A 144179-nucleotide genomic window follows, 5' to 3' on the forward strand; every position below is an offset into this window, starting at 1 on the left:
ACATTCCTCAGCCTGGACAAGGAGGGGCATGCTCTTGCTTTTCTCTCTCACTCTCTCTCCTTCTTGTGTTCTCACTTTTTTTGTTTTTGTTTTGAGACAGGGTTTCTCTGTGTAGCTTTGGAGCCTATCCTGGCACTCGCTCTGGAGACCAGGCTGGCCTCGAACTCACAGAGATCCGCCTGCCTCTGCCTCCCGAGTGCTGGGATTAAAGGCGTGTGCCACCAACGCCCGGCTTCTCTCTCTCCTTCTTTTACTTTTTATTTCTTTTATTTTTCAAGACAGTGTTTCTCGGAGTAACTTTGGAGTCTGTCCTGGAACTCACACTCACTTTGTGAATCAGAATGGCCTGGAACTCACAGATACCCGCCTGCCTCTGCCTCCCGAGTGCTGGGATTAAAGGTGTGTGTCACCTTGTCCAGATAACTCCCTTTTCAGTTGACTCCCTCTGCTTCAAATTCAGTAAGTACTGAAACCATGTCCTTGATGGCTCCAAAACCTACTTAAGTCCAGAAGGTTCCTAATTGTAAGAAAGAGAACTTAAAAAAAAAAAAAAGCTATAATGCAAACACTTTATTATCAAGAGTGACTGGTATTAGTTTTGTCTGGGCATTAATATTTTTAAAAAACTATACACCAAACCCAGGCTTTCCACCTAGTTCTGCTGTATAATTTTCTTTAAAAAAGGAAAGAGGGAAAGAAAGAAAAAAATATATCTGTATTGAAAGAATTACAAGCCAAAGTGCGTCTTTCTTGTTTCTCCATATACACACATTGCACCATATATAAATAATTACGTTGTAAAAATGACTCCATAATTACAAGTATAATATATATTTCCATATAATATATAAAACTTTATATTAAATCTAGGTAGATGATATCTGAGGGGAGGGCGAGGTTGTCCCTGGGGTGGCGTCTCTGGGTGCTGACCCCTGGAGGTGGGGGGGTCGCTGCAGCGCAGTGGCAGCCTCGATGCTATCTGTGGTTGTTGAGGAGTATCTCCAGCCAACAGGGGCAGGAGGTGATGAACTGTCGTGAGTAGCAGGGTCCCCAGCCCTTGGCGAAGCTGATGCGCACGCTGTGTGGATCGTAGGGGCCATGGGCGGCGTCTGCGTGCTGCAGCAGCCCTGAGCGCTCAAAGTCGAACACCTTGATGGAGTAGCCCGGTGGCACCTTGCGCACGACCAGGGAGCGGCCTCCGGGCGCATCCAGCGTTGGGGAGTTGACGAAGATGGGGTGCTCGCCCCGGTTGTAGGCCCACACACCATCCGGCTCCTTGCTGAGCAGGATGCCGAAGCCGATCTTGCTGCGCGTGCGCCGCACCGACTCACTGCGCTGCTCCAGGTTGAGCTGGCCCAGGCAGAAGCCGCTGCCCTGAGGTAGGTCGTAGAAGATGCTGATGGCCTGGTCGTACACCGCATAGAGGCGGCCCACGCGCGTCCGGTGCTCCCAGTACGCCACGCTGCACCAGTGGCTCGGCTTGGTGGCGTCTGGAGACATGCTGGCATCTGCAGGGCAAGCACAGGAAATGGCAAGGTTATTGCCAGTGCGGAAGGGAGGGGAGGCGAGGCAAGGTTTTCCAAGGTCAAGCAGCAAATGTGTGCCAACCAACCCACTGTGTGTCAGACCGTCAAATGACATAACACACAGTGGGGAGATAAACACCAACAAACACAGATAGTAGCTATAATTTATGAAATAAGTGCAGCAATCTTGTAAGACCCTGTCTCCAAGGTCATCAGGGCCTGCCCAAGGTGCACAGAGGCCCACCAGAATGTGATGCGAACCCCTTAGTCTCAGACTCCATCCCAATAGAACTCCTCCAGGGGCTTCCAGCGTAGGACAGGGTTAAGGTAGGGATCTCTTAGAATAAGGCACAGTGCACACTTTGCTGGCCTTCCATAAATAAGGCTATCTGGCACAGCGGCAAGCACTTTCTGTCGTCAGTTCTCAGGAGGTGGAAGATGAGGGATGGCTTGAGGGAAGCAGCCGTGAGGCTCCAGCCCCATTCTGAAAGAACAATGCTGACACTCCCTGCCTCAGTCTCCCGTGATCCTTACCAAGTTGATTTCTGAGCAGCATCACTCAGCAGTTGCTAAGTGCTATTTTTAAAAAGGGGGTTTTGCTCTCCCAAAGGATGTGGATGTTGTCAGTTCTGAGGTGTGTGTTGCTCCTCATCTCTGGGCCTCAGTTTTTCCACTCTATGGCAAAGCAGTGACCTGTGCTTTGTCCAGTCAGCCTTGAAACACTGCCCCGACTCATAATGAGGCATTTCCGCATGTGTGAGGGACCTGATACAGGCAGTCCCAGAGCCCGTGCTCTTGGGTTTCGCTCATTTTTTCAGATGCCAAAGCCTCTGGTATCCTGTCTTTGCTTTGGGCTCACAGCTCTGAGAGGCAGGTGGGAACTATGGCTGCCCATTGAGGTGACATAATCTGTCATGCCTGCTTCTAGCTGGGGCCTTCTAAACATCCCAGCCCCTCCCAGGGAAACTGACCAACAATCAATCTAAGCCCAGGTGGGCAATCATTACTGGCAGCCTCTGCCTAAGTCCTAATTCTCAGCCCTGGGACACCTTTTCACACATACAAGGCTGCCTGGCTCTTAGCAGGAAATCGGCCCAGGGGGCTTTCTGTAGGCTGCCTCTTTGGGTTGCACAAGGACCCTAAAAACAGGCTCTTTGCCATTTGCCATTCAGGTGCCAGTCACAGGTTCCTCAGTCCGCCGAGGACAGCCAATCTTCACACCAGCTAAAAGCTAGGTGGGGGGAGGGGGGAGACAAGGAGATCCTGGCTATCCTCAACTAAATGTCCTTGGCTAGTGGACTTAGATAGCTCAAGCTCAAGCCCATGGCAAGTGACCAGGATCAGGGAGATCCTGAACTCCATCCTGCCAAGCCACTGTTCCTCTCTGTACCCATCCATCTGGCACAGGCTTGGGGAACTCGAGGACCAGAAAAACAGGGCCATGCCTACTGGCCATGAGCTTCTGGTACTGCTCACAGCCAGCAAGACTTCCTCTAGTGAGCCAGACCAAGAAGCTGAGTGCAGGAGCCTGAGTATGTTGGGAGCAGTGCCAGGATGGGTACCAGGAATCACTGGGCACCTCCTCTGAGCTAGGCACTGCCTTCATAGGTGAGGAAACTGAATCCCAGATTGCAAACCCCAGAATTCTGGAGCCAGCCTCACTGAGTGTGTGTGGTGCCAGTGATGAAATGCAGGGTAGCCTGCACATGCCAAGTACAAACTCTCCCGCTGAGCTACACCCAGACCCCCCAAGCCAGCCACGCTAGAGGGCGCTCTTCTCCATCCTCTAGGCCAGTGGTTCTCAACCTTCCCAATGCTGTGACCCTTTAATACAGTTAGTTCCTCATGCTGTCGTGACCCCCCCCCCCCAGGATAAATTTTCATTGCTACTTCATGAGTGCAATTTTGCTGCTGTTATGAATTGTCATGTAAATATTTCTGGAGATAGAGGTTTGCCAAAGGAGTCTCGACTGACAGGTTGAGAACTGCTGCTCTGGGCAGAATGTCAGGCAGGCTCCAGAACTGCGCATTGGGGCCCGTCACTTCCCTTCTCTATGCCTCAGCTTCCTTGTCTGTAACAGCAACTGCTCTAAAGGATTGTGAGTCCTGTAGGTGCTTACTTTACTCTCTCACCTAGGAAAGGAATTACTGGGCATAAAGCAGCATCATGTCCAGGTCAAAGTAGCAGCTTCACATAAGAGAGTGTGTCAGAGGCCACAGGTGGAGGAGTGTGTCTATGTGTCTGTGTGTGTGTGTGTGTGGGGGGGTACTTTCTCTTTGCCAACTTCTAGAAGGCTTTGCAATTCAAGTCCGATGTTTCTCTCAGCTGCCTGCCCTGGTCCCTAGCTTGGCCACAGGATCCTTCACAGGGAAGGTTGGTTACCTTATGAGCTGGGGTGAACAGCTCCAGCTGTCTGGCTCTGGATGCCCAGGCTGGACCCATCTCCACCTGCTGTGGTTTCTAAATTCCAGAAGGTAGTCAGCCTATTGCCCTGTATGACCTCTTTGACCATCCTCCTGGACCATTTAACTCCAGCATCCTCTGGTCCTGGACAAGGTGCCTACTTGGGTCAGTGACTCTGGGGATGGCCTACTCCCCACACTTGCTACATACAAACAGTAGAATCTCCGTCCTCTCTGTGTCCTTCTCCAAAGCTGCAAATCCTTACACTGCTGTGAGCACACTAAAGTAGAGGAAGGAAATAAATGAAACACAACTTTGTCCATGTACCTAGCTCACAGGAAGCCTGCCCTGAAGGTGAGTTTGGCCTCAGGTGAGAGGGCAGTGGAAGGGTGGTAGGCAAGGACTTAAGAACTCTGAGAGTGACATCCTAGCCTCATCTCATCTGGTAGAGATATCAAAGTGTTCCTAGAGAGGGGTTGTGTGTGTGTGTGTGTGTGTGTGTGTGTGTGTGTGTGTGTGTGTGTGTACTGGGGGAGGGGGTGAACCCAGGACCTTAGGCATGCTAGGCAAGAGTCAAGAGCTCTACCGCTGAGCAATACCCCAAGCCCAAGCCACACTTTAAAATGGGAAATGGGAGCGATAGTGCAGTGCTGTCTCTATTTTGTCCTATGGGTACTTGTTTTCTAACTTTGGAGCTAAGGAAAACATGGTCTAGAGAGAGCCTGTGGGTTCCACAAGTGCAGTTTGGAGGCCTTATACAAGGAAGGTGGCACCCCAGGTTGGGAGGGGGGGTGTAGAGTGATTTGCCTGAAGACAGGAAGCACAGCATGGCAAAGCTGGGGCCAGGACTTAGGATCCTTGAATGAGTCCAACACTTTGAATGGCACAGGGCAAAGGCTGAAGCCACTTGACTGGCTATGCAGCCACCAGCAAGCTGCTATGTGTGCCCCTCCCCACCCCCCAAGACTTATCAATCATCTCAGGCTCTGCCCACAGGAGGCCACTGTGGACTTGACAGAAACTCAAACAGTAAATCAAGTGGTGTAGAAAGAGACAGTCATTGTGCTCACTGGCTCCAGGCCTGTTGGAACAACCCAGACAAGGGCACTCCAGCTTAGAGGTGCTCGGAGAGGACAGTGGGTGGGGGAGCCCTTTCCACACTCCATAAAGCATCTCAGTTAGTTCCTGGTCTGGCACCTGTGGTGATGGACCTGCCTGTAAGAGAAGGCTTGGAAAGAAAACTGAAGGTCTAGAATGAACCTGGCTGTGGCTCCATGCTCACACCCACAACTTCCAAGAACCTAGTTTTGTGGAGACATGTCTGCTGTAAACTGACATGCCTCGGTGACAGTGACCGGGCAGGCTGTACCCATGTGCCTACATGGCCCTACTCTACTCATCAGGGATAGTCTCTTCTTTTTTGGGTTCCAGAGCTCTGGTCCTGTCATCTCCAGCAACCACCAGCCTAATTAGGAACCATCTCTTTAATTGCAAATAAATACCGGGGGAGTCAGACCAGAGCAACATCAAAGATGACCCAGGTCTGACCGAAACTCCTGCTCACTCCCATTTCCCCCCTCTGAATCCCTGGCCTGCTCAGGGCCTGGCCTAGTTCCCAGCCAGCTATGGGTCCTGCTGGGAGGGGTGGGTGGGAGGAGAAGAAACGCTGGGAGCCCTGCCTTCTAACCAGGGTCACCAAACTGCCTCCTTTCTCAGCCTCAGCCTTTTACCTGAGTAACAAGGAGGTAACTTCAATGCTCAGCTCTAACTTCCCATTCCCGGCAAGCTCTAGTCATTCCCTTGCCTGGTGTCCTGCTCAGTCATGCACCAACGGGGAGATACTGCTACCCTTTCAGGAACATGGTTCAGCAATGAAAGGAACCAAATCCACAAACAACATGCAATAGTATGGACCACCTTCAAAGGCACCTGCTTGGCCAAGGAAGTCACACACAGAAAACCCACTGAAGGCCAGAGACAGGAAGTTCTTGGCAGGCAGAACAGCTGATGGGACATATAAGAGCAAAGCTGGGCTTGTCTACATGTTCAAGTCCCCAGGTTCAATCCCCCTGCCACTGCAATAAATAAATAAAAATAAAGGAGAAAGAAAAATAAGGAGGTATCAGGATAGTTGACAAACTGGAGAGTGGGTTGAGCAGGAAGGGGCTGGGACTTCTGGGGTAGGAATGGTGGGATCTGGGGTATACATACACACTGCGAAGACTTATAACCTAAACACTAGGCTAAGCTTTTGCTGTAGTTATGATACCTATGGTGGTCTCAGCAGATCCCCAGGTGACGGCTCCCTGTTGTCTCCCAGAGGCACCCACATTCCTGCCACCAGAGGGTGGTGGCTGCCTGCTGAGAGCACCAGGCAACAGCCCCAACTAAGCCCCCACAGTAGGTCCCAGCCACAGGCTGGCAGGTCTTTCTCCAGACTTCTCTCTGCCCAGCCAAGGGTGCCTAGAGACCAACATGTAATTTTGTGTGCGTGTGGGGGTGGGGGGTACTGGACCTCAAGAAGGCTGACTGGAGTCTGGAGGAGGCAGGGAGGGTTGAAATCCCAAGAAATGCCTTTAGCTTCTTCGAATCAGCAATTTTCTGTCAAAACAAAGGGCAGGAGCGTTCCTGTGTGCTCCCCCACAGGACCCAGCTAAAGCCTGAGAGCAGTGAAACTTTTTCCTGCCCTCCCCTTCCTTGCCTGTTGGCCACAATGCCCAGGGTGGGCCATCCCAAGAAGGAACCAAAAGCATGCCCCAGTTAGATGGGAAGACACAGCGCTCTCAGGAGGCCCGTGGGGTGGTCCGTGCCCACCATTTTCCTAACTATGCTGGGCTTCACATCCATCTGAGTTACACTCCCTGCCCTGCCACCAATAAAAACAAACAAACAAACAAAAAACCATTCCCAGTAAGGACCAACAAATTCAATTCTGGCAGATTGCTGAGAAGAGAGAACAGCTCTTCAAAAACCAGAAAGGTGAAGCAACTAGCTCAGGGTCACACAGCAAGTTGGTGGCAGAACTGGAAATAAGCCTAGGGCTTCCTCTAAGCTCTTGCACAGGGGCCTTCCACCCTCCTGGAAAACTACTTTCTTCTGTCCCATGTCATGCCTGTGGCTTCAAGTTCCCTTCATCCAACCGACAGCTTTTCATCTGTGGCTCTGGGGCCTGGGAGCAATTACGCAGGCCCTGCATCTGGTTAACCTAACACCCCTTTTAAAGCCTTGTTTGCCCATTAGATAAGTAGTTTTTGTTATCAAACTTAGGAGAAGAAATGAGTTTCCACCGAACTCTCCTTTGTCCTTTGGGGCCGCAGAAATGGCTTCAGGTTTTGCAGCCAGTCCAGCAAGCAGCATTCATTAATGGCCCGCTTTCCTCGCAGGGGAGGGAGGGCCTGTCCTTCCCCCTGGCTGCAGCAGCAAAGCAGGGAAAGAATGCGCTCAGGGCCATGATAATGGTCAGCAGCTTAGAGCCAGCCAGGCTCTGCTGAACTCGGTCCAGAAGCCAGCCCAGCTGACTGGGGTTCCCTCCTCCTAGCTCCCACCCACCTTCCCAGCCCCCACCTCAGAGCCAGCACCTCTGGCTCCCAGAGGAAGCACAGCTTCCAAGAGGAAGTTCCTAATCGGTCATTACATCACAGGCGATCTGGCCACTGCCGCTGCCTGCCTGCACAGGGTCTACCACAGGGGCTCTTTCGACTGTGGATCTCCAGTCTGGGGACAGTGCTGTCCTCCCTCCCCAGACGGCTACTTGGTTGTCATGCTGGCAGGAGAGGGATGGGTGCCGAAAAGGAGAATCCAGCATGAAGAGGGAGGCCCAGGAACACGCAATCCTCTTGACTGATGACCCAGAGGGCTTAACTTGAGGCCCAAAGAGATGAATGACTTGCCAAGGTCACAGCAGAAATTAGCAATAGAGCTGGAACCAGTTTGGTATCTGCTCTGTGGGGCTGGGATTTAAGCATTGGTCAGGAGCAGGGCAGCATGGATGCAAACCCCAGTTTTGCCATTCGCCTGCAACTGTAGCCTGTAATTGTAACCGTCCCAACAGAAAATATTCTAAAGAGAGGCACTTGTGTCCCTCCCTTTGCTATCAGACAATTGTCCCCAAGGAATTGGAATTTCCCCAGGAATCTCATGCTGGAAGCAGGAAAAGGCTGAAGTCTGGTGTCAGCAAGAGGGGGGAACAGGAGATTTTACACAGGAGGGACTGGCTCTTGGGTGATGGATAAATGATGAGCAGGACCATCCCTTGGACCAGGACTGCTTAGCCACACAAACCTCTTACTATCTACTTAAACCTGAAACTCCCATGTCAGTAGCCTAAAGATGGCTGTGTGTGGGTAGTCACTGAACCTATTTATTTGTTCCTCTTCCCACTGCGGCCACACCAAATGTATCCCTTTTCTCTGTTTTTCATTACTCCTTGTCTCTTTAATTGGCCTACAGAGGATGGATAGCAGAGCCCAGCTTGTACCCCAAAATGCTAGTAACTCTATGCTATCTCAGGCAAGTATCTTTTTGCTCCTCTGGGTCTTGATCTCCTAAAATGTATAATGGGGGTGCAATCAGTGGTTAATTCATAGGGCATTGGGATCAATTGCAATTGCATTAGATGATGCCTGGCTGGAAATGGGCAACCTGGAAATTAACAGGCATCACTAACTCATGTTTACTAGATCTCAAAATCTAAGCTACTCAAATTATTTACATCCACTATATAATGCACAGTTCACAAGGATATTCATGTTGGGTGATGACCATGGCAAGGATAAAATATGCTAATGGAATGAGACAAGGAGAAATCATTAATAACAGTAATAATACTAAAATCAGTCAACACTGAAGGAAGCCTTTATGAATGCCAGGCAGAGTGAAATAGGGCAAAGACACTCAGTGAACAAACTGCTAATCCCCTCAGCTCCTCTTGTGTTTTGGGGGTGTTTGTGTGATGTCTGTCTGTGTGTGCAAACGTGTATGTGCGAACATGTGTGCAGAGGCCAGAAGTCAGCCTCAGGTGCTGTCTGTCCCACAGGAGCCATCTGATAGATTTATCAATATAGCCATCCACCTTATTTTTTGAGACGGGGCCTCTCCCTGAATCCGGGGCTTGCTAATTAGGCTAGACTAGCTGGCCACAGAGCCCCAGGGATCCTGCCTCCCCTGAACTGGTATTCATAAGTGCGAGCCACCCTGCCCAGCTTTGATGTGGGTGCCGGGATAGGAACTCGGGTGTCACACTTGGGCAGCAGATACTTTCCCAAATGAACCATCTCCCAGTCCCAGATCCTCCCATTTTCTGATCAAGGAGCTGTGTCAATCTAAGAAGGTTGTGTCCAAAGTCAGCAGCCAGGAAGTTGCAAGATTAGGATCTGATCTCCTGACTATCTAGGCTTAGAGATGTGGGCTCTTAGTATTATTCCCATGCATGCTGCCAATCCCAGCAGTAGCAAGGATAACATCACAGGCACTATGGCCAAACTTCATGCTCTGCCGGCTCTAAGATGGTATGCTGGGCCATGTAAAGATGGGATGTTAAAAAGGGGTCCTCTAGCTTGGGATGTAGCTTAGTGGTAGAGGGTCCTTGCATGCTGACCACCTTCCTGGGAGGGCAGAAAGGTTTCTTAAATGCAGCCTCTATCCACTATCCAGAGAGCCTAGTGCTGCTCTGAAACTGTGTGTCCTTTTAGTTTCTCCCTTATGTCCAAATGTTCTACTCCTCCAAACCACAGCAGGGAGTGTTTTCTGGGGGAGAGGGCACACAGCAGTGGGTGCAAAATTAAGTAGATTCTGAAAAGATAAACTTCTCTAGCAGTCTTGACCCAGAGTAAGCTTCACCCAGGTCTGCTCTGTGATTGCTCCCTGCAGGGCAATCTCCCCAGGCTCAACCCCAGTGGGCAGAGGGACCAGTCAGAGGGTCCACATCCATCACATCCCTCTACAGCCTTCCACCTAGAGCATCCCAGTCTCTCTCTGCCAGCCAGAGACTACCCCACCCAGGGAGTTTCTCCCCGGGCTTCAGTGTTAAGCTTGACAGCACACCACCACCACTCCAAAGAGCTACAGGAAGAAAGATGGGTGTCAGAGCCAGCTCTTCTGTGACAGCAAGTGGGATAGGCAGATGGAGCCAGAGACACAGAACAAAAACCAACAGCTTCAGTGTAAGAAAAGACCACCAAGCCCTAAGGAGCAGGGATGTCCTCAGCCCCTGGGCAGGAACCCCCTCCATCTCCCTCCACCCCTCTCCACCCCTGGTAAAGCAGGCATGTAGGGAAGGACTGAAAAAAGTGTGTGTAGTAGAGGACTGGCAGGCAGATGAGTTGGAGAGTAAGCAGTTAAGCAGCTTATGGACTCTACCCGGTTTAGGGTAAGAACCAGTTCCCATCACAAAAGACTCTGACCTTTGCTCCCATTCCAACGTCTCTTTCTGTTTTATCCCAAAGTCAGATACTGAACCTCTGTTTACTTATTTAGGGACCATCTAGGGTGGGAAAACCTCACTTTTCTTATTGCCCTGGAGAGTCTGGCTAAGAATGGGGAGCTGGGGACCTCCTTCTTCATGCTGTCCATGAGGGAACTGCTGGTCACTGGATTCCCTGGTGTTTATCAGTCCATAGAGACTAGCCTGGGTTAACATCTCAGACCTTCCTATTGAGACCTGGTCTCATATAGCCCAGGCTGATCTTCTGTAGCCAAGGATGACCTTCTGACCCTCCTGCCTCCACCTCCGAAGGGCAGGGATTACAGGTGTGCACCATGCCCAGTTTATGAAATGCTGGAGATGCAGGGTCTTGTGCATGCCAAGCAAACACTCTACCAACCGAGCCACATCCCCGGCTCCATCATCTCAGGTTGTCAATGCCCATGGTCAGCCTGACTTCCCTAGAGCACTTGAGACTACATCAAACATCTACTCTCCAGAGCAGTTCAGGTGGGGACAGATGGGGCATGTGTCAGTTGGCATTGTGCTCCAAGTTCCCACCCTTCAGGTTCCCACAGAGGGAGAACTGGGGCCTCTCCATGTTTCTCTCATTTTCCAAAAGCAACCCAAGGTTTACTTGCACACTTTCTTCTGCCTCAGACTTTACTTGGGACCCACAACAAAGCAGTCAAAGCACCTAAGGCTTGTCCTCCGTCACCTGCTGCAGCTTGCAGAAGCCCACCCCCTCAGACAGGAAGCTGTCAACTCAGCTTCCTGCATTTTGAACCCTACCACCCGGTGCACCCTGTCCATCCCATACTGGATCCCTATGGCTCCAAGGCCATGGTGAGAAGTGAAGAGATGCCAATCCAAACAGATGTGTTTCTTTGAGCCAGCAACTGCATCTTGGAGGGCCAAGGCCGCCTATCTGATAGGAGATGGGCAATGCAAAATAAAATCGCAGGGCTCCTCTTTCAAAAATCATTAAAAGTTTTAAGAATGTAAAGTAAACATTTAATTAAGCAAGGAAGCCTTCTAGGGAGCGGTGGAAGTGCCCTGCGATGGCACACATGAATCAGCCTTAGGGAGTGTTGGCTTCTTCCAGGGGATGTCCCATCCAAAGGTGAACTGGGACGTTGTGGTGCTTGCCTGCAGTCCCAGCACTCAGAAGGCACAGGAGAAAGGCTACAGGTTCACCTAAAGCTCACAGGTACCTGGCCTGGCAAATGGAGATGCTTTCATCTCCTTGGGTTGTCAAGTCTACAAGTGCAGAAGGCTAGGGACATGGCTTTGGGTGGCAGAGCTGGTTTTCTTACTCGCAAACACACCAATCCATTCCACAGACTGAGAAACTGAGGTACCTTGCAGTAGTACCCAGGTAGTCTGAAGGGAGATGTCAAGGTGTTTGGGTGTTCTGCTGTCATCTTTATTTAACTCTGGCTTTAAACATCTTTTCCATAAGACGTGGCTGGAATATTATTGTGAAAAGCTCCATGTCACTCAAAGGCCCATGAATGGCTTACCAAGGAGGAAGTGGTTAGGTGACCAGGAATGCAACATGCACCTCCCAGATTAACTAATAATTGGGATCTGGCCTCTGCCCAGGCAGAGTTGGAAATATTCAGCGAGCCCAGAGGTAGTTAACTGCAGAGGGGGAAGGAGAAGTTCGCCTTTGCCTGTGGCTAAGAGGGAATACACAGTGGCCATGATTTATGGGCTGGATTACTTGGGAACCTCCTCAGTGGCTGACTGGAGCCTAGGCTTTAGGAATGCAGACACCAGCAGCCTACAGGCCACTAGTGCCCATGGGAAGGGAGGAGGAGGAAGGGTTGAAGGTGGCTTGTCTGCACCAGCCTTGTAGAAGGGATAAGTCCCACCCATGGCGACCTCAGGATGACAGACTGTGCTGGCCACCTGCTGGAACTGTGTTTGTAGAGGAAGGGGTTAATGCAAAGGCCTCACATCTATCTGTTCATTCTTCCTGGCCAGAATGGTGACACCAAAGCTTAAAGCCCCACTCAGTTGGCAGAGTACTTGCCAGCACTGCATACACCAGTCCCTGTGGTACACACTTATAATCCCAACACTTAGGAGTTAGAGGCAGGAGGTTCAGAAGTTCAACGTCACTTTCAACTTCAAGGCTAATTTAATTCAAGGGCAGCCTGGACTATGCCAACGCTTCTTGGTTCATCCACTCACTTCATTTTCACTAGATGATGAAGGGACAGACATTCAGACATTGGAGGGAGGACAGAAAGATGGAACACAGGCAAAAAACCATACCTGTGTGTGAGACCCATGCCTCTGCCCATGTCAAGTCTTTGGAAGACTCTAAGAAGAAATCATGTGGGCTGGGAATGGTGGTACATACTTTGAATCCCAGGAGGCAAAGGCACGTGGATGTCTGTGAGCTTAAGGCCAACCTGGTCTACATAGTGAGTCTCATGCAAGCCAGGGATACACAAAGAGATCCTGTTTCAGGGGGGGAAAAAGGAAAGAAAGAAAGGAAAGGAGGAAGGAAGGAAGGAAGGGAAGGAGGCAGGGAGGGAGGGGAAACCATATGATCAGCCTTAGCATGAAATCCAAACATACGAGGAGAAAATCCAACTGGGATATCAGAGGACCCCACCCCAGCTTAGTGCACAGCCCTAGAGCCAAGCAGTGTTTTTAGTTCCTAAACACAAGAGAGATCTTCCCCTCGAGTAAGCTACAAGTTCAAATGGGCACTCTGTGCCACCAGGAAAGCGGAGTGGTGGCTGTTGGTCAGGTGATGTGAATATTAGGCCAGAATCCAGGTCCTAGGCTGAGGCAGGAGAGCAGGGGGTCTGCTAGTTGTAGAGAAACTGAACAGACAAAATACATGGGGTCATTAGCAAAAACAATTTGCTGCTGCTGGTAACTGCAATACAGTATTGTGGTTGCCTTTCTCTGCTAGACCCACACCACACAGCGGTACCCTGATCTCACTCATGCTGGTCAATCTCTGCATGCCAGAGACTTGGCACTTAGGGGGACAGTCTAGAGGTTTCTTCATCTCCTGATTTATCTACCGTGTGCCTATGTCTGCTCCCCACTTCCAGTACTGGGAGCTGAACATAGGAACCCTGGAATGCTAGCCAAGCACTTACCACTGAGCTATATCCTCAGCCCTTTTTTACTCTTTATTTTGAAACTATTTCTCACTTAAGTTGTCCAGGCTGACCTGACCCTGTGATCCTCCTGCCTCAACCTCCAGAGTAGCTGGGATTACAGGCCTATGTCCCCACACCCAGTTCATGATTGGACCCCAAAGTGTTCTACAACTCTGATGCTCTGGGGATGCAGGGAGACTTTGTCTTCCCTTCCCCCTAAGCACAGAGACTTCTGGACATAAAGCACGCATTTTGCCAAAATAAATTATTACGCATGTACAATAAAGCATCGGTAATTAGGACCCATAAATCCAGGCTTTGTAATAATTCTGAAAGTAGCCGGGTCGAAGTTGAGAAAAAGTTTTGATAAACAAATGCAAAATATAAATACAATTTAGAACAACTGTTTATCTTACTAGCACTATATAAACAGTGCATCCCAGTTACACATTGCACTCATCTGTCCATAACACAGTTCACCAGGGACCTCTCCCAGGAAACATTCCCAGCCAGCAGCAGTCTAGGACGGTCAAAAAACCACAAAACCTGGGTTCTTAGTGTCTTTTCCTGTCACCCCTCACCCTGTCATCCTGAGCTAGTGAAGAGCCCCTGAGTTGCTGGAGTTCTATATTTGGAAAAGAAGCCACTGGGATGGCTAAACTTCCCTGGCCCTCCTCTGGTAGCCAGTGGCCACCCAGGAAACAGTGGAAACTCTTGGCTCTACGTGCCACCCAATTTTCTGTGCCCAGCTTCTAGAAGCAGCATTTCCTAGGGCCTTTGGCCAGGGGACTTTGCCAGCTCAGGCATTCCTACTGAGAGTGGGCAAGGAAACCCTCAGACATCAGCACCAAGGTGCCCTGTTGGTGACCTCCCTATGGGGCAATTTACTAATTAGATCTGCTGTTCTTCCCAGGGAAGCCGTGAGTGGACTAAGGTGGTCAGTAGGAAGGCAGAAGAAGCTCAGTCAATACAAGAGCCTTCTGTGCAAGCATGAGGACTGAGTTCAACTCCCTGCATGCTGTAAAAGTCAGATGTATGCACATGTAATGTGCATAATGACAAAAGTCAGTAGTATGTACATGTAATCCCAGTACTGGGGTGGCAGAAACAAGAGGATCGCAGAGACTTGATGGCCAAGTCAGCCTAATCAATGAGTCCTAGGCCTGTGAGACTCTGCCCCCCCCTAAAAAAAAAAACCAACAACAACAGGGAGACAGCTCTTGAGAAGCAATACCCAAGGTTGACCTCTAAGCCTACACATATTCCTGCACATACGTCTGCAAACATGTGGCCCCACAGCCGGCCACAACATACACACAAAAAGTCAGGGGAGCTGAGGGGCCCAAAGATGAACACAGGGTGTGGGGTGGCAGGAAGAGGCTATGTGAGCCTCTGAAGCAGTCAGCTAATAGGGTGCCTTGGTCCTGGTTTGAGAGGGACAGACTGCAAGGCCCCAGAGATGTGGGCATGGGGCCAAGCTGGAAATACCAAAGCTGTTCCAGCTTGGAGAGGTGGCCCTGCCAAGTCGGGAAGGCAGTGCTGCTGGGGATGGTGTGTGTGTGTGTGGGGGGGGGCAGTGGGAGGGAGAGTACTGGCAGGTTCTGGACAGGCAGGTCCCCAAGGGCATAGAAACAGGAGCAACATTTTGGGTCTCAAGGTCTGTGGGGGCTATAGTCCAGGCAGGGTACATCTGTCCTGGTGCTATGCCACACCACTGCAGCCTAAGGACCCTCCAAGTGCATACTGGCCTTAGAGACATTGGTCAGATTCTAGTACACAGGACCATTCTGTCCTCACTTTCCAGCTCCTGATCCCAGAGATGCTCATCAGAGCCCACCTAGACCACCTCCCACCAGGGGCTTTTGTAGATATCTTGGAATCTTCTAGCCCACCAAGACCCTGACTGCATGCAGGGTGAAGGAGCCAGCCTTGAAGTGGATCCCAAAGCTGGCCAGGGCCTCTCTGTGTCCTCTGAGGAGTCATCATCCTTCAGGGTAGAAAGACTGGGGTATTGAGGATGCCGTCTCCTCACTTACATTACCAGCTCCTCTGCCCCTTTCTGGTGGGCATTCCATATTAGTACCAATAAGACTGGTGCAGAGTGCAAAGTCCTAGCTTCCATCCCAGCCCTGGAATATATATGCATCAATAAGACAGTGATAGCACAGCTTGCCATATGACACAAGACAGACGTCGACCACTGACACCATGGGGACTGTGACCCTCATCAGTCATGCAGTCTAACATCAAGGTGAGCAGTTCACCCCCTCCCTTGTGACATTTATGCTAAAACTCACAAACCAACTCACTTCATTGTAAGTGTGCACTTAGCATGTCACTCGTGCCAGAGTCCAGCCACTTCTACCTTGCAAAGAGCCCTTCCGGCTGAATCACAACGAAGCCAAGAGAAAACCACCCTACTCAGGCCTTGAACATGTGGAGCTCCGCTCAGAAAAGGTGGAATCACACTCCCTGAGGGGAAAGCATAGGTAGTGTGTTTTCAAAAACCACTCCTTGTGGGTTTGGGTTTCAGCCAGCAGAACTGCCCCTGAGATGCCCAGGCCGAGAGTCTGCTTGAGAGCTCCCCTTATACCGGACAAATGCCTACTGCATGCAGGGGCAGGACACTCAAGTGAGAAAATACTGTCAAAGGAAACTGACGAGACTCTTGTTTATCCCTTCTGGTTGGCTCCCAGTTATTTAGGGGCTTATACACATTTTATTGTTTTCTCCCAACCAAAACAACACGAATAAGTCTAGCTGCTGCTCCAGAGTACCTCCAAACCCATAGAGAGTCCCACTCACAGGCACTGAGAGTCACTGTCCTACTTCTGCCTCCGTATAGGACTGGGGAGACTGGCCACCACCCTAGTGGGTCACATGAAGGTTTTGGGGTAAGGGGGCTTGCCCATTGCAGACTAGCAGAGCCCTGAAAACTCTAGGGGGCTTTGCAACTTGATGTCAAAAGGCAACATCACGTTGCCTCAAATAAGAATCTGGGGGGAAGTCAGAGGTTTTAATGGATTTGTGGAGAATTGATGATCTTCAGAACTGGAGGTCATTGAGCTTAACCTCCTCAATTTAGAGAAGAAGAAACTGAGGCCTGGAGGAAGAAATCCTTTGACCTGGCAGGTGGGATCCTGTTGTGGGTACCAATGAGTCCCAGAAACTGAGACAAGTGCCACCAATGAGTCCAGTCAACATGAATTATTTTTGCAAAATGGTTTGTTTGTTCTTATGGGTAGCAGGGAGAACCCCCCCACCCTCCCACCCCCAGCTGTCGGAATAACTCCCCGCCTGTGCCTGAGAAATGACCCGCCCCGGCACCACTGTGGACTCTCAGGCAGAGGATGTGCGTTGCAAAAATGGGGCAAAGTTTCCTATTCTGAAGATAACATTGTAAGACACAGGAAGTCTATGAGCAAGGCCTGTGCTTCCAGAAGGCCTCTCTGCACACCCATTCACAGCCACCTCCATTGTGCAAGGCTTCTAGACAATCTGAGGTGGGGGTGTGTGGGGTGTGTGCAGGACAGAGACAGTGTGAATGACAGTAGCCACGGCCTAGGTAAGAGACCAGAGAGTGACTTTACAGGCCATAGGCTGACTGGGCCTCCCAGCAGCAAAGCCTGAGACTCCTGTTCAAGTCCTGGCTTCCACAACCACAACAGAAAAGGGTTAAAAGAGCCTTCTACTCAGGGCCTTCAAGTCAAGATTCCCAGGCCCCACCCCTGGAGACTCTGATTCATGGGTCCTGGGTGGAGCCTGAGATTCTGTGTTTTGCACAAGATTAGGAGGCCCCTCTGCTGGCCCCATGGGTCATAATCGCATAAGTGTGGAGGATTCAGCAGCCTGGCACAGAGGTGGGAGAGGCTGGCTCCCTCATCAAAAGATGACAAGGGCAAGGAGACCAAACCAAATCAACCTCCTAGCAAGAGTCGGATGCAGCAGCTGCTCCAGTGCCAGGCCTGGGAGACTGGCCGGGAAGGCGACACTCTGGAGCCAGCATGATGACTGACTCAGTGGGTCTGGGTGTGTTTGAGGACAGGCCCTTGGGAGAGTGTATACCTTTCCTGTGGGATTCCGAATCCAGGATGAAGGTTCAAATCCTGCCTCTATCACTGGTCCAGAAGAATGTTTAGGGTGAATGGCCTCAGTGTCTCAGGGCCTCTGTTTCTGAAGCTGTGCAATGGGTCAAGAACACCTGTCACATGACTGCTGGAGGGTGAAAGACCTAACAGCTAATGCGTTCTGTGAGCTCACCACGTGGCAGGCACACCCAGTTCTCAGAAGGCCCCTGAGAGGGAGAGGTCATTAACTGTCCTGCTTTACTAGAAACTAGGGCCTCCTGATCCATTCAAGGTCATGACCAGTGGGTGGCCGGGGATTCACACATCCAGTCTGAGGCTGTATTCCAGGCAGGAAGGCTCCCCACTGAACTAACTGCCTTCCTTCCTCTGCCTGAAATGCACAAGACTTGCCTAGCCTGCCTCTGTCTGTAAGGACATGACCTGAAGAGAACATTATAAATGAGGGACAGCAAGTCCAGCAATGGAGAGAGGGTAAGCAGAGATTTGGAGGTGGAGTGTCAAGGGGATGGAGAATGGGGAGCCAGTCAGTGGGACAAGACAAAGCAGAGCCACAAACGAAAGACAAGGCTACAGTGGGCATCTGATCTGATCACAGACCCCCAAAAGGTACATACGGTAAGGATGTGGCTGCAGAGGCTGGCAGGGAGCCCAGCATATGAGACCTGGCTCCTCGGTCTAGGTGAGTACTGGCATCATGTGTGGGCACAGCAAGTCATGGCATGATGCTGGAGGGAAGGGGTCCTGGACCCACCCTGTCCCCACCACCCATGTGTACACATCCAGCAGACCATAAAATGTAGGGACTCTGGCCCTCACTTCCACTGGATCCTAGAACTAACAACCAAATACTAGAAGGTGAGGTCTCTGCTAATGCTGAGTGGAGGAGTGTACACAGTGTCCAGCGTGGAAGAAACTTCTTGGTTCCAGGCTCCAATTCAGAGGTAAGACACACTATTCTTGTTCTAAAACTCCAAGGAGGGGCTGTGGAGATGGCTCACTTGATAAAGAGCTTAGTACACAAACATGGGGGGACCTGAGTTTGGATCCTCAGAACCAACATAAAAGCTGGGTGGGCTGGGAGGGCATTGAGGGGGTAGAGTGACAGCCAGATTCCTGGAGCTCACTGGCCAACAGAGTTACCCACTCAGTGAGCACCTTCGCCACTTCTCTTCAGTCATGAGTGCCAAAGTTGTTTATTTTATTTTATTTTTTTTTTAAAACACATTTACTCTGTGTGTATGTTGGTGAGGGGTGCATATGGGCACAAGTGCCCAAAGAGGCTGGAAGAGGGCTTTGGATTCCCTGGAGCTGGAGTTACAGGTGGTTGTAAACCACCAGATGTGTTTGCTAGGAACCAGACTTGGGTCCTCTGGAAGAGCAAAGTGTTCATAAACACTGCGCAGCCTCCAGTCCCAGGAGTTAACTCTTAGAACAACCGGGAGTGATGTGAAAGAGACTCCTGCTTTATCCATTTGTTTTGACTTTTTTTTCATAATTTTAAAAATTTATTTTACATACCAACCACAGTTTCCCCTCCCTCCTCCCACTCCCTCCCCCTCCCCCCATCTCTCCCTACCCCACCTCATCTACTCCTCCTCCATCTTCACTTAGATGGGGTAAGGCCTGACTTTTTTTTCTTTTTTTAAGATCATATAATTATACTATGTGTGTAATATCACACTGCTACAGGTCTAATGACAAAGCAGGATGTCTGAAGAGCCAAGAGAACAGAGATGTAGTTCATTTGGTAGGGTGCTTGCCTACCACACACACCAAGCCCTGGGTTCAATCCCCAGCACAGTATAAACCAGCCATGGTGGCACACACCGATAATTTCAGCACCCCAAATGTAGGGACAGAAGGATTCCAAGTTCAAGATCATCTTTGGCTATAAAGTGATCTCTGAGCCAATACATATAACAGAAGAAAATGAGAAGAGGAGGAGCAATGGCATCATACAAGGCTCCCCATAAATACTATCCTTTGGTCAAGTCCAGATAAGGTAGCCTACTCCTGTAAGCTAGAGTCATTTGGGAAGAAGGAACCTCAATTTGAAAAAATGCCCAACCAGGTTGACCTGTGGGGTACATTTTTTTTTGATTAATGACAATGTGAGAGGGCCCAGTCAACAGGGTGGTGCCACCCATGGGCAGATGGCCTTGGGTGTTGTAAGAAAGCAGGCTGAGCAAGTCAAGGGGTGGGAAGCCAGTATTCAGCCCTCCTCTATGGCACTGCCTCCGTTCCTGCCTCGAGGTTCCTGTCCTGACTTTCCTCAGTGATGGAGTATGACCTGAGAGTTGTAAGCTGAAATAAACCCTTTCCTTCCCAAGTTGTTTTTGGTCATGGTCTTTATCACAGCAATAGAAACCCTGACTAAGACAGCTGCACCCCTCAGACACAGCAACTTGATGTAAAGGGAGTCAGTGTGGTGTTTGCTTCAAGGAGGGCCCTCACCCCATCAGTCACACCAGTGTGGCTGTCTCTCTCTTGTCCTACCTGGTAGCCACCCTACATTTGCAGAGAATCTGATGTCTACCACGCAGACTCTAGGCTAGGCCTCCCATTCTGTCACCTGCCAGCACTTCCTTCTTGGTCTGTGGACATCTAAGCGTTCATGGCAGTGTGCATGCTCAGGGTAAGACAGGCCCCTTAGGGCCCTGAGTTACTGAATTGCTTGCTTTCCACCCATGTGGGCAGGGCATCCTATAGCTGAGGGATGGAGCCCAGAGGGGATGAAACAAGTCAAAACAGGCCAGGCCGCAGAGACCAGAGACTCAGTCTTGAGGAAGAGGGGGTCCTGATGGGTGTCCCCAGGAGCAACAGGAAGGAGAGAGAGCAGCTCCAGCAAGTCCCGCCCTGTCTCTGCTCCACAGGCCAGTCTGTCCATTCTCTCAGTGCCTAGAGCCTCTGTCTTTCTGATAGCTCTTTATGAGGACAAGGGTAGCTAAAGAAGCTCCCAAACCCAAGGAAAGGGCATTTCCCACTGTGTGTACCATGGTTCCTGGGCACTCCCAGACCCAGACTTGCCCCTTCTGAGGCAGGTCTAGGGTACATACCTCACATCCTCCTGAGCTCCAACATTCTATCAGAAGCCAGTAGTTTGTGAGTTTACAAAGGCACTCCCTAGCCATCTGCTGGGGTGTAAGCAGCCTCTATACTGGATCTTTACATTGCTGAAAAACAAGGCTATCATCTAAAGTCCACAGATGGAAAACTCAAGACAAGGCAACAGCAGGGGCCCCCAGCCTCCACCTACACATAAGGATCCCCAGTTGGGCTTTTTATCCACCACAGTACAACTGCCTCAGATAGACATGAAAGTAGATTGCTTCTCAACAATTTAATTGTTATTTTGAGACAGGGTCTCTCTCTATGTACCCTGGCTGTCCTGGAACTCACTTGGTAAGCCAGGGCTGGCTGTGATAGGGGAGGAGGAAGGTGCCTTCTCAGGGAGAACAGCCCTGTCCCCAGTCCAACCTGAAGCCTCTAGTCACTTCACTTCTGATTCACTGTTACTTGGGGCAAGTTACTGCCCCACTCTGTCCTTCATTTCTTCAAAATGTGGGGGCTAGACTATCAGTAACTCTACTACCCTAGAACCACTTGGGCAGATGGCTCTTGGGTGGAAGGTTCTGCTATGTAGGGGGACCCTCCCTTTTGTGGGTACTTGGGAGGAAGGGGAGGAGGAGGGCAGGCAGGACAATGGAAACAAGCTTTTCAGAGCCGGAGTAAACAGCTCTGTTGGCATGGCAGAGCAGGCAGAGCCGATGAACCAGAATCCTGAAACCGTTAAAAATAGGAAAAGAAATGGCACAGTTCACATATTTTTGCAAAGCTAAGTTAAACCAACATCTGCAAAAAATATCCCCGTTAAACAGAATCGCAGGATTTCATTAAGTAAATTGCAAGTTGGCAAAAATTCTGAAAGAAAGGGGAAAAGCCACGGGCTGGCCTGTAATTTAAACCTTATTTTAACTGTGACAGTATGACTGCAAAAGGGCTCCTTTTCCAAACGAAAGGAAAAATAAAATAAAATAAAATCTAAGGGAAAAAATAAAAGTTTTTTTTCCAGGAGGGCCTCCCGCACATTGCCCCCCCCCCAGCCTCCAGCAGCATTTTCTGTAATCGAAGTGGTACCTAAGTTCCCAGTTTTCCCACGGAAACAACAAATGGGGGGCAGGGGGGAGGTGTGGAGGAGAGGGAGGAAAAAGTGAACACACAGACAGAGTCACCACTGTCACTTCTAATTAGGACGGTTTTTTCCCCCCTTACCAAAATGACTAGAAGCACAGAACCCTAGGACTTTTTCCCTTCCTCCCAAGCCTTGAAGTCCAACCCCACTGTGGCTTCGCCTGGCCAGACATTCTTATGAGGTGGAGGCTGGGCTCAAAGGCCAGGGTATATAGTGGTGGTGGTGTCCCTGCTCCTCCTCAGCCTGGAGCCTTTATCGTTCATCTTTAAAGTGGGGTACGAACAGCAACCACTGCCCACAATCTGGGGTACTGGTGGGGCAGTGAGAGACAAAGAGAAAAATACCCTGTAACATGTAAGGGCCCCACAGAGAGCTGGGGAGGGGTCACTACAGCCAGGGAGGGCTAGGGGGAACCACTGTAGCCAGGGAAGGCTGTGGGGGCCCACAGAGCCCAGGGAGGGCTGGGGGACCACTGCAGCCAGGCTTCAGGGCTGGAATAAGTCACTAAGCAGAGTGTTGAGAACTTCTTGGTTCTTGATTCCGCAGTGTGAGGTATGAGACTGGGGTTCAGTCTATGATAAGCACAAGTTCTAAGGGAGCTACCCTAGTGCTCCTGGACCTTAAAGTCTGCGTTGGTATTTCACAGTGAAACACATGCTGTCCCATCCCCCACCCCATCGCAACCTCTGGAGGAATCACCCAGTCAACCATCTAAAACAGGTAAATGACAGCTGTCCACCCCTCCCCACCCTGCCTGAGAGAATCCAAACTTCCTCTCCTGGTACACGTGGGAAACTGAGGCCAGGCAATGAGTGGAAAGTGAGCTGATCTTTGCCACACGGTGGGGAATACAACGCTGTTTCCACACTGATGGGGCCTGGAAGTCCAGGAAGATGTACCTGGTAACTACCTGCGGGCGAGCAGGTTATCTGTGGATGACTCGAGTTGAGCTGTGGCCTACCCTAAACACCAGTGTGAAACCTTGAAGGGTACAGAGATCACTGGAGCCAATAAATAGCTCACTTCAACCAACCAATCCACTGTTGAAATTTCAAACAAGATTTACTGCAAAAAGATGTACTGTGAGTGTAGAGTAACTTATAGGACCAAAACGGGAAAGACATTTAACCAAGCTTACACAGCAAGTGAGCAACAGGAGGGACTAAGTCAAGCATCCTGCATGTCTGATTCCCTGAACCCCACTCTCGTCCTCATCAGACCCTCACAAGTGGTGTCATCAATAAACCTTTGAGCTCTGACACTATTGTCTAAATCAGTGGTTCTCAGCCTTCCTAATGCTGTGACTCTTTACAATTCCTCATGTTGTGGTGACCTCCAACCATAAAATTATTTTTGTTGCTACTTCTTAATTATAATTTTGTTACTATTACAAATCATAATGCAAATAAATATCTGATATTCAACACCAAAGGGGTCGTGACCCACAGGTTAAGAACCAGTGGTCGCCTGGTGGTGGTGGCACTAGCCTCTGATCACAGCACTCAGGAGGCAGAAGCAGGCAAATCTCTGTGAGTTCGAGGCCAGTCTGGTCTACAAAGCTCCACAGAGAAATCCTGTCTCAAAAAACAAAACAAAACAAACAAACAAAAAGAACCAGTGGTCTAGAGTCAAGGTGCATTTTTCTCTGAGCCTCAGAAAAGTCATTTGTAAAACCAGGATTGTGATTAACTGTATCTCAACACCTAGTCACCCTGTGGTTAACATCCTCAAGATAGGTGTCAGGACTTGGGGACATTAAAAATGGCTCTGCTAGTCAGTCAGCAGGTACTCATTCCAGACAGCCATATCTGCTGGCCCAGGGACTCTCTGAGAAATCCATACAGTGTACACCAAGGAGGGTGACTGAGTCCCTCCACTGGGAGCAGAGGAGAGAGCCTGAGGCTGGAGAGATGGGTCAGCAGTTAGGGACACATATTGCTCTCACAAGATGCCAAGAGTTCAGTTCCCAGCACCCATGCCTGGCAGCTCATAACCACCTGTAACTCTAGCTCAGGGGATCTGACACCCTCCTGGATTCTGTGGGAACTGCAGCGCCACACACACACACACACACACACACACACACACACACACACACACACACACACACACCCCACTCCGCCATGTGCACATAATTAAAAATAAAATCCGCAGTGTTGAGCTTCTCCCACCCAGGAGATTTAATAGAGCTGCACACAGGGCTGTGGATTAAGTGTGTTTTCATACACAAGTGTAGTAGCTGCAGGACACAGCCTAGATAGAGGAAGTGTGACTGAAAGCAAGCCCACCCCCTCCTGGGTATAGTCACCTGGCTGCAGATGTGGACATCAAGTCCAAGGACAGCCTGTTAGTGACAGTGGCTCTTTCTCCACTGTTAGAACTAGAAACCTTAGAATGGGAGGGCTTGAGGGGACTGGAGCTGCCCCTTTGTCTCTGACACTTAGGGATGGTGCCAGCTCAGAGCTCAACAAGGATAGGATAAGTGAGGCACTCCTGAGAGGCACCAGAGGGCGTTGTCCTGAGCCCCCATTTGGCACTCTAGCCCTCAGCAACACACGCTTCCCCCAAACTCCAGAGTTATGAAGCCTTGTGGGAAGTTAAGGGAAAGTCTGGAAGTCTCCTCTTCAAATTCAGCAAGGGCTTTGGGGGTGGGAAGATCTGAACCAGGCAAGGTAGAGAGAAAGTTGTGGATTCCAGGGACCGTTTTTACCATGGTGGGGACTGGATAAGCCACTCAGGTCACTCTAAATCAGGGTCACCAAGCATTCCATCCTGGTCTCTGATATCATATGATTCTGGGCACAAACAAGTCTCTCCCTTCCTCAGAGCCTCAGTTTCCCTATCTGTGGAATGGAATGTTTTTTAGTTTTTATTTTCTCTGTGGGTGGTGGTGGTATATGTCTGTGTATGTGTGCATATGTGTGCACAGGTATCTGGTCTAGGGTCAAGGTGCATTTTTCTCTGAGCCTCAGAGAAGTCATGTGTAGGCTTGTATAGAGGCCAGAGGCCAACCATCATATGTGTTCCTCACTTGCCTTCTTCCTTGTTCTTTGAGACAGGGACTCTCACTGAACTAGGATCTCACTCATTTGGCTAGATTGGCATCCAGAAATCCTTCTGTCTCTACCTCCCCAGCACCAGGATTACAAGCATGTGCCATCATGCCTGGCTTTTCACATGGGTTCTGGAGTTCCAAGCTCAAGATCCCCTGCTTGAGGGCAAGCACTTCATCAACTGTGCCATTGCTCCAGTCCCCTGGAATGGACTCCTTAGCTGAGTGATACCTGACATGTCTCACAACGGGACACTGAGGGATTTGGGAGACAGCCCCAAGCCAACCTTGCCTGCCTGCTTGGCTATGTCCAAGGTCACCCAAGGGAGGCAGACATCAGGAGGGACTAGGAAAAGACATGGACCTCAGAGAAGGGATGCTGGAGCTAGGGAGATAGAGAGGAGTCATAGGACTCCCAAGAGATGGTCTGACTCACACAAAGCCCAGAAAAGCTGCCCACTACTAAGGTGACACCAGGACAGGCTGGGGACTCTACCTACCCATCCCTGGGCATGCCCTCAGCTTTATCACCTACCCCTCATATCTGATCTTAAAAGAAGTGGGATGGTCCCAGTGGGCCTCAGGGCCTTCGTGTGAGGCTGTGGAGAAGTACAGCATGTTCCTTGGTACTTGGGCTTATCAGCACACTGGAAATGATTAGGCAAACTCTGGGATGTTCATCATGATGTCCTCCATGATGTCCTCACCTAATTAGCAAGATTATAGTGCCATTTCTGCAAATTGTCACATCCCAGGTCTCTGCCCCCTGGATGTCACTCACTATATATACCCTACCCAGACTAGTGTTGTCCTCCTCAGGAAAGCCTCTCCACCCCCACCTGGACCACTCCCACTAAGTTTCTAAGTGAGCGTTCTCTTCCATGAAGCTGTGAGCATTTTAAGGGAAGAACCAGCTACAGTACTGTGAGGAACATCTATCTCAGAAGACGGACTCAAAAGTCCCCCGTGTTACCTGCAAGCTGGAATCAGTCCTGGCATTGTGGGCTCCAGCTGGGGAATCCACTACAGAAACGATGCCAGCAGCCAGGTCTATGGCCTGCCAGATAACGGGGAGGGCTCCTCAGGACCATAGCATCTCATACCAACCAGCCCAGCCCCCAATACACCTATCCCAGTATAGCCAGAAACCTCTCCTGAGGGACAGAGACCACATCAGCTTCCTGGGCCTCAGTGACATTAATGTAAAAATGAACAATACTGCTAGGTGGTGGTGGCGCATAATACCAGCAGAGACAGACAGATCTCTGTGAGTTCGAGACCAGCCTGGTCTATAAGAGCTAGTTCCAGGACAGCCTACAAAGCCACAGAGAAACCCTGTCTGGTATTTTGGTTTGAAAAACCAAAAATAAAATAAAATAACAACACCCTCAGTGGTTTTCCAGAGGAGTGAATGACAGCTTGGTGTCAAGTGCTTAATAACCCATTAGCAGAAATAGCAGAAGGGGTTGTTATGCTTTTAAGTGCTATCCTGATGTGTTTCACCCAGAATGTCCTACATAAGTGACAGAGGAAAGGCAACCTGGCCATTGAGCTCCAGGTGTCACCAAGTCACCATGTGACCCGAGAAATCACTAGTATGTCTGGGACCTTTTCCTTTCCTCCTGAGTTCTCCCTGGGCCTGTGCAAGTGCTGGGAATGCTGGGTGACAGAAGCCAAGTCCCATGAGTTCAAGCACCTGCTATAGTGACCCAATAAGACAAATGGCCACTGCCAAGGGGGTCAAGTGTCCTCCCCCATGGAGGGCTACCTCCCCACCTTTGAGATATTGCCTTTGAGATATACAACTGTGTCATCGGTAAAGCAGAGGCTCTGAAGATACCTGGACTGGTTTCCTATTGTGGAAGCAGCACTGAGGGCCACAGGAGGGCTGGGTGGGAAGAGGGTGCCCATCTGGTGAGTATTTCTAGGTACCTTGCAGCCTACCAACTGAGGCTAACATAACAATCAGCAGATGAGCTGGGACTAGCCCCCCTTTTCTGATTCTGCCGTAAGAAGAGGGATGCCTGCAGACCTCAGTCACCAGCATCCTCCCCAGCTTTCCACAGAAAGGGCTGACCCAGCTGGGAGAATTCTTTCTCCAGAACTTTAAACCTACATGCACAGGCACTCGCTCATTGGTACATGTGCGCACGTGCACACACAGAGGCCTCCCCATAAGGGTGAGGTCTCTCTAAGTCACCAGGACCTAGCACATAGAGATTCAACAGATGTGAGCTCCATGAATTAAACCAATAATACCACTGAATGTTGAGCCCTCACCAACTCAGGGCAGATGTCCACACCTGGGTTGCTAGGCACTCACTCAGGTGCCAGGAATGCATATCCAGGCAGAGTGGGATAACAACACAGCTCCATCACCCCAGGAAGGACAGAGCACATATTCCACTGGTCCCCAAAGTCCCCATAGGACACAACATCAGCTGCTCACAGAGACAAGGGGCTCCAAATGTCCCCAGCCCCACTCCACCCTACTCTTGGCCTTTCCTGGGCCAACTCCCTGTCTGTCTCAGGCCCTGCTCTTGTTAACATCCAAATTGAGAAAATGTCCCCTCGGCATTGAGCATATCGTGTGGTAGCGAGGCCCTAGTTCCTTAAGAGCCAAGGAGGGCTGAAGGACCAAGCACCAATGCTTACCCATCTGTTCAGTGCCCTGCTGCTACTCACGAGTCAACTCCTAGGAGGTGCCCACATGGAGCATGTCAAGTTTGGTGAGTCACTCTGGGAACATCCAGTGGCCACAGGATGTCCCAATCTTCTGAGCATACAGAAGAAAGCCTGTCCTTGTCCTCAGGGCACCTCTAGTCAAGCTGGGAGATAAGAGGAAAATGCCTACTGAGAAAGGGGTGTGTGTCACCCCAGGGCCTGCCGGGGCAGCAACTAGGGCAGCCCTCTGCCTCCCTGAGAGGTGACAGGCCCAAGTCACAACCTTGCTATCTTTCATTGAAAACTGACTTCAAGTCCCTCCAGGGTCAGGTTGTGACAAGCCCCTGTGTGCCCCGGAAGCTAAGGGGGGTGGCCACCTCAGGTTATCAACAAAGGGTCATTTGTTCATCTGTGTGTGTGCTCTCAGGTATGTACATGGTAAACTTGAAAGACAAAAGCTGGCCAAAGCTGGCCACCCTGCTGCAAACACAGCACCTGTGTGTGCCTGACAGCAAACCCTCACTGTCTCCACTGTCCCAATAACCTGGCATTAAACACCAAGCTCTTGGGCAGACCAGTGGATGCCCAGAGATACTGTGTCCCTGTCCCTTCCTTTCCTAGACCTGTAGAGGCCCTGCAGGACATATATTTTTTAAACCAGGTACAGACAACAGAAGTAGATAGAGAGCCACAGACTCAGCCTGGGCACTCGGGATCAACAAAGTAAGAAACTGAGTTGGTACAGGGGAGCCTGAGTTCAGGCGTCAGTACTGCCTGAAACAGGTGCATACACAGGATTCCAACACTGGAAACCAGAGGACAGAAGCGCAAGGTCATACTTAGCCAGGTAGCCAGTTTAGGCCAGTCTGAGATACTGGAGTCCAGAGCAGGAAAAGGGGAAGAAACCAAGTCTTAAAGAGGGCCAGAGATCAACCAGGACTACACAGTTCATGCCCAGCAAAGAAAACATTGGGGACATTTGGAAAAGCACACCTCTACCAAGTCTCTCCTGGTGGCTTTACAAGGAAACTCCCTTGGAGTCTCCTTCTCCCGATAATCCTGGGCAAAGGCAAGTTAAGGAGCTGAGCAGCGGGGAGGGGAAGAGTAAGGGAGGCGGGGGGCCAGCAGACTGACCCCTCCCAGAAAAGGGCCCGGAGAGCTAATGCGGAGAGGCAGGGCAGTTTCCAACGCCAACCTTCAGATGAAAGTATACCCTTCAATTAAATGTTGAAACCGTGTTTTCTCATACTAAATCACTGAAGCGTTTGCGCATTCCTTGAATATCTCAGGGCACTGTTCATTTTTATTTATTGTTGTAACCCAATGCCCTCAGCAGTGTGAATGGTGCTATTCGAGGGAAACTTGTTTTGCAAAGGGGAAAGCTGTCCCAGGCCTCTTAAAAGGTTCATTATGTGCAGGGTAACTAGGCTCTATTAATAATCCTGGACTATATGGGCAGGGCTTGCTTCCCAGTGAGCATTATATTTTCCGTCCTTCTGTAAACAGGTCCTCCGCACAAATGCTTTGATATCCAATTCCTCCCCAGCTCCTACCACCACCACCACCACTCTTCTCTGAGCCTACTCCTTATAGAAGAGGGGGGTGGCGGAAAGAAAGAAATCATCATGCACACATATTTTTTCAATTAAGCCATGCTTGGTGCCAAAATATATGGATCCCACTAATAGCCATAAGTAATCTGAAGGTCTTTCCCCCAAATATTTTGATTATTTTACAAATCCCCCAAGGAATGTGCTCTTAAGGGTGATTTATGGTGCCCGGGGAAGCTTGTGATTAGAGGGAGGGATCTGGCTGCAGTGAGGCGGGTTAGGATGTGGGGCTGGCTAGGTGCCAGGGTCAGGAGAAGTAGGGCTCTCAGGGGAGATGGAAGGCCACCTCTGCAAGGGTGAATAGGATGAGGGGCAGTGGGTCTGAATGGGACAGAAGCCAAGGAAACGATGGCCGAGGAAGGAGTGACCACCAGACAGTCCCTAATATCTAGTAATTCTTTTTTAAAAAGATTTATCTATTTATGCAAATGAGCACTCTATTTGCATGTATACCTGTATGACAGATTAGGGCATCAGATCTCATTATAGATGGCTGTGAGGCACCATGTGGGTGCTGGGAATTGAACTCAGGACCTCTGGAAGAGCGGCCAGTGCACTCTCAACTGCCAAGCCATCTCTCCAGCCCCGATATCTATTAATTCTAAAGCCCTTGGAGTCATTTCATTGTTCATTTTTCGTTTTGTATTGACATATGGTCTCCCTAAGTTGCCCAGGCTGGACTCCAACTGGATATCTACCTGCCTCACTTTGTGGCAGGTACCACCAACCTTGCTTGTACTTACGTGTTCTTTGTGTGGGGATGCATGTGGTAGGGGGTGCACACGTATGTGTGTATACAGAAGCCCGAGATCAACTTCAGCATCCTTCCTCAGGAGCCATCCATTTTGTCTGTGTGTGAGAGACCTTGTTTTGTGCATGTGTGTGTATGTCTATACACGTGTGTACATATGCTTGTGTATGAAGACCAGAGGTCAACTTAGTGTCTTCTTCAATTACTGTCTACCTTATTTTTTGAGATAATGGTCTCTCACTTGACCTGGGGCTCACCGATTAGCTAGCAAGCCCCAGGGACTGTCTTGTTCCCCACCCACCTATACTGGAATTACAGGGGCATCCATGCCTGACTTTACTAAACTCTGTGGGTGCTGGTCTTCATGCGTGTATGGCAAGCATGTCTTCTAGTGGGCCACCATACTTACATTATGAATTGGGACTTCCTGCTGAACCTTTGTTGGATAAAGACTTTCCAACTCCTTAAAAAATTATACTTATTTACTTGGAGGCCCTGGCATGTGCCTGGAGGTCAGAGGAACTGGGTCTATCTACTATGTATCTTTCCAGGATTGAATTCAGAAAGTGAGGCTTGGTGCCCTTACTGGATGCACCTCTGCCATCTCATCGGCCCATTTTTCAGTTTTTAATCAACAGCTACAACTAAGAGGGAAACACAGAGGTTGCCTCCCACTTCCCAAGGCTCCCTCTACCTGCACCCCAGGAGTTCCTAGAGAAGAAATGGGCTGGGACCCACAAATCAGTCTGGACAAGTGGTTCCCACTATGAACACCTCGCCAGCCAGAAGCACATAGCTACTCATGCCCTAGAGGGCCCCTCAAACCAGGGTTGTCTCAAACCAGGCAACCTCTGGCCAGGCCATCCTCTTCCCACTTGCCAGACAGAGAAAAGAATCTCTGTTCCTCCGTCTTGGCCTGAAGGCTGTCCCTGAAGAGCAATGGGACCAGTTATATTAACTGGATTACTCTGTAAAATGAAAATCAGCCAGAAGGAATTTCACATATTAGTGCTGTTATCCCGACAATTGACATGCTAAATGTCCCTGCACACAACATCCTGGAAAGTGGCTTAAATACTCCTGTCCCTTACTTAGACTTCAAAATAATGTTGACCCTGAAAGCCCACGTTCTTTGCAGCCCTGGGTCTACCAAATGTGCCTTGAAGTTTGGGGATCCATGCCAGGGGACTTGCTGCACTCACAGGTGCAGCAAGATTCACAAAGCCATCAGATTCACAAAGCCTCTGTCAAGATACTTTCAAATCGAAACTCTTCTTCGCCTGACCCCTGAGCCTGAAGTCAGCCACAATTGGAAGTAGCTGTAACCCCAGATAGAAAAACCAAGGTAGTCACTTGGTTTTATCTCCAGGGTGGTATCTCCCTCCCACACTCAAATGATGTCTCAAGATGGCACCCTTCCCAAAGGAAGCGACTCTTTTGTAGGTCTCTCTACGAAGCCCTGGCTGTCCAGCAACTTGCTTTGTAGACCAGGCTGGTCTGAACTCACAGAGAACCACTTGCCTCTGCCTCCCTAGTGCTGGGACTAAAGCCATACACCTGGCTTTGTTTCAATTTTTGAGACAGGGTCTCATGTAGGCCAGACTAGCCTTGAGTTTGTTATATTGTTGGATATGACCTTGAACTTCTGATGCTCCTGCACCACCACCCCCTCTCCGCATGCCCAGCCTTGAGACTACAGCTACATGCCTCCATGCTCATCTCATGTGGTCTAGGGACAGAACCCAGGGCTTTGCGAGTACTAGGCAAGCACTTTACCAACTGAGCTACATCCCCCAGCCCCAGAACTGATGTTTTAAAATTTGTTTATTTTTATGTGCATGGGTATTTGCCTGCTATGTCTGCACACCATGTGCATGCAGTGTTTATGGTGGCCAGAAGAGGGCGTCTGACCATCTGGACCTGGCATTACAGTCAGCAGTGAGCCATCATGCTCCTGCTGGGAATCCAACCTGGGTGGGTCCTCTGGAAGGGCAGCCAGAGCTCTTAACCACTGAGCTATCACCCAAGAGACTTTTACTAAATACATCACTCTATCCCCAGCCCATATACCACCCCATCCTAGGGCTAAGCCAGAGAGGAACACCAAACACAGCAAACAATAGGCTGCAAGCAGGGACCTTGAGGATGTAGAACAAAGAGCCAGCTTGCAGGGAGGGAGACCTTTACTTCCAGAAACTCACATGTCAAACTAGTCGCATCCTGCATCCTACATCCTACACCACGCAGGCCCACGTGCCTTTTGAAAGGTCTCAAGTTTGTTGGGAACAGAAAATCCCCAGCCTTGCAAACATGTAATAGGACAAGAGTCACAGGCTGTGTGGTTGCCACGCCCCCTTCTCTTACCAAGTTCAGCCTGCTCTATTGTCCCTGCCTTGATGCCCTCTATCAGATACCAGCCAGGAACCTGCAAAACCTCTGAAGGCCATGCCTCCTGCCTGGAGTGGCCCTTTGTCTCTGGCAAGAGGAGCCCACAGGGCTAGGGAGGGACTTCAAGGGGCCTTCCCACCAGATACAATGTATCATCACTACAAATAAAAACAGATGTGCAAGAACCCAGAGAGCACTGACTACCAAACTATTCCCTTTCCTTAAGCATCCCGGGCCCAGAAAAGGAAAAGGACTCACCCAAGGTCATGCAATAAGCTATAGGCAGAGGCTGTGCTACAGTGTACTTTCCCAGCCTTTCTCCTGCAGCTGGGACCTGTGTCAAGTACCCTGAGTAAGGAGGGGTGAAACTCTGGGGGAAGGGAGTAGGGGGCCACTGAGCACTCCACCCCTGGTGGAGTCAGGAATGAGGCAGAAGGCATACCAGCCTGAAGGCTGCAAAAGAGGGGTCTGGGGATAGGGAGAGAGCTGCTTAGAACTTAAGATTCCAAAGCAGGATGCTTGGCTGGGGCCTCTCTTCCTGAAAATAAACAGCACACAATCTTATTCAAAACAGAGGGGCCAGGGGAGGGGCCTACTGCCATGCTCTCTGGAGGAGGGGAGAGGAGACAGCAAGAACCAGGGCTAGACAGCAATGACCATCACCCCAAGTCACTTGGGGAGCTGGAGTCCTGCCAAATCAACCCTTTCCTTGCCACCTCCTGACTGCAGGCATCCAGACTTTTGGTCCAAAACCAAATAGCAGAAAACAAAAAAGCCCTGTACCCCAAAACCAAGACTAACTTCTGTAAAAACAAAACAAAACAAACAAACAACAAAACAAATCAAGGCTTAGTTAACTAACCCTGGGCTCAACTCAGGTCCTACAGAGACCTAGAATGAGGACAAGGGAGTGTAGCCCATGAGCAGCCCAACTTAGTGAGGGCACCATCCTGTGTTCTTTCCTAGCCTACACTTCACCCCTTTCTTGAACTATGGATGCTTGCTCACTCAGCCAGTAACTGTGGGCGGTGACTGGACTTTTGGCTTAGTGAAGCCATGAACAAGACAGCCTCTGTCGTCAGGAGCTTGCTACTGGCCACTGATGATGCTCTCTATTCAGTCCTAGCCAGATGCCAGGCAAGTGGCAAGGTGGGTGTCTGTGGATCTACTGAGGGTCCTCCTCCTGCAGGCAGGTGGAAGCCACCTGAGGACAGCGGCCAGGTCCGAGCCCTGTGGCATGTTCCCAGGGCCTGCCTAGCAGGCCACAGGGCATTCACTCAAAAGCTGGGAGCGGACCTATTTACCTAATGCCTCCCTTCCTCTGGCAGGAAGTCACTCGCAGAGCACTGGTTTTTATTTTTTAAATTTTTTTTCCCCAACTCTTTCTGGGCTCCTGGTTTGGAAATCACAAAGGATTGAGAATTACAGGATCTGGGTCCTCTCTTCCATCGCTGCTGCAAGAGAAAACGGATGCAGCTTTCCAGAGGACATTCTGACCTTATACGTACATGCGTGGCCCTTGACAGGGCAATCCCATTTCTAGGAATTTATCCTAAAGAAACTGCCTGTGATTTGGATTTAAGTGCAAATATGCTTGACCAGAGGCTGTGTTCGTGGTCAGAGAGAGAGACACACACAGAGAGAAACCACTGCTCCTTTTAAAGGCCCAGAGCTGTCGGACTGGCTGGGTAAACATGCTGGGTCCATGAGAAAGAACACTAAACAGCCGTTGAGGGGCACAGGGAATATGTGTTGAATTAAGGAAATATCCTCAATATGGCCGTGAGGAAAGGCGCCTCAACTGTGTAGGCTTCTTCTCACACGTATCAACGTATGGAGAAGAACGTACCTCCCCATCTCATGCTTTAACTTCCTTTTTTAATTCCTTTATTCACTGAGAAACAAGATGATCAGAAAAAATAATATTCCAAATGATTACAACAACAACAGGATTATTTGCTTTTGGAGTAACAAGAGTTGAGAGTAGTTTGTTTTTCCCTTAGGCTTTTCTTGCTTTCTAAATGTTCTGTATTAATCACAAATTACATGAAAAGAAAGGGGATAAGAGGGAGGGAGGGAGAGAGGGAGGAAGGAAGGAAGGGAAGGGAGGGAGGAATAGTGTTGGTGGCATATATGTATAATCCCAGCACTTAGAGGTAAGCCTGGGGAGCCAAGTTCAAGGTCATGCCTAGCTACATAGTAAGTTTGAGGCTAGTCTGAGCTACATGTGACCTTGTCAGTGTGTGTGTGTGTGTGTGTGTGTGTGTGTGTGTGTGTGTGTGTTTAAAGAGGGCTAGGTAGGCTGGAAGTGACTCAGCTGTTAAAAGCTCTTCCTGTCCAGGCAGAGAACCCAGGTTGGATTTCCAGCACCCACCTGGTTGTTCATGAGTACCAATTATAAATCCAGTTCCAGGGAATCAGACACCCTCCTCTGACCTTGGGTTAGTGTGCATACTCGGCATACACACATAGACCCTGGAACACACAAATATACTCATAAAAATAAACAGGGTTAGCCGGGTGTTGGTGGTGAATGCCTTTAATTCCAGCACTTGGGAGGCAGAAGAGGCAGATCTCTGTGAGTTCAAGGCCAGCCTGGTCTACAGAGTGAGTTCCAGGACAACCTCCAAAGCAATACAGAGAAACCCTGTCTCGAAAATCCAAAAAGAAGAAGAAGAAGAAGAAGAAGAAGAAGAAGAAGAAGAAGAAGAAGAAGAAGAAGAAGAAAAGAAGAATGATAGTTCACTGTTCAAAAACACATGCTTTGAGGACCAGAGTTCAGGTACTCAGGACCAACAAATAAAACCTAAAAGCTGAGTGGACATGGCAACCCACCTATAACCCTGGTACTCAGAAGACGGACAGGGGATCCCTGGAGCAAACTGTCCAGACTAGCCATATTGGTTCTTGGTTCAATAGAGACTCTGCGTCAATAAATAAGGTGGAGAATGATTGAGGAAGACCCCTGATATAAGCCTCAGGCCTCCACACATATGCGCACACATGTACATTCATCTGCACATGCATGTGTGAATACACATATACAAATGTACAGTAAAACATACATTTTCATACACATATGAACATACATTACATACATACAGTATAAGAAAAATCTACTGGTTCATTTGCTAACTAGAAGGAAAACAAAGGCCTCACAGACAACGACAGCCAAGAAGGGAATTCTTGCACAAGGCTTGTCCTATGTCATCACATTTTATGCTCACAAAGGCCCTTCTGAATGCACACCCATTTAACAGATGCATAATCAGACTTGGTGCCAGCTCAGAGGCCACGTGTTCCTCTCCTGGGCCCTCATACCTGATGTTCCAAGAGAACACAGCACAACAGACCTGTGATATTGGTGTGTGTGCGTGTACGTGTGTGTGTACGTGTATGTGTGTGTGTGTGTGTGTGTGTGTGTGTGTTTTGGGGGGGCGGTATTAGTAGAAAACCACCCTATCCAGAACTACTAATACTAAGAAGAAAATTGGCTCCTGCCACTCTCCCTCTGAAGGCTGAGGAGACTCTCAGAACCTGGGGAGTGGGGGTGGGGAGGAGTAGAGTTACTGCTGGTTGGAGCAGAGGTCACTGCCATCTTCCCTGGGCAACTTCTACCCCAAAGGCATCAATGCCTCTCAGAAGGACAGAGAGCTTTGGGTCACTGTCCTCATCTGTATCATGAGGAAGGAGGCTGAGTTGGAGGAACTGTCACATTCAGACTCAACATCATATAGAAATTAGGGTTAGGGCTGTAGGGCCTCATCCAGGCAAAGTTTTTAGACACCTTACGCTGCTCCAAGGGGCATTTGGGGACCATATGGTATGTGTGGGATTATGAGGGCAAAGCCAAGGCCCTTGTGCCTATTCATGGCAGCAAGGAGGACACTGACATGGGGACCTGAGGCAAAGGAGAGGAGTGGCTTGAGGGTGAGGGTTCCCCATGGCCTCTGTTAGTGCCATGAGCTGCTTGAGCTTGAGTTGGGGTTAGACTCACGCCTCTTAGGGGCTTTGTGGTGGAGCCTCTGCTCCCTGGAAAGTTGTAGGAAGGCTAGTTATCTATTTGTTTGTTTATTGCTTATTTATTATTTTTGAGCTAGACTCTCACACAGTCCAGACTGGTCTCAAACTTTCCATGTGGCCAAGGATGACCTTGAACTTCCGATCCTTCCACTTCCACCTCTCAAGGGCTGGGACTCCAGGGGCTGGACACTACACCCTATTTCTGTAGTACTGGGGACAGAGCCCAGATCAAGACAGGCAAGTGCTGGACCACCTGTGTCATATGCCCAGCTCTGCAAGTCATCTTAATCCAGAAAGATTGTGACTCTGACCCTCAGTCTGGTAACAAGCATCTCACTGTCAGACAGGGGTCCCTGCAAGGACACAGAAGTCCCCAGAGAAACTGGAGATACATTGGCAGAATCAGAGGAACTTTGTGGAGCCAGTTCTCTCCTATCTTATATGTGAGTTCCAGGGATAGAACTCAGTTGTCTACACTGATGAACTTAACCCACAGAGACATCCCACCCATCCCTTAACTTCCAGTTTTTAAAACTGCCCCCAAAACTGCACACTCCTAGGCCCTACCCTGGAGACTGAGTCAGCCAACCTGGGCCTGGTACTTGGCATGGAACACGGCTTCCTGACCTGGATGAGGCCCTACAGCCCTAACCCTAATTTCTATATGATGTTGAGTCTGAATGTGACAGTTCCTCCAACTCAGCCTTGTTCCTCATGATACAGATGAGGAAAGTGACCCAAAGCTCTTAATGTCCCTAATGAGATATAATCTAAGCAAGGGCAAGGTTTATGCAGGTCAAATTGGAAGCTCTGTGCTCAGTGTGGGGTCTGGGATGCCACATATCAGCCAGGGCCAGAAGGAGTGGTGAGTGAGGGCTGGGGGGTCTTTCTTACCCACCTGCTTCTAGAGATAGCTGACATACATCCGCCATTTCCCCACCTGGTCCTGAAGGAGCCAGAAGTCCAAGGGAGATGGAGCTTTTTGTTATTGTTGTTATTTTTCAAATACAAATTATTGCCATCCGGAAGGCAGAGAGATGAGGACCACTGGAGTGAGTCCTCCGGCCACCGGCACACAGCCAACCTCACAAATGCCTGGCAGCTGGAGAGAGACACAGCTAAGGCTCACTGCTAACAGTACTACCAATTCCCCAGCTCAGCAACGGTGCTCTCCCCAGCATCTTCGCCATTCCACCCTCCAGGGGCTTGAGAATCAAACACTGGGTGGCCTTAGGTCCCCACTGAAGTGTGAGCAGAAGGAAGGGACAAAGAATGGCTCATTCATTTGTTATGGCGTTTCACTGTAGTTCAGGTCAACCATTACCACATGGCCATTTGCGCCTGTGAGCTAAAGGGAAGGTAACCAAAAGCCAGGATCTAACTACTGAAACACCCACATGTGCCCAACACAGGACTGAACACCAAGGCATATTCCAATTATCTTTCCCAAGGACCCAGCAGACAAGCCATCTTTCTTAAAAAATTCAGTTTTGGATATTATGTGTTTGTGCCCGTGTGTGTGTGTGTGTGTGTGTGTGTGTGTGTGTGTGTGTGTGTGTATACCATGTATATGCAGGTGCTAGGGAGGCCAAATGAGGACATCAGACCCCCTGAAATTCGAGTTACAGGCTGTTGTGAGCTGCCATGTGGCTGCTTGGAATCAAACCGGGGTCCTTTAACTGATGAGCCATCTCTCCAACCCCTAGATAGGTTGTCATTGTCATTCATTTTATAGATAAGAAGTTAAGTCTCAGAAATGTTAAGGAACTTGACAAGGGTCGGAGCTAATGAATGGCAAAGCCTTATTCTAAAGCCAGAATTCTGCAAAAGAGAAAGTGGGGAGGGATGGTAAGAGAGAGAGTGAAAGCCTGGCAGACACAATGCCCGGCTGGCCACCCCCCACTATTCCAGCTGCATGCATTGAGGTTTTGATGTTCCTTCCTGGGGCCTCAGAAGTGAAGCTAAGCACTTACTGTTTATCCCAGTTGGGGTGATCTATCTTCCTGGAAGAGGCACAGTTCAGGATTGGGGCTGCAGGAGCTGAAAAAAAACTATGCTGGCTGCCAAGTTAGATGTCCATCTCTGAGAACCAGGCCAGAGCAGGGTAGAGCTCAGCTGAGGGATCAGGAGATCACCACCAGTATAAAAGTCTTCTCACACACCCTGCACAGATCCCACCCCAGCCAGGGCCCCTCTGCCTACCTGAAAGCCCATGTGGGTCTCAGGCTAAGAAGCCTGCCCTTAGAGCCCTACACTATAACAGAACAAAGCCATCAAAAGCAATGTTTATAAAAAAGTGTAATGAACAGGAAAACATTTATATAAAGCTAAAGAGAAAGGGCAGAATGCAAAACCGTATGTGTGTATGTATAGATGCGTTTTGTGGGGTGTTGAGTTCTTTGTTTACTGTGGGGCCAGTGATCAAGCCCAGCACCTCGTGCATGCTAGGCAAGTGCTACACCTCTGAGCTACACTCCCAGCACCAAAACTGTATTTGTTTTTAAATAGGAAAAAAGTTAAGCAGAAGAAGTCAAAATACCCTAGGAACAATGATGCTATTTGCAGAGTCTGGTTCTGGGAGCTCCCGACATCTCCCTCCTTGTGTCATTTCCCCTCCCTGCACCTCTCAGCACTTTCTAGGCTTCCCCACTTCCTATAATGTGAGCAATGAAAACAGAAGTGTGTGAAAATGGCACAGCACACACACCTGGTCCCAAGGGGACCCTGCCTGCACTCTCCACCCACCACACACCCTTGCGGACAGAAAGCCTGCTGTAGGAACTTCAGGAAGATGGGAGCAAACAGCCACCTTCGTGTCCCAGAGGCTACAAGATGGAGTGATCCACTCCTGGGTTTCGCCAGCAGCCTTAGCTTCCTTCCCCAACTCAGGATCCAAAGAAGAATGGCAACAAATTCACTACAGTAACCCAAAAGTCATCTGGCTCCCTCAGCACATGACCTTGCTCCAAAAGGGAAGAGCCTCCCAAGATGCCCAATTGCCTGGCTAGGCCAACACTCGACACTCCCTAGTCCATCATAGACTTCTTCCCACCCCCAGGCAGTCACCACCAATTCTTATGGCGATGCAAACAGACGTCATTGTGTCAATCTGTTTGTAGTCTGTAACCAGAATGTCTATCCGATCACAATCTGAGCTCTGTGTGAACTTAATATTCTTTCACTCTTGCCCTTCTGTGAAACAATGTCTTATCTGCCCCAGAACTGTCTGTCCCTGGACCCCCAGAATAGGAGCTCCCCAAGGACAAGGACTTAACTTCTTTTCTTTTAAATTTGGGCAGGGAGAGAAAAAGAATGCACATAACATTTGCACAGGGTTGGGGATCAGAGGACAACTATTTTTCTTTTTCCATCTTTTGCTTTTGTGCTTGAGGCAGGGTCTCACTGTGTAGTCCTTGTTGACCTGGGACTTGTATGGCAGGTCTACAGAGATCCACCTGCCTCTGCCTCCCAAGGATTGGGCAATGCTTTATTACCTGTTCCCAACCATGTGTTTAGAAATACTTTCTCAGAGGACATTTACAAAAATGATGACACAGGACAGATCAGCAGAAGACTAACAACATCCTCGCAGGACACTCAAGTGTGGGACCAGCAGAGACAGAGGGATGCTGGGAAAGCCTGATGTCCTGGCAATCTGAGGCAAAGTCCATGTACAGGGAGCCCTGCTGAACTTTTCCCTCCTCTTCTTGTGGATTGTTGGGACGATGCTAAGATGGGGAAGGGTGTGAGTTCCCAAGAGGCTGGAGCTCCAGCCCGTTCCTAGCACATTCCTGGGCACAAACTAGGGCAGGAGCTTCAGGAAATTTCTAGAGGTTCCTTCTCCACCTCTGCTTTTCCTTTCTACATTCATGCACGATGGAATCTGAATCCTCAGGCCAGGAATTCTTAGCCTAGGTCATCCTTGGCCCAGGTCACCCTTTAGAGCCACCTGCAGAACTCACGGCAACCTGAGGGGACAAGGGCAGAGGGGTGTACTGGGGAGGCTCTGCTTCATTGGGTGTCTGGCGTGAGCCCCTGGTATGGCCAAAGGACCCTATCATTGCAGGCTCTGCCACCAGGAGACAGGAGAAGACAACAGCCCATAAATCATGTGTGGGGTTTGCACTAGTCAGTGTTGTATCTCAGACCCACACTTTGTAAGTCAGATGGTCCGGCAAAGGCTGTCAAATATCCATAGGCTATGCAGGCAAACTGTCTCCCATGTACACTGAAGAACACCCTCGTATCACTATCTCAAATACTATTGGGGACATGCCTATAAAAATTGTTTTCATTGATTATCTCAGATTCAATGCCAGTGGGAGCAGGTTGGGGTGGTCCATGCCTGTAAGCCCAGCACTCAGAAGATACAGGGAGGAGGATCAGGAGTTTAAGGCCAGCCTGGGCTACGTGAGACACTGTCTTAAGAGGAATAGTGGAGGGAGCCCCTGGAGAGAGGCTCAGTGGGTAAAGTGCCCAAGTATTAAAACTTGAATTTGCATCCCCATAACCAAAATAAAATCCAAGCAACGAGGCATGCACCTATAATCCCAGCACTGGGGTGCCAGTCTGGCAGAAATGGCAAGCTTTAAATTCAGTGAGAGATGTGCCACAATAAATAAATTTAGATAAAGAAATAAATTGGAGGAAGACACCTGACCACTGACTTCCAGGTGCATATATGAGTAAGCATATCCCTCACTCCCGCCCCGCCCCCACAGCCACATGAATACACACTCTAAAATGCAAGAGGGCAGCCTGTATTTATATGCTAATCCTACACCTAGGACTAGTTACTTCATGCCTCTCATCTGAGTTTCCCTTTGGTGAAAGGAGAAGGAAGGGAACTTCCCTGCTGCCTGCTTACCCTTAGAACTTTGCTTCATTACCCTTAGAACTTTGCTTCAGGAAAGAATTTTGTATTTTGAGCCAGGGCCTTTTGTAGCTGAGGGTGGCTTTGAACTCACATCCTCTTGTCTCCGCTTCCCAAGAGCTGGTTTTTACCAGTGTGAACAGCCCAACAGGGAATTGGGATTAGATGTCCTTCCTGATCTTGCTCCAGTCTCTCTCTAGTAGGGGAAGAGGTCATAGCTCCCAGCAACGCCAAAGGACAAAGAGCAGGGGTCAACAGGCAGGCACCATGCCATGTACTCTCTCTCCAGTCCAGGCCTGGATAACAGCATGACTGTGCTGTCCAACAGGCTGTGGTCACCCCAGGCCCCGCCTTTCTTATATGAACCAAAAGCTCTGGGACAGTGAGTGTCCTGACATCCTCTGAATGCTGCCAGGGCCTCAGCTTTCCTGTTCTCCAGAGTCCACAGCAGCACACTATCCTGCTAGTTAAACACTCTACTGCCTTCTGCCTGAACCTGAGGCAGGAGGATCTACCCTCTGCCACACGGTGAGTCTGTGACATCCACAGGCACCCTGGGAGGGATAGGCAATTATGAAAAAAATACACCAGGGATAGAGAGATGGCTTGGAGGTTAAGAGCACTTTTTTACTCTTGCAGAGGATTTTTGTTCAATTCCCAATATCCCATGGTGGGTCACAACCATCTTTAACTCCAGTCCCAGAGGATCCAATGCCCTCTTCTGACCACTATGAGCACCAGGTACACATACATGCAGGCACATGAAATTTAAAAATCTAAAGGAAGGAAAACCACACCAAACACAGCTGGTGAGACAGCTCAGTGGGTAAAGGCACGTGCCACCAAGCCTGACAACTGGAGTTCCATCCTTGGGACCCACATGGTAGAAGGAAAGAACTGACTCCCACAAGCTGCCTTCTGACCTCCACACACATACCATGGTATATGTACACAGACACACACAAATAAATAAATGTAATCGAAAGAATATTTAAATAGCCAGGTGGTGGTGGCACAAGCCTTTAATCCCACCATTCAGGGGGCAGAGGCAGATGGATCTCTGTGGGTTCGAGATCAGCCTGGTCTGCAAAGCAAGTTCCAGGACAGGCTCCAAAGCTACAGAGAGTTTTAGTCCTATGGAGGGAGGTATAATCACAAAATTGCACAACCAGCACCACTGTCTGGCTCCAGAACTCCTTGCCCTATATATAAATTGTCATGCTCCATCACAGTTTTGAAGTTCTGATAAAAACTGGGGCTGGGAGACAGTTCCATCAATAAAGCACTTGCTGTGCAAGAATGGTGATTCCAGAAGCCATGCACAAAGCCTGACACAATGGGCACACTTGCATTGCAGATGGTAAGATGGGGGGGAGGGGGGCAAAGACAGAAGGACACGGGGGAATCACAGAAGCTCTCCAGCAGCTGTCCTAATCTACTCAGTGACGTTCGAGGCCAATGATCATCCTTATCTAGAACAGCAAGTGGAACCCCGAGGTTCTCCTCTAACCCTCACATGCATGTGCATCCATGTTCGCCCTCCTATACACAAATAAACACACGTGAGCACACGCACACAATGTGTTTGAATCACAGTTCCTTCACTTGCTCCTGGAGTGACTAGAAGGTGAGGGACACCTTTCTGGGTTTCTGTTCCTTCGCCTGTAAGGTGGGATAGCTCAGAGGTCCCAATCAAGACTAATGAGCAGTTAGTTAATGCTTGGAGCTGCTCCTGGCTCTGAACTGAAGGCCTAGCTAGGGCCCTCTCCAGCCCTCTTCCGCCTCTCTGCATCCTGTCTGTCAGGTTCCTGGGACTTCTGTGGTAACAAAGGAAGGGACAGTTGCCTCCCTTCCCAGAGGTGGAGCCACAAGGCCAGTACTAACAGGTTCCAGTGTTTTCCCCAGCTCTGCCCAGAGCCCCATTCCAAACCAAAGAGTTACAAAGGCCTTTAAACTCCACACTCACCACCTCAGGGTGAGGTCAGCCAAAATCTGCTCTTCCAAGCCCGGGGCTTTTAGATTTTGAAAACAGTCAAACATGAACTGGCCACCTCTGAGTGGCAGCAATCCTGGAAGGGCCTCAGGCCTCCTGGCTGCCAGCACCAATGCTGCCTCTGGCGTTGGAGTCTCCTTCTGGCCCTACATAGTTCAAAACAGGGGTACAGAGTGGAGGGTGAGGGGTACAGACCCGAGGGTGAGGAGCTAGGCCCCTCCCATCAGCCACTATCCCGCCCTAGGCTAAGACTCTGCCCTCTTTGATCCATAGAAAAAGAAAATTCCAAAATAAGGCCTTAGCCATTCCCCAAACCTCAGGTCGGGCACTGCCTCCAAGTCTGACAACCTGAGCTGTCTACCCGGGACCCACGGTTGTCCTATGACCCCCACACATGTACTATGACAGTGCACCCCACCAATATACACAAAAAATAAATAACTAAATATAATTTTTAAATGTTTAAGCTTCTAATGACTAGAAGTATGAAGCTGGAAAATATTTGTGGTTTTTTGTTTTGTTTTTGTTTTTGTTTTTTTTGGAGGGAAAGGGTGGTTGGTTTGGGAGGGTTTTATTTGTTTGAAGACAGGCTGCCTCTGAATTTGCTATGTACAGAAAATGACCTTTAACTTCTGATTCCCCTGACTCCATCATCCTAGATCTGGGATTACATGTGTGAACTAACACATCTAGCTTCTGCAGTGCTAGAGACCGAACACCGGACTTTGGGCATACCCACCGAAGAGGGGCATTCCCTGGAAAAGATAAAGTACCACTTTATGATGACTCTAAGTACTATGAATTGAAGCTGGGTGGTGATGCATGCCTTTAAACCCAGCACTCAGGAGGCAGGCATGCAAATCTCTGAGTTCAAGGCCAGCCAGCCCAGTCTACAGAATGAGTTCTAGGACAGTCAGAGCTACACAGAGAAATCATGTCTGTCTCACAAAGCAAAAAAGAAAGAAAGAAAAGAAGAAAGAACTATGAAGCACTAGGCACACACATACCAATAATGTATAAATCTAAACGCTGGAACCCTGATGGGAGATGCTATGAGAGAAGCATATTCATTGCTGCAAGAGTCAAGTGACAGTCTTTTCCATATTGACCTTCAGACTCCAGGCAATCCCAGTGCAAACCCCCACTGGCATGTCTGTGGCAATCAACAGGCTGACCTAAAATTCATAGGGAGACAGAAGTAACCTGTAAGACCCAAAACTCAGAGAAGAACAAGATTGGATAACTCATGCTACCTGATTTCCAAGCTCATCATAAAAATTTTTAAAGAATTTAAAGCCCACATAAATCAATACCTTGTTCCAAGGTATTGGAACAAGGAAAGGTATACACACTGAAACAAGCAGAAGGAGTACCACACTCTATCATCATCACAAACTGTGTGTTTGGTTGTTGTTTTTTGTTTTGTTTTGTTTTTCACCTTTTTTTCTTTTTTAAGGCAGCATCTTGTGTATCCCAGGCTGGCCTTGAACTTCTGCCTTCACCTCCTCAGTGCTAGGATTCACAGGCCTGTGCCACACCAGGTTGATATGTGTTGCAGATTGAACCCAAGGCTTCCTGTTCGCCAGGTAAGCACTCTACTGAGCCACATCCTGGTCTCATAATTGGCTTTTGACAAAGGTACCAATCAATGTAAATCTCAAGAAGGGAGGGTGTCTTTTGAATCAAAGGTAGGAGATATCCATTTCAAAAAATCTAGAATTGCTGGGTGGTGGTGGCGCATGCCTTTAGTTCCAGCACTTGGGAGGCAGAGGCAGGAGGATCTCTGAGTTTGAGGCCTGCCTAGTCTACATAGTGAGCCCCAGGATAGCCAGGACTACACACAGAAACCCTATCAAAAAAAAAAAAAAAGTCTAGACCTATATATATATATTCACTCTTTTTACAGAAATCAGTTCATCATAATTATATAGATCTAAACCCAAAACCCAAAACAATAAAATCTCCAGAAGAAAATATGGTGACCTTGATGTTTGGAAGAGCCCTTCAGAAGGCAAGAAAAGCATGAAATGGAACAACTGACAAAGTGAACTTTAACAATATTAAAACCTTCCGCTCCTCAAAAGACTCCATGAAGAAAACCGAAAGACAAGCCATAAGCTGAGAGAAAATGTTTGCAAATATCTTCTGCATGACTGATACCTAGAATATATAAAGAGCATCCTAAAGTCAATAAGTATACAACACAATATAAATGTCATACAAAGATCTGAATAGATCTGGCATCCAAGAAAACACACAGGAAAGAAGCAGTGCATAGAAAAGCTCATTATATTTCACCAATAGGAAAATGTGAATTAAAACCCAGCAACCATACTGGACGCACACACAAGTGACATGAACCCTTGATCTACAAGGAAACCCAAAGACAGTGTTTCTTTTGTTTGAGACAGTCTCATGCAGCCCAGGCTGTCCTAAACTTGAGGCAGTGGAGGATGACCTGGGACTGATTCTTCTGCCTCTACCTCTCCAGTGCTGGGATTACAGGCAGGAATCTCATGTCCAGCCTAACACAGTGTTTGAGATGTTTGGGTATTAAACTCAAGGTATTGTATACACACAGCAAGCATATAAGAGCACCCTACTGCCAGGCCGTCCTCACAGCCCCATTTCCTATCTTAATTGTGTGGTAATAGTTCCAAAGGGGCAAACTTCATGCAATAGAATACTTGAACATATAAGGTACCTTACCTGGGTCAAATAACAAACCCTGCTGCTTTCAGAGGGCTTGATACAGGTAAACTTCTGATAGAGCCTAGGGGCCCATGCCAGCCTAGACTATCAGGGCTAAAGGCTCTGGAGACAGGCAGATCTGGGTGCAGGCCCCAGCTATTCTTACTCTCTTGTCAACCTTGGGCACCTTCTCCATTCTGAGCCTTGGTTTTCTCTTCCATAGAATGAGTAAGTATACAGAATAAGAAACATGGCATTGCCAGGCAGTGGGGGCACATGCCTTTATTTCCACCACTCAGGAGGCAGAGGCAGGTGGATCTCTGTGAGTTTGAGGCCAGCCTGGTCTACAAAGCTACACAGAAAAACTCTGACTCGAAAAATCCAAAAAGAAAGAAAAGAAAAAAAAGAAACACGGCGGCGTGATATCTGCCCCTCATCCTGTATTTGGTCACAATGATACACCTGCCACGACTATCATGACTGCATCAAAGAGCAATCTAGTCACCTCACCTCCAGCATGATGTGTTGCCAAAGGGCAGGAGTGGACCCAGGTCCAGCCCAAAAGCCATGCACTGCCTGGCAAGGGATAGAAGGTTTATACAAAGTCAGTCCTCTACGTGAGCATGGTAGAGCTTTAACAGCCACTAAAAGCACAGAAAAAGGAAAGCCACTGAGGGCTGCAGTCTGTCAAGGCTTCCTGGAAAAGGAGGGCTTTTAGTAAACTTCAAAACCAAATTAGGGGGCATGGAAATCTCTCAGCAGGTAAAATGCTGACCATGTAAGTAATGCACAAGGATCTGAGTTCAAATCTCACACTCAAGTTGGGGGTGGCACCAAACACATGTGCCAGTGCACACATGACCTCAGGCCTGGAGTAGGGGAAGGGAGCAAAACCAGGCAGATCCCAGAGGCTTGAGATCCAGCCGAACAAGAGCCAGCTCCAGAGCAGTGACTCTGTCTCAAAGACTAAGGTGGGTGGTGAAGCCATAGAGGAGGAGGACATCCAGCATCCATCTCTGGTCCACGTACATCGGTACACATATCCATGAATAAATAGCACACACATACAAAAGAAAAAAATCGTGTAGTGTCTGGGGCTGGGGCTCAGTCAGTGGAGTGGTTACCAAGCATGCATAAAGCTCTGAGCTGCACTCACAGATCACGTAAAGCTGGCCATAGTGGCACAAGCCTATATTCCCAGCCCTCAGGATGTGGAGGCAGGAGGGTCAGAAGTTCAATGCAATTCTCAGCTACATAGCAAGTTCAAAGCCAGCCTGGTCTATAGGAGACTGTCTTAGAATAAACAAACAAAGCAAGCCAAATAGGATATTGAACCAAAGAACGAGAACCAGGGAAGGGAAGGCCTGAAAGATTCCTCTTCTGAACCTCTCTTCTCCACCAGATGGCTCTGCCCATCCTCCTAGAGCTGGCGCTCAGCAGTGTTCATCCTTGGCATTTCCTCCTTCAAACAGCCCTGTGCCAAGGGGCATGACAGAAGAGCTTAGGCACTGCATGTGTGTCCCCATTCCTGGTGGGTGGGGTTGGTCTGGGACCTTGAGCCTTACCCACCCCACCCCCACCCATAACAGGTCCCAGCACACACATTTCTTTCCAATAGCTTTAATTTCAGTTTGTCTGGTATTTTCTTAAGCGTAAGTGCTTTCTCTGCAGCCCAGCCACCCCCTGTCTGTCCCTCAGAGGTCTAGCCCTTGTCCCCTGCCCTGGACCCCTCGAAACTCTGGCTGCAGGCCCTGGTGTTGCCTTTGATGCACACCACCCCCTAGACTTCAATGTTGCTGTGTGCCTGGCCCCTTTAATAAGTTATTTCCGTGGAAAACCCTGGTAACTGGGTCGTGAATCAAGCCTATAAATACCTCTTACCCATCAAAGCACCCAAGAAAGGGAGGGTGGGCAGGCAGAGGAGCCCTTAGGGTAAGTGGCATGCTGCCCCTCCTGTGGCTTACAAGAAGCCCCTGGCACCTGGGCCACAGCAAATGTACTGAAAAGATGATAAAGTTGCCCCAAAAGCTGGCGTCATCAAACGGCCAAAGGATACTGCCTGTCTCTGTGTCCCAGGGACGATCTCAACCCAGCTCCCAGGAAGATTTACAGCTCAGAGAGGCCACGCTGGCTATGGCTCCTGGGGTACAGGAATGTCATGTTTTGGCTACCAGTAAAAGGCCTGGCTTATTGGAGACACACTTCTTTTCCAGTGGTGAGTTTCCTTCCACTCTTTTCTCCTTTTTGTTTTTCCCAGAGTGCACTGCCCAGGACCTCTGGTTGAGAAGCCTGAGATCCAGAACTCAGATCTATATGAGTGACAGGTTGGATCACTGCTGCCATGTAGGCAGGGGTTCTGGACCCAAAGGAGAGATCCCATGTCTAAACCCAGCTCTGCAGCTTAGAATGAGCAAAAACCTCCCCTCCAATCACCCCAATTGAAACACTGCGGCCTGGAGAGGAGGTTGTGTGAGAGACTGTCTCCAAGGTTCAGTCTGAACAGTGCTTGCCTTGTTAACATGAGGACCCAAGTTCACGGGGCCCACATTAAAGAGTCAGGGAAAACAAAACAAAAACAGGCATGGTAACATGTGCTTGTACTCCCAGAACTGGGGAGGTAGAGACAGGCAGCTTGCTGGGGGGGCTCCCTGGCCAGCCCACCTTGCCTGCTTGGCAAGCTCTAGGCCAATGGAGAGATCGTGTCTCAAAAAACAAGGTGGACGGCACCTCAAGGAATAACACCTAAGGTTGCCCTGCGACCTTCAAATATACCTGAATATATATAAACATATACACACATATACCTAGGCTAGTAAAAGGTGACAGGCTAATCATGGCTAGCCAGCATCACCATTCCCAGGTATGCGCCTGAGAGAAGTATGTCCCCGTGTCTTTGAGAAGGCCAGCTCAGGAACGTTTACTGTTGCATCATGGGTAGGAGCTTCCAACTAGGGGCCACAGATTCCTGGAACAGTGACATAGGTGAACTAGATGCACAGAACTCACAGACTCTCCACACATCCCCAAAAACTCCATCCAGAAAGGAGAATGCAGGCAGTGAGACCAAGCAGCAGCTTGGGGCATTCACACTCTCACTCTAGATATGGGGGCAGGAGAGACAGCTCAGTAGCAAGAGAATTGCTCTGCAACCATGAGGACCAACGTTCAGAGCCCAGCACCCACATAAGTAGATGGGTGTGGTTCTGAACACAACTGTAACCCCAACCTAAGTGGGATAGAGGCAGGAGGATTGTCGTGGACACTCTGGCCTCTGGTCTGGAACGGAACTGAGCTGCACCGCTTGCAGGACTCTGTGGTTGTCTGAACTTTTGAGTGCTGAGGAGGGTGGAGAGGGTTCTGGCTCCACCCACATTCTGCATGGCTGCCCATCTGGAGCTTGCTGCCACTTTCTCTCTCACTGAGCAGAGATCAGAGACAGCCCCAGCAGCTTCTAAATGAAGGTATGAAAGTAGTACCACCTAGCCAGGGATCCAGGAGGCCCAGGCCTTCTACTTTTGGTTATCTCAAATTGCCATTGCATTGCCTTTCCATCTGTAAAATGGGTCTATCAGTGGAATTCCTTGATTCTCAGTCCTCCGCACATAGCCCAGCCAACCCAGTCCTTGTCAATCTCACGAGTGACCTTCCTACCACCTCATCAATCTGTTGTCATCCCAAACCAGGCAATGATGGTTGGCTTCTCCAACTCTGTCCTCTCTAGCCTGACCCCAGGCGACTCAGAGAACAACCTCACTCCCAGGTTTTTCGAGTCAGGGTCTCATGTAGCCCAGGCTGGCCTCCAGTTCATTATGCAGCTGAAGATGATCCTGATCCTCTCAGGTATGGCCACCATGACCAGTGCATGAGGTCCTGGGAACTGCACCCAGAGCTTTGTGCATGCTAAGCAAGGTCTCTTCCAACTAAGCCACCTCCCCAGTCCCTCGCTCCTCTTTTAAATGTCACTAGTGTGTTGGCAATGATTCACCTAGTGTGGGCTGGTGGCTTTGAGGCCAGCCGCAGACCTGAAACCTCTGTTTATCCAAATCCAGAAACTTCTACCATTCTACCATAAGAAGAATAGGGCCTTCTCCCCCCAACCCACCCCACCCCACCCTTTTTTTCTTTTTTTAAGACAGGATTTCTCTGTGTAGCTGACGAGCTTGTACTGGAACTTCTCTGAAGACTAGGCTGGCCTCGAACTCACAGAGATCCACCAGCCTCTGCCTCCCGAGTGCTGAGATTAAAGATGTGTACCATCACCGCCCATAGAGTAGGACCATCTAACACAAGACGTAAGGGGTAAGGTGGGTAATGGACTGCTCTGTGGAGTTCAGTCCCTCAGGCCTTACCCTCTCAGGCTGGGGGCCACAGGGATAGGCCCATGAATCTCAAGTATTCTTTCCACAAAAAGGGGACAAGCAGCGAGGGGCATGGGAAAAAAACGTTTCATACGAAAACATCTGGTCAAGTATCTTCCGGAGATATTTTCTGCATGAAAGAAATGCCACTCAACCCAGACAAAGAAACCTTCAAGTGCAGCCCCTGAATGTTACAGATGCCCAGACTGGGCTAGAGAGAAAGTGTGAGGGAGGTCCCAGGGTGCACATGACCAAAATTAGACAGGAGGTAGCCTACTGCCCCTTCTGGAAGGTCCTCAGAAAACCTGTTGCTTTCACAGTGCCACAGACCACCCACCTGCCGGGAAGAAGGGGCCCCAAGATGTCCTGAGAGGCCATTTAATGTGGCTCAGAGTCAAAGCACCCCCCAAAACTATCTACACTCCCAGTCCTAGAAGCCACATCATCTCTGCTCTCCCACTATCTCCCTGGCAATTCACTCCTTTACCCACCACCAGCCCAGGAGCAGAGATGCCCTGTTGCAAATGATAACATGTTCACTACTCCATCACCATCTTGGCCTGGTAACCATGGCAACTAATTCAGCAGAACAATACAGCAATAGCTAGGTCTATGGTTTCTATGTTAATAGAAAAGGAGCTTCTGACACTCCCTGGTTAGAGAGAGGGAGGTGAGAATCACAAGATCTCACCTGGGAGTCCAGCCATCACTCCCTCTGCCTTTCCCTGGCAGCAAGTGCTCCTGGAAGGTGCTAGGGTGTACAAAAGAACTGGTCACAGAAAGGTGACTATGGCAGGCTTCCATGACATCACCATTCATGATGGGGTGGAGCTTTGCAGTGGTGTGGCTGCTTTGGAGTCAGAAAGGCTCCCTCACCCATCTTCTGTGAGTAAACCAGCAAACTTGCTGATTCCCCAAGCTGGACTTTGATAAAATACTATTGTTGGTCACCGGTGCCTAACTGGAGTGAACAGACATCTGTTCATGTTGAACCTTGCTTCCCTGAGGGCAAAGAAGCCCAAAGACTTTGAGTCCTTCATTTCCGGGGGCAGACAGAGTGAGTACCTTATTAGACCCCACGGGGAGGGGGGGGAGCAAAGCTCCCCAGCTTCCAAATTCTACTGCTTTCCAGCTGAGTGAACCAAGACAAGCATCTTAACCTCTCTGAGCCTCAGTCATTTCTTCCTTTAATTTGGCTAATAAAGTGGCTGCTCACAGAGGTGCTGGAAAATTCCATGAACTCATAGATGTATGGCACTTGAGAAAGCGCCTGGCACAGGGCTCTGTGCTCCCAAGGTCATTAAATAGTGTGCGATGATTGCTCTGTCTTAATCTCCATGAACTCTCTCAGGATTTCTCTGCTCACAAAAGTGAGCCCCTGCTGTGGGCCAGCCTAATGCTACACAATGCCCTTTAGGACCAGGGATGTCCTAGGGTTCCCTGGCCCCAGTGGCCATAATCCCCCTGTTTCGACCATTCCTCCATCATACAGGACAAGCACTCAGAATTCTTCTTTCCACATCTGCCCATCCTCCTACGTCTACCTTCAGCTGTTTCTGCACAAGTCGTTCCCTTTACTGAGAGAACACTTACTGTCTGTTCACAGTGAGCGCTTAGTCAGCCTGCAAAACCCAACCCAGAATGGCCAGCTCTATGAAGCTTTCCCTAGCACCCACATTCCCAGCAGAATCCTGGCATCCAGGACACCAGTCCTCTCCCCCTGAGGAGCTGTGTCTCACACTACTACTGTGAATTAGAATAACAACGAGAAGAGCAGCTAGGATGGTGTAGGCCATACAGGCCAGCTTTGCACCCATCCTCCTCCTAAGGCCTAAGAGCTGGAAGCAACATCCAGGGGCACATGGGAACCATGGAGCCTGAGATTTCTTACCCAATGGGCTCCTGTGAAGCACCACAAACTGAGATGTGAGAAGTAAGGCCCTTGCTTGCTTGGGGTCACCTAGTAGGAAAGGGCAAAGCTAAGTACGGAACCCACCCCGGCAATCTGACTTATCTCACGGTGCTCCATCGAATACTCCTGAAGGTGTCTCCCCATCCCACCACACACACACACACACACACACACACACACACACACACCAGGCACTTGGTCCTTTTACAGCAGCCACGTCTATCACTCTATATGCCCTGTCACCTCCAGCAACCAGTCTGGGAGAAAGAAGCCTCTGTGAAGTGTCAGGAGCATAAAGGAAAGAAAATGGAGATTAAAAAAAGAATACCAGGAAGGGGCTTTGATGGGGGATGTCCTTCTATATATCTTATTGGTTGATGAATAAAACACTGTTTGGCTATAGAGACAGGAAGATAGGCAGGGCTAGGAGATGAGAACACTAGGGGAGAGGCAGAAGGCGCACAAGAGGACTCCATGGAGGGACCAGGAGGATAGGATGCACCAGGCATTCTCTAGTAAGATAAGGCCATGTAGAAATACTTACATTAGTAGTTATGGGTTAATAATTAAGATAGAGCTAGTCAGTAAGAAGCTCTAGCCATCAGCCAACAGTTTTACAATTAATATAGTGTCTTGTGTGTTTATTTGGTGTAACTCTGTTGGGGTACCTGGCAGGACAAGTAACTCCAGCAATGGAGCTTGCCAGTAGCAGACACTGCTCATGTGTAGGCATCACTGGGATATACTTCTTCCCCCACCACCACCCCAAGGTGCCTCTCTAATCCAGGGAGCACCCCAGGATCAAGTATGAGACTGCCTCACCCCTACAAAATTTCACAATCCTTCTCACTCCAAGGCCTAAGAAAACCATCTCTTCAGCTAGCATTTCCTCCCCACTATCTCCATTCTCCTCCAAACCACCCAGTGTCCCTAGGCTCATCCCAAGAACATCACTCAGTGACAGTAGCATCCAGACCCTGCTGAGCTAGGTGTGACTGCTACTGAAACTCACTGTGCTGGCCCTATATCCCTAAATGCTATGGACTTGGTAAAAATGTTGGCTAAAATCTGACCCAGGGCTGGTGAGATGGCTCATTGGGTAAAAGTGTTTGTTGCCAAGCCTGACAACTGAGTTGGATCCCCAGGACCCACTAGGGTGGAAGGAATCAGCCATCTCCCACAAGTTGTCATGTAATCTCCACACATGTGATACTCAAGTTCACATGTATATACACATATGAATGAATGATGATAGACTTCTAGCCATCTTTAAAACCCCATGTGGGTACCCCCTCTTCCAAGACTTCTAGTCAACAGGGGGCTCCTAATTGCCTCCTGCCACAGCACTTGCTATGGGCACCTGAAGGGAAGAATTGATGCAGGTCTCATCTCTGGGCCAGGTACCCCTTAACAGCCACACCCTGGCACAGGACTACACCTTGCTGACCAGAGGCTCAGTTACCTTGTTTAAAGGGCATGTTATTATTATCCCCATTCCACAAGTGGGAAAACTGAGGGCAGGGTGGCTAAGTAGCCACCCCATCTCAACTAATTAGGACCCAGAGCAGAGACTTGAACCCAGAGCAGTTATGAAGCCCCTGCCTGCAAGGCTGGACATGTCCTGGCTGAAGCTGAAGGAGCCCTTAGGGACACAGAGCCTATGCTATAGACAAGACCTGTGTGATCTCAACAATCAAGGAGAGACAGTGACATTGTCTCATCTGTGCCTGAAGATGTGAGCAAACAGCGCTCCGCCGAGAGGCAAGGGCCATAGGACAGGTACCAATCCCACCAGCTGGCAGGTGAACAAACAACACAGGTCCACCTACTTTTTGACTTAGCTACCGTTACCAATGCTTGCTATGTGGTTCATAGTGTCTTAATCTCTCTTGAGCCTGTCTCCAAACTTGGAGAATGTAGAGCATGGATAGAAGGGCTTGAGGATCTTCTCATTAAGTAGACACCAGATCCAGCTGGGCCCCAACCCCTGCAGCAGTACTGCCTTCTCCTACGGAGGGGTTTGCTCTCACTGATAGCTCAGATTGAGAAGCCAGCACACACAGTCAAGGCCAACAAAAAGAACAGCCTAGTCCTCAATACAGGCAGCTTATATGGCAGAAAGACGGTGCTGGACTAAAAAAACACCTGGCCAATTATCTGATAGGCTCTTGGTTATTCACCAAAGGGTGATGGTGGGGTGTAAAGACACCAGCCAAGAGCCCCGGCATGTGATTGGGCAGACCTAAGTACTCAGAGAACCACAGCCTGGACTGGCAGAGACTCCTTCCTTCTTTCACCCAGCCAGGGCCCAATGTTCCTGTCTCAGGAGCACTCTCTTCTAGGCTGGAGTAGAGGATGCTGGGAGCATCTCACCAGTTCCCTCGGCCTTCTCATTCTGCAGTCCCTTGAATGACAGCATATTCTACCTTCCAGAGGAGGGTAACCTACAGCCACTCCCACCTTAGCTCCTCATACTTCATCCTTTAATTAACTGAAGGGAACAGGAGAGGAATGTTAGTGCTGTAAGGAAGATGTAAAAGGGGACTCTGGATAGATAGCCAGGGGACAGTACCCAAGTGAAGCATGGAAATCACAGCACCAAAGTTCCAAGTGCATCCCCCAAAAAAAGACCTCATTCTGTCAAATGAGAGTTATAGGAGCACCCCTTTCCTGCAGTTCCTCATGCATCCTTGACCATCAGGGCCTATGACTAACCCCTAAATCCGGCCATCCCCCTATGTGGCCTCAGTCACAGGACAGGAAAGATAAACAGAGAGACTCTGAACAGGAGTTGCAGAGAAACAGGAAGTTCTGCCAGGCTGTGACTGTCATTGTGTGCAAGATGTCTGTGCTTCGACATTAGAGGAATCAGGCCTCAGGGGCACTGGGCCCTCAGGACACAGAACAGAAGGATGGCACAGTCAGTTGGTGAGCTTGCTCAGTAGCTTCCCAGAAGCATGAAGTCCTGTGTCAGTGAGCCCTCACCCAAGCCCTGGCACTGAAGCTGGCCAAGCCTCTGCCAAGTTACATTGCCCAAGCCTCCCCATGTACAATCTGGGAACTGGGGACCACTCAGCAGTGGGAGGAAGTAGTGTAGAGAAGACAGTCTGATGGGGCTTTAGGGGTACTGTTCCAGAAGGATCCTGTGGGTACACTTGCAAGGATCCCAGCTGTCTCACTGGATGGTAGAACAGAGCCAAGGAGATAAAGAACAGCCAGTACTGATCTAAGTGTGAGGGTACCAACATCACCACCAGCACTGTATCCACCCCAGTGGTCCCTGACCATCAAATGTCCAGGCTTGACGCACACCCTGTGCCCACTCTGCCCCCAGCCTTCGAATCCCTTGATTCCCTTCTGTGTGACATCAATCTATGCTCACAGGATGAAGCAGTTGTGACTCTACTATCCACCAAGGCATGCTACCTCCCGGGGCCCTTCCCCAACTGCAAAGGACCCCTGAGTCTTTCCTCTAGTGTGACAGCCAACACCAACATAACCCAAAGCCCAGGACACAAAAAATGTTCCACTTGCTTACTCAGGCCATGAGGAACCCAGCCCAAAGCCCATTACCACCTCATTCCATCCTCCCACATGGGAAACCCCAAACTTTCTTCCCCACATCTCTCAGCCTCTCAGAATGCCAACCATAGACAGGTTTGTTGTTGTTGTTTTTCATGACAGTCAAGACCAGCAGTGGCCTCTTCACTGCCCAGTACTAGACACTCAGCTCTGAGACATCTGGGTAGAAATCCCCAGCAGAGGCCACAGTCCAGCCTACAGTCCCCATGTGTTGCAGGGGGAGAGGGGGCATGCTCTGTGCAGGGGCTAGGTTGAGGGGAAGCCTATGGAGGTGTGCTGAGGTCCACTCCTTCAAGCAGGAACCACGCACCAGGCCCCCTCTGAAATCAAGGAAGCTCATAAATGCAAACACACTGTGAAAGACACACACAAGTTTCCACTATTAACAAGGAAAGAGGATGTCAAAGTGCCCATCTGTCCTGCAATCCACACCAAGGCAATCCAGCTAAGAACAGCCATGAGAGTGCACAGGAACCCAGAATTATAAGTGAAAAACAAAACAAAACAAAACAAAACAAAACAAGAGCCCCTTGCTTCAGAGTCACATGTGGCTTCTGCCTGCATTGACAGATTAGAAAGAATGGTCTGTGGTCTAACTTCATGTCACCTGGCTTTAACATGCTTTTTGTTGTTATTGTTGTTGTAGTTGTTGTTATGCTTTGTGATATAGGTCTCATTATGTATCCCTAGCTGGCAGGAACTATATAGACAAGGCTGCTCTCTATCACAGACATTCGCCTGCCCCTGCCTCTTGAGTGCTGGGATTAGAGACATGCTCCACCACACCCAGCTACCTGGGCTGAATCTTTGAGGGAGGGAGAGCACACTGGACAAGAAGAGTATAGAGTAAAGTGGCCTAATTAGGGGCCCAGGGCCCATAGAGTAGACAAGACCTGGGGACAGGAGACCTGGACTCCTGTACCACCTCAGCCATGAGCTCACTGTAGTAGGGTCTCCCTTTCTGTTTCCATCTCTTAAACAGCCATGCTCCAGAGGTTCTCTCCCAGGACTATGGGGAGACCAGGGAATGGACAGGGAAGGGCTCAAGGCTAGGGGAATGGATAGGGGTCTGGGAGCAGCCAGAACTGGGGCACAACAGAATGAGAAGTTAGAGAGGGAACTCTGGGAATATATTCATCAGGCCACACTAAACTGTTTCAGACAGACAGACACACACACACACACACACACACACACACACACACACACACACTAGTAGCAAGAAGCTCAGGCTTGAGTAGCAAGGCTCCTCTGGCCCACAAAGGCTTCTGTGTGTCCCCAAGGAACACAAGGAAAATCACTATCCCTATAGATTTTGACAGCCCAGCTGTCCTGAAGCAATGTAAGGTGTTGGGGTGGGCCTGGCTCAGGGTGACCACTCACCCCACCACCTTGTTTTTATAGCTTGGGTGTGGAGTCAGGAAAAGATGCAGAGGCCCAGCTAGCCACCCCTGCCCCCAGGCCACAAGCCCAGCTGCCACACAACACACCCTACCCACCATGCTCCCAGAAGACCACAGATCTCACCACCGAAATCCCTGGCCCTCCTGCCCTTGCTCCCCCTACCTACATTCTCACAAGAACTCCCTTGAATGTGAGGGGCCTTAGGGCCCGTAGCTGGGTATTTCAGACAGTCAGGGGACAGCACCAAAGCTGGGGATCCTTCCCCCTGTTTCCTGCCTGCCATCTATTGCCAAGTACAGGGCGTTGACACCACCAGCTTTGCCAGTTTGCCCATGCTATCCCCTTAGCTTACCCACGCGCCCTCCTTGTGTGTGACCCATCCACCTTGAGGCCTCCTGTTACTAAGAGTGTCCCTGGGTTCCTTTCTAAGTCATGGGAAAGGGAGAAACATGGTAGAGACACCAAGTTAAAAGCTGGCATGTTATTACCTTCAGGTTCCAACCCACATAGACCACACAGCTTCGTAGCACAAGCTGGCCTTGAACTCCTCTTGCCTCAGCCTCCAGAGTACTGGCTGACAGGCATGTAACACCACACCCAGTTCTTAACTCCAAGAATACCACATACACACACACAAATGCGAGCATAAAAATCTTTCCAAAACTCCTCCCATCGATGCACCCACATCTGTCCCCATTGGTACTGCCCACAGCAACGAGTGACAAGAAGAAATATGCCAACCTGAGAATTCACCCGGAGCAGTGATGAGGGAGTTGGTGGCCTCGGTTTCAGTGTAAGACAATGTGGAATCGGACAGATCTGTTTGAGGGGAAAAAGAAATAGAACTCAGTTGGCGGAAAGGTACCTGTTCCCACGCACAAGGGCAAACGTCCCTGGTGACCACTTATTTAGTATATATTTATTCCTGTAGCCCAGGCTGACCTTTATTTCAGTACGTAGCCAAGGATGACCTTGAACTCCTGATCCTCCTGCTCTTATCTCCTGAATGCCGAGATTATAGGCTTGTGCAACCAAACTGGGTTTATGCAGTGCAGGGAATCAAACCCAGGGCTTCATGTCTGTTAGGCAAGCGCTCTACCAACTAAGCTATACCACAGCCCCCTCACAAGTTTTTGATGTCACTCTGTGACCCAGTCTTAGGATCACCCCCAGACCAAGCCAACCATTTAGCCCCAGAACTCTTCCCGAAAAATGCAGACCACTGTGACCCTGACACCTGGAAGAGCCTCAGTGGCCCTGACCACAGGAACAGTCCACATTCAGGGGACTGAGCAAGCACCAACTTGAAGCCTGTTTGAGTAAGGTTAAATTAAGTCCCTGAACAATTCAGAGCTGCTAAACTTAATCACAACCATTAAAATTCTTGAAGTTGTTCGTTCTTGCTTCCTTCCTCCTTCCCTTCCTTTCTTCCTCCCAGAGCTGGGGAAAAGTAACAAATCACTAACCACCTCTGTCCCCACATGCCTCTAATTAAGACCCAAGTGTTTGCCCTCAGATTAACTTTTGCTGTCTCTCTCACCTCGCTCACTCCCCAGCATCCACACAGCCTGTGGAGCTTGGGCTGGGTTTTGCATTTGTACTCATGTTTTGAAAAGCAGGCTTAATTAAGCACTTCATATGGCATGCATCACCGGCCATCCCCTGCCAGGGGTGCACTGAGATGGAAGGGAACTGTTTCTGCCCCACTAGTTTCATAAACTGATGTTCTGGGGGACGGGAAGACTGAGGAAGTTTTTCCCCTTAGGTCTGGGCCTTTGTAACTAGCAGTTTGGGGTTGTCTCCAGTAAAGGACATAGTGGACCTTGAGAAGTTGAGAAGACATGGACCAGGGGCCTGAAACCTTTTTCTTCTGGTCACCCAACACAAGCTAGATCCAGCTCAGCCAGCCCCAGTTGGCCCAGCAGCCACCAGGGGCTGGGGATTCCTGGGACAATTCCCTCAGCTCAGGCTCTAACTAGCTAGAATTCCATTTCATCTTGAAGGAATTTTTTTTTTCTCCTTTTGCTACATAGCTTGAAGAGCGGGAAAGATGAAACATTAACCAATTTGGCTTTTTTTTTTTTTTTTCATTTCCCACTTGCCAGATGCTGAGTTTTATTTTGGTTCCTGGTCTCGTGATCAGAGACACACAGAAGTGAACTCTCTCTGTGTGTGTGTGTGTGTGTGTGTGTGTGTGTGTGTGTGTGTGTGTGTGTGTGTAAAAAGAAATAATTCAAGGTAAAGGAAATCATTATTTTTTAAAGAACTTAGTATTTCTCAAGGCACAGAAAATATCTGATAATAACAATACTGAAAATAAAGGCACAAGAAAATCTTAAAAAAAAAACAACTTCAATGATAAAGATTTAAAATTTTACATTGTGTGTATGTATGTCTGTTTGCATGTTTGTGTGTATGTAGGTGCACATTGTACATATGTGTGTATACACCAGAAGTCAACTTTGGGTTCCATTCCTCACCTTGCTTTGTGAGGCAGGGACATCACTGATTGAGGCAGGGACGTCATCTTCCCCACCTTGAGTTTGCATTTAATATCTACTGCCCCCAGTGCAGAATGCCTGGAGCCTCAATGCTACTTCTCATCTAAAGGAGCAACACCAGGTCATGGGCTGGGTCCTATTACTTTTTTAAAAAATTTACTTGCACACCTTGTGTAGGTGTGTGTCTCCACGTAGGTACGTGTGTATTGGAGTTGGAATTACAGACAATTCTGAGCTACCTGATGTGGGTGCAGGGAACTGGACTGCTATATATATAGAGATAGCAGCCACAAGTTTTCAGAAAGAGTAGGAAGGGCAAGTGGCTTCTGCCTTTTGAAGCTATTGAGTGCCTGTCACACATGCACTTAGCCCACAGATGTAGATTTTCCACCGAGGCCCTCAAAGGCAGCCTTCCTGTGGTGGTTGCTATAGAAAGAGATCTCTCCCAGCCTCTAATACTATCTCCAGTTATGGAGAGATCCTGGATGGGATCTGGAGACCCAGTTCAAAATGCACCTCCAGCAACAGCCCACAGTATTGGAGGTCACTACCTTTTTCTATAAAGACTAAGCACCTTCGCCCCGGGAGAGTCTCACAACCTGCTCCGCTTGCTCTCAGCTCTGCCTTGTAGCAAGAAGGAGCAGCCAAGGGCAGCATGGAGGAGCATGGCTGAGCACCCAGCTGCTGGCCGTCAGGCCACCTACATTTTTGTTCACCTTTCATATTTGGGGGGGATGTTCTTGCAGCTCTATTTTTTCCCCAGAGCCAGTCACAGTGGTGCATATCTGTAATTCCAGCAAGCAGGAGGCTGAGGAGGGAGGATGGAGCGTTTGAAGCAAAGCCAGCCTAGACTCTATAAGGAGATCCTGTCTCAATCAATCAATCAATCATCAAATTAGTAAAAGCCATTCTTATCTCTTAAGCTAAGATGGAGTGCTAGGAGCCCCAGCAAGGGTCATGTTTGCTTTCTGGGACTCAGGTGTCCCACCTGTGATGTAATGGGATATCTGTTAGCTTCTAAATGGTCACTCTCTAGGGCTTGTCTGCTTTTCCCCAAGCTGACTGACACTTCCTCTAGCAATGATACTGCCATTGGTTATGAACTTTTGATCATAGAGAGGCATCTTCTATAGGACAAGTATAACTGTGTTGACTTAAGAGATGCTGAGGGTGGCCTCTGGCAGGAAGATGGGGAAGCCATGGCCTGAGATGTGGCTGTCCTGGATTGGTGCCTCAACTCTGCAGCTCCTCAGCTAGGGTTCTCCCTCTACTCACTCAGCTGGCTCCTTCTCGTCCACCACAAGACCATGACCCCTCTAGTTCCCAAAGAAATAAACAAAGCTCCCTGAGCACAGGGGACACAGCTGGAACAAACATCACTGCTCAGCCACTCCCCCACACCCTTGAGGGACAGCCCCATTTGCCATGGATCAAACTCCTCAAGCAACTCTGGGGTGGGTATATTTCTGACCTCTCTAGGGATGAAGGGCTGGAAGGAACCTGGGGTGAGCCCCTGAGTCCATGACCCTGGAAGTGGACCTTCCAGCCAGAATTCACGCACTCCAGAGAGGATGCTTCTACCATAAACTTATTCTTTGTGGTCCACTGGGAATGTTCTAGCATTCACACCATGCCAATGGCCTTTGGAGGCCTGGACCTCACAGTAACTTCTGGTCACAAAGTTGATATGTTAGAACTCTTAAGGCCAGCTCACATACTACTGGAACTCCACAGAGTACATTATTGCTCTGAATCCAGTGGTGAGAGCCCAAGGCCAGGGCATCTCTGCTTTTAAATATTTATTTAGTGTGTGTGCATGCTTGTGCTTGTATGCGTGCATATGTGCATGCATGCAAGTGCTCTTGGAAGCCAGAAGAGGGCATTGGATTTCCTGAAGCTGGAGTTACATGCAGTTGGGAACTGCCTAGTGTAGGTGTTGGGAACTGAACCCAGATCCTCTGCAAGAGCAGCAAGTACTCTCAACCCATGAGCCACCTCTCCATCTCCTCATCTGCTTCTAAAATTTTATGTGTGCACCCCAGAACATGAGCTGACACTTAGCCCCAAGGCTGTATAGAAAATATGTCTTGTCATTGCACAGGTCTTATCTGAAATGTCACACCCTCTCCACTAAGTTCCCTCAGAGACAGCTAAGCCACCTGTCTACCTGTCCAGGTTGGGGACAAGGACAGATATAGCTCAACAAAGACTCCATGCCCTGTCTGCCTCTCACACTCCCAGTTAACACATTGGTGGACGTAACCCAAGGCTTGGAGAGGAAGGAAGGGAAAGAGACCCAGAAATTCCAACCCACCTCCAAAGAGCAGCTTAAGTCAGAACCCATTCATCTCCCACAAGCCCATGTTTAAAAGGTCATAGAGAGGTTAACGAGGAGCCTGGAATTTGAAGATGTAAATAGTCTCTCTGCAGCAGCCCAACCGTGGGAGTGTTTGTAAAACTTCACCCTGTTTGAAAGCACCCAATTCAGCCCACCCCTCAAGAGGAGGACACACTTACCCAGTGGCTTGTACTGGTCACGAGGAGACAGCCGAGAATAGGGGGGTGGCGGTGATTCTGGAAGACAGGATACAGTATGTCACACCTGGTGTTGCACGTGCTTTTAACTATTAGTTTCCTCAAATAATAATAACCTCTGACCCCAGGAAGTTTTCCACATCTTCCACCATCTCTGCTGCTCCCTGGGGCTCAATCCCTACTTGTGCCACCTATGCTTTGTGAGCGACAGACCTTGCCTCTCTAAGATGATTTCCTCAACTATAAAACAGGGGTGATAATCATAGACCTTTTGGTTTTGCCAGAAGGGCAAAAGATAGCATATGCAAAATGCTATCTTAGCACAGCTCTTGGTCACACTCCCATAAACAGCACCTTTATTATCATTACCACTAGAAAAACACTAGTGCAGAAGTCAGCGCTCGGGCTGCCAGATAATATACAGGAGGCTCAGCTCTGTTTGCATTAGGGCTAAACACCAAGTACAGTCTCTTAGTATAAGCACAGGCCTTACAATATCTAGGATATACTTACACTGAAATTTTATGTTGCTTGTGTAAAGGGGAAACTGAATTGGCATCCTAAATTTTTATTTGCTATGCCCAACAAGCCAAATCAGAGTTCAGAAGGCCCATACTTGGAAACATGGCTTGGGGAAGGAAAACGGGAAGGGGGGGCTGGGGAGATGACTTAGCATGTAAAGAAGCTTGCTGCCAAGATTAAGGACCTGAGTTTGATCCCCAGAACCCACATGGTAGAAGGTGAGCACAGACAGACAGCCTCAAGTTGTCCTCTGACCATCACATGTGTTTCATGGCATGTATGCACCCCCACTACATACATGATCACAATAATACATTTTAAAAATTATTTCATCCATATTAGAATCACTATTCCTGGGTGTGGGGATGATGGAGGGGCTATGGGGCCCTGGATCCCTTCACATTCTAAGACAGTTACTTCCAGGCTCTGGCCTCAGTCTCCCGTTTTGTAAAGGAAGGCCAGGGCTGGATTCCAGCCTTCCAGCTCAGACCCTTGACTCCTGATTGCCTACGGTGTTTTCCTTTGGGCTGCCTTTCATTTGCCTAAAATACTCCTCCTCCAAAACATATACTTTGCCTTCAGAGGAATGTCTTAGGCTCTTGCTGTCCCAGGAAGTAACAATTTGCTAAACTAAGTGAATGAGATGACCCTCCAATTTCTGTAAATGAAACTGAACCCCATCAGATCGCAAGCTAAAGCAAACTCCACAGTAATAAAGGGGTAACAACTATTATTAGGTGGGTATCAGGAATGACACTGGGTAATGACTGTTTTTGAAATTATAATAAGGCACCATTAGTTACATGAGCATTAGTTATGTGCTTTCCATACACCCAAAGGAGGCTTCCCGCTCCTGTAGCCAGAAGTAGCTTCCTCAGAGTCAAGGCTCAGAGTCTAGGACAGGTATTCTCTGTGGACAGGGGTCAGAGGAGAGGTCAAATAGGGCAAAGCTACTGAAGAGACCTGAACATTCACTATTCCAGATGCTTCCAAGTTTCTGTATTGTCTCTAATTTTTTAAAAAATTTATTATTTTATGTGCATTGGTGTTTTTGCCTGTATGTATGTCTGTGAGGGTGTCGGAAGTCCTGGGAACTGGAATTATAGACAGTTGTGAGCTGCCATTTGGGTGCTGGGAATTGAACCTGGGTCCTCTGGAAGAGCAGCCAGTGCTCTTAACTGCTGAGCCATCTCTCCAGCCCCATCTCAAACTCATAAACCTCAAGAACACAATGGTTAATCATCAGCACCTGTTTCAATTTAATCTTTTCTCAGAGATTAGAAAATAAATACATAAGATGGTATCCACATTCTCATTTTGCAGACGAGGAAACTGACTGGCTCCTGCCACCCAAGACAATCATGGCAGAGCTAAGATTTTCACCCAAGCCTGAGTTTGGCTTCACTATTCCAAAGGGCCCCTCTGTACCCAGTGTTCACTTAATGTTTCCAGGCAAAGACAAAAGAGTGGGAGAAAAGACAAAGGGGACCTACCAGTGCCCTCAAACAGGACATGGGGAGGAAGACTACACACTTTCAGTAAGAGCTTCTTGCATTCATCCTCAACACAGAGGCCAGACCTGACAGAGGTCCAGCCACCCAGCATGGAAAGGTCTGGAGCTCTCGGGGAGAGGGGACTGAGCATGGGGAGTAGAAGTGACTCCCTGGGGAACTGGCTGTGGAGCCAGAACCAGAGCCATGTCTGATACACACACACACACCCCTTTTTACAATCCATGAAACCCAGGACATGGCTAGACATCTGCCCCCACACCTGTCTCCAGCCACAGAGGTAGTAGCCAGAGTGTGACAAGCAACTGTCACCAACCCTAGCCTTCCCCATCCAACCCCTCTTTCTCTTTTTCTTGAAACAGTGTCGCATATAGTCCAGGCTGGCCCTGAATTCTGTGTATATCCAAGAGTGACCCTCAACTTCTAATCCTCTTGTCTCTACCTCCTGAACACATTATAGACATATCCCTGGCCAGCCCCAGTGTATCTGTCAGGGATTTTAAGATGCTCACCAGGTTTCCCCTCCCCAAACACCCACCACCCACAGTCACACCTAAGGTAGAGAGGTTCCTAACATTGCCAGTGAGACAGAGAGAAAACAGATAAACCAAAATTGCAACTATGCAGCCAGGGAAAGACAGCCGAGCTTCTGGGAGGGACATCATCTAACCACAGATCCTTATAGAAAGTAAAAAGCATAAGGCTTATAGTCACCAGCCCAGAATGCAGAGCTGTAGCATGCCAGAGATCAAAGTGGGTGGGGCTTCACCAAAATCAACTTTTATTTATTTTCACTCTGAAACAGGGCCTCAATGCATAGCTCTAGCTAGCCTCAACCGCATCCCCGCATCCTTCTGCCTCTGCCTCCTGAGCAGTGGGGTCACAGGCATGCACTACCAACAAAAGTTCTCAACTCCTTTTTATTGATGGGGCATCTGATATCCAGCCAGTAAAGGACCTGCCCAAGGCCATGCTGGAAGGCAGCTATATAAATCATTGTGTTGCTGTTGGAGACCAACACCAGGTAATCTTAAGGGGTGGGGGGCTCAAAGATCACGAGATTCACCCTTTTAAAGTATATGATTTAGTTGTTTGGGGTGCATTCAAAGAGCTGTGTGACCATCACCGTGATGTAATTATAGGACATTTTTACCAACACAGAAAGAAACCCTATCCCCATTAGCACTCACTTCCTATATTCCAACCCCAAACCCCAGGCAACCAGTAATCTACTTTTTGTCTCTATGGATTTGCCTATTTTGAAAGTGTCATGTACATGAAATCATACACTCTGTAGCCTTTTGTGTCTCTTTCTTTCACTCAGCACAATGTTCTCCAGGTTCATCCATGCCTTGGCATGTGTGAGCATTTCACCCTTTTTTATGGCTGGATGATATTCCATTGTGTGGCTACATCACACTTTGTTTATCCAGTCATCAGCTAATGGACATTTGGGTTCGTTCCACATTTTGCTGTTATGAATGATGTGCTGCGAACAATACCACTAATTCTTACCTGTCGTTCCCACTCCCCTCCCACACAGTCTCCAGGATTTAGGAAAATGGAACCATATGACACTCAGGCAGGCTAGGTGAGCTCTCCACTGGGTAAAACAAAGGACCAGAAGAGAATCTTCATGTTGACCCCTAGCTCTCCAGCCACTGTCTAGAAGATAACCTAGCCCTTGTTAAGAGTTACATCGATTTGGAAATAATTTACACACTGTAAACTCTAACAGAACTCTTCCAGTCTCTATAGGATTCTCGGAGAGAAGTGGACATGGACAAGAGAAAAAGATAAAGACATCAAAACTCCAAGCCCTTCAGACCTCCAGCCAGAGACATGGACTAGAAGACTCTCCTCTAACTTCCTCCAAAAGCTGAGTAGTCAGCCCAGGCTCCCTCTGGTCAGCCCTCAGGGGCTACCTAGCCTTCTGAGATCTAGACCTCCATTTGAGGCCAGGGGAAAGTTCAGTCTTTCTCAGATCCCGGAGTGAGTTTCCATTGGGCATCACTTTTTTACACCCATCTTTGCATGGCAGCTCTTTGCTGTAGAACAAGATCCACATGCTTGCCTGGGCATCCGACTTTTCTTCCTCTCAAGGGATGACAGGTAGGTGGGAATGGAGGGGGACTCCTGGGTGCCTGTTTTTTTCTTCCCTCAGAACCTAGAGACTCCAACCCCCAATCCCCAGGATCGGAGGACAGAAAAGGAGCTCCTGGCACTTTAAGGCCGAAGGAGCCTGCCTAACTGCCCAGATTCCCCCAGCAGCCAGATAAACAGCGCAGCCGGCTGGCGCCAGCAAGAGGCAAACTGGGCATTATCACTGCTTCCTCACCTCCAAGAGAGCAGACAGACAGACCGAGGGGCCGCGAGGGGGCGGGGCGGGGCCGGGAAGCCCAACTTGAAATTGATCTCATTTCAAAGGGATAATGCCAGGCCAAATAAAAGGAAAAACTTTCTAGCCCATTCTAATTCCTCCAGGCCTGGCCTGGGAACCCTGTGTTTTCCTAGGCAGCCTCCTCCAGCCCTTTAGAAGTTCTCTCTCTCTTTCCCGGGCACAATTTGGATAATAGTAATTTACTGAATATAATTACAGAAAAAAAAAAAATAGGGAAGCAAAGAGCAGGAGATTCATTCCAGAGTTAATGGATACTTGCAAGAGAAAGGAACTCTATAAACAGGTCAGAGCTGTGATTAAAGTATTTCTCCACATTTCCGTCCACATAGGCACCCACCAAGCTCAGCGCTGCCTTTAGTCCTAAACAGAAAGGCCCAAGAAAGATAGCTCCCAGAGGCCCCCAGACTGTGTCACCACTGAGCCTGGTATTAAGGGCGAGAGGACTCTGAGTAGGTCACCAGTTTCTAAGTCAAAGCCCATGGGCCCTGGAACCTGCCTGTCACCTCTTGACCTCAGGTGTTCGGGCTTACAGGTGGGAGGAGGCCAGGGCCATCAACTTGCCAGGCTCAGAAGGGGACCATACTTCCCACTGGGAACCTTGAGGGTGGAGGGCAGGCACGAATGACTGGTGCTGGGTGTTCCCATGCACTTTACTCTAGTTGTATGCGCGATCAGACAGACTGTCTGTGTGTCGGCCCGCTTGCCCCATGCCCCAGCCCTTTTCCCTGAGCTGGAAAGTTGGGAGGAGCGGTCTCCTTATCAGGACGCGCTCTGCTGAACCCCAGCTATGTGCCCGCCCATTTCGAGGAGCCAGGCTGGCGGCCAGCCCCGGGGGCGGAGTGCGCAGCAAAGGGCTTCCCCAGTCCCCAGTCCCAGGGAAGGCAAGAGGGTCAACCCGGCATACTGGAAACTCTTACTTCTTTCCCACAACCACAGTCCTCAGAGGTTCCCCAGCTAGCTCTCCTAGGTTCCTAGCTAGCAGAGGCAGGGGATAGATTCATGTTGCATGCCCCTGCACCCCTTCCCAGGGGGAAGTACCTCATGGGGGGAAGCAGGGAATTAAGTTCCAATACTCAGTACAGTTGAAAATGTCTCTAGAGCCCTCCCACACATACACATTATCCAAGGTCACTGTCTGGACAGAGCCTAGGTCCAGATTCTATACCAGTTCATCAGGTATCTCTCAACCTCTCCCTGGCCAAGCAGGGTCAATTCTGAGGGCAAAGAGTAGAAGCTGACTGGGGTCTGGTCCTAAGGCCTCCTGCTTTTTGCTCCTCCTTATCCGGTCCACCCACCTGAGCAAGCCCTCTTTAGGTCCACCCCATCCTCTGAGGCTGCTCCAGGTTAAAGGCGTGGCACTCCCAGAGGTGATCCAGTTACAGACACACCCACAGCCCTCCCGGTGGCTCAGACCACTGACCTAGCCCCACCCCCTCACCTTCTTCCCACTTCTTCCCACCTCCCAGGAGGATTTCTTGACAGCATGAACCCTACTGTGTCTCTGTCTCTCTCTCTCTCTCACACACACACAAAATACCTAGTACAGAGTAAAAGCTCAACAAACTTGTTAGTACTGTGGCCACAGGGGGGAAAATATCCACTAGGGCCTTGTGGATGTGTACTGGGCCCCACCACCCATCTACTAGGAAAAAATTGAGAGGAAGCAATACAAGTACAAATAGGGTCCTCCTTCCCAGGAACAGAGATTGCAGTCTCCTGCAGGGGAAGCTGTCAGGTAGCCTCCAGGCACAAAAAGCCAGAGACTACCCAAAGTCTCTACATTGATCCTCGAGGGACGAACCATGAGGGAGACACATCAGGAACCATAATAACAGGAGGGAAACTTTCTTTCTCTTCATGCCACTAGGCCCTCCTCTATACACAGGGAAGAGGCCAAGCTTCCTGAACTTGTTCTCTTTCCACTTAGTCAGGAGACCTGAGAACTGACCAGAGCAAAACAGCCTGAAACTAACTACCTGTCCCATTCTCCCCTGCAAACCCTCTGATGCCTTGAATGTGTTCACCTACCCTATAGTGAGTGTTTCTAGTGGGTATGGAAAACGTACGTGTGTGTGTGTGTGTGTGTGTGTGTGTGTGTGTGTGTGTGTGTGTAAGCTCAGTCCAGTCAGGGGCCTTCATCTGTCCTCACCTCTGCTCCTGCACCTGAGCCTGCCTAGGTAAGCAAGGCTAAGGTAGGGTGTGTGCAGAAGATCACAGGAGAACAAAGGGGCTAGTAACAAAAGAGCTAGCAGCCTCTGACTCTCAGATGCTTTAGGACCCTCAACTCTAGAGGTGAGCTGAAGGCAAGAATTAAGAGCTGTGATGATGGAGGAGCCTGGTGTCCCCCTCCCACCCCCAAAGGATGTGGAAAACAACAGATTGCCCTGCAGAATCTGTGCTCAGAGCATAGAAAGGGACAAGTGGAACATTTTGCAAACACTTTTGACGATAGGCACGATTAACCTGAAAACAATTCCACAGACATACCTACCTGGGTGCAGAAAAGCACAACCAGGGTATAGGATATGCATACAAATGCTAGGAAGCTGGTTACCGACTGGGGTGAAGCCCCAAAAGGGAGATGTCGCCTACTCCTTTGGCCTCTCCATGGCTTGCTATCTCGTTTCACAAAGCTGCAATCTACTTTTAAGTCCCAGGAGCTGCATACAGAAAATCTGAACATGCCCTTTCTAAAATCGTTGACGCTACCAGTGCGGTTACCAACTGAAGTTGCAGGCACCTACCCCTCCCCTTTCCTCAACCCACTGCAGGCTCCCAGAACCGCGGAGTTTCCCAAGAGCATCCACAAAGAGGTGGCCACAGAAAAGCATCAGAAGATGAAGGCGTAGGTCGAGAGGACCCCGTGCGCGCGCGCTCACCTGGCCCGCAGAGCCGGCTGAAGTGGTAGGGGTTGCAACACACCATGGGCCCGTCGGCGGCGGCGGCGAAGCTGTGGCAGCCGCACAGGGGTTTCAGCTCCACTGCGTGCTGCAGGTCAGGCCAGCGAAAGAGGCGGCCGAGCAGCAGCTGCGGTGGCGCAGGCTGGCCGCCCAGGCAGAGGTCCGCGCGCGGCACCAGCACGCAGCCGCCCGGCACGCCGCCGCGGGACTCCACCGCCTCCAGCAGCGTGTCCAGCGAACGCTCCTTGAGCCGCTTGAGCAGCGAGTACGTGACGGTCTTGAGTTCCTGCTCCAAAAGCAGCAGCCTAGAGCGGGCTTCGCGACCCCGAGGCCCGCCACCTTCCTCTGGCTCTGGAGACTGCCCGGCTGGGGGATCGCCAGCGTCCCGGGGCGCACCCGCAGCGTCCCGCTCGGAGAAGAGACAGCAGGTCACCGTCTCGCAGTCACTCTCAGGCAGCCATCCCGGGCCTCCAGGCTCCGCCACATCCAGCAGGGAGCCCTCAGCTCCGGTCCCAGGCTCCGACACCGGCCTCGGGGGGCACCCCGTGCGCCGGCGCCTGCCGGCGATCGGGGCGCCTCGCGGTCCCACCGCGTCCCGGGGCCGCCGCGGGACTACCGAGCGGACTTCAGAGCGGCCGCAGCCTCCGCCCTCTCGTGCCCGCGGGGCAGGCTCAGCTCGGCTGCCCAGGCTCCCATCCTCGTCGCCACCACCGCCGCTGCCGCCGCTGCCTTCCTCCCGATCAGGGACCACACGACTTCGCCAAAGTCGCCGCACCAGCCCCGAGCGTTTAGACCTGAACATACGATATCCTTTGGCGCCTGGGGTGGTGGGAGGGGAGGCGGTCTCCGGTTACCGGGGGTCCGTTCCCTCAACGAGGCGCCGGCTGCGCGGGCCGCAGCCCCACATGAAGCTCTGCCGCGGGGCGCCGTGCAGACCGCGCACAGCCTGTCGTCGAAGGGGCGCCGCAGGGCTGCAACATGAGGGAGCTCGCGCCGGGCCGGGCCGGGAACACGCGCGCGCCAAGCCGCAGTCCGCGCGGGACCAGCGGGCTACATGGACCGCGGTGGGCCGGGACTGCTCAACTCCAGCCGCCCTGGAGCCTTCGGGGAGTCGCGGGCGAAGCGATGCTAGAAACACCACGCATGGGCCGGCGAGCCTTCAAAAGTTGTGTGGCTGGTACACAAGCACAAAGCGCTTGCGTTGTACCCCCAAATGTGTCTGCACAACTCTGCCTTCAAAAGCCCAGTGCTACCCTGCATGGGCTTTCCCTGCAGGATCCGAAGCTCAGGCTTGTGGATAATTCCCAGATCCCTGAAATGAAATAAAATAAAATAAAAATAAAAGCAAGGCTAGAAAAAGATCCCAAACAAAACCCCAAATGCTTGGATTTGCACGCACGAAAAGCAACTCCGTCTCAGGTCCCGGGCGCTCGGTGCACTTGGGGTAAATCTCTTCTGAACGCGGGTGTCAACACCTGAGTGGAAGCCGTAAAAATTCCCAAGAGCTGCTAGGAATCCTTAATTAAAAATGCAATCCACCGAGGCAGAGGTCGCAGCCCGCCCCACGCTGCGCTGGGTCGCTTCGGGCGCCGCGGCTGCCGAGGTCGCCCCCCCCTCCCCCCTCCACCAAAGTGCCTCCCGGTGGCCCCGCGGTCCCAGCGAGGTTTGGCGAGGCAGCGCCCGGCGGCTCTTTCTCTGGGCTCGGCTCCCTCGCTCGCTCCCCCGCTCGGCGCCCTCTCTCTTTTTTGTTCTCCTCAAACGCACACTGAGGGCCCCCGGAGGAGCGCCGCGGAGTCATTGGCTGCCTCCCATCATATGCCAGTCTAGACACTTTGGCGGCTCCGCGGCGCTGATTGTTGCGCAAACAAGGTTTCAAGTTTCTTAACTCTTAAAGGAGAACACGTCCCATTGCTGAGTCCGAGGCTCCAAGGGGGCTGGTTCCCGGGGCGGGACGAACCCAGGCCCCCGCCCCTCTCCCTCCCCTGCACCCCCGCCCCGAGGCTTACAGCGCCCGCGACTCGCTCTTTAGCTCACGTCGCGCCTTGGGTACGGATACGAGAGATCCCTCACACGCGCAAGCAAACACACACTCACCCTGCTACCCAGCTATGCTCGGTGAACCCACAGCGACCCGGACTCCAAGGCGGCCCTTTGCCTCTCTGTGGCTTGTGCACAAACTTGCAAACACACATTACACTTTAGAGTCGGTCCAAACCCCCAGCCTCAGCGCGAGCTAATAAAAATGGGTGTGTGTGCGCGCCTTCCTGCCCTGCGTCTCTGGGGATTGGGGGGCGGCCGAGAAGTTGAGGTAGCGGGATCTTCCGTGACCCACGAAGGCTCCACGCACCCCCTTCCCAGGTCTTGGGGTCGCTCTATTTGGCTACACGGCGTGGGGGGGGGCGTAGAACACTATGGATTAAAGGAGCTCCAGGATAGCCGGAGGTGGGGACTTGGACAGGGTGGGGTAGAGGCGGGAATGCTCTTGCTCTTGGATGGCTCCTCTCCGTCGCCTGGGCTCTCCCGCCAGGGTGCCTGGCGTCCCAGGCCCCCCTCAAGGCCGAGGGCTTCCGTTTCCATTCTTGGATTTACTTTCTGCCCCTTCGAGAGGTATGTGGATGGAGGAACGTGCCTTCACCAGCTTGTTTCACTATGAAACAAGTTGGGGGACAGACTTGGGGGGCCCGGCACGGGAAGAGTTAAGGCCGCTCCTGCCCTGGAGCCGGCGCGGCGGGGTACCTCCTCGGGCGTGCTTGCTAGTCCGAGGGTGGCAAAAGTTCAAGCTTGTAAAGTCGGGATTGGTCCCGCGCGGAGGGGAAAAAAGGCCTGGTTCCCCCTCCCCCTCCCGGGCGTGGCGCCGATTGGCTCAGCCGCAGGGCCGGCCCCGCCCTCCTCTGGCGCGCCACGGCCCCACCCCCGGCGCAGCGCCACGCCCCCTTCCGGGCATGAGCGGGGGCCCCCGAGCTCAATGAAAGAAATTCCGCTACTCTCATTGGCCTGGGGCTGGACGCCGCTCCCTGCGGGAGGCGGGGTGCAGGAGATGGGGCACGGATTTGTGATCCCCCACACACACTTAGAACACTCGTGCTCTGGGTTGGTGTCGTGACCGCTGCGTGCAAGCCCAGGGCCAGGTCTGGGTGTGCGCTGGGGGAAGGGCCGCGTTTGCCGGAAAGACCCAGAATCATTTTCTGAGCCTTACCTGGAGTCAGGTACTCCTGTGCTGCTAGGGCCGATTGTCACACCCACTCCTCACTATTTTGGCCAAGGTGAAACATGAATAGCCCTGACCACTGTTTCTCCTTTGAAAATGCTGAGACTGATGCCTGCCTCCCAGAACGAAGATTCTAGGAAACAGTGCTTACTAGTAAGTGTACATAACACAAGTGGACAGTCAGCACCTCCACAAACTTGCCTTTGGTCTCTTTCTCGCCCGTGAAGAAAATAGAAAAATAGAAAGCCCTACAGGGTTGTGCACATACATTAGCTCCAACACTTAGGAAGTGGATCAGGAGTTCAAGACTATCCTGGGCTACACGTTGAACTGAAAGCTAACTGGGGTTGTATAAGACCCTGTCTCCAAAAGTCCCCCCAAATAAAATAATAAATATAAAAATAAACCAAATATGTTTTCTTTTATGAAGATTATATTTGTTGCCTTGGCTCCAGGTTACAATAATGGCAGATGTTTTAATCTCTTTACCTTGGTAACAGAAGTTTCAAGCTTAACCAGCATGTATTTTTTTTTCACTTGCATCTTACATCCTCACCAGTTTTATTTTCTCTGTGTGCAGATGAGGAAACCGAGGCACAGAAGCTTGCTCACTTAATTTGCCACATTGAGAGCACTAAGACCAAAACCAGAGAGGCATGTACCAGCTGTGCTCTTACCCCCAACAGCTGGAAGAGGTGTGTACCCTTGTGTTGTCACAGCATACCTTTTAGGGGAGTGGTTTCAAAAATGTGGTGCAAGGTACTGCCTCTCTTAGACCTGCTGGATCAACATGTGGTAAGAAGCCACAACTCCCCAATACAGTGCTCTGGGGATGAAGATGGTTGACAACCAACATTATATAGAAAACTAAGGTACAAGGCCTTGGACAGAATAGCCTGCACAAGCTGTCATTACTGGCAAGGGTGTGATTTGAACCCAGCCAGTTTGGCCAAGAAAAGAGTGAGTTCCGTGGGAAGAAAAGACACCAAGACTCCTGAAGGAGGACTTCCCTGCCTGTAGACAATCCAAAAAGCCTCCCTCGTGGTAGAGATGGATACTTCCAAAAGGGTTCCCATACCCCCAGCCTTGGAGAAGGATATGAATTGAGGCTTTTGTCCCTCCTGCCCCTTACTCCTAGCACAAACATCTCTTCCTGAAATGTCCCTGAGATATAACATGTCAGGAGAGACTAAAGCAGGCCCTCAAGAATCCTGCTACCTTAAGCCAGGAGCTGGAGAGATGGTTTGGATTTGGATGTCTAGAGGTCCATGTAAAAAGCCAGTCACGGGGCTAGAGAGATGGCTCAGAGGTTAAGAGCACTGACTGCTCTTCCAGAGGTCCTGAGTTCAATTCCCAGCAACCACATGGTGGCTCACAATCATCTGTAATGAGATCTGGTGTCCTCTTCTGGTGTGCAGATATACATGGAAACAAAATGTTGTATACATAATAAATAAATAAATAAAAAAGCCAGTCACAGCGGTGTTCTGGTCCACAACCCAGAATTGGGGAGACTGGGACAGAGAAAGGCAGATGCCTGAAGCTCTCTGACCAGCCAGCCAGGCTGGCTGAATGAATGAACTCTAGGTTCAGTGAGAGACCCTGTCTCAAAAAAATAAGGTGGAGAGTGATCAAAAAGACACCCAATGTCAGCCTCTGGCCTCACACATGTACACACCCACAACACATATACCATAAACACACACTAAATAAATAATCAAACAAAGGAATAAATAAGAGGGCTGCTAACTTGGCACTTGCTCACTGGGAGATGTAGGGTGGGAACAGTACCTAGGAACGGCACTCCTGCACTGCAACCAGAGTCTGGCAGGTCTGAGTTCAGGGCCAATGCTATGATTCTTCTCCACTTGATAAGTGTGGGTTATCTATCCACTATAAAATGGGAGTAGGAATCATAGTAGGCATTAAATGACAAGAAGCCTTAGAGCAGGACAGCTCCTTCTCTGGGCCCATCCAACTTAGTGCTTGGAACACCTTGTAGCCACTAGGGGGTGTGTGCGGTAGGGCCCAACTGTGCAGGCTTGTGGAGCCACAGCTCTGACCTCCACCCTACTAAACTGCCAGGTTCCGATTCTGTGTAATGTAGGGGAAAGAGAGGAAAAAAGGAAGGCAGATCCCAGTTGCCCATCCTCAAGGTCCTGCCCGGCTGAACCCTCCTAGGCATCATCTTCTCCCATCCTCCTGACAAACCAAGGAAGGTCTTGTTTTTTCTTCCTAGACTCTTTTTAAGTGCCCCAAACAGAGGTTAGGTTGTTTCTGATCATACAGCCAGCAGGTGGCAGAGTCAAAACCAGGTAAGTGAGCATCTTGCTAGAATGCACCTGGTTCTACCAAAAAATAAATAAAGAAAGAAAGAAAGAAAGAAAGGAAGGAAGGAAGAAAGAAGAGAGAGAGAGAGAGAGAGAGAGAGAGAGAGAGAGAGAGAGAGAGAGAGAGAGAATTGGTCTTTTGCCCTTGGGAAGTTTCCACACTAATAGGCATGAGACAGCAAAAATCACAGAGGCTAGAACTTGCTTCTTCTGGATTGTGGAAAGGAATTGGGATCTAAGGAGCACAGTTTACAAAGAAATCACAAGGAAGCCTGGCTACCTCTTGCCATAACTAAATGAATTGACCAGAAGACTCATTATAACCCACTGCACAGAAACTGATGCAAATGCCTACTCCATGGAGAACAATTATACATTCAAATGTTATAGACTAATCATGGGGTCAACTGGCTAAGTGGTCTTGTCTACTCCTTTGGAAGGCAATCTACTTGATCAACATAACCCCAAGGAGAAGAGTTAGGACACACTTGAAGGTGATAGGCAGCCTTCTGAAACTCTGATACATGCTCTACAGACTCTTTCTTAGGGGAAAAATGCCCATATATTCTAATGGAGTTGTGGGTTCATTGATATTTGTTGAGTTCCTGCTAGGTGACCCACCCTCTTCTCAGAGCTGGGAAACCTGCAATAAGCAAAATCCAATAATTCCAGAGCTCATGGAATCTGGTGGGAAGAGACACCACAGCAAAACAAATAGGATGCACAGAGTACTGAAAACAAAGTCCCCACAGTCAAAGTAAAAGAAAGAAGAGGAGAAAGACAGAAGAGGTATGTGAGGGAAGGCTTCCTTGGGAAGGTGACATTGGAGTGAGGGAATGAGGTTTTAGCAGTGACATAATTAAATTGAGGTCTTGGTGATGACATTGAAATCATAGTGGTAGTTGTTGGTGAGGGGGGCGACTTTCTATCACATTGTCTGCTTGCAGAAAGCTATAGGAATGGTCAGCAATGAGCACAAATCCCCTGAGGCAGGAGCATGCCTGGGATGCATGTGTTTAGAACATTCCAGGGCCTTCACAGATGTACAGAGGTTAGAGAAATACTGGGGGCAGATGTGGGCTCATGCAGGCCATCACTGGATCTGTGGCTTGTGTTCGAAGTCAGCTGGAAGCCACGGAAGGTTCTGAGCAAAAGAGACAGAACCTGCTTTCCAGGTTATATCATTGACTTGCAGTGTTGGGAATCAAACCCTGGACCATGTGCATGCTAGGCAAGTGTTCTACGGCTTAGCCCAGGCTAGCTTTCAGGCTGGCTTTCTGTCTTAATAGGTTCCTCCTAACTGCATGTAGAGAATAGCCTTCAGGCCAGAGCAGGAGCCTGGTAGAAGGACTTGCAGGTAGCTAGGTGATCAGCAGCAGCTTGGACCAGGGTGGGAGCAGTGGAGCAGTAGATAAGGCTAAGACACATATGTCCAGGCTCTGCAATAACATTTGAAGATGAAGCCCATAATAATTGGCATTTATTTATAATTTTTTTGAGATAGGGCCTCACATAACCCAGGCTGATCTCTAACTTGTTATATAGTCAGGGGTGAGTTTGAACTTCTGCTTCTCCTCCCTTACCTGGTAAGTGCTAATTTACAAGCGTGCACCTCTGTGTTCTATGCAGTGTTAGAGGTCAAAGATACTTATTTACTTGATGTTTTAAATCAATCGTTTGCCTGCATGTATGTCTGTGTATCCTATACATACTTGGCACCCTCAAACGACAGAAGAAGATGTTGAATCCCTAATCCCTTGGAACTGGAGTTTCAAAAGATTGTGAGCTTCCATGTGGGTGCTGGGCACTGAACCCAGGACCTCTACAAGAGGAACAAGTACTCTTAACCTCTGAGCCACCACTCCAGCACTCAACTCACTTGTAATTAATAACATCTACAAAGGCACGAATATGTTAGTTACATTTATCACTTTCAAACAAAGATATATGTTGAGTAAGTAAGTCTATTTAACTGTGTATCAACTCAAATGACTTTGGGATCACCAGTGGACATGTGACACCAGGCACATTGATTCAACCAATTTCTAATTTCTCCCCTTTGTTTTTTCTTCATTTGTTTGTTACTTATGGTCATTTCTCAGAGAGGATGAGTCCTCCTTGTTCTGTCTCTAAATGGTGTGTGTGTGTGGGGGGGGGTGTTCCATAGCCTTCTTGAACCAGTTGCTGGTGTTATTCTAGCCAACCCAGGTCTCCTGCACTGGGAACAGTCTCAGGATGGACTAATGGTTAAGAACCTGGTCCACAAGATCCAGCTGACCTAGATTGGAAACCTAATTCTCCACCAGATGGCTGTCTACAGATAAACTGCCTGAGTCTTCCCTTCTCCTCTTCCTCCTCCTTCTTTCTGGGGGATATTTTGTAGTGGTGATGATAGTCATGAAGATGGATATTGAATCTAGGGCATCATACTTCTGAGGCGAACATGCTACAGCTAAGCTTCCCTCCAAATGTCTCTTTTGCACTGCACAATTCTCTTTCCTTTTCCTTCTCCTTTTCTTTCTTTTTTTTCCTCCCTGGGAGTCTTGGTACAAAGCCCAGATTGACCTAGAAATCAGTAGGTAACCCAGGTTATCCTAAAACTTCCAATATTCTTGCCTCCACCTCCCCAGCACTGGGGTTACAGGCTTGTCCTATCACTTCTAGTTTATAAAAATCTGAGTCTTAGAAGGTGTGACATTAGAAGGTGGTTTGGAATACCGAAGTTCACTGTCTGGAGCCTGGAAAGAAGATTCATTCTGAAAAAATACTCAGATTGCTGCTCTTCCAGAGGACCTGAGTTCAGTTCTTAGCACCCATATCAGGCAGCTCACAACCATTTGTAACTCCAGCTCCAGGGGATCCTGTATCTGTGACCGCTTCAGGAACCTGTACTCACATGTGTGTGCCCACATAAAAGACACATGTGCAGTCAGGCAGTGGTGGTGCAAGCCTGTAATCCCAGCACTAGGGAGGCAGAGGCAGGTGGATCTCTATGAGTTCTAGGACAACTAGGACTGTTACACAGAGAAACTGTCTTGGGAAACAAAACCAAAAAAGAAAAGAAAAAAGAAAGGGACACATATTCATAATTAAAATTAATAAAAATTTAAAACACAGGCATAGCTGGGCAGTGGTGGTGCATGACTTTGATCCCAGCCCTCGGGAGGCAGAGGCAGGAGGATCTCTGTGAATTCGAGCCTAGACTGGTCTACAAGAGTTAGTTTCAGGACAGCTTCCAAAGCCACAGAGAAACTCTATACAAAATAAATAAATAAATCAAAACACAACCATAGTGGTACATGCTTGTAATCCTAGCAATTAGGGGAGACAGAGACAGGTGGAGCCCTAGGGTTCCCTGGCCAGCCAGACTAGCTTTACTTGGCAAGTTCCAGGAAAATGAGAGATTCTGTATCAAAAAAGAAAAAAAAAAGTAGACTGTGCTGAGTAAGGATGTTGAACTCAGGCTTCAACATACATGCACACACATTTACATACACACACAGGTACATAGATAAACACAGTGTCTGACATGGAATAAGGATTCAGTGAACTGTAGCTCGTGTTATCAAAGTGAGAATAGAGCCAGCTATTACCCAGTGCAGTGGGACCACTAAATTAGTGGCAATGCTGGAAACTCTTAATCTCTTGGCTGGGTCCCTCTTACTGTCAAGTGGTTCACTTGGAGTTTTGAGTCTGGCAGACCAGGCCTCACAAAGGGACTCACTAAAGGACTCATGGAGGGACTTGCCTGCTTAACAAGCTGGTAAAAAAAACTTCAAAACCCTTAGAACCTGCACCCATGGAGGGAAGTAACTGCAAAGCAGTTGGAGGTGTAGCTGTCTGCCCAAGGGGTACTTCCAGGAAAGGGCAATGCCGTTACCACTGTCAGCTCTTTCTGCAGGGAATGTGTGGGGACTGGAATGCCTGCTATGGTGGGATCACAACCAAGGCTGACCAAGGGGTTCAAGCAACCAGAGTGAGGGTTCTGGGGCCTTGGGAAGTTAAGGGATTTTTCTGGGACAAGTGACTTGACTCATAAGTGTTGGGAAATTTTTTCTTCCTTTAAAACAGTCTAATATAGCCCAAGCTGGCCTTGAACTTGTTGTACAACAAGAATGAACTTGAATTCCTGAGCTTCCTGCCTCTACTTTTCCAGTATTAGCATTACCGGAGTGCACCATGGCAGATTTATAAGGTGCCAGGAATCAAACCCAGGACTTCCTTCATGTTAGGTAACACTCTACCAACTGAGCTACATTCCCCAGCACCAGGAAATGTATTTCTATATGATATATTTTCTTTAATATATATATTATATAAATATATACAATAAATATATATTTTTAGATTTTAATTGCTTGGCTTTCCATACATTTACATAATAGCTTTTAATTGTTTCACTTCTTATTCTCCTCTCTCAGCTCCCTCCCTACTCTATGACATATATTTATTTACAACAGATTCCATGTTGAATATTAAAACTAATCCAGATATACCAGGGAGTAGAATGAAACTGCCCATAAATATTTGGTCAGAGATGAGAGACCACTCTAGACTGTCACTGCCACTGTGAACATTACCCCAGACTGACCTAAGACCTGATTCCAGATAAGCCTTACTCTCCCAACCTTCAGGGAAACTCAGACATCTTCATATAGGAAAGTATCCAGTGCTCAATTCGGCAGCACATATACTAAAAATTGGAACCATACACAGAAGATTAGTATGACCTCTGTGCAAGAAGATATGCAAGGGGGCTGGAGAGATGGCTCAGAGGTTAAGAGCACTGGCTGCTCTTCTAAAGGTCCTGAGTTCAAATTCCGGGCAACCACATGGTGGCTCACACCATCTGTAATAAGATCCAGCACCCCCTTCTGGCATGCAGGCATATATGTCGACAGACACTATATGCATAATAAATAAATAAATAAGTCTTTATTTAAAAAAAAATAAAAAGAAAAGAAAGTATCCAAGGACATGGATGCACGGCTGAATTCGAGCACATTTCCATTGAGCATAGCTTTCCAAGGCTAGATTACCTGAAGAACTGTGTAAAATGGTGCACTGTCAATCACTCCTCCACACCATGGAGAACCTTCTGCCTTCCTTTCTAACCAGGCTGCCTGCTGGAGACCCCCCGCCCCCCGCCATCAGTCCCCCAGAGATTAAAGGCTGGCTTCCTTGCTGCCATGCCCTTAGATGGCTCACTTGCATCTCTCTTCTTCCCTCTGTCTCCTGGTCTCAGAGAGCTCCCCACACACTCTCCAACACCCATTGGTCGTCCATCTGCCTTTTTCTCTGAACACCAAGCCTCCCTTCCATGCAGGACCCTGGCATTGATGTGTCCCTCTTCTCCAGGCCTGGAGATAACTTTTCACACCCCTAATGTAGCACCCTGGGGACACCCCAGAAATGCTGGGAGAAGGGGGCTTCTGAGTCCTCATTCTCAGCCAATCACACCCATACAGATGCACTTCCATCTGTGCTATTTCTGAAGAGTGGGAAGTTGCATTCCATAAACATTATTCTATAATAAAAGACAGAATATTAAAAACAACCTTAATTGTATCGATATAATATCTAGTTAAAGAATGATGTTCACCATCCAGCTATTGAAAAAAAAAAGAGGCACCTGAACATAAAAGATCAAGATAGGCTGGGCGTTAGTGGCACACGCCTTTAATCACAGCACTCGGGAAGGCAGAAACAGGTGGATCTCTGTGAGTTTGAGGCCAGCCTGGTCCCCAAAGCGAGTGCCAGGAGAGGCTCCAAAGCTACACAGAGAAACCCTGTCTCGAAAAACCAAAAAAAAAAAAAAAAAAAAAAAAAAAAAGGAAAAGGAAAAAAACAGATCAAGATAGAAAGCAATTGTAAAAAGAACTTTTTTGGTGGGGGAGAACTTTTGGAGGGGCTGGAGTCAGGGCTCAGTGTTTAAATACTGGCAACCATTTTTTTCTTTGGTTGGTTTGTTTTGAGACAGCGTCTCTCTACTATGTAGCTCTGGCTGTCCTGTAACTTGCTGTGTAGATCAAGGTGGCCTTGAACTCACAGAAATCCACCAGCTGCTGCCTCTCAAGTGCTAGGATTAAAGGTGTATGCCACTACACCAGCCTCTGGCTGCTCTTCCAGAGGACCCAGGTTAAATTCCCAGCACCTACATGGCAGCTCACAGTCTTCTGTAAGTCTAGTTCCAGGGAATCTTTGCCATCTTCTGGCCTCCACAGGCACTGCATGAGCATAGTACACAGATGTACTGATAGGCAAAATATCCATACCCCTAAAATATAAAATAAAATAAATCTTAAAAATGTAGAAGAAAAGAAAAGAAAGAGAGAGAAAGAGAGAGAAAAAGAAAGAAAGAGAGAGAGAGAGGGAGAGAGGAAGGAAGGAAGAAAGAAAGAAAGAAAGAAAGAAAGGAAGGAAGGAAGGAAGGACGAACGAACGAAAAAAGCTAAGGATTGACCACAATGCTACAGGTCCACTCCCGCTGTCCTAGGTACTTAACCCATGTGAGTGTTAGAGATGTGCTCTAACTATTGAGCAGCCTCACTATACTAATCTTCACATTCATTTTTATTTTTTGTTCCACTTTTGAAACAGGGTTTAATGTAACCCAGGCTGGCCATTGACTCACTGTGTAGCTGAGGATGGCTTAGCTTTTGATCCCCTTGTCTCTGCTTCTTGGTCACTAAGACTATAGATGTATGCCACTGTATACTACTTGTTTCAATTAAAAAAAAAAAAATTCAGGCAGGGCAGTGGTGGCACCCGCCTTCAATCCCAGCACTTGGAAGGTAGAAGCAAGTGGATCTCTGTGTGTTCGAGGTCAGCCTGGTCTGCAGAGTTCCAGCATAGCCATGGCTACACAGTGAAAACCTGTCTTAACCTGCCCCCAGCCCAAAATTGTGTTTACAGATGCACAAACAGTCTTTGGAAAGATGTACAATAAAGCTGGGCATTGGTGGTACCTGCTTGTCATGAGACAGGAGGATTCCTGTGACTTCCAGGCTGTGCTAGGCTACCATGTGAGACCATCTGGGGATATACCTGGTAAAGATGGATACATGCCTCTAGAGCAACAGTTCTTGGAAAACACAAATGTTTACATTACAATTCGTAACAGTAGCAAAGTTACAGTTATGAAGTAGCAACAAAAGTAACTTTATGGTTAGGGCTCACCACAACATGAGGAACTGTATTAAAGATTTGAAGCACTAGGAAGATTGAAAAGCACTGTGTTAGAGGAAGGCCCAGGTAGACAGAAGCTGGTCCACTCTTAGGCACAGAAACATTTGGTCTTTTGTTCAATTGCTTGTTTGGTTTGGTTTGGTTGTGCTGTGTTGTTGTTGTTGTGTTTTGAGACAGAGTTTCACTATGTAGCTCAGGCTAGCTTCAAATTTACCATCTTCCTGCCTCAGCCTTCCAAGTGCTGGGATTACAGGCAGTGTCCTCTGCCATACCCAACTTTCTTGGGGGGCAGGGACGGTTCGAGACAGGGTTTCTCTGTATTGCTTTGGAACCTGTCCTAGAACTCGTTCTGTAGACCAGGCTGGTCTCTAACTCACAGAGATCTCCCTGCCTCTGCCTCCCAAGTGCTGGGATTAAAGGCATTTGCCACCAACGCCTGGCTCACACCCAACTCTTTTATTTTTTATTTTTGTTTTTATCTCTAATTAATTTTGGAGGGCATATGTGCCCTGAAGCAAGTGTGGAGGTCAGAGGACAATTTGCCAGATTTGATATTTTCCTTCAGCCATGTGAATCCCAGAGATCAAACTTAGGTCATCAAGGTTGGTGGCAAGCTCCTTTTCCCACTGAGCCATCTCAATGGCCCCCACATCCAGCTTTTTAAAGTCATCTAATGGTGAATCACCAATACTTTATTTATTTATTTATTTATTTATTTATTTATTTATTTATTTTGGTTTTTCGAGACAGGGTTTCTCTGTGTAGCTTTGGAGCCTATCCTGGCACTTGCTCTGGAGACCCGGCTGGCCTCGAACTCACAGAGATCCGCCTGCCTCTGCCTCCCGAGTGCTGGGATTAAAGGCATTTGCCACCAACACCCGTTAATCACCAATACTTGTACTGGCACAAAATCTAGACGGTTCTATTTGGGACAAAGGCCACATCCCACTCTCCATCTCCTGGCCCCTGGCATACAGTCCCAGATGGACACGTGTCAGTCCTTTCTGAGCACTCTCTCCCCAAGGTGAAGCTTCAGAAGCAGCTAAACCAAATGCCCAGAAACAACAACTTTGTCATCCAAATTGTAGCATTGTTTGCAGAAGGGAAGAAAATCAACAAAAGAATTGTTTATTAAATAATTCTGATCTCTGAAACAGTCCATTGACCTGCAAAGCAGGACATGACTAAGTGACAAATGCAACCGACAAAACCAAGCAGAGACAGAGGTAAGAGCTGATGACAGTGGGGTGGTACATCCTGCCCCTCCTTGCTTGGGACTTCCTGTGTGTATGTCTTCCTTTCCAGCTAGGCCAGGGCTGGCTTCATGCTTTTGTTTGCTCCAGAGCCTGGTGCGCAGAAAGCCTATCAGAAACACTCCCTGTCCTCATTCCCTCCAGCACAAGCCATATTCAGGGAGGGGACAGAGGACAGAGTCACCAGCATCCTCTGGGACCTGGTGCTGTACATAGGCACACACTGGACACATCCATCTTTCCATACTCCCATTAATAAATTAAAACATATTTGACAAGTGTGCTGACATAGGAACCAAATGCCTCAGGCTGGATTTGTTGTTATTATCATGATGTAGCCCTGGTGAGCCTGGAGCTACCCTGATGGATCCTGTTCCTCCAGCTCTGTCCTCTGGAGTAACTGGGACTACAGTCTTGTGTGCCTCTACCAAACCTGCCTTATAGGATTCTGGGGATCCATCCCAGGGCCTCTGGTACTCTCAGCTGGCATTCTAGCTGTTGAGTTGCATCACCCAACCCTTGTTTCTTTTGATTTTAAACGAAACTAAAACACTTAATAAGGACTGTGAGTGCCAGGCACTGTATACACAGAAGCTAATGAGTAAGTAAGCCCTGAGCCTGAGCCTATGCCCCAAGCATGGCTGATATTTACTAACCAGTAACTGCTTCTCAAGAATAGCTGGTTCTGGGGAAAAACACCTTTCCTTTGTAGCCCTGAAGATCTAGACTGGATCCAGTACTCCTGGGCCACAGTCAGACCACCACTAAGGCTGCAGAGTTCAGTACCCCAAGAGAACATGCCCATTGGTGGTAACTGAAGAGTTATCACAAAAGAAGGAATGTTCTAGTGGGTCAGGTCCACAAGGGGTCAAGCAAGAATCAAGGTCCTTTGTGACAGAGGCAAAAGGCAATGGTGTGAACACAGAAAAGGTTAACATTTGGCTCTCACTCTGCTTGGGCTCTGGGCCTTGCCTATGTGTCCCAATCACGTGGGTGTTTACAAAAACATTGGCTGAATCACTACCCAGGCCAACTTCACGGGTACTGGGACTACAGGTGGGAGCCACCATGTGTGGTTTGTGAACGCTAGGCAAGTTCTCTACCACCTGAGCTCTGTCCTCAGCCTCAACGTTTGTTTGGGCTTCTGTAGTCCCTCTGGTAATTCTAATACATGCCACATTCATTATTTGGACTTACAGCTGCAGGTAGAAAACTGATCGCTCACGTCTTAAACCCCAAGCACAGAGCAGAGTGAGTGAACTGGAAGTAAGCAGGGCGTGGTTTTAATCTTAAAGCCCGCGCCCAGTATGGCACTTGCTTCAGTTAAGACTATCACCCAAAGCTACTCAAACAGATCCACCAACCAGGGGCCAAGTTTTAAATGCTAGAGGCTTTGGGGGAAATTTGTCATTCAAACCAACCATCAGGCTAAGGCCCCACCTTTACGATGCCCTTGCTGTATGGAGAAGGAATAAGCCAGAGCAGGGACCTCTCATCGGGGCAAGTTCTGAGACCATAAGACCTCTCAGTGGCTGCCAGAGGCAGAACAGAGTTGACATCTCTCACTTGAGCCCTTCTGAAGGCCTGTCTTTAACACTATATTCTTTTCTTTTCGAAAAAAATATTTAGAGATTTATTTATTCTTTATGTATGCAGTGTTATACCTGCATGTATGCCAGAATGCCATAAGAGAGGGCACCAGATCTCATTATGGATTGTTGTGAGACACCATGTGGTTGCAGGGAATTTGAATTCAGAATTCTCTGGAAGAACAGCCAGTGCTCCTAATCTCTGAGCCATCTCTCTAGCCCTCTTTTCAAAAAAATTTTTTTGAGATTATACTATAATTACAACATTTTTCCCTTCCCTTTCTTCCCACCAAGCCCTCCCATATATCCTTCCCCAGTCTTCTTCAACCCCATGCCTCTTTTGTCACTAATTGTGTATATATATATATATATATATATATATATATTATATATATATTGTGTGTGTGTGTATGTCCATCTTGGCATATGCATTGTTGTCAGACTTGTTCAACTCAAACTTGGGCAGTTATGTTGGTGAGACTTTATGGGCATAGCTTCTGACTTTACTAAGAGACAATCTCACAGCAAATGCCCTGATCCTCTGGCTCTTACCATCTTTCTACCCTCTCTTCTGCAATGTTTGCTGAACCCTGACTGTGGGGGTGATTTGTAGCTGTATCTGCCGGAACTGGGCTACACAAGTCTGCATGTTGACTGGTGACAGTTTTCTGTAATGGTCTCTGTATGTTGCAATGACAAGCTTTCTTGATGAGGGGTGAAAACTACACTTATTCATGGGTATTAGGACAAATGTTTATAGATTGTTGTTAGGGATTATGCTGGTTTAGTAAATTCATAGTTGTAGATTCTCCTCCAATAACCATGACTTCACTAGCACTGAGCAATTAGCTAGTATCCAGACATAGTTTTTCTCTTGTTGAAGGGGTTGTAAGTCTAGAGAGCTGTTGGCCTCTGTCTAGGTATTCATGTTACCTCTACACCCTTAGGGTATCATGACATACTGGTCATTGATGTGGTCATTTATGTAGATATGTGTTTTGTATACTTGTATGTCTGTGTACCACATGCACATCTGCTTCCCTCAAAGGTCAGAAGAGGATGTAAGATCCCCTGGGACTGGAGTTACAGATAGTTGTAAGCTACCATGTGGGTGCTGGGAATTGAACCTGGGTCCTCTGTTTATAACCACTAAACCATCTCTCCGGCTTTTTCCTATCCCTGTATTCTGTTTCTTAAAGACAGTCTCTCAGGCTAGGGATGTAGTTCAATTGGTAGAGTGCCTACCTAGCATGCAGGAAGCCATGAGTTCAATTCTCTATCACCAAATAAACAGGGTGTAGTGGCGTGTCCTGTAATCCTAACACTCAAGAGTGCCCCGGCCCTTGGGGCTCCGATAATTCGTGAGTCCAAGGTGGATCAAGACTGAAAATAATGGGCAGAAAAGAAGAGCGAGACCAAGCAGGTTTTTGTCAAGGTCTGACTTTATTGAAACCAAGGGGCTTTTTAAAGAAAAAGGGGGAAGTAGAGAAAAAGGAGGTGGGGGGGAAGAATGAATGTTAATTGCTCTCAGGCCAGGGCGGGTATTCAGAATCTCCTGTGTTTACCTCAAGCACTAACCTAAGGAAGTGGGGGAAGGAATAGGTGTTAGTTGCTTCTCAGGCCAGGTCCCGGAACCTGAGGGATGGGATGCTAGACTAGCTGGTGGCTAGCTAGGCATGGGGGATCGCCAAGGCTGGCTTCTGACATCTCCCCCTACTAAGTATAATAAAATGGAGCGTCTGGCTTAGGCTACGTGATGGGCACCCGCAGCTAGGACCCTGTGTTTTATGATATTGTCATTTATATGACAGTGAGGGGGTAGTGCCTCTGTCTTAGGTTACGTGAGATACATCTGTCCCCAGCACTCCAATGACCCTTCACAAGGCTAGCAGCTCGGGAGTGCTTTGGAGTGGGCATCTGGGGGGTCAGTCTCACGCTAATCCCGTCATGAAGGGCGCCACAGCCGTTGGGAAGGGTCAGCATCTGGCTAGCGGCACCACGATATTCCCATCATGGACGGCTCCAAGGCCAAGGAAATCAGGAGGTTCGATGTTCAAGGCCTGAAAAATCCAGTCCTTTAGGACTGTGGGGGTTTTCATTGTTGTCAGGCAGCTCAGAATCTAATGCCGCCAGGCGATGGTAGTGGTTCAAAACCGGTTTTTCAAGGATGGCATCAATCTGAGACTTAATGAATCTGGTTAGTTTTTGAAAAGGTAAAGGTGACAGTATAAGTAGTCAATCCAGTAGAACAGGCAAGGTAGGAATTAAGTGCCTGTAATTCCCTGATAAGGGGGGGGTGGTGGTGGTGGAAGAATAGCAGACCCAACAGTCCTCTATGAGGGAGTGGTTGGCTTGATGAAGGGCCTGAACAGTAGGGTTAATTAAGGATAGAACAAGGTCAGCGGAGGAGGGAGGTCCTGGGAGAAAAAATGGTCAGGGGTTCCCTAGTCTGGAGAGGCCACTAAGGCTAAAGCACATAAGTCAACTATCGGGGGGGGGGGGAATAGGAGAGGGTGGTCATAATAGTTGTGGAAACATTGGCAGCATCACTGGCTCGGTTGACGATCATCCAGGTGTAGTTGTAGATCTGATAAGGTCTTCCAGCAGCAATGGCAATTGAAGGTGATAAACACGCAAGTAGCCAGAAAGACAGCATCTTTTATCTAAAATGAAGCAGAATTAGAAAGCTTCTCAGGGGCTTCCCCTGGGTGGATTATATAGTTTATATGTACCATCTAGCAATATTGGCCTGAGTATCAAAAATACATGCATGTCCTTTTCCCCAAATGAGGACCAGATCTGGTCAGTGCCATTTGTGAGTTAGGGGATCTTTCCATAAGGCCTGAGCATAATTTTGAGCCATTGATGGATGCCAGAGGCGATCCAAGGCAGATTTTCCTGTAGCATCATATGTGAGGAAATTTAGCACAAACAATGCATGGTATAGAACTCCTCCTCCTTAGGCAACTTGGTGGCCTCCCGCTCTCAGGAGGTCATCATATTGATGCCGAACTTTAGTGCAGACACCCGATCAGCATAGTGCACTACAGCCCAGAACTCCTGGACTCAAGAGATCCTCCTGTCTCAGCCTCCCGAGTAGCTGGGACTACAGGCATGCGCCACAGCGCCCGGCCCGTGCATCCCCGATGGCTCAGGAGCCCGCCGCTGCCCCAGCTGTGGGCTCGCCTCATATCTCACCGCTGCTACAGAAGTGTGGAGGCAGGTGCTTCATTCCCCCAAGTCAGCCGCATGCTGCATCCCCAAAGGCTCAGCCGTCCCTGCTGCTAGCCCGGGTTCAGCAGGCAGGTCCATGCACGCTGGGCGGGACTAGGCCATGTAGGCTGTTCCAGTAGCACCGGTCTCAGGAATTAAGCATAAAATTGCTGGAAAGCTTTGCTAGTATATCCAGACCCATTATCTGTTTTTATAACTTTTGGCGTTTCCATGTAAGCAAAACATCTTAAACAGTGACTTATAACATCCATTCGCCATAAATGGTTGGGGAGCAGGCCTTGAGGATGAACCCTTAAATTAGCCATAGCCATATTATGGACATATTCCACCACATTGTTTGATGATTTGACCAGCAGTCTCTTTGGTTAAGCCAAATTTCTTTCTTAGACTTTTGCTATTATGATGAAGAAAGTTACAAGCCTGTCGAGCTTTTTCTATTTGAGGCAAATCAACCAATTTTGTTAATCAGTTAGTTCATTCCCTTTGGCTAGTAATCAGGGAAAGGCCTATTTAATAAGTCCCCAGTGATCCATAAACATGATAATTCTCTTAGGTGAATAACATTTTGAATTTGCTCAAATAACATCATGATTTGACTATTACTAGACCCTGTGTATGGGACTGTTTCTATTACCTTATAAGCCTTAAAGACATGGTGACTGTCAGTATACAAATTAAATGAATTATTTACCAGGATCTTGAAAGACCACTGCAACAGCTTGTAGTTTGATTATTTGAGCTGAAGCCAGAGCTGTCTGCTCTATTCCTTTCTATTAATAACCTATGTAAGTGACTTTCCCAATAGAACCATTGGTAAAAACTAGCATAGCATATTTTTACAGGACTGTTTTTTACAATTTTGGAAATACAAAAGATGCATTAGTGTAAATTGTAACAGTCCATGAACTAGAAACTGATTATCGATTCCTCCTGAAAACAGAGCAAAGACAATCGCCCATGACACATTGTTCTGAAATAACCAATTAAATTGTTGCTTAGCGTAGGGGACATGTATCATATTTGGTTCTCTCCTAAAATACTCTCTAGAATCTATATGGCATTTCTGTACCATGTAGGCTAATGCTTTAAAATAAGGGTTTAATATTTAGGCTGGTGAGACGGGTAGGCGCAACCATAGTAATGGTTCCTTCTGCCATAAAACAGAAGTCGGTCTATGCTTTGTGGGGAGTACATAAGCTTCCCATGGTTTTGCATAGTCAATATATCTGATGATGCTGAATCGCCTGCTCTAATTATATAACTTGTCTACCTTCTAAGTTAGCTGTCTGGGTACATCTGGATCATTATCTCCTTGTAGAATCTTACTTAAAAGATTTAAATCATCATTAGATGTCCCAAAAAAGGTACTTAACCAATGAATATTTTATAACAATTTCTAAAAAACTCATTTGAAGATTTTAAACTATATTTTTAATAGCTATCTAATAAGCCTTAATTTCTTTAGAATATAAAGTATGTCTTTAACAATTTTTTAGATTTATTTAAAGTTTCTGAGTATCCTTTCCTTTTTTTTTTCTTTAATTTATTTATTAGTTCTAGTTAGGGAACAAGCTTATTTCAAGTCCCTTCTCCCTCTCCCTCTCCCTCCCCTCACCCCCAACCCTCCTCCCCCACCCCCAGCCCACCCTCCACCCATCCACCCACTACTCCCCAGGCAGGGTAGGGCCCTCAACGGGGGCTCTGCAAAGTCCACCAAATCTTCCTATGCTGGTCCTGGGCTCTTCCCCATGTGTCCAGAGTCAGAGTGTAACCCTTCACGTGGGATGAGCTCTCAAAGTCCCTTCTTGCACCAGGGAAAAATACTAATCCACCATCAGAGGCTCCCTGGAGTGCAGAGGCCTCCTTATTGACATCCATGTTCAGGGGTCTGGATCAGTCTTGTACTGGCCTCCCTGACAGCATCTGGGGTCGATGTGCTCTCCCTTGTTCAGGTCAACTGTTCCTGTGGGTTTCTCCAACCTGGTACAGACCCCTTTGTTCTTCATTCCTCCCTCTCTTCAACTAAATTCCCGATTTCGGCTCAGTGTATATCTGTGGATGTCTGTCTCTGCTTCCTTCAACCACTGGGTGAGGGCTCTAGTTCCTGGGTTGGTGGAATGCCTGAGTATCCTTTTCTAATCTAACCTTCGAAGCTGACAAGCTGATAAGACCTCATTTGCATCTTAGCTGACCTGGCTTAATTTGCATATGCAAAGACACATTTAAGCTGTGAATCTAACAGGATGGCTATCTCCTGAGGCTTCTCATAAACCCTTTTTAAAAATCATGTATCAACTTTTATTTTCTAGATTTTTCTTTTTGAACCATAAAATTTAGTAAGACCTGTATCCTCTCATTTGCCAAATTTTACAGAATCATTCATAGATTCCTCATGTCTCTAAGCTAATGTTATAGGCTTTTGTTAACTTTTTAATTGACTATTTCCTAAGGCTCAAATCATAATTTTGACTGACTGACTGGATGCTCTTTTTGACCATATTAAAGTGATTTTGATATTTTTTAAACAATATCGGAGGCAATGTAAATATCTCTAATCATATCCAAGGCAATTTAGGCATTTCCATTCATCCACATTCATAAATTCATAATCACATCACGCATCCAGGTGTGGCCACACCGTTCATTCATAACTTGCATACGTCTCACATTTCTCCTTTTGCCTAGGTTATGATCAGTTTGTTGAAAAGAAAAATCCCTAATTGAAATTTCTAACATAGTAGCTATAGTCAATCATTGAAATATGAGCATCCAAAATTTGAACAATTTTAAGGCTTAAATATGTTGTCCTTTCTTCTCTATAAATCTCAAAAACAGTTTCTGTCTGGCTGTATCAATAGCATTTATATACATTGACTAGCCATTAGCCATGGCGGCACCTCCCAAGGCTGTAAGTTACCACGAGGAGGCAGGCTGTCGCCACCCTATTAGCCATTTTGTCTAGTCTGCCGCAGACGCCTGCATGAGGTGGCACCAAGCTGCTGGCTGAGGGCCGGCAGACCTCGGCCGCTGCCATGGCTGACCTTGGCCTTAGCTCGACTATGCCCTCTGGGCCGCTGAAAAATCTGCGGCTGTATTTTGGGCACAAGCCTGATCCCTTATTTTTCTCTTTTGTTGGGACTCTGTCTGACCTAGTGCTCTTCCTGAACATGTCCAAAGCAACCTCTAGAAGGCTCTGTGCATTTCTTCCTCCCTATGCCTTGCTTTCTGTGTTGGAATAACCTATTTTTAACCGAATTTCCTGTAAGGCAGCCACCATCGCTAATCCCTGAGTGTAAGCTAGGTCCGTATCTGAAAAATTCTCAATGAACTAGCCTATATCAGTCCTTTTCCTGTGAGGCCTTAGCGAGGTCTGGCATGCAGTACCAGCATTCTCATAAGCTAGCTGTTTCACAATCAAAGTTCCAACACCTGTGTCTCTAACCTTTTTGTAAAATTCCATACAGGCCTAGAAATCAATTCTCAACTAACTTCCTAGGTCCCTGCCTGCTCTCTATAACAAATATCTTCCTCCTGACCGGCAGGCCTTGGTTACCCGCTTTCAATTTCCTAGGGGTGAGAGGCTGAAGGGACCAGCTCCCCATTTTGGCAGCCATGAGAGTAACCTTGCCTTGGTCACTTAGAGGTCAGATGCCTGCCTCGTGACAAGGAACCAATCAGAAGTTAGCTGGTGGCACTATGCTTTACAACCCTGGGTGTACTTTGCGGACAAGCGCACAGCAATGACGCACAGAGCAAAGGAACCACCCTGGGAGGGCCTATGGGCATAACAACCAGTTGGCCAATCAACACAGGGAAAGCCCTCCAAGCCTGGAGGGCACACCAATCCTGAGCCTGTGCATACCCCTGGACACTCCCCTTATGCTGCCCTACAAGATCTCTCAGGAGCCCCTAGGAGCTGTCTTTTGTAGCCAACCGCCATGGTGGGTGGACAAAAGACCCGAGCTAACATGGAGTTAGCTCGTTAAATTACAATAAAGCCTCATGCAGTTTGCAGCAAGCTCTCGAATCTGCCTGGTGATTGGGGTGACCGAGGTCGTGGCCTGAGACCCCGAATACCTGAGTTTTCTGGGGGTCTAACAAGGCTTCTATAGCAATATTCCCTATCAGCCTCTGTTGGTCCATACTGGACACAAGCCATTATTAGTTCCTAGAGCTGTTTGAATGGTATTGGCACAAGTATCTTGCTATGTTCCCCTGAGATTCTCTCTCTCTCTGATCCAAGGAAACCTGTAAATTTCTTATCTCCTGTAAGCTATTTTATTAAAATTTCTAATTCTCTTAGTTCTTGCTGAATTTTACCATTGAGTATTTGCCTTTCTGTATTTCCAGTTTAAAATGAAGGAAGGAGGTGAAGGCTCCCTCCATCTAGGTACTTATTAACTCTCTCTCCCTGCTGATCCCAATCATTTCTCCTGTATATTCTTTTCCATCTAGCTGCCCCTAAGTAGACGAGGAGTTTCTGTTCTCCATTACATTCCTAGATATCTCCCTAAGGCCTGCGTGTATGCGAGGCCGCATTTATGTCTTCCCAAGCCCCTGTGCAACTCGAAATGCTACATCATGGCGGTGGCTTTTGTAAGTGGGAAGGATCCTTTTAAAACTTTTAAACTCTAAAATCTCCTGTACTTGAGCAGTCTAGGCTTCTACTATCTGTTTCTGGTTTTGGGGTTTGAACTAAAGACAGGGTAATTTCTAAGGTTTTTAGGGGAATGAGGCTCAAGGCCTGTAACTAAAAATCTGTGAGGGAACTGCCTCAGGTCCCTTTTCTATGAGCAATCTGTTAAGGTCTTTCTCCGACCTTTTTCCAAGTTAGGGGATGAATGTCTGGGCTTTCTAAAGTGACCCATGGACATGGTCTCGACAAAAAGGCAAAAAACTGAATCAAGTCCTTACATGTTACTCAAACTCCTCTTTCCCGAAAGGAAGTGTTTGACTTCCTTAGACAATCTGGCCCATCATTATGGAACGGAATGAGGGGGGACTTACCAGGGAATCAGTCACTCTTGAGCGGTGAGAACTTTTCCCAGACCAGCGTCCGTGGCAATCCGGCCAGCAGAACTTCCTTGTCGGTGTGCACTACCAAGGTTTCCTGGGGTGGGGGGGGTTTCCATTCGTCCATACCTCGAGCTGCACATTTGGGCGCCACCTGCCCCGGCCCGCGGGGCTCCGATAATTCGTGAGTCCAAGGTGGATCAAGACTGAAAATAATGGGCAGAAAAGAAGAGCGAGACCAAGCAGGTTTTTGTCAAGGTCTGATTTTATTGAAACCAAGGGGCTTTTTAAAGAAAAAGGGGGAAGCAGAGAAAAAGGAGGTGGGGGGAAGAATGAATGTTAATTGCTCTCAGGCCAGGGCAGGTATCTCCTGTGTTTACCTCAAGCACTAACCTAAGGAAGTGGGGGAAGGGATAGGTGTTAATTGCTTCTCAGGCCAGGTCCTGGAACCTGAGGTATGGGATGCTAGACTAGCTGGTGGCTAGCTAGGCATGGGGGGGTCGCCAAGGCTGGCTTCTGACACAAAGAGATGGAAGGTCAGAAGTTCAAGGCCATCCTAAGCTACAAAACAAGTTCAAGGCTGGGACTTGAAGAGAGGGCTCAGTGGTTAAAAACACTATCTGGTCTTTCAGAGATCCTGAGTTCAATTCCCAGCAACCATATGATGGCTCACAACCATCTGTAATGAGATCTGGTACCCTCTTCTGACCTGCAGGGATACATGCAGACAAAACACAAGTAAATAAATAAATAAATAAATAAATCTTAAAAAAAAAAAAAAAAAAAACCTGGGTTTTATGAGAACCAGTTATAAGGAAGGGAGAGAAAGGGAGGGGAGTGTCCTGGATCTACCTTGGGTCCCACTCTCAGCCCAGAACCTTCTTGGACCCTGGAATGGAGGGAGAGAAAACACTTTGCATAACCGGAAAACTAATTTGAGGGACTCTGTCAGTGATTTCTTCAAGGTTTGGTGTTGTTCTCTACACACCTGAAGTCCTGGATGCAGTCAACTTTCATCATCCAGAGCCATCTCTAGCGTGCCAAATTAGTCCTACATGGGTTAGCCAAAGACTGTGTTTTTCACACACATATCTAGAAGATCTTGGGCTCCGTGACCCTTTAATTCTTTTTTCTTACTTTTTTTGAGGTAGGGTCTTTTTTGCAGCTGAGGCTTACAATGAACTTAACTTACTCTTTCTGCCTCTGCTACCCAAGAGTTGGGATGACAGGAATATGCCTCCGTGGCCAGCTTCATGGTAACATTTTTGAGTGAAGGGAGGACCTGTGTTCTCTATTTCACATCTTGGTCTGGAAGGAATTCCATAGTATACATTGGGTTTTTTGTTGTTGTTAGGTTTTTTGTGTTTTTTGTTTTTTTGTTTGTTTGTTTGTTTTAAGTTTTCCCTTACTTTATCTATCTGACTACAATTAAAAACAGAAGGGGATCCACAGGCCACAGGTCTGGAGCTGTGAGAAGGATAAATAAGAGAGGTTGCCTAGAGGTGTTCTTTCATACAGGAATAGGCAGGGGGAAGAGTGAGGACCAGGAAAAGATCGTTGGGAGGCCTTTCGGGGAAGATTCTTGTAGCCATAGTAGTGGGGAAGATGGTGGGTATGAGACAAGGTTGGTTCTTAGGCCTGGCCAGTCCACTGCTTCACCTCTCCCAGAAGCAGGGTGTCCTCAGAGGTCCACAGTCCCTGTGGTCAGCAAAGGTAGCCCACGGAAACTGCCATTGCCTCCAAGTTCATCCAGGTCATTCTCCACAACAAGACAGTATTGTTTAGAGCTCCAATACTGGGCAAGAAAAACAGAGAGTTCAATTGTTCCTGTCATAACGGGTATATAATTTATAATAATGTTGGCTATTAAGGGATTTTTCATAATTAACTGGCAGTAGTGTGCTATTTCAGTGTATTTTGCCTGTCATAATGATCTTGAACTCTGCAAGGCGGTTTTGAACTTGTTCAAATTAAGCCCTGAATACAAAGAAGGGCAAGAACCTTCCAAATAAGGGGGAGGTGGGGTGGGATGACCCCCTCTGGCCTCCTCCCAGAAACAGGGCTGTGCAATGCATAGCCAGCCAGGCTGAGAGAACACTGACTTCCTGGGAGAAACCTGCCCAGAAGCTCAGACCAGGCCTGTGTGGGTGAGTTCTAAGGCAGCTGCTGCATATGACTGGGGAAGATGGATTTTCCAGTACACTTTGATTGCATATCACACATCTGGGGTGGTATTCCCCTTCTCCATAGAAGTAGGCTTGCTTAAAAAAAAAAAATCCTGTGTGTACATGCATGTGAATATGTGTGAAGATGCACATACCCATGTGAGTGCACAGGTGGAGAACAGAGACTGACAGAGTGTCCTCCTCAGGTGCTCTCCACCTTAGTTTTTGAAACAGGGTCTCTCATTAGCCTAGGGGTCCTGCTCCAGCTGGGCTGGTTAGCACAGTCCAGGGATCCTCCTGTCTCCACCTCCTTTGTGCTGGGATTACAGGCAGGTATGTGCTACTGCACATGGGGTTTGTGTTTTTAACTGGGTGTTGAGGACAGAGCTCAGGCCCTTATGCTAGCATGGCAAGAACTTTACCAACTGAGCCATCGCCTCCTTTCTTTTTCTCAAAATGTGAATGTCTCTGAAGGCAGGGTTTAAATGAGTTCACCAGACCCAAGATAAATGATAAATTGGTGTTTTATTGTGGAACAACTTACACAGATAAGAGTAAATAGCTGGGCGTTGGTGGTGCAGCACGCCTTTAGTCCCAGCACTCAGGAGGCAGAGGCAGGTGGATCTCTGTGAGTTCCAGGCCAGCCTGGTCTACAAGAGCTAGTTCCAGGATAGGCTTCAAAGCCACAGAGAAACCCTGTCTCGGGAAAAAAAAAAAAAAAAAAAAAAAAAAAAAAAAAAAAAAAAAAAAGAGTAAGAGTAAATAACCACCATGGCACCATGGCTTTCCTGCTCCAGAAGATGCAGTCTCTGGCCTTCTGATGCTCTCTTCGACCCAACAGAGTGAGTGCCCGCAGCTCCTCTACCTTAAAGGGGTCATGTCCTTACCTGAAACCATGCCCAAATGGTGTGGCCACTACTACAAGTTCACTGGTAAGGCAAGACACCGATGCATGCTCACTAAATCTTTTGGTCTTTTTTAATAAAGATGTAGGAAGAGGCCGGGTGGTGGTGGTGCACACCTTTAATCCCAGCACTCGGGAGGCAAAGGCAGGCGGATCTCTGTGAGTTCCAGATCAGCCTGGTCTACAAGAGGGAGTGCCAGGACAGCCTCTAAAGCCACAGAGAAACCCTGTCTTGGAAAAAAAAAATGTAGGAAGAGGAACTATTCCTTCTCTTAGAAAAACAAAACCTAGCCGAGCGGGCGTTAGTAGTGCCCACCTTTAATCCCAAGCACCAGGGACTTAGAGGCAGGTGAATCTCTGTGAGCCTGGTCTACATAGTGAGTTCCAGGACAGCCTCCAAAAAACAAAAAGAAGAAAAAGAAAAAGAAGAAGAAGAAGAAGAAGAAGAAGAAGAAGAAGAAGAAGAAGAAGAAATCTAGGGGCTGGAGAGATGGCTCAGTGGTTAAGAATACTTGCAAAGGACCCACGTTTTGTTTCCAGAACCTATATAGTGCCTTACAAACATCTGTAACTCCAGTTTCAGATGTGACACAGACTCACCCCATGACCTCTGTAGGTCCTGCACATATGTGGTACACATGCACACATACAGGCAGAACATTCATATACATGAAAACAAATGAATACATTTTAAGTTGTTTTTTTGTTTTGTTTTTAAATTTGGTTGTTCTGTTTTGTGTGCATGCATGTATATGAACCCCATGCGCGTCTGGTGCCCAGAGAGGTTAGAAGAGGGCATTGATTCTCCTGGGATTCAATCTAAGAAAGTCCCAATTAAATGCTTCATGGTGTCTTCTCACAGCAATAGAATGGTAACTTAGACACACCTTCTCTTAATAACAAAATGATAATTTATTTTTATATGGCCAGATTCTATATTATGGGGGGAACCATGCAGGCCTGAGCATAGTTTCGTGATTATCCCTACCTTCTTGTACTTTCTTAGGCCATGTAACTATTTCTGTTCAATAAAATTAAGTAGAAACACTATGTAAGGGGCTGGAGAGATGGTTCAGTGCTTAAGAGCACTGACTGCTCTTCCAGAGGATGGGGGTTCAATTTCCAGCACCCACATGGCAGCTCACAACTCTCTGAAATTCCAGTTCCAGGGGACCCAACGCCCATGGCAAAACATCAATGCACATAAAATAAAAATAACTAAAAAAAAAAAAAAAACACAAAACAAAGAAACACTATGTAAGACTTCTAGGAATGTTGTGTGATGAAGCTGATACAGTGGGAAGTACCCTTTGCTTTGCCTTTAACTTTTTTCCCCTGTGGCCTAGAATATGGTTGTGATGACTCGATCACTAGAAGCCATTATAGAACACGAAGACATTGCAGATAGAAGCCATACACTAAGATGGCAGAACAGAAACAGAGAGGAGCCTAGGTCCTGGACTTCTTGAACAACCTTATCTGGCTTAGATTGCCTCTTTATCTCCTGACTTTTTTCATATGTAGGAACCATCTCACTCAACTGCTGTTATTTTGAGTTTTTCAATTATTATCTATCCAACTGAATCCATTTTAAATAACAAGGATTACTGCAATGGACAGAATGCATGTGTCCCTCCTCATGTTGAAACTCATCAACACTGCGGTGACATTAGAGGACAGAGGACCCGGGGAATGCAGGTGGGTCCAGGGAGCTCCCTTACCCTTGCTCTGACATGGTGAAAATAAGACCATCTGTGAATGAGTCAAGCATCCCTGAACAGACACCAAATCTGCTAGTGCTTTGACGCTGAACATCACAGCCTCCATCAAGACAGTCCTAGAGGTGGTAGTACCATCCTTATTGCCAGGGAGCCACAGGCAGCAGGACAGGTGTGGTGGTTGGTTTTTTGTCAATTTGATGTAAACTTGGGTCCTCTGTAAAGAGGGACCCTCAACTGAGAAAATGCTCCCCAGGAGACTGGCCTATAGAAAAGTCTGGGAGGCATTTTGTTGTTGTTGTTTGTTTTTGTTTTGTTTTGTTTTTGTTTTTCGAGATAGGGTTTCTCTGTGGCTTTGGAGGCTGTCCTGGAACTAACTCTGTAGGCCAGGCTGGTCTCAAACTCACAGAGATCTGTCTGCCTCTGCGTCCTGAGTGCTGGGATTAAAGGCATGCGCCACCACCACCCGGCTAGGAGGCATTTTCTTGATTAGCAATCCATCGATGCAGAAGGTGTCACGGCTGAGCAGGTGGTCCCTGGTGGCATTGAAAGCAGGCTGAGCAAACCATGGAGAGCAAGCTAGTGAGCTGCATTCTTCTGTGGTTTCTGCTTTGTTTCTGCCTCAAGTTTCTCCCCTGACTTCCCTCAAAGATGGACTGTAACACTGAAGTGTAGCCAAAGAAATACTTTGCTCCCCAAGTTGCTTATATTTATCATAGTGATAGAAGACCAACTAATATGGCTGGTAAGAGTCCAAGAGATGAAGTGAGATGTCTAGGCCAAGCTCAGCGCTCCTACCTGGATGACTTTAATATAGCAACCTTTGCCTGCATCTGTGGACGGAGACAGTGCTTGCATGAACACAATCCAAGCACTTATGATGGCATCAGGCACACAGACCCACCCAAGGGATTTAGTTCTGATTACTCACCCTCATCTCCACAGGCTCAGCTGCCTCGATGACCTCTAGTGGAGAGAAGGATATTGACCGAACAGGATACCAAGGGAGTGACTTTGTTTGAAAAGTCACTCATGAAACCAGGCGAGGTAGCCATGCCGTTAGTGCTGCCTCTCAGCACTCAGGATGCAGAGGTAGGCAGATCTCTGAGTTCGAGACCATCCTGGTCTACAGAGAGTTCCGGGGCTACATAGAGAAACCCCGTCTTAAAACACACACACACACACACACACACACACACACAGAGTCACACATACATGGTGGTACACACCTTTAATCCCAGCAACTGGGAGACAGAGGCAGGTGGATCTCTGAGTTCGGGGCCAGTCTGGTCTACAGAGCAAATTCTAAGATAGCTAGGGCTACACAGAGAAACCCTGTCTCAAAAAAAAACAAAAAAAAAAAAACAAAAACAAAAACAAAAGAAAAAGAGAAAAGTCACACAATAACTTGGGTTGCTCATATTAGATTTTCTCTCTGAGTGAGTGTGAGTGTGTGTGTGTGTGTGTGTGTGTGTGTGTGTGTGTGTGTGTGAAAATTTGTACACACACGCATGAGGAGGTAAAAAAAGATTCAGCCTCAAGCGTCGCGTCATTCCTCAAATGCCTCTACTTTGTCTTTTGAGACATGATCTCTTGTGGACTGGGGTTCCCTAATTAGGCATGACTGGCTGGCCAAGCAGGCTCAGAGACCTTCCTGTCTCAGCCTCCCTAGGCCTGGGATTACTAGCTGCACCACAGCACCCAACAGTGGGGATCAAACTCAGATTCTCATGCTAATGTAGCAATTCCCTTACCAACTGAGCCACCTCCCCAGATCCTAGAACCACCAGTCTTACAGGAATCTGAGAGCGGACAGCAGTGATGATCAGCCAGGTTGACACAGGACTTGGGTGGAGAAAACTTTAATGGGTTAGGAAACATCTGGTATGTCCAGAGAAGAGAGTGAAGCACTAGGGTACCAGCATCCCAAGTAGTCTCTTCATTGGCCCCAGGGTGGGTGACCCGAGTGAGTACCAGCTGGTGTTGCAGGCCTGTGCATAGCTGTGCCCTTACTGTTGGACTTTGGACTGGCCTCAGTCAACTGGAGCCATCAGAGCACGCCCTCAGGGGTCCAGAAGCCCAGTTCATTGTGTCAGCCCTCTCCTGACTCCACTCTCTGTGGCTGAGCTTCCTTCCTTCCCTGTTCTCACTAAGAGGCAGTAACAGCTTGGACTTCTGCCAGCGTAGGATACTTCTACACTAGGATGCCGAGCTCCCTTCCTGAGCCTTCTGATTGAGCTGTCCTCTGCCTTTCCCTGGCCAGACCCATCTGCTGGCAGGGATAAAGCTCCCTTCACTCCTTTAACCAAGTCTCCTGGATCTCTTCTTAGTGGGTTTCTTCCAAATTCCAAACAGCACAAACCTTGACCCCATCCCTGCTTTCTCCTCTCTGCATCACCAAGCATTCAGTCCCCTGGGCTTATGATCTTGTATTTGTTCCCTGTCCTGCTCTGCCCTAGCCTGCAGTGACTGTTCCCATAAGTCCTACCCCAACTGCCTCTCCCGTACCTCCACCCCACTCATGGCCAGGCCACCATCCCTGCTTGTCTATCCCATGACAGCACACCCCCAAGTCACATGTACCTCTGAGTCATACACCTTGTACTGCTTGCTAGAAGTTTCCTTACAGGCTGTTTCCAGCAGGCTGTACCTCTTAAACACCTGCTTCTATGTCAGCAAACCAAACTCCACATTGCCTGAATCTGCCATCAGCATGATCCACGTTCTCAGTCTACCCCCAAACATTTTGACTCCTGCTACATCTTTGGGCTAACATGGGTTAGCTGTGGATGGGTAAATACCACTCCAAACTCAGTGGCTTAACACAATGCCTAAGATTATTGACAATTGCAGATTCAGCTGCTGTGTTACCAGCTAGGTAGGTGTGGCTTATTCCATGCCTGAAGACCATCCAGATGAAAAGGAATTACCATGCCACATGTCAGTATCATCGTAAAGACCAGTCTGGAGGTGTATCAGTCATCTGCTTGTTGCAGATGACTTGCTTCATAACAAATTGCACAACTAAAAACAATAAATGTAGATCCTCATAGTTTCCAAGGTCCAGGAAGTGGGGTTTGGCTCAGTTGACCACTCGCCTAGAACGCACAGAGACCTGGGTTCAGTCCCCTGCCCAGCACAAACCAGGCATAGAGGCCCACATCTGTAATACTCAGGAGGTAGAGACAAAATGATCGGAAGTTACATAATGACTTTGCAAACAACTTGAGGTACTTGAGACCATGCCTTAAAATAAATAAATAAAGACTCAAAGAGCAGTGATCCAGTTCAGTGACCCACTTCTGAGTCCCTGGCATGGTTTCGGTTCTGGACTGGGTTTCTTTGGTTGGTTGGTTGGTTGGTTGGTTTGGTCTCCTCCTCTGGCTCCCCACCCCTCTTCCTATTCCTCTTTTTTCTCTTCTTTTCTTCTCCCTCTCCTCTTTCTTCTTCCTTGAGTCAGGATCTCACTATGTAGCCCAGGCTAGCCCCAAGTCCATTGTGCTCCTGCCCAGACTCCTGAGTGCTGGAGTAACATGTGTGCCACCATTTCCAGTCCTTCACACAGCTCTTGATAGGTCCTGGGCCCTTCCTGGCTTCAGCTGGAGGCATTTTTCCTTATCACGTGAGTGGCCATGTTCCTCCAGGAAAAGTTAGCAAGGGAGGGAGGGAGGGACGGACGGACAGACAGACAGACAGACAGACAGACAGACAGAGTTCTGCAGGTCTGGACAATACGCTATGAGCTGTGGTGGGAAGGGGGCAGTCACTGGACCATGTTAAAAGCTGTGTGTAGGGGCCTGGAGAGATGGCTCAGCGGTTAAGAGCACTGACTGCTCTTCCAGAGGACCTGAGTTCAATTCCCAGCAACCACATGGTGGCTTCCAACCACCCTGAATGAGATCTTGTGCCCTCTGCTGGCATGCAGGCACAGACTGTATACATAATAAATAAATAAAATTTTAAAATTAAAAAAAAAAAAAGCTGTGTGTCCCTCTAGGCTTGGTCCTGGACTAGAGCAAGTGGGGAAAATAGCTGGCATTGTGGCAAGAGTGTGCCATACCTCCCAAGGCCAGGCTCCAAACCTACAAACGTTTGGCCAAAGCAGGTTACACATAAATCCTAGACTGAAGAGATGAAGAAGGAAACCCCAGCTCTTGCCAGGAAGTGGCTCAGCCATTACCAAGGACATGGACCCCACAGTCTGGAGAACTCTGTCCATTTCTTTATTTCTGAGGAGACACACGGGTTTCCCCCTGTTCCCGATGCCTCTGCCCTCTGACCCCTGCCTACCTCTGTCTGTCACCAGCCTGGTGGTGTTCAAGGTTCAACATCCCCAGTTGTTATGGAATAATCTTTTTGTACACTGTGAAGATGTGTCTTTGCCAAGGCACCTTCTGATTGGTTTAATAAAAGAGCTGACAGACCCGTAGCTAGGTAGGAGGCATAGATGGGAGAGTCAGATACAGGGAATGCTGGGAAGAAAAAGAAGGGAGGAATTGGAGGAGGTGCCATGAGATGCAGAACAAGCAGGCTGGGAAGTATGTACATGAGGTAAACAAGCCTCAGGGTAACACAGAGATGGATAGGAATGGGCTAATTTAAATTAAAAGAGCTACCCAGGTGGTGGTGGTGGTACCCGTCTTTAATCCCAGCATTTGGGAGGCAGAGGCAGGCAGATCTCTGTGAGTTCAAGGACAGCCTGGTCTACATAGAGAAACTCTGTCTTGAAAAACAAAAAGACAAAAAACAAAAACAAAACAAACAAAAAAACCAAACACAAAAGTTAAAAGAGCTAGCTAAAGACAAGCATAAGCTATCAGCCGAGCATTTATAATTAATATTAAGTTTCTGTGTGGCTATTTGGGGAGCGATTGGCCAGACAGAAAAGTCCACCTACACCCAGTTCCTATCCTTTCACTATAATTTGTCACTGTGGTGACAAATTACACAGTATTTTAACACAATCCCAATCCACCCTCTCAAGGTTCTGGAAATCTGAAATGTGAACGGGTATCATAAAATCTAAGTGACGGCAGAGCTTCCTGCCTTCTAAGACGCCCAAGCCTACAGGCATTTTTCCTATGTATTTAGAGTGAGGCATACATACCATAACACGCATGTGGAGGTCAAAGGAAAACTTGCCAGTCAGTGCTCTCCTTTCACCATGTGGGTCTGGGGAATCGAACTAAGGTCACCGGGCTTGGCTGCAAGCACACTCACCTGCTAAACTGTCTCAGCAGCCCAGTCTTTGTGCCTTGGAAAAAAGAAATCACTCAGTTGCCCTGTCCAACTCCTAGTGGTGTCCTGCTGAAGGGACCAGCTCCCCATTTCAGCAGCCATAACAGCCGAACAAGTGCTTGTCTGACCTTGCCTTGGTCACTAGGCGGTCAGATGCCTGCCTCGTGGCAAGGAACCAATCAGAAGTTAGCTAGAGGGGCTATGTTTTACGGCTCTGGGTGTGCTTTATGGACAAGTGCACAGCAATGATGCACAGAGCATAGCAACCACCCTGGGAGGGCCTATGGGCCATAACAACCAGTTGACCAATCAACACAGGGCAAGCCTGGAGGCACACCAATCCTGAGCCTGTGTGTACCCCTAGACACTCCCCTTACGCTGCCCTATAAGATCTCTATGCAGACGCTTCCAGCTGTCTTTTCATCTGCCATGGTGGGTGGATGAAAGACCCGAGCTAACATGGGGTTAGCTCGTTAAACTATAATAAAGCCTTGTGCAATTTGCATCAAGCTTTTGACTCCGCTTGGGTGATTGGGGTGACCATGGTCCTGGGCTGAGATCCTGGAGGCCTGAGCTTCTGGGGGTCTTACACTACATTGCTTGGCTTATGGTTCCTCCTCCATGTCACAGCCACAGTGACTGGGGGAGTATCATTCACATTACTCATTGTGGTTCTTCTCTCTGATTCCATTTATGAGGGAGGACTCTTGTGATTAAAGGCTTCTCTATGACCCAGGACAACCTCTCTGTAACAAAGCCAGCTGATTAGCAACCCAGGTCCATCTGAACCTTCATTCTCCCTTATATGTTACCTAATATATTCCCAGGTTCCAGGGACACTGACATCTTTGGGCCATCATTCAACCAAATATACTCCTATCTCTTCTTTACCCCCACATCCTTGTGAACAATGTTAACAGGCACACTTATTGAGCACTAACTGTGTGCCTTGCCAGAACCCTCCAACCCAACATCTCTCCAAAGTTTTCTAAATGATGTCATTCTGCACATGTCTGTGGGGAAGCCTCCCTTAGAGATCTCATTTTACAAACTGAGGCACTGAGCTGCTCCCCAAAGAGCAAGTGCTGGGCTTTAAGCTGGGCCTGGTAGTATAGGCCTGTTGAGGCAGAGGGTGGCTGTGGGTGGGAGAAGACAGAAAAGAGATAATGGGGGATGTCCTTCTGTATGCTGAGAATATATGTTCTTCTTATTGGTTGATGAATAAATGCTGATTGGCCAGTAGCCAGGCAGGAAGTATAGACGGAGCTATCAGACTAGGAGAATGCTGGGAAGAGGAAGGCAGAGAAAAGCCCCCAGAGAGATGCTATGTAGCTGCTGAAGGAGTAACATGTTAGAGTATTACAGGTAAGCCACAGCCTGGTGGCAATACATAGTTTAACAGAAATGGGTTAATAATTAAGAGAGAGCTAGCCAATAAGAAGCCTCAGCCATTGGCCAAACACTTTATAATTAATATAAGTTATTTGGGACAAAACAGCTGTAGGACCTGGTAGGACAGAAACTCTGTCTACAGACGGCAAGTTCAAGGCCACCCTGGACAACTTAGTGAGACTAGTTAATACTGGTTGTCAATGTGACAGACTCTAGGAGTCAGCCCTCTGGGTATGTCTCTGAGGGAGTTTCTCACTTGGGCTCTCTGAGGTGGGAAGTCTCATACTGGGAGCTGAACTGTTCTGTGCACTGGAGACCCTGGACTCAGCAAATAGGAGAAAGTGAGCTGAGCACCAGCATCCATCTCTCTCTGCTTCCTGACTGGATACAATGTGACAGCTGCCACTGCCTCCAGGCCTTCCCTGCCACAATGGGCTGTATCCTCAGACTGAATCAAAAAAAAAAAAAAAAAAAAAAAAAAAAGCCCTTCTTCCTGATGTTGCTTTTGTCAGAGATTTGGTCTCAGCAACAAGAAAAGTGACTAGTACCTGAGATGTCCTAAAATAACAAGTAAAAAGAAAGCTGGATGTAACTCAGTGGTAGAGCAAACAGCTAGCACACAAAAGTCCCTAGGTTCATCACCCAGTACCATTTAAAAGTGGGTGGAGTCAGGACTGGATACTAAATTTGAACTCAGGTCTACCCAGTTCAAAAACCATGGTCTCAGCCGGTCAGTGGTGGCACACGTCTTTAATCCCAGCACTTGGGAGGAGGCAGAGGTAGGTGTATTTACAAGTTCAAGGCCAGCCTGGTCTACAGAGCTAGTTCCAGGACACCCAGGGCTACATAAGAAACCCTGTCTCAAAAAGACAAGGAAGGAAGGTAGGAAGGAAGGAAGGAAGGAGGGAGGAGGGAGGGAGGGAGGGAGGGAGGGAGGGAGGAAGGAAGGAAGGAAGGAGGCAAGGTCTCAACCCTTTTGCCACCCCTTGAAGTTACTGCTTCTCTATGCTCCATCACTGAGTGATGGGGTCTCTCTTTACAGATGGTCTCCTGAAGTTTCCACTTAGAGAAGCTGGCTCTCCACCTCTCTGCCAAGACAATCTGCCTACTCCTTACCTGATAGATCCTCACCCAGCACACACCCTCTAACCATATGTTGCTGAGAATTTTCACTCTGGAGGTGGGGGTGCAACCGGGGAACATCTACCCACAGACTCCTCATAAGGTCCCTATCACAAACCATTATACCAGTGTCCACCTTGGGGAACCAATTAGTTTATTAGGCTTATCTACAGAGCAATGGGCAGAAGCTATAGTGACCTTAAAACAGCCACATTGGAACTGGGTGTGGTGGCACACACCTTTAGTTTGACTCTGTACTGTCAACTATGTAATAAAATGGTGGCCTGCCTCAAAAGGGCTGTCAAGTCCATACACCTCCAGTGTGTGATATGTGGTGTATGCATGTGATTGGTGTGTTTGTGTGTGGAGACTAGAGGTTGAGGTTGTGTTATTGTCTAGGGGTCTTGATCGGGTTCCTTTTTTCTGCCAGTTAAAGAATTAAAAGGCAAGGAAAAAAAACTCCAGCATAACAAGTAGCATAGGGGAAATCTCAGACACAGCACAGAACCACCAGCTGGTAAAGGCTTTTATTGGGGGTAGGAAACACTCATAGCAGTGCACAGAGAGAAAAGCCCTCTGAGAGAGAGAGAGAGAGAGAGAGAGAGAGAGAGAGAGAGAGGGAGGAGAGAGGCTGAAGCCCAGAGGGCTGGAAGTTTTAAATGGCTTTTGAGGAGTCTTCTTCTCCTAATTTAGGGTTTGTCAGTTTGAACAAAGACAGGGATGCTGATGGGCTTGCAACTTTAGGATAAACAAGTCCTGAGTCAGCCTTGAACTTGTCCAACAAGGTCCATAGTCAAGGGAGCCCTACTGGCTATAGAAGAAACCCACCAGGTCTTTGTTTTCAGCTGGTAGGCTTTTGTCTCAGTCAGCAGGGTTATGTTGGAAGTTCACCATCTTTATTACCTACTCATGTACCCTCTCCCTAATGTTTACCTCTCTGGGAAATCTAACTTCTAATCCCTCATTTGGTGTCTCCCCTGACATTCTCTACCTGTTTGGTTTTTGTTTGTTTGTTTGTTTGTTTGTTTTTGAGGCAGAGTCCCTCACTGACCCAGAAGCTTACTGTTAAACTTGATGGCCAGTGAGCCCAGAATCTCCTGTCTCCACCTCTCAACACTGGGTTTGCACATGCACACCACCACCCGGGCAGCGTTTTCATGGGCTCTGGGAATTGAACTCAGCTCCTCACTCTTGAACAACCAGCCCCCACTTTACCCACTGACATGTCTCCCTAGCCTGTCCCCATAATGCTGTTGGCAGTATTTGCCACCAGCAAGCACCCTTTTAGGATTGGCCATAAAGGTCAACTGACCTGGCTAGTGGAGGGTCACCTGGCCTCTATGTCATCTCAGTCTTGCCAGGCATCTCCCTTCGTACAAAACCTTGTATGATCCCTGACTACCTAAATGGAAAGCTGTTTGGAAGACAGACGTCAATTTTGAGGGAATGTTTTGGAAACTGGGCAGGCATGTCCAGCCTTTTGACATTGTGACATGATATTGTCATCTACAAAGTTCATGGTCAAGAAACACATAATAGAGTTAACAACACAAAAATTCCCAAAACACTCTTGTGATGTTTTAAGTGACTTTATGACTTTCTGTTGGGCAATAGTCATAATTAGCCGCAGCAGCATGCAGCCCATGGGCTATGGGTTGGACACTACCACCCATGGACACTATAGAGAGATGAGCCCAATGTGGGGTGTGCATGCATGCCCTTTGCAAGGCTTTGCAATGCACTTAACAGTTAGGCTGGGAACTAAGAATCCCCCCAATGTACCTCCTCAGAACTGGCCCCAGGGAACAGAGAAGCCTGCAGCTGTCCTGTTTCCTCCTCGTCTGTCCACCCCACCCCCACCCATCCTGGGGTGGCCTCTGGTTGCAGGAATGTGATGGTATCTTGGCAAACAGACAGCCTGTTCCCAGAGGAGACAGGGCCGCCACTGGGAGGCCTGCTTCTCCGCAGACTGGGCCACAGTAAACACAAGGGTCTGTCCTCTTTATCAGCTACTCTCAGCAGCAACGGAGACAGTCTGCCTGCTGGGGAGCCAGAGAGGCGATAAGCCCGAGGCTGCGCCCAGCTCCCCGGCAGTGGGAATCTAGAGGCTGCCCTGGCTTGGGGCCCCTGAACACTTAGTATGGGGTGACTAGCTGGCTGACTGTTCACTGAAGAAGCCAAGACTAGAGTGGTGTCAGAGCCTGAAAAGCCCCATTTGCTCTGGAAAGACTGAGGGATCTGAACTTCATGGTTTTGCAAGATGTCATTATCACCAGCGTCATCTCCACAATCAGAGGATGCTCTTCCCTCCAGAATGTTCCAGTCCACACCCCATTAAACAAATGCAGTCAAGTCCTTCCGGAAGGGCCAGAGAGAGCTCAGTGAAAGCCATGGCACTAGGGTCTGGAGAACAGCCTCCTTGTCATTAGCGCAGGGTGGCTCACAGACCCACATCCTTCTAGGTCATAGCCAACATTAAAATTTTTAGATATTATTTATTTTGGAGGGGCATACATATTACCATGCTTATGTGGAGTAAGAGGATAACTTGTGGGATTCAGTTCTCTCCTTCCACCAAACGGTTCTAGGGAATCAAATTCAAGTTGTTAGGCTTGGCAATAAGTGCCTGTACGCCCTGAGCCCATTCACTAGCCTAGAGCTAACTTTTATGTGAGAAGTCATGCCCACTGTGGCCTCAATTTTGCAGCTCCCTAGAGATACTAGATGGAGGAGGAACTGGAGAGAAGGGAAGGGAAGTATACCGACCAAGATTGTAGAGCCAGACTACGGAACCCTGAGATCAGCCCCAAGACCTGGAACTCAAAGTCTAACACATCCTTTTCCATGGTGGACATCACCTGCCATACAATGAACAGTTGGGAGCCCAAGTGTGTCTCTAGGCCAAGTCCTGGATCCTCTCTGGAATTGTGAAGTAGATTATTGCTGGGGAAGAGGGTTCTGGAGAGATGGCTCAGTGGGTAAAATGCTTGTTATACAAGAATGAGTGAGATCCCCAGAAGCTGTGTAAAACCGGATGTGGCGGTAAGTGCCGGTAGTGCCAGTCCTGGGAAGGCAGAGACAGGAGGAACTGTGGAGCTAACTGGATATTCAGTGTAGCACAAACAGCAAGTTCCAGGTTCAGTGAGAGACTCTGACTCAAAAACTAAGGTGGAGGTATGCTGAAAGTCAGCTCAGCAGTTCAGAGCACTTGGCGGCATTTTCAGAGAATTCTCAGCACCAAATGTGAAGCAGCTCATAACCTCCTGTAACTCCACCTCCAAGGGATCCAGTGCCCTCTTCTGGCCTCCACAGGCGCTAATACACATGTGATATACACTCACAGATGCAGGCACATATGCATAGGTAAAAACAAAAAGTTGTTGTTTGTTTTGTTTTGAGACAGGATTTCTCTGTGTAGCCCTGGCTGTCCTGGAACTCACTATTGAATGAAAAAAAGAAGTAAAAAGGAAAAGAAAAGACATGACTGCTCCTAGGTATAGAAGAGGAGAAGGTCTATTGTAGATACGTGGGAGAGTAGAGCCTGAGGAAGATATCTGGGAAAGTCTAGAGTGTGCACGATCTAGAACTAGACAATGTGGGGAGATGTGTAAATGGAGTCAAGATATCGCCACAGAGATGGAAGAGGGGAAGGGAGAGGGGAGAGAACAGAACCAGGTGCAGCCTCTTCAAAACAGCAACAAAAAAAGCAACCTTACTGGGTGTTTTCTCCTGTCCATTGAGCTTCTGGTGGCCTTCCATTTTTCCCAACAGGGCCACCACCACCTCCCCAAACTTCCAATGTGATTATGGGGATCTGTTTTTTTTTTTTTCCAATTTTTTTTATTTGAATTAGGAACAGGATTGTTTTACATGACAATCTCATTTCCCTTCTCCCACCCGTCCTCCCCTACTCCCCCCCCAAAACCTTATCTGTCACATATCTTCTCTGCTCCCCCAGATGGTGAGGCCTTCCATAGGGTGTCATCAGAGTCTTTCATTTCCTTTGGGGCAGGGCCTAGGCCCACCCCCGTGTGGGGGATCTGGTCTTTTAACAGAACCCTAGTGTCTCCTCTCCCACTCCCACAGATACTGGGAATCAGGGTACAGAATTCTCAAGGATAGGCAGGCTATGAGCTGAAATTTGGGATACAGAAGAGTGCCCCCCCCCAAAAAAAATCTCAGATGTTCTCAGGTCCGGTGCCATCCTGCCTCTGCATTCATACCTCCAGGTACCCACAAACATCAGCAGCAATCCCACAATCCAAGGAAGCAGCCTCAGGCCTTCAATCCCTTGAGGTCACATCTTCTGCCATCTGCCTCCAATACTCGTGTGTTACCACTAGAACTACAGATACAGAGTGTCTGATAGTTGGCAGCAGATGGGGTCCCCTTCCCTACAGAACTTCCTTTCTAGTATAGGAAAAGAAGGAATAGACACAAAGATGGGATAAGTATGTAAAACCTGTAGCATTGGAAGTCAGTTCTTACATGGGCAGGTTCATTCTTTAAGAGTTAGTGCTTGGGGCTGGAGAGATGGCTCAGAGGTTAAGAGCACTGCCTGCGCTTCCAGAGATCCTGAGTTCAATTCCCAGCAACCACATGGTGGCTCACAACTATCTATAATGAGATCTGGTACCCTCTTCTGGTGTGCAGACATACATGCTGGTAGAACACTGTGTACATAATAAATAAATAAATCTTTTTTTTTAAAAAAAAGAGTTAGTGCTTTGGCTAAAATTAAAGCAGAACAATTCTACATAAATTATCACCTATAAAGAAATAATAATAATGATAATTATAACAGTAATAATAAGAAGTTGGGTTTGGGGTGTAAGGGGATGCTATTTGTCTCTTTGTAGCCCAGGCTGGTTTCAATGTAATCCTCCTGTAGTTGTGGAATATTATTTTAACAAGGCAAAGATGTGTTACATTTCCTTATTCTGCATTTGTTTAACAATGTAAGGATATGTGTTTGTTTATGTAAAGATATATTGCTTTTGTTCTATCTTGCCTGCCTAAGGCACCTGATTGGTCTAATAAAAAGCTGAACAGCCAATAGCTAGGCAGGAGAAAGAATATGCAGGGCTGGAGGGCAGAGAGAATAAATAGGAGGAGAAGTCTAGGCTTAAGAGAGAAAAGAAGATCAAGAGAAGAAGGAGGAGGAGAGAACAAGGGAGCCGCCTGGGGCCAGAAGCTAGGCAACCGCTAGCCAACCAGACACAAGAAACAGCGAAAGTAAGATATACAGAAGGAAGGCCACAAAGTAGATAAAGGGAAACTGGTTAATTTAAGTTAAAAGAGCCAGCTAGAAACGAGCCTAAGATAAGGCCGAGCATTCAAAACTAACATTGAGTCTCTGTGTCTTGATTTGGGAGCTGGTTGGTGGCCTAAAAGAAAAAGCCTGCTACATCCTGTTTCTGAGATTACAGGCATGTGACCCCACATGCGAGCAGGAACAGCTACTTAAGTTGGGTGGTCAAGTCGGTGGCATTTTACTCAAAGCATCAGAGGAGGCAAGGAACAGGCCTTAGAATCCTGGCAGCAAGACTTACAAGCAGAACAAAGGTCCTGCATGAATTCCCGTGCTGTCCTCTGGGTACCGGGCTTTCACTTCCTTTTATTTGACTCTTAGCTGAGTTCAGGAGGTTGCTCAGTTAGCCATCTGGCCCTACTGTAATAGGAGCTCCTCAGGACAGAAACCACTTAATGGACTTCAGAGCCACCACACGTTCTACAACAACATGTGCAGGTGTACACACACACACACACACACACACACACACACACACACACACACAGGGCCAGATTCTCACAGAGCCCACCCCATTCTGCCCATCAGCATGTGCCTTCCTTAGGACCAACGGAAATGAACTGGAGGAAGCATAGATCAGAGTAAATAGTGCTGAGCCTGTCTAGTCTCCATAGGACTCCCTACATCTACTCTGAGCACCTACCTAAGAATTGGAAAGTCACTAACGTGAAGCTCAGAACCCAAGACCAGAAGCCAGGATTATTATTTCAACACCAAAACCACTCCCTCTGATTACTATTCAGTACACATTTTTGAGAGGACGACAGGGCCTTGGGTAGCCCAGACCGGCCTTGAACTTTCTATGCAACTATCTTAATTACTTTTCTATCCCTGTGATATGACACCATGACCAAGCAACTTGTTGAAGAAAGTATTTATTTGGGAATTTTTGGAGGGCTAGAGTCCATGACCATCATGAAGGGGAGAAGGCAGGCAGGCATGGTGCTGGAGCAGTAGTTGAGAACTCATGTCTTGAGATACTCCACCAGGTAGAGAGAGCTAACTGGTAATGGAGTAGGCTTTTGAAACTTCAAAGCATGCCCATAGTGACCCCTTCCTCCAATAAGGCCATGTTTCCTAATCCTTCCCAAACATTTCTATCAGTTGGGGACCATTGGGGGCCATTCACATTCAAACCACCACAGTAACCAAGGATGACCTTGTGTGTCTGATCCTTCTGCCTCCTCCTTCTGAGTGCTGTGATTAGAAGCAAGGGCCACCATGTATGGTTTAAGTGAGGCTGGGGACTGAATCCAGTAAGGGCTTCATTTATACTAGGCAAATGCTACACTCTCTGCCCACAAATACTCATTTTAAAAATAAGTTGGGGGGCTGGAGATATAGCACAGTGGTTAAGAGCACTTGCTGCTCTTCCAAAGCACCCAAGTTTAGTTCCTGGCACTCATGATGGGTGGCTCACAACCATCTGTAACTCCAGCTCTGGCGGCGGGGGGGGGGGGGGGTTGTCCAATGCCCTCTTCAGACCTCCATGGGCACCCTCACAAACAAGGCAGACACACATATAGACACAGACAAACCAAACACACATTAAACAAATAAATGGCAGGTCAAATATAAACATAGTACACAGTTCAGAACATCGAGGCAAGTGTTCTTGTGAACCTTGGTGATTCTGTTGGCATTTGACTTAACTAGAGGAGGCTGAGTCTCCCCAAAGATCCTCCAGTTGGCAAGTGCTTCCTTCAGAGCAAGACGGGGAACCACAGGAAGCACAGGCTCTTAGATCCTTGAACCAAAGCTACATGGTGTCACTTGGTCCCTACTTAGCTACACCCTAAATAGCAAAGGTTCCCCAGGAAGGCCTTTTGCCACACCACTCTGAAGGCTCCAGATGTAATCTGTCTCAGGGCTGGGCCTGGCTAGCACTTAGATGGGCTATGAAATCCCTGGGAAGAGCCATTCCTCTTGGGGTTCTCAGAAAGAGAAGGGGCCCAGGAAGAGGAAGAGCAGAAAGTGATTTGGAAGAGGACTCCAGGCATCAAAGGAAATGATACTTTACAGATCTCTGCATCAAAGACTCCAGTGATTACCTCTATAATCTTTGTCAGAGCCTTTACTGTGCACAGACTGAATATTCAGGAGTCAGCCTGTGTTCTGCCTGGGTCTTTCACTTCCTGTGACAGTGTAGAGAATAGGTGGGAGGCAGGATATTCTAGAAACTACAGGACAGTTTCTAGAGGCCTGGTTGAAACTGACAGACACTGTATCTATGTTTGTTATTCTTTTGTTTAAAAAGAAGAAAAGAGAAATTCTGAGACATGAGACATGTTGACTATAAGTTTATTATAAGGCCGGGCAGAGTAGGGAGACTAAGAAGAGGAAAGGAACAGGGATAAATGGCTGACCGCCATGGCCGGTCGCCACAGAGAGAGCCCATAGGTGAGAGAGAGAGTAAACAGAGAGGAAACCGAGAGGAAGAGATAGGGTAAATGGGCAGGGATCTGTCATTTTAAAGGGGTCCTCTGCACCTGCGTGCAGACTTAGTTCCCAAGGAACCTTGGACTGACCAGGGTACTGCCTGTTCCACCAGGTAACAGGGGCAGGCCAGCATAATGCCTGAACCTTTCAATGTTGTTGTTGGTTTTGTTTTTATTTTCTTAAATTGGGTTATGTTCTCTCTCTCTCTCTCTCTCTCTCTCTCTCTCTCTCTCTCTCTCGTCTCTGTGTGTGTGTCTGTCTATCTCATTTGAATTAAATTGTAATGGCATTTTTTTTATATATATATTTTTCCAAGGCCAGGTCTCAGGGAGTGCAGACTGGCTTCAAACTCACTGTATAGGCAGCACTGGCCTTGAACCCCCAGTTCTTCACCATATCTGGTAGGAATAAAAATGAATAAAGCCTATGAGGCCAGTGACTAAGACACTCCAAAAGAGCAAAGGCAAAAACAATGCTAACTGTTAGTGAAGCTTAGCATGCCCATCATAAAGCTTAATAATATCCTGGGGCTTTCCAAGTTCACCCTCACTTAATCTTCCTAGCAACCTGAGGAGGTGGTATTTTACTCCCAAACTACAGAGGAGTTGAGTACCTTCGCCATGGTCAGCAGGAAGGATAGCAGGGATTCAGGGACCTAGCCCTTGACAGGGGTTAGTTTGAGTGGAGCCAAAGGCAGAGGTGGCCAACTTGGGTTGAGTGTGCGTGGCCGTAGAGAAAGGGCCGAAGGGGGCGGGGCCAAAACGAGCTTAGATTTTACCCCAGCTTGGAAAGGAAAGCATTGTCCTTAAAATTGTTCTCCTGGCTACAAGCTCCGGGAGATCGAGCTATTTGGTGTTGCTTCCAAACCTTAAAAAAACAACAACAACAACAAAAAAAAAAACTGCAGAGCTGTGCAAAGCGCAGAGGCTAGGTGATCACCCCGCTTCCGGGCGAAGTGGGTGTCGGCGTGAGGGGGGGTGGGAAGCCGGATTGGCCCTCCTGTGCAGCGCCGGATGCCATGGCAACCAGACACAAGATGAGTCTCCAGAGCTGGCGCCACCTCTGCTGAGGCCTTGGCCTTCCAGGCTTTAGTTCTCTCCAGGGTGAGCACCGCGGAGTTAAGAGGGAAGAGGAGGAGTCACACCTCTGCCTGCTCCTCCTCCCCCCCTTGCTCACACTGCCTAGTGAAAGTTCCAGTGGTTCCTAAGTCACACAGGCCATCAGGATCATGCCATCTCAGGCTCTTTGAATAAGGAACCTTGTGCTGACGCCAACTATGTAATTAGCAGGCCAGAGGCTCCGGACACCCGCTCTAAATGACTAGCTTGCTCCAGATTTCCCTGATTCTGGCCCAAAATACAACTCTCCCCTCTTCCTTGAGCCCAGATGTTATCAATGGCTCCTTATTGCAGCAGAATCAAGCCCTGAGCTCTCCCAACACCCAAGGCCTTTTACAACCTAGCTCCACCTTCCAGGACAATCGGCCCGTGATTCATCCAGACAGTCACTCAGCTTATCTTTCCTGAACCGTGTCCTGTTTCCAGGCTGGTGTTCTTGCTGTTCCATTTGCCTGGAATTTCCAGTCTTTCTTTCTAATTCCCTTTTGACCAAAAATTTAAGTTTCCCTTCCAGGAAATCTTCTTGGAGTGCTTCCACCTTCCTGGAAGTTCCAGGTCTGTCCTCTCAACCCAGGGATAAGCACTGGTTGCCATTTGATTTTTGTTATGAGCTAAATTGTGGCACTGCCAAGTACAGAGGTTGACTGACTGACTCCTAGTACTTCAGAATGGGGCTGTACTGGGAAGTAGAGGCTTAAACAGGTCCTTAAAAAGCTGGAGAGATGGTTCAGTTAGTAAAATGTTTGCCTTGCATCTGAATCTGATCCCCAGAATCCATGTAGAATCAAACAAACAGGCACACACGTAATTCCAGTATCAGATAGGCAGAGGTGGGCCAGCCAGCCTAAACCAAGCAGTGTGTTCTAGGCTCCTGAGAGACCTTGCTTTGAAAAACAAGATGAGGGCTGGAGAGATGGCCCAGAGGTTAAGAGCACTGGCTGTTGTACTTCCAAAGGTGCTGAGCTCAATTCCCAGCAACCACAGGGTGGCTCACAACCATCTATAATGAGATCTGATATCCTCTGGATCAGGCATACATGAAGGCAGAACACTGTATACATAATAAACAAATAAATAAAAACTTTTAAAAAGAAGGAAAGAAAGAAAGAAAAACAAGATAGAGCCCAAGGAATGAAATCCAAGCTGCCCTCGGGCTTTCATAGGGGCACACACACACACACACACACACACACACACACACACCACACGTCATTAAGGCAAAAGGCCATTATCATAAGCCCCCTTCCAATCTGACTGGTGTCTTTGAAGGGGAGGCAGTCTGGATAACCTGAGATGTCCAGGGATGAGTACCCACAGAGGAAGGATCATGGTGGGACAACAAAAGGGTGGCTACCTGCAGCCAGGGAAAGAGGCTTCTGAGAAACTAGCCCCCTTGCCCTTTGACTGTATGCTTTCTGTTATTCCTTTGTTTAAAAAGAAGAAAAGAGGAATGCTAGACATGAGACATATTGACTATAAGTTTATTATAAGGCCCAGCAGAATGAAGAGAATAAGAAGAGGAACAGGGTAATGGCTGACCACCATGGTCGTCGCCATACAGAGAAGAAACAGAGAGTAGGGAAAGAAGAGAAGCAGGAAAAGAGAATGAAAGCAGAGTTAGTTGGAGCTTTACAGGGAAAAGTGCGCATGCGCACTGAGGTTCCATGCATGCCCAGAGCAGAGTCCTCATGGGTGGGTGATGTGGTGATGACATAGCACGTTTTCTTATGCATGCCCTGACTTGTCAGGGGGCAGGGTCTGTCTCTTAAAGAGGTAGAGCCAATCACCTTTCACTTTCAGCCTCTAGTATTGTGGAAAATTTAATTTGTTACTTTAACCACCCAAACAGGTAGCGTTTCATTATCACAACTCTAACAAAAGTATGCAGATACTCTACATGTACTCTTCATCTTTCTTGAAGTCCTTGCCTCCACACTCCAACTTATTCTTCCTTAGGGCTCTGTGTCAAACTCTGCTGTTACTCCCCCATGTGATATCCCCTTATCAGAGGGAGACTCCAGTTCTTTCCAGGCAGCAATAGATGGACACAAAGACAAATGGTCATGCTGAGTTCCTCTGTACTTGACCTGTGCTCAGCATATGCTCAGTATGAAAGGCCCAGACATCAGTGTCCTTGAAAGAATCCTTCCCAGTGACAGCTTGACATTTGCTTCCTGATAAATTGAATGTCTCTAATAGTTATTGGACTGTCTGTATTACCTGTTTCTCCTCGAATGAGTTTTGGAAAGTATGTATTTAAGAAATGTCAGCTGGGTAGTGTTGGTGCACACCTTCAATCCCAGCATTCGGGAGGCAGAAGCAGGTGGATCTCTGTGAGCTGGAGGCCAGCCTGGATCTACAGAGATAGCTCCAGGACAGCTAGGGCTATTGCACAGAGAAACCCTGTGTTGAAAAAAAAAAAAAAGAAAAGAAAAAAGGAAGGAAGGAAGGAAGGAAGGAAGGAAGGAAGGAAGGAAGGAAGGAAGTCAAATGTATTGACATGTTCGGAAAAACATGCCTTCTTTTTTTTGGGGTGGTGGTAGTTTCGAGACAAGGTTTCTCTATGTAGCTTTGGAGGCTGTCTTGGCACTCACTCTGTAGTCCAGGCTGGCCTTAAACTCACAGAGATCCGTCTACTTCCACCTCCCTAGTGCTGGGCTTAAACGCACATGCCACCAACACCCAGCTTTTTAGTGGTTTTTATTTCATAGATCTTTCCTATGACCTTTTCTTGTAACTTAATTCTTTTAAGCTCCCTCCCTCCCTCCCTCCCTCCCTCCCTCTCTCTCTCTCTCTCCTCTCTCTCGTCTCTCTCTCTCTCTCTCTCTCCTGTGTGTGTGTGTGTGTGTGTGTGTGTGTGTGTGTGTGCACACGCGCACACACACACACACACACACGAGCGCGCACCCACGGAGGTACTTGTATGATATGACCAAAGGACAACTTCCAGGAGTTGTTTCTCAATTCCCCCCTTGTTGAGGCACGCTCTTTCATTGTTTCTATGGGCTACACTGCACACTCCAGGCTAGATGGCCTATGAGCATTTTGTCAGTTGTCGTGTTTCTGCCTCCATCTTGCCATTGGAGTGCTAGGATTACAGATACAGGCCAGGCCACATAATCTAGTGTAAAGAGGGTTGGGGGAGGGGTTCCAGGGATTAAACTTCATGGTCAGACTTGCACTGCAAACTTCTTTACCTACTAAGCCACCCACTCTGTTCTGACCTCCTAACTTCCCTTCTATTTTGTTTACTTTGAACTCTGGGGTTTCCTGTCTCCTAAAGTGGGATTACAAGTGTGTGCCATGTGGATGGAAAGATGGCAGAGGATTAAGAGCACTTGCTACTCTTTTTGTTTTGTTTTGTTTTGTTTTTGGAGACAGTATTTCTCTGTGTAGACCTGGCTCCTGGAACTCACTACATAGACCAGGCTGGCCTCGAACTCACAGAGATCTGCCTGCCTCTGCCTCCCTAGTGTTGGGATTAAAGGCCTGCACCACCACTGCCTGGTTACACTTGCTGTTCTTGCATTGGACCCTAGTTTCATTCCCAGCACCCAGATGTGGCTCACAACCATCCATAACTCCAGTTCCAGGTGATCTGGCATCCTTTTCTGGCTTCTTTAGGCACCAGGCATACACACAGTGGTGCACACAAATACATGCAGGCAAAATACTCATACATATAAAGTAAAAATAGATAATTTTTTAAAAAGTGTGTGTCACCAGATGCACTTACAGTTTTCTTTCTTTTTTATTTAAATTAGAAACAATCTTATTTTACATGTCAATTCCAGTTCCCTCTCCCTCCCATCCTCCCATGTCTCCCCCACCGATTTCCCATCCTATCCCCCTTCTGTTCCCCAGGGAGGGTGAGGTCTTATTATCTAAATCTGTCACATCATTTTGGTCAGGACCTAGACCCTCCCCTGTGTGTCTAGGCTGAGTGAGTATCCCTCTATGGGGAATGGGCTCCCAAAGTCCATTCGTACACTAGGGATAAATACTGTTCCACTACCAGAGGTCCCATAGACTGCCGAGGCCTCCCAACTGACACCCATGTTCAGGGGGTCTAGAACAGTCCTATGCTGGCTTCCCAGCTGTCAGTCTGGGGTCCATGAGCTCCCCCTTGTTCAGGTCAGCTGTTTTCTGTGGGTTTCCCCAGCCCCTTTGCTTGACCGCTTTGCTCATCACTCCTCCCTCTCTACAACTGGATTCCAGGGGTTCAGCTCAGTGTTTAGCTGTGGGTGTCTTCTTCTGCTTCCATCAGCTACTGGATGAAGGCTCTAAGATGGCATATAGAATGGCATAGGAATCAATCTCATTATAAGGGAAGCACATTTAAGGTAGCCTCTCCACCACTATTGGTTAGATTCTTAGTTGAGGTCATCCTTGTAGATCTCTGGACATTTCCCTAGTGCCAGATTTCTCTGTAAACCTATAATGGCTCCCTCTATTAAGGTATCTCTTTTCTTGCTCTCCTCTCACTTAGATTTTTTTTTTTTTTTTACACTTGCTTATTGTATGAGAGGGGCATGGACTCCATAGCATCCATGTGGAGGTCAGAGGACAACTCTGTGGAGTTGGTTATCTCTTTCCACTGTGTAGGTTCTGAGGATCAAACTCAGATCCTGAGACTTGATAGCAAGCTCCTTTACCCACTGAGCCACCTCCCCAAGCCTGCACAGAATTCTTGAAATGCAAGGTTCTCTCTAAATACAGGAGGCAGCTGTGCTGCCAGAGGACAGGGTGGGGTGGGGTGAGCTGCAGAGAGGGCAGGTAGGATTCCAGACTGGCGTCCAGGAACTTGGCAATGCTGGGCATGTCAGTTTCCCTGATTATGGTGATGGCTTCATGAGCATAAACATATGTCATAACTTATCGCTTTGGACATTCCAAGTAACACGTCATCATCATTGTATGTCAACTGCATCTCAATGGAGCTCCATGTTTATTTTTAATGAAAGAAATAGAGATGAATCTGAGTTGGGCTCCAGAACCCTGATAGACCTTGTAGAGGAGGAGGAGGAGGAGGAGGAGGAGGAGGAGGAGGAGGAGGAGGAGGAGGAGGAGGTGGCTGCGGATGAGCTGAAGGAGATGCAGCTGGAATCCTGAAGTCACCCTCCCTGCACAAGAGGCTGGCTCAGCTCGCCCTTATCTCTAAGGCTGTCTCCAGCATTCCTTCATCCTAAGATGTTTCTAGAGCCATCGAGGTAGCTTAGTGGGTAAAGGCACTCACCACCAAACCTGACAACCCCAGAACCTACAGTGGAAGCAGAGAACCAACTCCTGCAAACTGTCCACTGACTTCTATTTGTGCACTGTGGCACGGACACACACCACTCTCTCTATTTGCAACATGCAAATAGAATAAATAATTGTCGGTTATTTTTTTCCTTTCTTCTTTTTAAAGAAGGTGTTTCCAACCAATAAAGGGCTTCCTGAGATTGGGCAGGGTAGCCTGAAAAGACACCAGCAACAGAGTGTGTCTCCACGGACCTGGTCAGGCTCTGTGTGGCTTAAAGTTCATTCCCCTCAGGATGCTTTACCTTTCTACCTCATTTAAGCAAACTGTTACAACTACAACTACTAATACAAATCAGAGGCTCAATGAAGTCGAATGAATGGTTCAGGATCACAGAGACAGCTGCCTGGAAACCTTCCAGCCACAATTCACCGCACAGAGACTCCAAAGGCTAGCTGGCCTCCCCGCCTCCCTTGCCTGCCGCTGAATGAAGTACATTAAACCCCACCAGTCCTATTGCAAATGGGATTTTTTTTATTCTGCTTATTAATTAGATTTACAGTTTCCTTGTTACATTTGTGAAACAAGACCTGTCCCTCCTTAAAATTTCAGACTTTTTTTTTTCTTTAGTCCTGAGACTTAACCTCAGGCCTTTTCTATAATAGGCAAATGCTGCCCCATCTCCAGCCCTCAAACTTGTTCTTCAATTCTAAGTTCTAATGATAAAATGGGCTTATTTGTTGGAAGTCTTTTGTTTTGTTTTGGTTAGTCTGTTTGTCTGTTTGATTTGAGACTGGGTCTCTTAAAGCCCAAGCTGACTTTAAACTCTATGTAATCAAGGATGACCTTGAATCTCAGACCTCCTGCTTCTTCATCCCAGATTCTGGGATTAGAGGCATGGACTGTGACTATGCCCAGCTTCCTGGGGATCTTTTTAAGGAGGAACGATAAGAGGCGGGGACACTGACTTCATGGGCAATGATCAAAGTAAGGCCCACTAAGAGGCCCTGGGCTTGAGCACAGGTATATGCAATTCTAGGGTGTATTGCTGCCAGGCAGAAAGCCAGAAGTGACACAAAGCTCTATGTCAGGCTGGCTTGTTGCATATCCTGGCTCAGCCATGTCCTGAAATAAACTTGGCTATGTCATCTCACCTCTCTGAACGTCTGCTTTTTTTCCTGTGAGATCAGGGTTGTTACACCTATGATGACGTCAGTGACCACTGTGGATTCGGTTTGACACTGTTTAAGGTCTTGTTCCAGGAGGGTATGGGGGTTCCAATACTACTGTCTGACCCTGTCCTGGACATCCTGTCTGATGGGCCATTTTGGCGCCTCATTGGACTGTTTTTCATTGTGGTCATCTTACCTTATCAAGTCACAAGTCCCTGAGTAACCCCCCAACCCCCAGGCCAGCTCCACTCCTGGTTGTTCCTGCCCCTGCTTCCTGTGGCCCTCCTCCACCCTACCCATATTGTTCCCTGCCTGACCACACTCATGCACGTTTTGTCTCCCTGGGCCTGGCGACTGTGAGCCGCTGGGAACAGGAACTGCACAGAGGCCCTGGTCATTCCCAGGAAGTCTTTGTGGAATAGAAGGGACGTGTCCAGCAGCAGGACTGTTGGCCCAGCCTGGAGTCTAGCTGCTAGCCACTGCCCCCATCCTATGCCATAAAGCAAGGAATACCAGCTCAGGCTTAGGGATACCCAGTTTTGTGTCATGACAATCACAATGTTCACTCACAGTTACAGTGGGAGCCCTGGTGTGCTCTCAGATTGGAAGAATTTTACTCACGTGTGTAAGTGCTAACATGTTTTTACCCCTGACTTGACCATGCCTGTCTGTGTGCACCAACTGAAGGGCAGCCCTACAAGCCTAGCTTCTCTACCTTCTCCAGGAAGCCCTCCCTGACCTCACTGACCAATGCATACTGAGCTTAGCTGTTACCTCACCTATTCCACACCATACTCCTCATCTGTGTATTACCTGAGCTTTTCTGGTCAGAGGAGTCCAGAGGGACTACCCCTCTTTGTTATCAAATGAAGAGAAGACATGGTAAGGGTCCCAGGCCCCACCTGCTAGCTAGGTACTCTCCTATGCTTATATAGCACCCTGTGCCTCAGTTCCAAACTCTGACAGAAGCATCCTCAAAAGCCTTTGGAATAAAGCACCCTCCCTTCAGATGGAGCTGGAGTTGCCATCTGTCAAAGGCCTACAGGAGAAGTTCTGGCTTCTGAGAAGGGACCATAATAACTTTATCTGACCTGACTGTAATCCAGTCTTCCTTGTTCCTCTCAGTGTTCCTATTCTCCAGTGGTCCCTGCTCGTTGACCTAGAGCAAAACTAAGCAAAGCCAACCCTGTGAATGGGAGGACAAGGCTGGGATGGCACAGTATCTGCACCAGGCTGCTTCTATCCCCATTCGTTTCTAAGCTCAGAAAGCAGAGGCCTTGATAAAAAGTTGCTATAATTTTTTTTTTCGAGACAGGGTTTCTCTGTGGCGTTGGAGGCTGTCCTGGAACTAGCTCTTGTAGACCAGGCTGGTCTCCAACTCACAGAGATCCACCTGCCTCTGTCTCCCGAGTGCTGGGACTAAAGGCGTGCACCACCAACGCCTGGCCCAAAGCTACTACAATTTGAAAATCTTTTAGTTGGTGTGTGTGTCATAAAATGTTTCAATAAAAATCTGCCTTCTACCAGGCAGTGGTAGTGCATGCCTTTAATCCCAGCACTCGGGAGGCAGAGGCAGGTGGATCTCTGTGAGTTTGAGGCCAGCCTAATATACAGAGCAAGTTACAGGACAGGATCCAATAGCTACATAGAAACTCTGTCTCAAAAAAAAAATCTGCCTCCTGGGGAGTGTTCCAGAGAGAGAGAGAGAGAGAGAGAGAGAGAGAGAGAGAGAGAGAGAGAGAGCCAATAGGAGGTCCCCTGAGCTGGCTATGGGGAAGTGCACTCCAGCTTCCTGCTGGCATCATGGATACCTCTAGGGTACCCTCTTCTATCCCTCATTGCCCCCCTTATGGGGAACATGAGAAGGAAAAGTTGTGCCCAACCAATACCCAAAGAGATCAGGAAGAGTAACACACAAAATCACACATATATCCACACATACACGTGATTACAGATAACATACTACCAGACAGCCCAAAGTGTACCTAGACGCTCATACACACATGTCCCAACACAGATAAACAGTCACAATGACCCTCCTCACAACAGTTATAATAAACTTGATCTCACATCATCCTCAACCTTGATCACACACACTGCACATATTTTCACCCTCACTCAACCTGCACACATAAAATTATGCCCAAGTACTCACCTGTCCCCACTCATACCTAGTGACACAGGAATGACCTCCATATTCCCAATTGCACATAGAGAAAACTGTCATAACACATTTTCACAAATGCATGTGTGTGTTTGGTATCTTTATTTCCAAACTGGGCATGGTAGCTTACACCTTTAATGCAGCACTTGAGATGCTGAGACAGGAGAATCATGAGTTCAAGGCCAGCTTGGGCTATATAGTGTAACCCTGTCTCAAAAACACAGCAAAATAAACAATAAAATCAGGAAGGAAACAGAGGTCCAGAAAGACAGCATGAAGTACACAAGTGTCTACTTAACCACCTGAAGATGTCCAGGGATGTATAAGCATATTGACAGGGAATCTGGGCTAAGAATATACAAGAGAGAGGCCCTCATCTGAGCCCCCAGAGACCATTAGTCAAGTTCTCCCAACAAAACAGGAAAGGTCAACACCAGGCAGGCATCTTCAGCACTCATGACTTCTGTGACTCTGCCTAATTTGGTTAATAGTAGGCTATGGCAGGCAGACAATGGCTTTTGTGAGGAGACAGTCCTTGGCCATGCCATTCACTTGCTGGGTGACCTAAGGTAAAGTACTTGACCTCTTTGAGCTCTGTCTTTCTCAGTTATAACATGGGAGTAAGAATTGGCCTTATAGGGGCTGGAGAGATGGCTTAATGGTTAACTGGCTCCTCTTGCAGGAGACCCAGGTTTAAATCCCAGAGTTCCAGTTCCAGGGGATTCTGACACCCTCTTGTGGCCTCTGCTGGTACCACACATGCATGTGGTACACATACATGCATGCAGACAAAATACCCATATGCATAAAATTAAAAAAAAAATTGGCCCTATGGGGTTACTTTTCAAAGTTGCCAACATGTCTGGCAGACAGTAGATACTCAATCCACCCTTCTCTCCTCCATTTCAGTACCCTATCAAACCAGTTCTGCTGTGTGCCCTAAGATGAGTTCCCCCTCTCTCTCTGACTCTAATCTTCCTAGCTAAACAGACCTCTAAGGTCACATAGCAATGACCTTCTCAGTGAAAGCTGGTAACCAAGGTGATATTATGGACTGTTTCCCAAGATCCCATGCCTATAGGTTTGGGAGGAGCAGGGCTATGGCCTCTCAGAGAGGGGTTTGAGAGGGAGGAGACTTTTTTGGATCATGCCTGGGGAGGCTGGTATTTGAAATATTCCTCTGAACCACACAGAGTCACAGAGTCAGTTGCTGGGAGGTCTCAGAGCAAGCTGGGAGGAGGGATGTGGTTGCCCAGGAAACCATGTGTTTTCACTTTTCTGCAAGAAGTGGGGACTGAAGAGGAAGGGCCTGGGGTGCACACAGTGGAGGGAGTGGAGAGTATGTGTCTTTAGGGTAAGCATGAAAAGAGACTATAGGCCCCAAATGCCTGGGGGTGAGCAGCAGACCCAGACCAGCCAAGATGCTTGCTGATAATACTGAATCCTGGGCCCAGCTCTGGCCCCATGAAGCAAGAGGCCTGGTGAGCAGAGCAGTCTGTGTTCTTAACCAGCTCCTGGCCCCTAACAAGGGAAGGATGTCATGTTAGACAGGAGGAGAATGGGGCCAAGCCTGGCACTTCTTAGGACCTCTGACCCTATCCATAAAGGCACAGTTGAGGCTGGTGATGTAACTCAGTTGGTAGGGTGCTTGTGTACTGTACTGAATAAACTGGACATGGTGGTGGTAGCATATGCCTATAACTCCAGCACTCAAGTGATAAAGAATGGAAGATCAGAAGTTTAAGGTCATCCTTGGCTACATAGAAAGTTCAAAGCTATCCTTATGTATCATGTAGACACCTTGTCTAAAAAAGAGAAAGAAAGAAAGAAAGAAAGAAAGCGGAGGAGAGTGGCACACAGAAACCCAGAGCCTCTCCATCCTTCCAGTCCCTGTAGCTGGGGCTTGTACAATAGGATAATTCCCAATTTGAGAAGTATGTGCCCGACTGTAAAATGGACATGCCACTGACTATTGTGATTTCATATTTTATGGGATATAAGCTCAATTCTCCATGCTGGTCTTGAGTGTGAGAGTCTGCTCAGTGGGGCCCAGCTTACCGTTCACCACATTCTCCAGCCACCTCTGCATTCTTCTACCTGAATTTCTCTCCCAGGCCTCCAGAACCAAGTCTGCTGGGTGGTGCTTTTCTCCTGCATACCATGTAGTTTACCCTGGTCCCCTCCAGGTGCTACCAGGTCCTCTCCTTCCCTAGGACTCCCACAGAGCCAGCTCCAGCCCTTCCTCTCAACTCAGCATCCTCCCTATGTCCAACGCACCATGTACCAACCTGGCCAGGGTTGCTTATGACTGTGAAAACTCAGTCTCTCAGACTCTCCTTAGGGAGAGCACACAAGAAGAGAGCAACCTCTCCATCACCATGCCCCACCTCAAGGAGGGAGCACTAGGCCTCAGCACCTTTCTGTTCTGGAGGATTCTCACTGTTTTCCAGAGCTGGGGTTGAATCCAGGGCCTACAAGTGCTCCTTCTGAGATATCCTTAACCCTGTTTTAACCTTTTGTTTTGAGAAAGGTTCTCACTAGGTTGCCCAGGCTACCTTTGAACTCACTTTGTCACCCAGGCAGGCCTTGAAGCTGCTTCAGCCTTCCCAGTGGTTGAGATGACAGACCCACACCCTGGTAGCACCCTTCTTCAGTGGTCCCTAGGTGGTTCGTTAGTAGTGGGGGGGGGCAGCACTGCTTCCCTAGAGGCTGCAGACCTCAGGCTGGGACCCTATTCTTGGAGGCTGAAATGGAGAACATTTACTGACATTGGAGCCACCAGACCCAAAGCAGTGAGTGTGGCTGAGATCAGAGAGAGGCCAGGGGCATGTGGAGAACTGGTTGTCTTCATCTAGCCAGAGCAGCCCAGTGGATTCCAGAGTTAGTCCTAACCTGCAGGCTAACCTCAGAGCCAGACACCATGGGTACTAGCTGGCCCAACTTCTACCACCTCTCCAGGTCCCTAGTGTGTAGGGGGGTGGGGGGGACAAGATCTCATTAAAACGTGAATGGCTTGGGAAATGGACTCCAAATATCTCTTCTATGATATGAGGATTGGACAGTCTTCACCACTCCATCGTCCTCCTGGTCCTTCCCAGGTCTCTTCTAGCCCAGCTCTGCTGCTCCCAGGTCGCACAGTGGAGGAACCCAGAGCCAGCTAGGCCCTCGCACAGCCCCGGGGGACGCTGCCGCCAGCGCGGAGCCGGCACAGCTGAGAGGGAGGCGGCAGGCGGCAGACGGTGATAAGGCGGCTCCGAGGCTGGGCTCAGACATCCGGCCAGGGCCCCTGGCCACCCCAATGTTCACTCTGCCGCCTCCAGGGGCCAGCGGAGGTAACAAGCGGTTATACCCTAGGTGGCTCTGGAGTACAGGATAGAGTTAAGGATCCTCCCCTGGATGGAAAACCACCGTCCTAAGGAGTCGGTTGTCTGGTCCCCAGGACCCCAGGGACTGTCCTTTTAGGCTTGAGGGCACAGGGCTACCAGCATCTACTGAACACACGCTGTGTGCCCAGCGGAGGCCATCATTGTCCTCCAATTAGGAACTGGAAGACAGACTGGAAGTCACCCTGGCTAAGTCCTCTGTCCCTCCAAGTGCCGCTGGCCTCTAAGTTCCCTCACTGCATCCAGTGCATGATGGCCCTTACATGCATTAGATTCCTCCAGCCCTTCTCTGTTTTCATTCCAAAACCCAACATTCAGATTTCCTAGGTCCCTGCCCAGTGCTAGGCTCTGCTCTGCCTGCCATCGTGGAGACAACAGCAGAGCTGGCCCATTATTCCTGTCCTAATGAGTACAGGTGAGGCAGGAGGAGGGTTTCTCCTAATTAGAGCTTGGCCTAATGAAGGGGGGATATGAAGTTACTGGGGTCTGAGAGGCAGGTTCTAGAAGCTTTCGGTAAGAACCATCACTGAAAAGAGGCCCTAGGGAAGTCAGGATGTTTGGGGAAGTGTGGAGAGCCCTCATATTAGGGAAGCCTGGAGCAGGCCCCTGTGAGAGCAAGGGGACCTGGAAGAGGAGGTGATGATGGAGGGTCCAGGTGAAGATGCTGAAAGCAGGCAGAGTTAGAAGCCACGAGTGCTGTGGTCGGGTTGGAATTATAAGAGCTCTGTGGCCACTGTGTAGATAAGGGGAGGCCAGATAGGGGGCAGTGGCAGGAGCCCATGGAAGTAATGTGGAACCTTGCCCTCAGCTGTCCTGGATGTCTCCCAATAGGCAGTGGACAGCTATTTCTGTGGCCTGGGTACTCCCTAGCCCAGGCTGTCCTCCACCCCAGGTTCCCTCCTCCTTGTGATCAGGTCCCTAAAGAAAGTCCTGCTTCAGGATTCCCCTTCCCAATCTCAAGATGGTCTCATCCCTGTTCACTGGTACTGATGCTGCCTGGATATGAGTGACCTCATCCTCCAATTGCCTTTGTGGGACTTCATGGTGGTAGCCTGTGACAGATAGTCTAAGGAGACTGTTTAGATTAGGGACCTCAGGAACCTGGAATTCCCCCTAGGAATCTCATGTTGGGTGTAAGGAAAAGGCTAAAATCCTGGTACTAGCCACAGGGACAGCTTGTGTCCCAGAGATGCCAGGCAGCTTTGACCTCTTATCAAACCACCTTGCCGGACAGACTGGAGCTGAGACAAGATGGTGGGCAGGACCACACTAGGACCACAGCTGCTTAGTTATGCATACCTCTGGCCCTCTATTTAAACCTGAACTTCATGTCAGCAGGACCCCAAGATGGACTGGGGCACGGGGAGGGGAGGGTGGTATCACTGGACCTCTTTGGTCCTCTTTCCATGTGGCCACAATGAATAACTCACCTTTGTTTCACTGTTATTCATCTAACTGGCCAAACCTAGCTTACTAGAACAGCAAGGCACAGGCTCTGACCTACAACTCCAGTAACAACCCTGGCTAGCTTTCTCTGGCTTCTGTGAAAGCAGCAGGTCTAAATGCCCACCCCTCCCCCAGGAAGAAGCACAGTGTCCCCGTCCCAGCACCTCTCCTATCTCTCTCTAGACATGAGTAGCTGGCCTTGCCACAGCCACTGTCCTCCAAAGACAGCTTTGTCCCAGCTCCCTCCCCTGTCAGCGCTGTCCCCTCCCCTGTCAGTGCTGTCTCTATGACCCTCATCAGCTTCAGAAGCAAGTTCTGACTTCCCATTTCTTCCTCCTGGTCATCCATAGACTCTGCCCAAAGATCCTCTCCTCCAGGAAGCCTCCCTGCACTTGACCATGGGGGAAGGTTCAAGGCACAGACTCCCATCAGGCTGACACTCAGGACAGCTATGACCCAGTCCCCCACCAACATGCTCAGCTTTGGGGTGTATTTGAGTCAAAGTCTCACTATGTAGACCAGGCTGGCCTAGAACTCACTATGTAGATGAGGCTGGCTGAGAACTCACAGAGATCTGCCTGCCTCTGCCTCCAAAGTGCTGGGATTAAGGACATGTGCTACCACGGCTAGCAACCTGGGATTTCTGATCCTCTATCTTCCATGTGCTTAGATAACAGGTATGTACCACCATAGATTTATGAGGATCAAACTCAGGGCCTTGTGCATGCTAGGTAAGCCCTCTACCTACTGAGCTACACCTAGCTTTTCTTTAGTGTGTGTGTGTGTGTTCATGTATGTGTGCTGTGTGGAAGGTGTCAAATGTCAATATGTGTTGTGACCCGGCATGTCTCAGCCTTAACCCATGAAGTTCGGCCTGCTATTTTGGTCCCCCACAAATATGGAGTATCTTCCTTGGTCATATTTCATTTTACTTATTCACTTATTTTTGAGACAAGGTCTGGAGATTGGGGCTTGCCAGTAAGACCAGGCTGGTTGACCAGCAAGCCCCAGGGATCCTCTTGTAGCTGTCTCTCAGTGTGCTAGGATTGTGATGGTGTGCCACAATGCCTGGGATTTTACATGGACCCTGGGAACTGAACTTGCCCTGGAAGGACTTTGTCTCCTAACCCTCTTCCAGCCCCTTCACTAAAAGCTTTTGAAATGGGGGTGTTGCTTAAAGGGGACAATTGGCTTGTGGGAATGTGAGTCTATGTCTATATACACTCAGCATGGCCCAGATTTCCTTCCACAAGCTCAAAATCAAGGAAATGGCAGAAAGATGGTTCCATGGGTAAATGTGGTAGTCACACAAGCCTGAGGTCTCAGTTTGGATTCTCTAGAGCCCACATAAAAACAGGAAGCAGTAGTGCAAGTGTGTACCCATCCCAGCACTTCTTGTTGGGAGACAACTAAGACAGGAGAATTAACGAAAGCTTCAGTATAGCTTCAAAGACACAGCAACAAGAGATCCTGTCTCAAATGTCTCAAACAAGATGGGAAGGCAGAGACCCACACCCAGGGTTGACCTATGACCTCTAAGCACCTGCCCTGGCATACAGGCACCATCACACACACACACACACAAGATCATGCACACACACTCACATACTACTTCACACACAGGGAATGTAAATAATAAGATAAGAATTATCAACACAGAAATGCACATTCAGCACATAGCTGCTGCTTCCATGTAGCTGCTTTTACAGCAGTCTGAAGGGCTTTGGAGGAAAAGAAGAAAATATAGATGTTCCAATTAGATATAGATATAGATGTTTAATATAAAATATTAAATGGCAGAACATTGAGGTCTGGAGACGGCTCAGCAGTTAATACTCACTACTCTCACAGAGCCCTGTGAGAGTTTGGTCTCTCCAGTTTTCCAAGCTACCTGAATGACCTTTCACCCTTCCACCATGCCAACAATCAGATCTGGGTCAGGGCCTTCTTTCCCAAAGGCCTCGGTTTCCCCTTTTGCATCTAAGCACTATGGCAGTTAGAAGTGGTCTGTTGGATATCCAGGCTTGCCAATGGGTCAGCATTGACTGATCCATTCCTGTGCCCTGGCCCCTGACAAGTTGGAGGGCCAGGAAGTTGGCCCAGGCCACTGCCAACCCCCAGAATCACTTCTCCCAGCATCATAAGAGGTTCCCAGAAAAAGTCTGCTGTACACAGTAGAGGGCCAGCCAGGCCCGGTAAGCAGCCCCCATTCCCAGCCATACCCCTGTGGATACTTACACAGGTATATCACACCACACTTCAGATACTGGCCACAGAGGAAGCCAATAAACCACTGACTTTTAGGGTAGTGATGTATTAAGCTGCCCCTCCTCCATTCATCACCCACCCGTCCACCCATCCATCTGCCCATTCATCCTCAGATTCCCAGGACATTCTATACACCAGGAATCAAAGCCCATCTCACATGTCCCTTCTTCTCTAGCAAGTCTGCCACCACCCACACCTGCTCACAAGGCTATGCAGGCATGTCCCATCCCCAAGTCTTTTGTCCTGACTGAGCATCAGAGTCTGGGACCAACTTGCACCTAGTTGTCAGGAAAGCTTTGGAACCTTAGGGAAGTGTCCTGAATGAGTGAACAAGGAGATGAGCTCAGCCTGTGCCAGGCAGACCAACACCATCACTCTTGTTACTCCTTTCATCCCCTCCCCCAACCCCAGCAGCTGAGAAAGTTTTCCCTAATTGTCCCCCTTCAGAATTCGAAGATCAAAGGTGCACCCTGGTCTGCTTACACGTGTGTATATCCATAGTTTAATATCTCTGTATGTCTGTGTGCTTGCCTTATGTGTACCTGAACATGTGTGAGAGTGCATGTGGAGGTCAGAGGTCAACAGCGGGTGTCTCCCTCAATCTCTTTCCATCTTGTTCCTTGTGACAGTCTCTCACTGAGCCCAGAGCTCACAGATTCTGCTAGACTGTCTGACCAGCAAGCTCCTCTCCCTCTGCCACCCCAGTGCTGGGGTTATGGGTGGATGCTGCTGAGCCAGGATTTTTCTTGTGGGTTCTGGGGGATCAGAGTTAAGGCAGGCACTTTACCCTCTGAGCTATCTCCCCAGCCCCATGATTGAAGGCTTTGAGCTCATATGGGAGGGAGGCCTGCTAACTTTTGAGAGTACATGCTGCAGGCTGGGTAAGCACTTGCCTTCTCCCCCTGGCCTTCAGACCAGCAGTAGAGTGGACCCCATCTTCACCACTGTTCAAATATGTAAACCCAGGGTACCATGCATGGGCCTAGATGCGCAGCCACTTTCAGACCACAGACCCTTGATCTTGAAGAAGCCCAACGTCCTGTGCTAATATGAAAGAAGTCTGGGACTGGGGGCAGAGCTCTCTCTCCCAGGCACTTGTTGTCTCTAAGGACCCCTGTGACAGACAGGCTGTGAGGCCCCAGGACATGCCAGGGAAGGGCTGGCTTCCTGGGCCAGGCCGACAGGCTGGAGCTGCTGGGGTCAGGGGCAGGGAGGGGATGGCCCAGCCACCAGTCACCACTGGCTGGAGACTGAGCCTGAAAGTCTGCTCCCTCCCGGCTGGCGGCCTCCCAGGGGCTCTGAGCTGGGAGCCTGGCTGGCCCCGGCTTTCCCCAGGGCCTGATAAAGCAGCAACAAGCACTCTCTGTAAGGGGAAGGAAGCACCGGCACACAAAGAAGGGAAGGGCCCTGATTCCATCGGCTCCACGGGGCCTCAGCTGCCCCGGCAGGCTGGGCAGCCTGCAGAGCTGGCAGCAGGATGCTGGAGGCGCTGTGGGTCGGCTGTCACTGTGCTCGTCCTGGTTCCCAAGCTGGCTGCAGCACCAGTGTCTCCTCACAACACGCTGTGGGTATAGTGGTCTTGGGGATTTTGGCTGGGGCCAAAGTTCCATAGCCAGTTGGAAGCAAAGCCAGGCTAGGAACTGGCTCTCTGGTTCCAAATTTCAGACCACTCCCACCCTCTAGCCATCTAGAACAGTCAGATCTTCCAGCCTCCAGGGTGCCACCAGGCTCAGGGAAAGGGGCTGAAGCCCTGACTCCCAGGCTAGGGGGCTTTCCCTGAGGGTTTTGAGAGCAGGTGGAAAGAGGGAACAAAGAGCTATATTTCTTTCTGAAGTTATAGGGAAGGATGGGGGGCGATGGTTCAGTCAGTAAAGTTCTTGCTTTGTAAGTACCACAAAGACCTGAGTTCAACCCCCAGAGCCCACATTCTTAAAAAGCTGGGCATGGCAGTTCACACTTGCAATCCCAGCAATGGAGAGGAGGAGAAGGGTGGTCCCTGGCAGGTGGCTCCAGGCCAGCGAGAAATACTATCTCAAAAAGCAAGGTGGAGAATTTTGAAAAACAGCTGAGGTTGACCTCTGGCCTCCACACTCACGAAGAGGCACAAGTACACACACACACACACACACACACACACACACGCACACACACACTCACTCACACACACATGCACACTCATACACACAAAATAAAGTTAGTCATGGAGGAAGGAGGGAAAGAATGAGGCATTCTGCCTTTCTCTGGGGACGCTGTGGGATGAATGGGGGCCTGGGAGGTCTGGAGATCACATGACCTCTGCCACCTATGTGAGCTGTGTGGTCCTCAGGGAGGGATATGAGCCCATCTCACTGGGCCCAAGAGGGGAGACTCAGAGGCTATGGGCACAGCCTCCTCCAACACAGGCTCCTGCCAGCCTGCCAGGCCCAGTCTGAGGTTTTCAGGAATGCTGGCGTCTGCCCACACACTGACCACCATCCCCAGGGACCTGCCTCAATGACTGCTCTTCCTACATGCCCCCAACCTCAGAAATGAGTGCAAGAGAGGAACAAAAGCCCAGCTAAGGGCCACAAGGAGCCAGTTCCCACAGAAGAGCAGCAGGCGGGCAGCAGGCTGTGTCCAAGGCAGGGGCAAGGTGCTAGTTGTTTGTGCCTGTGCTCTGTTGTCATCAGACACAGTAGAGAAGTCATCTGGGTGAGGCTTACAAGGGACCTCAGACCTCATCTTACTAATGCAGTTTTCTCAGTCAACACCCATAAGCCAGGCCAGCACAGGTCAGCCCTGGAACCTGCCCTGCAAGGAGCTGATAGCCATGGGGAGCTTGGCATGCCTTGACCCTGGGGACAGGGACAGTGATCCATAGACATAGCAAACATGGGACAGCTTCTTGGTGCCTGGTCCACATTACCTCAGTCCTCTCATAACTGAGGCCCGAGAGGGCAGGACCCTCCCAGAGTTGCACTCCAAGCTTAGGCCTTCCCTGCATTTCTGGGAATCCACAGAGAGGCTCAGAGCACAGCCCCAGAGACCAAAAATGCCTCTTGGAGGAGATGGGCCTAGGACTAGACCTTGAAACCTTAACATACCTCACCTGGGGCTCCCTTTCCAATTCCTTGTGTCTCCATAAAGTCACCCACCTAGGGTCCCCAAGAGTACCAAATGAGGACCTAGAATCACAGATGTCAAGTCAGAATAGATTAACACAACAGCATGGACTGGAAAGTCAAGCAGAAGCCCAGGGTTCCCAGCTCTTAGCTTAACTGGGTCTCTCTCCCCTACAGCAGCACATCTCAGCCAGGCAGGGTTCCATTGGAACCTGCCTCCTGCCTTCTCTCTCTCTCTCTCTCTCTCTCTCTCTCTCTCTCTCTCTCTCTCTCTCTCTCTCTGTGTGTGTGTGTGTGTGTGTGTGTGTGTGTGTGTGTGTGTGTAGATGAATCTCCTTCGGGCTTACACATGAGTACTATAGGGAACCAGGGACTCTCAATTTGGTATGGTACTGGAGGTGGCCCCGGGTGAAGAGGGACTCAGACAAGCTAGTGTACCCTGAGTTTTCCAGCCAGCAGCATGGCACAGTCCTCCCTGTTCTCATGCCAACTAGGGTCTCAGCAGAGAGCACCCTCCTGTTCCTTCAGGTGTGCCTCAGGGGGTGGGTTCTGGGAACAGGACTGCTTCTGAGTCTGGGTGACCCAAACTGTCAGAGAAAGGGGCTGGGGGAGAACACAAAACACAAAACAAACGTGTAACCGCCCCTGAAGGAAAAGTCTAGAGTCTAATTCTAAACAGGAAGAGCTAGGCGTCAGGCTCTGAGGAAGATAGAAGGGCTCTGAGCAAAGAAACAACAAAAAGAGGCCCAGGAGAGCTAGGGGAGGGAGCTTCTGTCCTAAGTGGTGGCGGGGGTGGGGGGTAGGAGGTGGTTTCCCAGCTCTCCCTTGCCCCCAGGGTGCAGGTGTCAAAGGGCCTGGGCCCAGCTAGACAGCCTAAAGGTCTCTCTGTAGAGGGAGAGCAGGCCCAGCAATAAAGATGAGGCTCCACAGCCTGGCAGCCTGAGGCTAGAAGATGACTTTGAACTTTTGTTTCCCCTTCAGAACAGTGGCTGAGAGGGTCAGCAACATGGCTCATCAGGTAAGGGTTCTTGCTGTTCAAGCCTGGAGACCTAAATTCAATCCCAGGAACCCATGTAAAAATGGAAGGAGAGAGATGACTCTACAAAGTTGCCATCTGACCTCTGCATGCACTCTATGGCATATGTGCCCTCAACAGGTACACCATATACACACAACAAAAATAATAATGAATCAGAAAAAAGAAATGTAACTAAAAATGGTTTCCCTGAAGAACAGTGCTGCTAACACAGAGGAGGGCTACGGTGACCCATCTCTAGGTCCTGATCAGCTTTGGTGCCAGAGCCCCCGGTGGCCACAATCCCAGAGTACAACACTTCTCTGTCTCATTTTTAAATTAGCATTATGTTTTTCAGACAGGGTCTCATGTATCCCAAGCTGGCCTTAAACTCCATACGTAGCCAAGGATGACCTAAAAGTTTTAATCCTCCTATCTCCAATCTTTATTTATTTATTTGGTTTTTCGAGACAATTTCTGTGTGTAGCCCTGGCTATCTTGAAACTCAATCTGTATGTAGATGAGGCTGGCCTCCAAGTCACAGAGATCCATGCATGTGCTGGGACTCCAGGCATGGCCTACATGCCTAGTTTATGAGGTGCTAGAGATTAACTCCAGGGCTTCACACATGCTAGGCAAGCACTCCACCAACTGCACTACATCCTCAGCTCCAAGATAGCGGTGTTATGTGTATGTTGTTTGTTTGTTTGTGGGTTTTTTTTTTTTTTTTGAGACAGGGTTTTTCTGTGTAGCCCTGTCCTGGCACTCGCTCTGTAGACCAGGCTGGCCTCGAACTCACAGAGCTCCATCTGCCTCTGCCACTTAAGTGCTGGGATTAAAGGAGTGTGCCACAGTCGCCTGGCTCCAAGATAGTTTTTATAATCATTTTGGGGAAGGAAAAACTGAGACATAGGAAGAGGTGAATGGCTTGCCCTGACAGTGTCTAAGTTAGCACCAGCACCTCCCCCACCCCTACTTCCACCCCTCCACTCCTGCCTGCAATAATCTGGCTTCAGAGACTGCTCAAGGCTTTCCTGAAAGGTGGAATGCCACAAAGAGGACCTAGGCTGGTCACCCAGCCTGATGCTGGGAACCTGGGGAAGAAGTCCTCTGGGCCTCAGTGTTCCTACCTGTCATTTGACAGGTAAGTTAAAGTGACCCTTGACTCTAAGGCCTTGTGGGCCACACTGCCTCTGAACTAAGAAAGCTGCAGCTGTGCCCTCGCTACCCATGAGGATCAGGCTCTTTCCAGGCAGCGCCAAATCCTTTCTCCACAGGAAGTCGTCAAGGAGTTGGCCTCCTCATGAATGCCTCTGAGCCCCTCCTCTACACCCAGGCTTCCCTGGGGCTGGGGCTGGGGCGAGGCTGGGACCTGTGTCTGTGTCTCTCAAACAGTAGGTGCTAAACTGAATGGTTCACAAAGACACAGTGTCTCCATCACAGGATGCATCACAGTCATGAGGAAGAATGCTGTGGGGCGTGGGGGAAGCTGGAGAGATGGCTCGGCGATTAAGAGCATTTGCTGCTCTTGCAGAGGACCTGGGTTCAATTCCTAGTACCCATATGAAAGCTCACAATTATCTGTAACTCCAGTCTAGGGGAACCATTGATGTCTTCTTCTGTCTTCCGTGAGTACCAGGCATACACATAGCCCACATACGTGAAGGCAAAACACCCATGTACAAAGAAATAAAAATAAATAAGTCTGAAAAAAAAAAAAGAATTCTGGGTCTTACGACTCTGGTGGAAATCTATTAAAATATCAGAGTGTGTAAAGACAGAAAACTTTGTGTGGAAATTTGGAATGTGGATGACATGTGGAATGTTCACTACACAAAGGCATGTAGATGTTTTGAAATACACTCATAGAAAAAGACTTGAAGAAAACGGCCCTAAAGAGTTGAGGTGGTTTCCATGGCAGCTAGGACTGGGTCCTGTTTGCTTTCCAGCATGTCACTGCTTGGTCTGGGAAAAGGCCCCTGGTTTGCCTGAAAGCCCAGCTCAACCACTTAACTAGGATGCTCACACTACCCTGGGCCTGGGCTTGTTCTATGTGAAATGGGAGGTCCATGGAGAGGGCCTTGGAAGACCCTTCAGTGCATCAATAGGCTCCCAGGCTCTGCTTCTAGCTGGGGTGGGTTGGGTAGCAGAGGTAGCCAAGAACAACAGGCTTAAACAGGCCAAAGGGGCTGCCTGCTTTTCACCCCATGTCCTCAAATAGCCCATGTAACCGCTGCTCCTCAAACCTGGCTAAAGCCTGGAGAGTTTCAGGGAGGAGAGGCAGGGCCATCTGCAAGCCCCTGCTTCCACCGCTGGAACCAGAGCCATAGCCAGGCAGTCACAGAATATCAAGAGTAACACCAATGACAGCCGTGCTTAGAACTGAACCAGGAACACTGAGTGTTATGTTATTTTACTCATTTAAGGGCTGGGAGCATGACTCAGTAGATAGCATGCCCAACATGCATGAAGTCCTGGGTTCAATCCCCAGCATCACATAAAACAGATGTTGTGGTGCACATCCGTAATCCTAGCACTTGAGAGGCAGAGGCAGGTGGATCAGAAATCCGAGATCATTCTTAGTTACATATCAATACATACAACATTCTTAGTTACATATCAATACATACAACATTCTTAGTTACATATCAATACATACAACATTCTTAGTTACATATCAAGTGGGATTCATGAGACCCTATCTAAAATAAATAAGACTGGAACGATGGCTCAGTCAACAGTGTGCTTGTTGTACAAGCGTAAGGACTGGAGTTTGGATTCCCAGAATCCACATAAAAGCTGTTGGGGATGGGGGGGGGGTAGGGGGTGGGAAGGTGTCTAGAACACCAGTGCTGGAGTCGGGAGGATGATAGGCAGGTCTTGGGAGTTTGCTGGCCAGCCACTTTAGTTGAAGTAGTGAGTTTCAAGTTCAGTGAGAGGCCTTGTCAAAAAATAAATAAGGTAGAAAGGGATAGAGGACATTCTGACGTCAAATTCTGCCCCCTCCCTCATAGGGGCAATTCTGCCCCTAGAGGAAACTAAGGCCCAGAAAGATCAAGAGACATACTCTCAAGTTAGCAACTAGTAAGAGGCTGAGATGGGACTTGATCACAGGCAGGCTGGCATCAGAATTCTGAAGAATGGTCCAGGGTCTCTCAGAGAGCCTTGTCCCTGTCTCCACAGCAAGCATTTACCCAATACACCAACAGGCATCAAGTACAAAGATGCATAGTAAGCCTCACAACAGTCTTGTCATGTAGGGGGGTTAGCTCCACTTGTCCTCTCTCCAGCAGCTTCAAGAGGCTGAATTCAACAAGTGCCCAGTCACTCAGTACACATGCCCTCTGCACTCAGGGCCAGGACTGGAAGGACACTTCCCAATGACTTAAGTATGGTAACTCCAGGTAATTGGGTTTTAAGTTTCCCCTTTACATTTCTATAAATATCTCTTAAATGTATATAAAATCATTTCTACTCATAGCAAACTCATTTTAGAAACCACTGGCCAGTCAAAGTCAGGCTAGAACCAATGGGGTTCATATACTAGATTCCTAGTTTTCTCTGTTGTGTCTCAATGAGATATTACTGGGACATGGCTGGGTGGCCACTCCTCCAGACCAAAGCTGGGAGGCCGCTGAGGGCAGAGCCATCTTCTGATGTGACCTACTCAATGTCCCTGCTGCCCTCATTTGGAGGAGGGAGCTCCTCACAGGCTGACAAAGTGAGGTTCAGCCTGAGTCCCAAAATCTGAGGCACCCTAAAAATGTTCAGATCTGTTCTGTCTTAAATCCCACCACTAACATGTTAACAATCGGCAAAGGGCCACTAGTGGCTTAAAAAACAAAAACAAAAACAAACCCCCCTCAAAACTCTATGTACTATGGATTGATGATTGCGTGTGGGTGGGTGGGTGGGGGTTGCTGGAAACAGAACTTAGAGCATTGTGTATGCTATGTAAGCAGGCACACAGCCACTCAACTCCAGCCTCAGTCCTATAGATTAAAATGTGATGAAGATAATGAGTAATATTGTTTCAAAATACGAGCTTCTTTCAAAATAATAGAATTAACAGTGTGAGTACTTTGAGGCTTACCCCAGGAATGGCACTTGCTTACTTTGCACTCTGTGTAAAGACTCTAGGCCAGTGGTTCTCAACCTTCCTCATGTTGCAACACTTTCATGTAGTTCCTCATGTTGTGGTGACCCCCAACCGTAAAATTATTTTTATTGCTACTTCATTACTGTAATTTTGCTACTATTATGAATTACAATGTAAATATATGTGTTTTCCAATAGTCTTAGGCAACCCCTGTGAAAGGGTTGACAACCACTGCTCTATACTAAACAGCCCTCACCTATAGTCTTCATTATGCACCCCCCCCCTCAAAGGACCACATGTAGTCTCTACTGGGGGTCAGAGAGGCTGAGCTGCTGAGGGCCCAGAAGCTAGTAGCTTGTCCAAGGTCAGGAGCCAGATTGTTGCCAACCTTTATTCACCTTGGGGCCTGACTTGCGGGCCTGCCAGTGTCTGGAGGCCACTTAGAGCCTACACATGTTGCCTCTGTGCCTCAGTCCTCTGAAGAAGGTCTTACCCCTGCCCAGCCTTTCTTTCCCATCCCTCAGTATCTGCCAGTGCCATCACCACACCACCACTGTGGCAGGAACTGGTTAACAACCCCTTCACAGGGATCTAGCTGGTCATATCCACACTGTAATTAGAAGCACATTTCCACCGTGGCCCAACGGTAATGCCAGCCTACGGGCTAGAACAGCAGGCTAGCATCATGCTCCCAAGGCCTGCCAGGAATGCCTGTCATGTTCTCTCTATTGGCCACAGAGGTGCTTTGTCCTTCTCAAACCACACAGTTTCCCTCTAAAGGACAGAAAGGGCTCCTGCTCTAGTTCAGGACCAGCCTGCAAATGCAAGTGGGGAAGGAAGGGACCCACAGGAGGAAGCCTGGGCCCAGCAGCTTTGGCTGGGTGCAGCACTGCCATTGCCTGGCAATAAGAAAGGGGAAGGAAGCCACTTGCTTCATGGTGTTTGGTGCGGGCCCAGCTCTCCTGCCTCTGTCTACCAGAGTGTGTATCTCCTTACCCTAGTCCTCAGATAGGTTGGTTCCTCTGCTCACAGAACCATCCACAAGCAGGGAACCCAAATTCTGTACAAGGTCACCACTGTGCACTGCTGGGGCTTGTGGTGTCTCACACTTGGGGACCCTCACTTATCCTTGCTGGTTATCCAACAGACTTGTGAGATAGGTGCAGGCTACACAAGCTAAGTCTGGTCTGTAGAGGAGTAAGTGGAGGCTGAGAGTAGCTAAGGTCCTCCAATATCCCCAGGGAAGAGCAGCTGACACAGATCCTGCATGGAAGCCATGTGAACTGTTTTAGACTTCTGGGAAGGACCTAGGGGTACTTCCCTATCCAGGAAGAGAGAAGGCCCATAAAGAGCCAAATGCAGGATCCCACCCCCACCCCCCAGGCCTGATTATTTATTTGTTCCTATCTTTTTTGTTTTGGGATGGGATTTCACTATGTAGCCCTGACTGTCCTGGAACTCACTTTGTAGACCAGGCTGGCCTTGAACTCACAGAGATCCATCTGCCTCTATCTCCCAAGTGCTGTGATTAAAGGCGTTCGCCACCACTGCCCAGCAAGACTTATTTTTTATTGGACTCAGAAGCAGACACTCTCAGTGAGGGCAGCCTATGTCCCTTGGCATCTGTTCTTGGTGCTTTTCTTTGGCTTCCATTGTTCTCTTAGCCAAAAGGTTAGCATATTCTGCAACCCTCTTTTCTTAGTGTGTTGTTTCTTCAGAGCATAATATTGGCATTTGTGTTGCAGGACACATGGAGTAACAGGATGTTGAATTTTGGGTGCTTTGGTCCTGGGCTTCTTACCTTCTTTTTTTACAACCTTTCTGACAACATATTGGTGGCCATCATCTTCTGAAGAGAGACTGAAATGCTTTCAAATTCTGCTGGGGCCCCAACTGCTGAGGCACAGTAGTATCTGTCAGTCCAGGAACATCTCCCTGGCCCTCCTATCCCCCCCCCCTTTTTTTAAACAATAACTAAGTTGAGAACACTCAGATTGGCATCCACAGTGCATGCACACAGTGGGTGGGTGGGCTTCCTTGTCTGTAACAAGAATGGCCCTTACTCAACAGCAGGCACATTCTGCCATGGTCAAGACACCTTGTTTCATGGGAAAACCTTGTTTGTCATTCCCACCACTGATTGAGACCACATGACCCTTCTACTCTTCACCAGAGCATCAGCAGCTACTTCTTTGGCCATGGATTCTCACAGAACATATGAAGTTTGTGTTCATTATCCACTCCAGTGAGTTCCTGACAGCCGGCACCTAGGAAGGAGACATTCACCTTCATCTTGACACAGCTGGGAGGTACCATGAAAAAGAGCCAAGCATAGGAATTTTTGAAGCAGGTAGCCTGGACTCCGTGTCACCACCAGTGTCTGGTGACCTTGGCTATTCCTTTTCTGTTCCAAATCTGTAAAAGGAGAGATAGGATGGTTGTGCCTAGTCCCCAGCAAGTACTGTCTGTTGGTTACTGTCATCTATAAGCTGTGCGAGGGGCATGGCTTTGTGCCAGCAGTCAGGAAATCTCCCTGGAGGAGGCAGGAGTTTTGATGGGTGGCAAGGAACTGGACAGACAGGCAAGCAGAAACAGTTATAAGCCATTGCTTCAGGGAGAACAGGAAACAGGGAGTCAGAAGCCCAAGCAGTACTACTGTGGTGCTGTGACACTCCACACACATACACATACACACATGCACCAATGAAACAGGTCCACTCTGACCAGCCTGGATCTTACCTCCTGGGCCCAAGGGAGCCAGGCAATGCAGGGAAGAGTGCTCTGTGGGAGCACCACTTCCTTCTCTTTTCCCTCCCACACATTTCTTGATAGAGTCTTATGGGTCCAAGGCTCCACCAAGTGCTGAAATGACAGGCTTTGCCACCATGTCTGGCTTCTGCAGTACAGGGGATTAAACCTAGAGCTTTGTGCATGTTAGGGAAGCCCTCTACCCACTGCTGCAGCGCCAACCTACAAATTTCTTTTTCTTTCAGTCTCCTTTCTTCCTTCCTACCTTCCTTCCTTCCTTCCTTCCTTCCTTTTCTTCCACTCCCCCTTTGGTTTTTTGTTTTTGTTTTTTTGAGGCAGGGTTTCTCTGTGTAACAGCCCGGACTGTCCTGGAAGTTTATTTATTTATTCTTTTTAACATGAGCAGCCTCCATGTGACAGGTTTTTGGGTTTTTTGTTGTTGTTGTTGTTGTTGTTGTTTTACTCAAGGAGGCCTCTCCCAATGACCTGGGACACAGAGGGGATAGAAGGACAGGCAGAACCATCCTGTTTGTGGTGTGTGCTCACTTAGCAGCGTGCTAGGAAGCAGGGGTGGCTCCCTATATTAAGTCCAGACCTAGGAAGGCTGCCACACTGCCATTTCAGTCCCCACTCAGCCCTTTGTCACTTCAGGGTCGCTAATAGGCATTTGGGCCCCTGCTACCCTGACCCCTCCTTAACCACCCACTGCCCTAACTCCAGACGGTCTTCTGATGCCTTGAAGCATCTGTCTAGAATGTCCAGGCTACCCCTCACAATTGCAGGGCTTTCTCTATGTCGAATACTTCAAAGTGGTAAGTCAAGCCACCCAAATGTCTTATCCTCCTACCTGGACACATGTGGCATGTGTCCCCTGAGAGTGACGAGGCTGTCCAGGTACATATCTTGATTTCTGGGGTGCCTTGCATTCCTCATCAGGGAGAATTGCATGAGGAGAGTTTCACTCACCTGCCACCAACCTCCGACTTCTCTATGTTTGTTCCACCTACACCCCCAGCAGCACATGGGCCAGGCCCCCTCTGGTGTCCAGGTGCACCCTCAGATGGACAGATCCTGGAAGTGGGGCAGTCAGAGCCTCTTGAGAGACATCCTAGGGCCTCTGTGGCTGGAAGAAGAGAAAGGATGACATCTTGCAGCAGTGACATCCTGTGAGAAAGGATGGTCTAGAGGGGTCCTCATTAGTGCGTAAGGCATTACTGTAGTTAGATCAAACTATTACCTCCAGTTTATAGAAAGGGAAACGGAGGTTTGGGAAGACTGCCGTTAACGCTTCACAATCAGGATAAGGTAGGCAGGGGAAGTTGGAGCTGGATGGCTGGCCTACATAGGCCTGTCTGAGAGAAAAGAGGCCAGATCCCCATGCAGGCTGCCAGGATAGGTGGAGGAGGGGTAGGCCTACTATGTTAACAGACTTTATGTGACCAAAGCAGCAGTTATGAGGCAACCTCATAACCCTTAGCTGAGTCCCTTGGGGTCTAACGAAGATGAGAAGCACCCACCCCATGCTCTTCCACACAGATTCACAAGCATCCTGAGGGAGAACTAAGTCCACTGATCAGAGGAAGACACTGAGCTGAGAGAAGCCATATGATGCCCAGTTGTGTTCCTCCTCTGCCTCGGTTTCCCAGGAATAGGTTCTGTGGGGATGGTGGGATGGTGGGAAGGTGTCACTGAGCAAGCTGTAGGGCTCCCCTACTCTGGGGGCCTAGGTTTGCTCATCTGGAGAATGAGTACATACATTGATAGGGCCACAGGCCTGAATGACACATGCCTCCCAAATAGAATCCAGCTTGTGGTTTGCTTTGATTCAGTTTGGTTTGGTTTGTAGAAGATTCTTGTGGAGTCCGGGCTAGCCTCAGCTCCCCATGTAGCTGGGATGACTTCAATCTCCTCAACCCCCTGCCTCTAAGTACTGGAACTCCTGGCATACACAACCACACCCAGGTTAAACAGTGCTGGAGATGGAACCCAGGTCTGTGCACATGCCAGGCAGTCACTCTACCAACCCAGCCACTTACCCAGCCCCAATATTTCTGTTTATAAGCAGAGTGTGTTCTCAGACTGCTTGCATCATCTCAAACTAACACCCAAGAAGAATTCTCTAGAACCCTACAGAGAATCCGTGGCATTCTCTCCCTAGTTCCCTTCCCCCAGGCCTGACCCCTGAGAAAACTGCACCACCAGACCCCACCCTGGGCTGTATTGTACCTGGCAAAGGGCAGGGGGCCACTTTCCCAGCAGCCAGAGTCCAGCTCAGCTGGGTGGGACACAGTGGCGACAGCTGATAGGCCAGACTGTTTAGTTCTGTCTGCCGGGGGACTGGGGGAGGCAGGAGCTTAGCCCTGGCGGCAGACAGTGTGACTGTGGCCTCTTCCCCTTCCTAGGGCAGCTTGGTGCCCCTGGGGCTGGAACAGTTCTTCAGCCCCTGTGTGAGGCCCTGGCTGGAAGGAGCTGGCGTGGGGGAGGATGGCCTGAGAGGCTGTGGCTTGAGGCTATCTCACCGTGTGCTGTGGGTATTGCATCCGCTCCCATTAAAACACTCCTTGTGGTTTTTGTCCCAGCCCACTCCCAAGTACACCCCAGAGACAGGCTCTGCTGTAAGAGTCGGTCAGTGGACAAACAACCAAACTGTGTGTGTGTGTGTGTGTGTGTGTGTGTGTGTGTGTGTGTGTGTGTATCCCGCCACATTGGTCCCATGCACCAGGCAGCCTCCTCCTGGAACAAGTGTGAGGGCCTCCCCACACGTATGCCCAGTCCCCATGTAATCCTTCTCAGGGCTTCTGGCCCTGCTCACTGCCACCTTTCTGATCAGCACTGCTCCCTTGCTGGGCCCTTCAGCTCTGAATTCCAATACCAGCGTTCAGCCTT

General features: G+C 48.7%; 1 protein-coding gene and 1 non-coding gene across 2 annotated transcripts; one reads left to right on the top strand and one right to left on the bottom strand.

Annotated features, from left to right (window-relative positions):
* Positions 1 to 555: 555 nt before the first annotated feature.
* Smad6 (SMAD family member 6) lies at positions 556 to 71367 on the bottom strand. Its single transcript, XM_027414781.2, has 5 exons — positions 70833 to 71367; positions 69413 to 70745; positions 62082 to 62138; positions 57805 to 57882; positions 556 to 1508 (listed from the first exon to the last, which is right to left on the bottom strand). The coding sequence occupies exons 2-5, from the start codon at positions 70233 to 70235 to the stop codon at positions 976 to 978; spliced, it is 1491 nt and encodes a 496-aa protein (XP_027270582.1). The 5' UTR covers positions 70236 to 70745; positions 70833 to 71367; the 3' UTR covers positions 556 to 975.
* An 8273-nt stretch (positions 71368 to 79640) lies between these two features.
* LOC113835560 lies at positions 79641 to 79751 on the top strand. Its single transcript, XR_003485206.1, has one exon. It is a non-coding gene; the product is annotated as a U6 spliceosomal RNA (small nuclear RNA).
* The last annotated feature ends 64428 nt before the right edge of the window (positions 79752 to 144179 follow it).

Source organism: Cricetulus griseus, chromosome 4 (assembly GCF_003668045.3).
Source record: "Cricetulus griseus strain 17A/GY chromosome 4, alternate assembly CriGri-PICRH-1.0, whole genome shotgun sequence".
NCBI lineage: Eukaryota > Metazoa > Chordata > Mammalia > Rodentia > Cricetidae > Cricetulus > Cricetulus griseus.

Coding starts and splice junctions, on each gene's coding strand:
- Smad6 (XM_027414781.2), bottom strand. CDS start 70,235: ATGTTCAGGTCTAAACGCTCGGGGCTGGTGCGGCGACTTTGGCGAAGT. Junction 62,139..69,412: donor CAGCCGGCTCTGCGGGCCAG/GTGAGCGCGCGC, acceptor CCTGTCTTCCAG/AATCACCGCCACCCCCCTAT. Junction 57,883..62,081: donor TGACCAGTACAAGCCACTGG/GTAAGTGTGTCC, acceptor CCCCTCAAACAG/ATCTGTCCGATTCCACATTG.